This window comes from Podarcis cretensis, assembly GCF_951804945.1.
Source record: "Podarcis cretensis genome assembly, chromosome: 4".
NCBI lineage: Eukaryota > Metazoa > Chordata > Lepidosauria > Squamata > Lacertidae > Podarcis > Podarcis cretensis.
Window position 1 is genome coordinate 57908360 of NC_137173.1, and position 144179 is coordinate 58052538.

Here is a 144179-nt window from a genome sequence, read left to right on the forward strand (position 1 = left end):
CATCGCATTTCAGAACTAACAAGGAGGACTACACATAAATCAAATTCAGCAGTTTTCCCTAAGGGAATGATTTCTGCTGACTTGGGCAGGGTTTTGTTTTGTTTTTTAGGTTAAGCCCTGATCTGAAAAGCACCAAGGCCTTTGCATCATTTGACGGAGACAAACAGCGTATCCGAAGCAAACCCCATGTTACCAATATTGTGCTGATATGTTCTAAATTGTGTAACAGGGCCTTTTCTGTCTGCATCTTTTTTTTTTTTTTACAGGAGCAGCTACAATTCTCCATGTCCTTACACTCCAATCCACCAATTGACACCAGACAGACATCTTGAGGCAGCCTGGCCCTGTAAAAGAAGCAGGCTGAGCTCCACCATGTGCGTATCTCATATTACTCAAGAGTTCCCCTTTTCCATCCTCCCCCTTGACTATTAAGCTAACCAATAATAGCCGTTGGGGAGGGTATTTCCTAGCAACTGTCTGGAGCAATTGCAGCCTTTACCTTTATACCTATAAGTCAGCCAGTCATTAATGCCAGGAAATTACCTTCTCATTGGCCTATTGCCGTTATAATGAGTCTGAAATTGACTCATCGATTGTAGTTCTGCAAACTTGACAAGTCTACTTGAAGTTGATAAGGTTTCTTTTCCTCCACTGATCAATTTTCACTAAGGGACTGGAGCTCTTATGAGTTGGCAGCCTCAATTACTGTGAGCAACCAAGGGGAGGTCAGGGACTTCCTATCAATATTCCTTAATAGCTGGGGTTGGTGGAGGGTGGATGTTTGCCTTAATACCCAAAAATCTCTCTCCAGCCTTAAAAAGCAACTGTTTCCAACTGGTGAGCAGGGCAGATAGTTTGGAGCAAGTGTGGATTTGGAAAAAGTATGACAGAAACTGACAGAATGGGAGTTTTTGAAAATGTAAGCCGTCTGAAAATAACTACATACCCTTCCATGCCCACTGTTGTGGACAGACATTCAGAAGTGTGCAAATGTGATTTAAAATGCAGCAAATAACAAAAACAAAAAACGGCCTTGCTGTGTCTTAAGCCCATAATGTATACCTAGCTTTAGACTTCTGGTTACACTAGTGAATTGCATTTTGGTCAGGATGTTGAATAAACTCACACTTCTCTTAGCTTCTCCCTAAGGACTTAGCATTGATTTCTTGATTGCAGTGAAGGGGGACAACCCTTGCTAATAGGACTCATTTGCAGGAGAACTTGATGCTATTCAGTTTGCCATCTGTGGTGTCTGCATGCACTGCTAAGTACAGTATAGACAATTTGGGAATATATCGATCCAGTGAATGCATAGCCTGGCAGAAACACATGAAACCAGTGAATGGAAATGGTAACATTTTACTCCTTTCATTTCCCACAGACTGGAATTTTATGTTTTCATGCACACTCTTAGAAAGCAAAATTATAGGGTTGTGTTTGTTTGGTGGGTTTTTTTGTTGTTGTTTAAAAACACCATTCTGTGTCAATTTAAACACTGAAATAAAAGTGTTACCATCTCTGGAAAAGGTCCTTTTCACTCAGGCGTGGACCATTTTCAACCCAAAGGCCACTCACCCACCTGGGAAACCTTCTGAGGGCCACAGGATAGTAGTGGGCAGGGTCAGAGACAACAATGGGTAGAGCAAGGAATGCAGATTTTGTCTTTGTACAGTAGCCTATCATCCATCCATGTCAGCAAGAAGCGTGATCAGGGTTCAATGACACATCCTGCTGTCATAAACACTCAAGTGAGGGGAGGGATCCAGGGAGAACCCTGTAGAGTCAACATTCAGCCCCCAGGTCTGAGGTTCCCCACCCGTTTTAGCCTGATGCCTTGTCTAGTCTTTCATTATTAGTAGCCCATGTTTTGCATTGCTTTCTGTCACCTTCAGCTCCACTGATGTTAAATTTTGTGGTGCGCATAGGATGGGAATTAGAAAGAAGTATAACTGGGAGGGGCAGCGCTAATGGGATAGATATCTCCTGCATTCTATTGTGAACAAAATACATTAATACAAACCTTTTTTTTTTTTTTAAAAAAAAAGCCTTATTGTGACAAGGAGATATCATGGTGGGTTAAGAGAATGCACATGGCAGAGCAAAAAGTGAGCATTATACTCAAATTAATTTGGCTGAGCCTGGCACAGAGAGTGAAGCTTCTGTAGAGCTGAAATACAGAAATGACCTTAAAACAGAGATGGGGAAACTGCAACCCTCCAGATGATCTCCCACCAAACCCAACTTGCACACCCAATGGTCAAGGATTATAGGACTGACATGTTAAGAGGGCTACAGGATCCCCAGCTCAGCCTTAAAACATGTCGGAACTGAGCTACATTCAGCTTTTCAAGCTACTGACAGTTGTTTTCTACCTGCTGAACTCAATTAAAGGTGTGTATCTAGAAGCAGGAGTGGATGTGGGCTTTTCTGCTAGAGTGAGATCTGCTTCCCCCTTCCTTCACAGAACAGAAACAGAATCTGGACCATAATGAAAGACATGATAAACAGACATTGCTTACAGTCAGAGTTGACATAACCGGAATCAGAAAGGATTTTCCCCAGCAGGTGTCATGAACCTGTATTGAGGTCTCTCCACTTATCGTATTTTGAGTCATCATCTGGAGCTATTTGTCTGCACAGACCTTGTCTAGTGCACCTTATCACTCTAGTAACATGTTGAATGGATTCATTGATTAATCTGTATTGAACTGATGCGCAGGTTATTCTGGTGTGAGGAGAGGTTTTTCTTCAACTTTTGCTGGCAATCTGCACTAGATCTCTTTATTAGGCAGGTAGGCTAACTCTACACGGACCAAGGGTAGGCAACCTGCAGCCCATGGGCCACACGTGGCCCACAGGGGTCGTTTAACCAGCCCCCGAACTGAGCCACCTACTCAATGAGTCCCCACGCGCGGCACTAAACTGGTGCAGTGCGGCGCAGGGACTCACTTCTGCAGCGATGGAAATCGCATCTGCACAAATGCAGACGCCGGAAATCATGGGTGCTCACACCCACCCACAATCCAGCCCACGGACAGATCTCCGCTGGAGTGAACCAGTCCAGGAGAGGTAAACCTTGCCAACCCCTGACATGGACCAATGCTGGGTCTCTTTTGTCACTGACAAGAACAAAGAAGGCACTGCTTTCTGGCTGATGCAGAATTAACTTCACAAAGCTGTCAAGTACAAATGTTGTGACTCTCTATCAAGCTGTCAAGTACAAATGTTGTGACCTGTCTGAACAACTTCAGGACAGTTGGGGTGTCAGGCCACTCATTCTTGGATTACCTGCCGAGTCACAGCAGTAATCCCCAGATCTGATTGGTTTGCTCTGTTTCTTAGTATTTGCTGACACATAGATTTTGCCCAATGAAGCAGACAGCTCCCAAGCACTTCAAAGCATACAAGGGATGAATCACCATGGCTACAGAAATCCCTCCTATAATGGGATGTCTACTTCAAACTCACCAGCCTTTTATTTGCATCTGACTGACACTAAATGGATCTCCTGCACAAGCAAGGATTTTTTTGTACCAAAAGTCACTCAAGTCAAGCTATATAAGGCAAATATAATAACTTGCTGGAGCATGAAATTTCGAGGACACAAACTTGTCCGCACATTAGAATTTAAGCAACGTGCAGCCTGTGCAATAGTTACTGCATAGTTGATGTGCCATGTTGGGGTCTGTGGACCAAATAGCTATACCTAAATGAACTGAAGACCACCTCTGCTGCATTATTTCCAGTCTCCAGAAGCCAAAATACATAGAGCAGTATTCAGTCAAGTTTTACTCAAAGCAGACCCACTGAAATGACCATGACTCAGTTAGGACCATTAATGCCAACGGGTTTACTGAGTGAAACTTCCTTGAATACCACCCATAGAAAAACTGCAGAGTGTAGAGCTGGCAGTCATATCTGGTAATATCTTTCTATGGGGTTGCACCTAACTTTTATTATTTCTAATTAAGGCATTTATACCCTACGTTTCAGTTTCAAAAGCCTACAAGGCTTTTCACAAAACAGAACCAATAATGGTAACAGTATAAAAGCACACTTAAAATGCTACAGCTGATAAAAGCAGCAGTTAAAAAGATCTTAAATGCCATTTAAAGCATGGGAGAATTAAGATGGGCTTCAGGTGTCTGACAGAAAACCATGATGGTGTCAAGTGAACATGACCAGGCAGTGTTTGGCCACAAACACTAAAACGGCCCCTTCAGCTAACCAAGACAGCAATGACTCCCCAAGACTGACTTTAGATACTCAGGTCTCAGGCATTTAAGGGCTTTGGTTTCGCTTTGGGATTTTCTGAAGGCAAGAGACCAGAACTGAGCTTGCCATAGTGTACTGTGACAAAGGTGCAGGGATATGACTTTTTCTATAAAGTGGAATAGTTGATGTCCACGTATTGTAACCCTGGAGGCAAATTCAGTTGAGACAGACATTAGTAAAGCCTAACGGTTGAGTTTTCATTCCACCTTAATCTATCAAATGTACCACTATAATGTAGTGGTTGTGAACTGGTCATTTGTAGATTTAAGCTGCCACTGCCATTTTCAGTGAATGTGTGGAAGAGAGCCAGGAGGACCATGCCAACCAGCCCCACCCCAATATTGCCACTCGTAATCATCAATCTTGCATAAACTGGTAAACCTCATGTCAGAATAAAAAGGGAATCGGCACTCATCCAAACTCTTTCTACAGTAAACATAGATAACACTCCCTTTAGCCATCCACATCTGAATGATCTGTCAATTACTTTAATAATGCTCTAACTAGATATACATCTTCCCACAAACACACAAATAAAGTGAAAGAACACAAACAGAACTTTAAAAAGGAATTGCCTAAACAGATATAAATGGGATGGTTGTTGCCTTTTAAATGTCTGTTCTTTTTGATCTGCCATCAAGAGACTATTAAGAGAACACCTTCTTTCCTGCTTCTCTTAACTGAGATCAGACTGGTGTTAATGAGTGGCCTAGGAAACTGAGACTCTAGCTGTTTCAAACTTGCAGTCTTTTAAAAGGTCCGGGCTAGCATTACATACTGTCAGCATTGTTAGATTTAAAACAGGAATTCAGCACACTGCATCATTACTACAGATTCCTCTAGGGCACTTTTTCACATCAACACATGTCTGATTCCCTACTCATCATATCACAGGAAGAAGAAATAACAAGAATAGAGGGTCTTGCAAAAAAATCAAGTACAAACTTTGGTTACAGTTCAGTTTGTTTGGAGCAAGGCAAACCATAAAGTCAGGTTTACACGTAACACCAACACCATGGTGTAGCTCTCAGGAAGTGTGACAGCAGCAGGATCAGGGGAGAACTGAAGTGGTTGTGATTTTTATCTCCAGGCACCAGTACACATGCTTGTTCACAGTAAGACATAGTCTGGCATCCCATTATGTGCAAAGACCATAGTCAATGACAACATTTCCAGCAGCAAAAGATTTATTCAACATCACATTTCAATCATCTGAAAGTGACAAATGTAACTTGCATGTAACCAGCTGCAGTTTATTCAAACCATTTAATCTTCGACTTCAAACAGCTTAAAGCAGAAATAATAATGTCTAGTGAGCTTGGGTGAGATGGTTTGATGTAATGTGGCTAGCCTGGGAATTCTGATGTATCCTATTTATGGATGAAATTACTTTCTCCTGTGAACAAACACTGGTCACATACAAACACACAAATCTACTTACAAGAAGAACCTTTTTTTGGAATGCATGCATAATTTTACAAATTACTACAACACTTGGAAAAAATGCTGGAGAAAATAACAATGTTATAGAACAGAACCTTATATTTCACTCTCTAATATTTTAAGGTCCTCAAGCAGTTCTCGGGCCAGGATTTGTAGATCTGCATTGCGGCTCTTTGACAGCATATGGATACGTGGAAGTGGCAAAGAGTCACGTATTTCAGGAGCTGACTTGGTTAAAACATCTGGCTCTAAAATCACAGACTGGAGAAGCCGTAGAACATGAAGACATATTTCTGGATCTGGATCTAAATGTGAAAGAGAAAACTAACTAAACCAATTATCATAATTTATAAAAGAACAGACTTCTCATTGAGCACAACAAATGAAGTTTTTCTACATCCAACTTTCATTTTCTCACTATTAAATGGAGTCACATCCATTGTCCCTGGCTCCTTGCTAATGTTCCTGTTTGATTCTGTGCATTTTTTGGAATGTGTGAACAAGGACCCAATGCACAATTGTCACTATGTAAGCTGTTCCACACAATTGGGAATCCTGTTCATGCAGTGTTCAGGATCACATGGAGGAGCTGGTCTGGCGCCCCATTCAGACTTTTCAACAAATGCACAGAAATCAGGAAGATGGAACTTGTGGATGCCATGACATGGAGGAGGCCAGCAGGTACAGCTCTGCTTTTTCCTCCCCATGCTCTAAGTTGTCTGGATGGGCAGTTGTGAAAGGGGCTATGATGTTGCTGTATTATTTCCAAGGTAGCATAAATACTTGCAGAACTACCAACTTGTACCTTTTGTTTATTGTTTACCAGGACACTGTTTTTCAGCTGGTATGTTACAACACAAAACTGGATCACAAGCTACTGGGTAATGCCACTTTGTAACAAACATTTGTTCATTTAAAATATTAATACAGTCGTACCTTGGTTTTCAAACAGAATGCATTCCGTTCAACTCCCGGAACCGTTAAAAACCCAAGCCGCACCGGACGTTCAGCTTCCGAAAATCGTTCGAAAACCGGAACACTCACTTCCGAGTTTCGATCGTTCGGGAGCCCATTTGTTCAGGAGCCAAGGTGTTTGAGATCCAAGGTACGACTGAAGCTGCGTTTCTGGACAAAGTCCACCCAAGGCAGTGAACAATGTAAACGTGAAACTACAATTACATTAAAAACTAGAAAATTAAGAGAATAGAAAGATACATTAAAATATAAATTTAGGCAGTACAAAAGAAGTGTAAAAGCGGCAGCAACAAATCAGAATAATGTCAAATAAACACACATCTGCAGAAAGACACTTGAAACAAGCAGGTTTCAAAGTTGTTGTTCTTTTTTAATAATACAACTGAAGCCTACAACTTTACACCCTCTGGTTCCACATAGCAGCAGCTGCTACTGAGAAGCCTTGTTCCTAAAACCTGCCAATCTGACCAATCTTAAAGGTGGTCCAACATGTCAATGACAAAAGCTGATGCAGGTTCAAATGGGCATAACCTGGCCCCAAACCATTTAGGACTTTTGACGGTCAAAACCCACACTTGGCTTTCAGCCCAGAAATGTACCAGTAACCAATGCAACTGACACAAAATGTATACTATGGATGCCTAGCAAAAAAAAAAGCACCCAAGCTGATGCATTCTGTACTAGCTGAAATGTCCAGGTCAACTTGAAAGGCAACAAAGAGTACGTTACGGTAGTGCAGTTTCCACTACAACACCAAATACCTCTTCAATGCATCTCTCAGGAAAAAGTGTTTCTGAACTGTGTTAGCTAAGGTCCGCATGAAACAATACAATATCCTCCCCACAAAGAACTAGTGATGAAAAATATATATTAATAATTTAAAGACAATAGTGTGGATGCTTGCATGAGCTCATGAGTAGGAGCTGCCTATAAAAGCTGACACAATTTTAACAACGTACTGAAAATCTACCTTAACATCACTGACATGAACTGTACCGTAGTATTTGATGTCATTTGCATTCAGTCACTAACAGAAGCAACTGATAAGCCAGAGAGTTAGTGTAGTCACATGTGTCATTAGAAGTATACTCACAGATGAACTATTCTCTATAATGGGGTTTAAGTAATTGAATTACCTCAATGCTAAACTGTTAATCTGCAATCGGCTATGGAAGTGTGGTGTGAATTCAACTGACAGGTGCTTGCAACATTCTTTAGTCATCAAAGACATAATTTATCAAGCTGACAAGTAACGGGTACCAAGTTCAAGTATTACTAATTTACAAGCTTTTTCATCATTCTACCCATAGTCATTATAACATTTTAGTATAATTTCATACAAGCAATATGTGAGCTGGCCACTGACTGCATGCTTAAACCTACAATATTTATGTACAAACCTGGAACGAAGTCTCATGAAATTCAGTGGCACTTTTTTCAATGCAAACAAGCATATCATGAAGCTGAAATGCAGATTGCTGTCGTAGGGAGTATAAAGTTCCAACAGATATCTCTTTATTGCTTAATTTAAATGAGGTGGGAGGCTGCACTAGCAACAGGCTAAGTAATTAACAAGAATTGCACAGGTTAGGAACAATTGCGGCTGTGGTGAAGATTTGGCAGAGAACAATCAGGGAAATGGGTGGAAAGAGGGCATATTGGCAGTAAATCTCCCTTAAAAATAGACTGGGAAGTCCTGCTCTGAGGTATTTTCATTATTTTTCTGTGCTCTGTCTTGTGCTTCCCTGCATTATTGTGCCTTTAGAATGTGAGTTTTCAGGGAGGGACACCTATGTCAAAAACACTTATGAAACTTGAGTCCCGGAGAGAATTCCACACACACAAATCTAACTAGCAGTAAACTAAACCTCCTTTTACAATAAATTAAGGGCTGACACCAATACTTAGTACAGAAAAGAAGCTTCCTGAAATATATTTGTAGTGAGTCAGGTCTCATTGCTGCACAATGGGTAAGTTGTTGCTATGCTACTGAGAAATGCCACACACCAAGCCAGCCCAAGATGGTGGGGTGCTTCCCTTCTATTTGCTAATGACAGATTATTTCATCACTGGGAAATGTAAGAGCTGATGTGAAGAAGACCCCACCAAACTGCACAATTTGGAAGTTTCAAGCATTTCCTCAAGCAATGTCCCAAATACTCGAGTATAAGCTGACCCGAATATAATTTTAGCACAAAAAACTGGGAAAACTTATTGACTCGAGTATAAGCCGGTTCACCACGCCACAAACCTGGTGGTGGTGGCAGCGGCAGAGGAAGAACAAGCAGCCTGAAAGGGCTCCTTTCAGTCTGCTTGTTCCTCTGCTGCTGCCTCTGCCGCTCGCAAGAGCAGGCATAGGAGCCGCGGTTGGGAGAGGCACAGCGCAGCGCAGCCCCTCTCCCAACCGTGGCTCCTGTGCCTGCCCTTGCGAGAGGCGGGCAGCGGCAGAGGAAGGGCTCCTTTTGGGCCGCTCGTCCCTCTGCCGCCCGCCTCGCTCAAGTATAAGCCGAGGGGGGCTTTTTCAGCATAAAAAATGTGCTGAAAAAGTCGGCTTATACTTGAGTATATACGGTAGCTGTGTTAGACACGTTTTATGACTGTATGCAGTGGAAATTAGACAGAATGCGGTGCTGAGGAGCACTAACAAAAAATGATTTGTTGTGTGTCAAACCTCAGAGGGCAAGTCTTGATAAAAATATTTGGAAATGCCTGGTCTATTGTATTACCTATGTGATTTAAGTCCTGCTTTGGCGTTGGCTGGGGGAACAACAGCTGTTTTGGAGGTAAGCAGGCCTCTCTCAGTAGTCAAGAATCAAAATTGAGAGATTTTCTGTTCTTTGAAAGGAAAGTCTCAAATCGTAACAAACAGTCAAGAAGAGGTATGTCTAATATATATTTTGCACCAGTGCCCCTTGTCACATTTCAGTTCAATTCTGTTAGTCTCCTCCCATGGAGACCTGAAAAGTCCAAGCCCTGTCATTCTGCAATAAGCCATAATACATTTTAACTTGGGATTGCTTTTAAAAGCTGGGTGGCAAGCAGATACTGTGTAATTTATGGAAATAATGTATTTAATACTTTTATAATAATATATAACACTTTTATAAATATTTATAGATTTTACCAAGTGTTGATTTTAGAACTGATACATATCCTAAGACTGAATAACGGAGAAAGTTATAAATTAAATCAAAGTGAGAATCTAATAAATAAAATATAGCTGAAGCAGGAAGTTAGCAAGTGCAGAATAATAACTTTTCCTTTTGCCCTTCAGGACAAATGTTCAGACTTATCTTTCCATCAACAGTTGCAGTGTTTTTGTTTTTAAGAAGATGTCAAGCCATCTAATTAAACAATAGATTACATCAAATAGTTTCAAGCAAGAACAGCTTCTTTGTTCTAACACTGCATTTCAAGGGCATGGTCTAGATCCTTAATTTTAATAATAACTGACTTTTAAAAACCCCAAGCCTGAAACTGATTAACTAATAGCTCAATCCTATGTACTTTTCTCACCATAAAGTCTCATCAAGTCCAATGAGTGGCCCTCCCCAGTAAGAGTGGACAGGATTTCAGAAATGCATAAATGAAGAATGTGTGATAGTTTTCTATATGCATAGGGTAATCAACATACAAACCTTTTTAGCAAGAGTAATCCCGCTTATACAACTCATCCTTCCATTCTCCATTCTCTTGCCTATCACATCTTAAGCTCCAAAATATGTCTTTTTTTACATGCTATACAAGGTGTTTTGATAAACAACAAGGAGCTGGTTTATTTCCATTTAGCTAATATACTGACATTTGTTACGTAGTAAAAACATGTGTAGCACAATCTAGTACCGTATTGCATTCATAAAGGTCTTACCATTCAGGAGCCACCAGAGTAATGGAAAGAACCCTGGGCTTTCACTGATGTATTTCAAGCCTTTCACATTGATACTGACATTGTATAAGGACATCAGCATCAGTCTGTAAGAAAAGTTTAAAAGGGTACTGAGTATATGGATTTGCATCCCACTACAAAAGCTGCAAACCATGTTAAGAACACAAGCCTCAGGAAGCTTAGCACATTCCTCACATTTAAAAAGCAAAGACTGAATGGATATATCAATATTAATATAATCATGTATGCTCTTTTTATTCATTTTGCAATAATGTAGTGTAAAGAAACCTGCCAGCAGTCAAATCTTATTGAACTAGCTGGAGGTGTTCATATGAACATAGCCTTATATGATCACACAACACATTCAGTGAAATCCTCTTAATTGAGACTCCTCAGCGGATCGCCTATCATCCTGATTAAGGGCTTGTCCTCCTGACAAACAGAAAAGGGCACTTTAAAAAATTAGCCTGACAAGGCTTAATTGAAAATCCTGTCACAAATGTAACAAATTCCAATATAGTTTTATCCTTCATTCATTCTCTTCTTTTTAGCTTCAACTTTAACATCATCTTGTCATATCTCTAACAAACTTGCATGGCAACACATCAATGCCTAACTCCAGCTGACCCTTCTTCACAGTAACAGCCAGACAACCTATATTAGATTAAATTAAACTTCACAATAAAAGACGTGCCCCATAACCCAAAATTCACTGCCAACAATGTTCCTGAAGACCCCTGTTGCATCAGAACCTAAGTAAACTAAACTACTTACAACGTTTAGGGCTGGGCGATATCTGGTTTTCAACATCACGATATATCACCAGCTAAACATTGTAATATATTGATATATCATGATGCCCCAAATAAGGATGGAATTATGTAGAGATGAACATGACTTCATATTACTAATTTGCTGAGATACTTGAGATCCAAGATGCCTTGACCCCACCATCTGTTTTGTTGTTTTGTTTTGTTTTGTTTTGTTTAAAAAGGCTTGATTTTTTTGTATCTGGCATTTTTTTCAACTGCCATGTCTTGCAAAGAGAATAGGGTCTCTAAATGTCAGGAATTTTTGAAAATCTGTTCTTGTCTTCCTTCTTCACATTTGTGAATAAAACTTTTTTATCCTTAGGTACTACAAAGACAACCTCTGGAGCCCCACATAAATAAAATTTTTGCTGAACTGGATATCCCTGATATCACTTTTGGATTCTTCAGCTATGGCCCAGGCCTAAGTCAAAAACTTCTTCTAGGTGCTACGTTAGATACTCTTGCTGAAAAGTCTGCAGTGAGTAGAGACGGATCTACTCCTGAAGCTCTTTCTATAAGCTATGGCCCTGAACCAGGGGTAGGCAACCTAAGGCCCATGGGCCGGATGCGGCCCAATCGCCTTCTCAATCCGGCCCGTGGATGGTCTGGGAATCAATGTGTTTTTACATTAGAACATGTCCTTTTATTTAAAATGCATCTCTGGGTTATTTGTGGGGCCTGCTTGGTGTTTTTACCTGAGTAGAATGTGTGCTTTTATTTAAAATGCACCTCTGGGTTATTTATGGGGCATAGGAATTCATTTGTTATTTTTTTCAAAATAATAGTCTGGCCTACCACATGGTCTGACCACAGGTCTGCAAAAGGCCTACTGGAAAGACTAACAGCACTACTGTTATCCAGCTCTACATTCCTGGACTAAGTAGCAAGGGGTCAGAGCCATCATTAAAGATTTTTTCTGCCTAAGCAGCTTGTTTCTCTTGGATTTGCTGCCCAGCTTACTCCATCACCTGTCCTACCTAATTTCAGTACAGAGGGGTCAAGAAAGGTGAAAGGCAGATTCATTCAATATACCCTTTTTGTTTGATAAAGAGCTCTAGCTAAAACCCTGCTGTCTCCTAAGAGACAGGAAACAGACTGGTCCTGCAAGGAAGCTCCTCCTTTGGGAGGAAGTCATCAATCTTAATCCTGCCTGTTGTCATCCCACATGGAGCAACTGCCAAGTATTCTAGTCTGTTATTCTGCTTCTGAAGGAGAACAGACTCACATGACATGCATTCTTCTAAAAACTTATGTCCACCACTTTGAAGTTCACATAATAAGAATATAACCTGATCTGAATGTTTGAGCAATATCAAGAATAAAATTCCAAGATTACACAAAGACAATAAAACAACTTCTACTATTTGAAATCTGTGCTAAATTTTTGTGAAAAGCAAAGCTTTTTCTCCCCCGGTTATCAGCTTTCAATCAGGACAGCAAGCCAGGTCTTATCTGTTGTGAGGTGGAGAAGAAAATACTCTTAAGAGGACTTTCCGACCATCACCTCAGATGAACAAGTTAGCCTTTTATTTACATTTCAGAAAGGCCAAAGCATATTTTGTTGAATTACATAAAGTCACCAACTATGCCATTATTTCTGAAGTGACACTACTCTTGTCAAACCACTTGTTACTGTTTACACAGCACTCTGAAAATATACACAGTGGATAAGTGCTATGCTCAGTCAGCTATTTTCAAAAGCCTCCAGAAATGTTTCATAACACCGCTTTGCTAAATTGTATGCTTCCTAAACCTCACACAATGAGATAATAAAATTTTAAATTATGCTTCTTCTTCTGTTACGATAGGAATTTATTCCTTCCAACTTAAAATTTTCCCTTAAAAAATAAACGGTTGAGAATCAACATGAAAAACAAAACACAGCTGTCATTACATCATATTGATCTGCTTTATATTACAGGATTGAGTCTCGTTGGCTTTTGTAGATTTTGCTCTCAAAATGCTGTGGTAAACCACCTTCGCCATAAGAGTGGTGGGTCCAAAAATATTTTCAGATTCTGTTGCTAGTATCTGCGCCTTTGGTCTATGTCAGGGGTCTGCAACCCGCAGCTCCGGAGCTGCATGTGGCTCTTTTACACCTTTGCCGCGGCTCCGGGGCGGATACTAGCGAGGGGAGGAGGCGCATTGTGCGCCCCGACACTCCCCACTGTGGCGGGCGCAGTACTGGCTGTGATGTCGCATGGGGGCGGTGCGTGCGTTAGTCACGCACCGTCCCGACATCACCTTCCCGCCCGCTGTCAGATCACGGCTCCGGAGATATATTTGTTTTAAATGTCGCAATGGTTTTGTGGCTCCCAGTTTTTTTTCTTCGGAAACGGGTCCAAGTGGCTCTTTTTGTCTTAAAGGTTGCAGACCCCTGGTCTATGTTCTTCTTTGGTCTCTGATACTTCTGAGCCATGGTGGCATCTGGTCTTAAGCCTTTGGATTGAATGCAATCCCAGGGTGAGGTGGAGAGGCTGAGCCTTGGATAATTCACCTGCCCTGTACAAACTGGTATGGCATCTACATTTTCTCTTTTTTATAACAATTCTGGACAAGCTTGACATAAAGGTGGATAGTATTTTAATTCATATGAAATACTTCTCTGGTAGGCTTTGTAGCGTGGATTCTGCCACTGGCACACCTGTAATACAACCTGTGGTCCCTGCTACTATTCCGACGGGGGGGGGGGGGGGGGAGAGGAGAGGGAAGAAGGACAAGGATCTGCCATGTTCAGGTTGGAGGTGCTATCTGAACCAAAGGGAAAAGGCAGCAAAAAAAAATACCTTGCATTCCACCTTGATAGGCTTCAAGATGAATCCACACTACAAAGAGAATCCACACTACAAAGCCTACCAGAGAAGTATTTTGTATGAATTCAAATACTAGCCACCTTTATGTCAAACTTGTCCAGAAATGTTATGAAAAAGAGAAAATGTGGATGCCATACTAGTTTGTAAAGGGCAGGTGAATTATCCAAGGCTCAGCCTCTCCACCTCACCCTAGGATTGCATTCAATCCAAAGGTCACTACAGATACAAATTTTCTTTCCCACATCATGTTGCATCATTCCACAACCCCCTTTGGTTGCAGGGCTGTGGCGGGAGAGGGCTCTATCAGGGCCTCAAACATTGTCTATTCAGCAGGTGCTGGCCCCCCTATGTAAGATGGGGATTAAGCAAAGAGACCTCAGCTTTTGCATATCTCTCTGTTTTCTAAATCTAGTATCCGGAGCAGAAATGTGAAAATGAAAATAGCTTTGATGGCGATCCACTCAAATCTTTCTCCAAGTTAGGAGAGAAACTGGGAAAAGAGAGGAAATCACATCCTTCTCCAGACCTTCACATTCATTCCTGCTTATCATATTCCAGAGGAGGGCCATATCGTGATACAAAAGGATCTCTTGCAGTGTCTGCTGTTCAGTATCATTAACCCATGTAAAATTATGTAACATTTCTTACACTGCAAGGGATTAATACTTCTTGATATGGTCTTTCAGTTTATTTATCAGTAGTATCAGTAGATAACGAAATGGATTAAAAGTGACGTAGAGAAACATGGCTGTGCTTTGTGTTTTCCTTTCAGCTGTTTGTTTTGTAGGGAACTGAGGGATTGGTTATGGTGAACTGAAAAAGTAAAGCAGTAAAAAATACTAACAGAGGGAAGCAGAGTTTAAACATCTTCTGCTAAGCTGTTCAAAGGGCAAAGCTGTCTGCCAAAGCAAACAGCCTGGGAGTTGATCCCTATTTCTTCAGCACCACCTTCTATCATCAACTGCACTTATATTTGCTATACCACAAAACTATATCCGTACTTTTAAAAATGTTCAAACGTTTTAATAAGGTATCTCATTTTACTTATCTCTTCAAATATAAGTTTTCTGGGGCTAGAAAATACAGATTTATGACCAGCACTAGTTCTGTCTTGGGACGCAGGTGGCGCTGTGGGTTAAAGCCTCAGCGCCTAGGACTTGCCGATCGAAAGGTCGGCGGTTCGAATCCCTGCGGCGGGGTGCGCTCCCACTGCTCGGTCCCAGCGCCTGCCAACCTAGCAGTTCGAAAGCACCTCCGGGTGCAAGTAGATAAATAGGGACCGCTTACCAGCGGGAAGGTAAACGGCGTTTCCGTGTGCGGCTCTGGCTCGCCAGAGCAGCGATGTCACGCTGGCCACGTGACCCGGAAGTGTCTCCGGACAGCGCTGGCCCCTGGCCTCTTAAGTGAGATGGGCGCACAACCCCAGAGTCTGTCAAGACTGGCCCGTACGGGCAGGGGTACCTTTACCTTTACCTAGTTCTGTCTAGAAATGCTAACTTACGGTAAGTGTTTTACAAAGCCTGCAGCACCATCTGGTGGCTATCCCTTGTGACAACATATAGAGACAACTGAAATTTATATAGCGTATTTTCAGTAGCAAACAAAACAAAGCTAGATTTTCATGTATTTGGAGCTACAGACTAAGGTACAAATCCTCAATCTTCCCTGCCTAGGAGTTACATATCTAAATAGCTTATTAAGGAAGTAATACAGAAAGCCTCTTTACCCATTCATAAACTCTTGCACAAATGTGTTTGGTTTGATGCTCCTTCACCCAGCAAACTGACAGAGGCACATCTCTAAGGACGTCAATTCTGAAACTTTCCAGAGATTTGGATTTGATCTTTTGGGCTTACTGCAAGGCTCAAATGCAAGGATGACCAAAGTACTTGCTATAATTTTATCCCCATGTTCAATATGCTATGACATCTACAATGCTTGGATCTGCTGCTCAGATTTACTGAACTGCCCAGTTCCTTCCCAGACCAAAGACTGTGGTTGGATGCAAGCCCTGTTTCACTTTATCCAGCAGCGAATGGCATGGTGGCAATTACCTGACCGACTGACACTGAGTTGCTGCTGCATACCGGCAGGGAGTTGCCTTACACTGAGTCAGATCACTAACTCAGTGGCTCTTCCAGGGTTACAGACAGTGAGCCTTTGCAAGCCCTACCTGCGCATACTGGGGATTGAACCTACAAGCTTCTGCAAGTAAGGCAGATTGCACTACCGCTACAACCCTTCCCCCCAGTGGGAAGGGTTAAGGGGAAGAAGTTGATAGGACAGTGCACACACAACAGCAACACCAATCCGGTGCTCCTGCCAGTACATTCACACAGCACCAACTTCCCTGCCACTTCACCCATCCCACTGTCCTTCCCCATAAGCAGCAGCAACACAGCTGTTAGAAGGTCAGGTAAGTGCTGCTGCCACACCACACCATCTACTAATGACCGCACCCTGGAAACCCATTGTATTCTGTCAATAAAGATGACTTGCCCACTCTTGTAATATCTTCATAAACCTTCCCTGGAAGCCTCTCTCATGTTATTCATAGCAGAGGCATTTGTACAGTAGGCAAGTATTATTATCCTCCATATTAAGATATGGAAAGAGGGAGGGGTTAGGGGTTAGGGGTTAATTCTGACTAACAGCAGCTTACCTAAACTATAGACTCCACACTTAACAACTCATTTTAGTTCACAGCACTTTAAACATTCCACCACAATATATATCATTCTCGACTATATTAGATTGTTAAGACAACAAGTTTCATTCTAAAAACATCCAATCATCATACACTTTAAGTTTTGTGCAGCATCCAAGCTTCATTTCTCCCAGAAGTTGCATCATTGTGTCCAACAATACTTGATTTGAATTAACTAGGAATTCACGACCACATGCTAAAGCAGCAACATCTACAAAAGAGAACACACACACACAAACACAAAATTTAAAGAGAGAAGAATTCTTATTCAGCACAATTTTGTAAGCTAACAGCACTACTGAAAATTCTGTACAGTAATTGTTGGGAAGGCTATGGGAAGGTTATTTCTAGAAAATAATCCCCCACAAGACAACAATAACGATGTGCTGGCTTTTGGTGCTATGTTTCACTACAGCATCTCCTAGAGATTAAAAAAATCCAGAAATGTTGTAGCTATGGAGGAAAACCATGGGCTGAGAGGGAGAAATTCTGCAGAAACCTGAAATATAAGCACAACCCACTTCCTTATCAAGCCTAGTTGTAATGAGTTTTTACAAATGTTATTATGTAAAATAACATTGTTTTTGCAAATATTATGAATACATACATAATTCAGATACATATATAAATGTATCAATCACACCTGATTAAAGTGTATTTAAGTATTATTTCACTGTTTGTGAAAGTTATTACAATCCTCACAAATGCAAAAGCCTACTTGAGGTATAAAAATAAATAACAAAAACATTACAATAATGTTTACATTGCTAATTTATATTTAAAAATTCCTATATGTCCCCCACTAAAGAGTAGTATTGGGCTAGGTCTTGCGCTTTATTATTCCAGTAGACTAATAGAGGATAAACAGATTCCACTTTTCAATATATTTATTATCTTTTTGTCTGCCTTCCTTTACTCTTATGAAGTTTGTTCACTTCCATGGTTAAGGCTGTTTCTGAGGTTATAAAAAGCTTGTGTAGGATTTGCATGCCATGGACAGCTTTAATTTGAGCGGTGTGGGTGTCCCAGCTGCTTCACAGGCCTTTTGCAAGCCCTGAGGGATTTGCTTCGAGTGCTGGGGGAGAAGCAACAGGATAGCTTCCCCATCACTTCATGGTTACAGGATACGCTCTTAAGAACATAAGACGATCCTGCTGGCTCAGGTCAATGACCCATCCAATTCATCATCCCATTCCCACAGTGACTACCAGATGCTTGTGGAAAGCCTTCAAGCACTCTGCCTACTTCCTGGGTAGAGAGAGAAGGGTCTGTGGGGTGGGGGGGTGAAAGATACACTTTTGGATAGAGACAGAAGGATCTGCGAGGTGGGGCAGGGAGATGTTCCTGTATTGAGAAAGGAAAAGAAGGATCAGCAAGGTGGGGAGCAAAAGATGCTAATGGAGAAAAAAAGTATGTACGCTGGGGTGTGGGGGAAGGGGAAGTATGTATGTGTAGCTGTTTGTATGTAGTGTGAGCGACTGAGACATATGTTTCTAGCCTGTATGTATGTGGTGTTTGAATGCACTGGACAGTGCAAGTGAGCGTGAAGTAGAGTGAATCTGTCACGGGGGCAACGTTTCCCTAGTTCTATTTAAAATCATGAATCAGTTTTATTATCCTACACATAAGAAGCAATTTACTCAATATTTGTTCTCAAGCAGGAGGTCATAATATGGGGAGGTCAGTTTTGTCAAATACTATAGCTAAACTACTAAAAGTTACTCTGAAGTATATCAGCTCAGAAAATGTCTTTTGAAAGGTAGAAACTTAAAAATATATATGCTAACTTATATATGATGTGTTTCATTATTCCTAAGACATTCCAGGACAAACTTACTTGTAACAATCCCTGCCAAACCTAACACAAACTGACTTTCATCAGAATCCATGTCTTGCTGTTTGATATCTTCACTTAATGATCGCACAAAACTCTCCATAGTCTGTCCAGCAATGCTAAAAAACTTTATAGTTTTACTCTGAAAATTCATAAGGAAAAATTACTACTTTATGGTTATAAACTTACGAGTTTTTAAATAATGGTTAGTTTTTTTCAGTAGGTAAAACTCAATGGCACTATGATACTGATCTGCACAGAACATTACCAAGACTCCTCTATTAAGACAAATGTTTTTCAGTGACTTTAGCTCTCCTAAGCAACTGTAGCAAGAAGAATTTAACTAGGGAAATAATGTCTATAAACATTATGAAACCAGGCATCAGATTAGTAGGATTCCAACATATTATTGAGATGCCTTTCAATGCATACATCAAGAGTGTAACCCATGTTCAAGAGGAGCAGCAGAACAGGTGGTTTCACCTATGTACAGAGCACAACCATTTCCAGATGTGTAGCTGTGTTAGTAGCAAAAACAACAAAGGATCATGTGGCACTTTATTTCCTTTCATTAGTTTATTCATTCTTGAGATTTATATCCCACACAAGAGGTCCTTGGTAGGTCACAACTCTATAAAATATAATCTTAAAAAACAGAAACATAAATCAATCTGCAATGCAGCCTTTCTCAACCTTGGGTTCCCAGATGTTCTTGAACTACAACTCCGATCATAACTGACCATCTTGTCTAGGAATGATGGGAGTTGTAACCCAATAACATCTAGGAACCCAAGGCTGAGAAAGGCTGTGCTAATGTATTCAGGTGGCCTATCCAAAGGCCCAGAGGACAAGAAGCTAGTTCCAAAAGTTAGACTTATGAAAAACTAATAAATAATATCATGGCATAAATAAATGTGTGCCATAATATATGCCACTAATCTCCTTGTTTCTGTGCAGGGGACAGCACCTCAGAATAAGAAAGAAAAAACCCCAAAGTGCATGTGCCAACAGAGACAAGCTGTTCAGGTTGTGACAGAAAAAGCAACAAGGGAAATTTATTATACCACTTAACTTCAAAGGAATTCAAGGTGCCATATAGGGTCATCTATCCACCTGTCCTCCTAATTTAAGCTTCACAATAAGCCAGGCCAACAGATAATGTCACCAACTGACACTCAGTAAGCTTAATGGCAGGGTGGAAATTTGAACCTAGGTCTCCCTAGTCCTGATTTTATTATGCTAACCACTACACCATATTAATATGGTGCAGCAGTTATTGTCTTACACTTAGCAGTTGGGAAATTATGTTTTGATCAGGAAAAAGCTAGCACATAGACTAAATTTGTCATATATAGTTCATTCACAGATTACAACTACTGTGGCTTCATACATTTTGTATTTTCCATAAGGAATTTTATTTTGAAGTCTGGATATTTATTCACAAATTAAAGTGACTTACAGTGGAATCCTATACACATCTACTTACCTGGTTGCTGATTTGGTACCGGGCCAGGTTCAAGTTTACTGTGTAAATTCACAAAGCCCTAAAAACATGAGCCCAAAGTCCCTTAAAGACCACCTAATTCCTTATGCACCTTGATCACAGAGATCATGTGATATGGCATTTTTGGTGGTGTCCTTTACATCTGGTTGGTCTTTACCAGAGACTGAGTCTTTAGTGTGCCAGGTCCTGCTCTTTGGAAATCCTTGGCAACAGAAGTCTGGCAGGAGTTATCACTGCCTTTTAAAATACATCTTTGAAAACTGTACTGTTCACAAAGGCCTTTGGAATAGGAACTTTTAACCACTTTTTCTGATGTATTGGGAAGTTTTTAATGTTATATGTTTTACTATGTTTTATATATATATATGCTGTAAGCCTGATGGGCGGTGTAGAAATAATAATAATAATAATAATAATAATAATAATAATAATGTAGCAATTTTAGTGTCTCAATCACAGTAAACAAATGCAGATTGTCAGCTGCTATGTGGACATTCTAACCAGAATGACACAAAAGTAATTTTTTTTAAAAAAAAGTTTGAGTCAAAGCTGTCATATGTGTATAATATGTAACAAATAAAGAACTCTGCAGTCACTGAACTTACACTTCCTAGAATACTTTTAACTGCTTCTTCATTGCTAGAGATACTCCACAACAACGTGCAAACTGCAGCACCCATTTCTGTACAGTATTCAGCTTGCTGCAATAATTGTTGCTTTGCCTCATTCAGCTGCTGCCGAACAGTTAATTTTTCCTGAAAGTAATAAAGCTAATATGTGATTCATATTGGATTATATCAGACCGTTCATTAGATTTCACAATAAGTTCCAAAGTCCTCTGAGAATTAAACAAAAAACAAAAAAACTTGGCTCTGGTGAAGTAGATCTGCTAAGATTTAAATTCTTCCTAAACTGTGGAATTCTCTCATATCTGCATACATAGAAGACTTTTTGCTTATTTATATTTACATTCCATTTTCCTTCAAGGAGCTTGATATAGAACACATGGCAAACTTAAGCATATTCATCAGAATTTCATCTTGCAGCTTCTATGGCAACATTACACAGTCATAAGCAGAAAAAAAGAACAGTCTGGATAATTACATAAAAATAGATAGTAGCAATGTTCTCAAGATTGTTGAGAAGATTGTTCTTTCAGGGCTCTACCATCGCCATCGATCCCCGGCATTGCATGTGTTGGCCTAGTGTGGGGCTCCGAGGTGAGCTTGGCTGTCTGGCTGGTGTACCGGCCACCTAGTGCACCAGCAGCCACCCTGTCAGGCCTGCTGGAGGCGGTGGCCGGCTGGGCCTTGGAGTTCCCTAACGTATTGGGGGACTTCAACATCCATGCTGATGCCACTCCCTCCTCACAGGCTCTGGACCTGGTGTCTTCCATGGCGACACTAGGGCTCTCCCAGTTTGTTTCGGGCCCCACACATCAAGCAGGCCACACGCTGGATTTGATCTTTGGCGTTGGTATAGATGTGATCGTGTCTCCTTCAATGAAGGTGCCATGGTCTGATCACTATGCTCTGAAAGCCAGGATTGATTTTCCACCCCCACCCTGCTTAGGTGGCGAGCCAATTTGGGCTCGCCCGCAGAGGCTGATGGACCCTGATAGATTCCGTCAGGCCTTGCGGGACCTTGCTCCCCCTGGCGACTCATTGACTGACCTTGTTGAGGGCTGGAATATCCAGCTCCTAGCAGCCATCGATGAGATCGCACCTAGGCGCCCTCTGCGACCCCACAGAAACCAGGCTCCCTGGTTTACCGTGGAGCTTCGGAAAATGAAGCGGGACCTCAGACGGCTAGAGCGAGTATGGCAGGGTGCCCGTGACGGAGCCTCAAGGACATCTTATAGGGTTTTTATGAAAACCTACGAGATGGCAGTGAAGGCCGCTAAGAAGTTCTACTTCTCGGCCTCCATTGCCTCCGCTAGCTCTCGCCCGGCGCAATTATTTAGTATAATTAAGTCTTTAACGTCCCTTGAAGGACAGCCAAATTTAAATAACAATTTGACACACAGCTGTGAGGCATTTGCGAGCTTTTTTGCGGAGAAGGTCCTGTTGCTCCGCCATGACCTCCCTGCCAATTTGGATACAATAAAGGAACTGGAGGCCCCTCGACTGTCCTCGGGTCCAGTATTGGACCACTTTGACCGGATATCCCCAGCCGTTGTGGACAGACTCCTCCGAGCTGGAAAGCCCACCACCTGTCTTCTTGACCCGTGCCCGTCTTGGCTGATTAGAGCGTGTCCAGATGAGGTGCGGGCCCCCCTGGGTGATATCATCAATTTGTCCCTTGGCACCAGGATATTCCCAGGGGAACTGAAGGAGGCAGTGGTGCGTCCACTCTTAAAGAAAACATCATTAGATCCCTTAGATCTATCCAATTACTGCCCGGTCTCGAATCTTCCATTCCTGGGTAAGGTGATTGAGAGAGCGGTTGCTGAACAGCTTGGTAGGTTTCTGGATGAAACATCGGCTCTCGATCCATTCCAGTCCGGCTTCCGAGCTGGTCATGAGACCGAGATGGCTCTGGTCGCCCTAACAGATGTTCTCCACAGGGAGCTGGATCGAGGCGGGTCGGGGCTGCTGATTCTTCTAGACCTGTCAGCAGCCTTCGACATGGTCAATCACGAACTCCTGGACCACCGCCTTGCCGACGTGGGGATCCAGGGCACAGTCCTTCAATGGCTGCGCTCGTTTCTCTCTGGTCGGGGACAGAGGGTGGCGCTTGGGGGGGAATTGTCATCACACCACTCCTTGGTGTGTGGAGTGCCTCAGGGTGCGATTCTCTCCCCCCATGCTTTTTAACATCTTTATGCTCCCCCTCGCCCAGCTTGTCCGGAGTTTTGGGCTGGGTTGCCCTCTGTATGCCAATGACACCCAACTCTATCTGTTGATGGATGGCCATCCTGACTCGGCCCCAGACACACTGGCGAGATGTCTGGAAGCTGTGGCTGGATGGTTACGTGGGAGCCGGTTGAAGTTAAATCCTTCGAAGACAGAGGTCCTCTGGCTGGGACGGGGCGATATGGGATGGAGGGGGCAACTCCCATCTCTTGCGGGGGTGCAATTAGTGCCAGCATCGTCCATTAAGAGTTTGGGTGTAATCTTTGATACCTCCCTCTCTATGGAGGCGCAGATTACAGCTATAACAAAGGCGGCATTTTTGCAGCTCCGCCAAGCTAAGCAGTTGGCTCCTTATCTCTCTCACCCTGACCTAGCCACTGTGATCCACGCGACGGTCACCTCCAGACTGGATTATTGTAACTCGCTCTACGTGGGGCTGCCCTTGAGACTGACCCAGAAACTCCAGTGGGTGCAGAATGCCGTGGCGAGACTCCTTATGGGGTCTTCGCTGTGAGATCATATTCATCCGGTACTATACCAGCTGCACTGGCTCCCAGTGGAGTACAGGATCAGGTTTAAGGTGCTGGTTTTAACCTTTAAAGCCCTATACGGCCTAGGACCCTCGTACCTACGGGACCGCCTCTCCTGGTATGTCCCACAGAGAAATTTACGGTCTGCAAATAAAAACATCCTGAAGATCCCAGGCCACAGAGAGGTTAGGCTGGCCTCAACTAGAGCCAGGGCTTTCTCAGCCGCGGCTCCAATCTGGTGGAACGCTCTGTCACAAGAGACTAGGGCCCTGCGGGACCTGACATCTTTCCGCAGGGCCTGCAAGACAGAGCTGTTCCACCAAGCCTTTGGTCGGGGCGCAGCCTGACCCCCTCCTCTGGCAACCTGCACAGAATCTTGCTTAATGGTTGCCATCAATTTGATTTTAATTAATTTTATAATGAATGTTTTTAGAATGTTGGATTATTTTGATTGTTGTTAGCCGCCCTGAACCCAGCTTCGGCTGGGGAGGGCGGGATATAAATAAAATTTATTATTATTTATTATTATTATCAAACAAGTATTCTTGGTAATATAAGCCACAATTCTAACAATGTCTACTCAGAAGTAAATCCTACTGCATTCAATGGGAATTATATTGCAATAGTTGGTTGGAGCATGGTGCTAGTAATGCCAAGGTTGCAGGTTTTATCCCCTGTAATGCATATTCCAGCACTGCAGAAGGTTGGACTAGATCATCCTCACGGTCCCTTCCAACTCTACAATTCTATTCCTAATGTAAATTGGGTTAGGATTACAACTTGAGCCAGGCAAAAGATATGCTTTCCATTAGTGTAGCTCCCTCTTTGGCAAAGGGGCAAGCTTTTGTCTTTGATACCACAAGGAGGTTTGGAGGGAAACAGAACTCAAAAGATTTGTTAGATCTCTCCTGAAAACTCTTGCCTGATACATCTTATGTAAACTAGTACACTTTTGGTACAATTGTTCCTCTATCAGCATGGTAAAAATGCACTCTCCGTGTGAAGATGGAGTTACAACACCTGCAAATAAGCTATATAGAATTTAAAGGTAAGTGTGCATGGGGCTACACATAAAGGAATGGGGAGGTGGGTGAAGCAGAAATAGCAGACAATCCACAAACCTTGTCCAGAAAGGAAAAATGAAAACAATTCAAGAAATAACACTATAGAATTAATCCTAGAAAAGATGCAGTACCACTAATTAATAGAATCATTCCTGTGATATGCTAGCATGAACATAAGACAGCAAACCAGCAGCAAAGTCCTGTTTTGTAGGTTAATACATGAAAAGTGCAGAAGTAAATCCCACTAAAGTCAATGGCGTTTACTAACAGGAAAGTGACTGGAGGATTGTAGTCTAAAATGTCAACAAAAGTTGTGATCAATAGTTACTTGGGACTCTCACTGAGCTCAATGTGAGTTGACATATGTTACAAACAGCTATGTTCTGATGGACCTCCTAAGTGCTACTTAGAGCATCTGGAACCCTTAGTATGAACCATATATCCTTAACTGTTTCTGAACAAACACTCAGGATAGAAATTTTTTCACGATGTTGCATCCAAATGCAGCTTTAAATTTTTCAATATACTGTACAGCTGTAAAATTGTTTAAAAGGTGGAACTAAGCTCTAAGTAATTTTCTAGCTGGCCAGAGAACAATTACATCAGAGATGGAACAGGTTTCATGACATAACCAATCAATACAGTGGTGCCCCGCAAGACGAACGCCTCGCAAGACGGAAAACCCGCTAGACGAAAGGGTTTTCCGTTTTGGAGGCGCTTCGCTAAACGAATTTCTCTATGGGGTTGCTTCGCAAGACAAAAAAATCTTGCGAGTTCCCACGGGTTTTTTTCACTTTTTTCCCCCTTTCCTAAGCCGCTAAGCCACTTATCAGCTGTTCCGCTGATAAGCCGCCTCTCAGCTGATCGCTAAAAGCCGCTAGACCGCTAATAGCGCTAAGCCGCTAAGCCGTCAATGGGCTTGCTTCGCAAGACGAAAAAACCACTAGACGAAGAGAATCGCGGAACGGATTAATTTCGTCTTGCGAGGCACCACTGTAACCCATCATGGGAAGGAGGCCAACTTTTCTTAGTCTCCAATTCCCATAAATATGTGAAACTTTCATTTCAGTTTTTTATATTCTGGGAAACACCTAAGCAAGAGTCAGCAAGAGTCTCTCTCTCAGAACCTCTGTTTTACCAGGAACTCTGCAAGTGCTCTGAAATCCAAGAAAATACTCAAGCAGGTAACTGGTTAAGTTAAATAGTCTCTACTGGTTTTATTTGTAAATCTGTATGCGAGACTGTTGCCTTCCTTTTTTTCCTAATACAATTCTTTAGCTTCATTGGCATTAAAAAGCAATTCTCCAGAATTTTCCCCTGGAATCTTTTCCACATGATGGATGGCATAGATGCTAATGAAATCCCTTGTTTCCTGAGAATATTACACAATATTTTGGGAAATTCTAAATCCACAGAACTCTGGAAAGATCAATCCAAAGCTTGTTTTTTCTTATACCTTGGCTAGGTCTTTGCAGTAGGGCTCAGAAACTCCCCAAGCAACTTGTAGGATGTAACAGGCTACCATAGGACAGAATGAACCTTCTTTCATACCTCTATTTGCAGGAACCTTTCTACAAAAAGAGGGGGTTGCCAGTACAGAAAAGCACGCCCCCCCCCGACTGTCTCAACACGTATGGATGTTGCACTCCTTCCTACACTTGTTGTTGTTGTTTAGTCGTTTAGTCGTGTCCGACTCTTCGTGACCCCATGGACCAGAGAACGGCAGGCACTCCTGTCCTCCACTGCCCCCCGCAGCTTGGTCAGACTCATGCTGGTAACCTCGAAAACACTATCCAACCATCTCGTCCTCTGTCGCCCCCTTCTCCTTGTGCCCTCCATCTTTCCCAACATCAGGGTCTTCTCCAGGGAGTCTTCTCTTCTCATGAGGTGGCCAAAGTACTGGAGCCTCAGCTTCACAATCTGTCCTTCCAGTGAGCACTCAGGGCTGATTTCCTTCAGAATGGAGAGGTTTGATCTTCTTGCAGTCCATGGGACTCTCAAGAGTCTCCTCCAGCACCATAATTCAAAAGCATCAATTCTTCGGCGATCAGCCTTCTTTACGGTCCAGCTCTCACTTCCATACATCACTACTGGGAAAACCATAGCTTTAACTATACGGACCTTTGTTGGCAAGGTGATGTCTCTACTTCTCAAGATGCTGTCTAGGCCTGTCATTGCCCTTCTCCCAAGAAGCAGGCGTCTTTTAATTTCGTGGCTGCTGTCACCATCTGCAGTGATCATGGAGCCCAAGAAAGTAAAATCTCTCACTGCCTCCATTTCTTCCCCTTCTATTTGCCAGGAGGTGATGGGACCAGTAGCCATGATCTTCGTTTTTTTGATGTTGAGCTTCAGACCATATTTTGCACTCTCCTCTTTCACCCTCAATAAAAGGTTCTTTAATTCCTCCTCACTTTCTGCCATCAAGGTTGTGTCATCTGCATATCTGAGGTTGTTGATATTTCTTCCGGCAATCTTAATTCCGGCTAGGGATTCATCCAGCCCAGCCTTTCGCATGATGAATTCTGCATATAAGTTAAATAAGCAGGGAGACAAAATGCAGCCTTGTCGTACTCCTTTCCCAATTTTGAACCAGTCAGTTGTTCCATATCCAGTTCTAACTGTAGCTTCTTGTCCCACATAGAGATTTCTCAGGAGACAGATGAGGTGATCAGGCACTCCCATTTCTTTAAGAACTTGCCATAGTTTGCCATGGTCGACACAGTCAAAGGCTTTTGCATAGTCAATGAAGCAGAAGTAAATGTCTTTCTGGAACTCTCTAGCTTTCTCCATAATCCAGCGCATGTTTGCAATTTGGTCTCTGGTTCCTCTGCCTCTTCTAAATCCAGCTTGCACTTCTGGGAGTTCTTGGTCCACATACTGCTTGAGTCTTCCCTCTAGAATTTTAAGCATAACCTTGCTAGCGTGAGAAATTAGTGCAATTGTGCGATAGTTGGAGCATTCTTTGGCACTGCCCTTCTTTGGGATTGGGATGTAGACTGATCTTCTCCAATCTTCTGGCCACTGCTGAGTTTTCCAAACTTGCTGGCATATTGAGTGTAGCACCTTAACAGCATCATCTTTTAAAATTTTAAATAGTTCAGCTGGAATACCATCACTTCCACTGGCCTTGTTATTTGCAGTGCTTTCTAAGGCCCATTTGACTTCACTCTCCAGGATGTCTGGCTCAAGGTCAGCAACCACACTACCTGGGGTAGACATCCGTTTCTTTCTGGTATAATTCCTCTGTGTATTCTTGCCACCTCTTCTTGATGTCTTCTGCTTCTGTTAGGTCCTTTCCACTTTTGTCCTTTATTATGGAAATCTTTGTACGAAATGTTCCTTTCATATCTCCAATTTTCTTGAACAGATCTCTGGTTCTTCCCATTCTATTGCTTTCCTCTATTTCTTTGCATTGCTTGTTTAAGAAGGTCTTCTTGTCTCTCCTTGCTATTCTTTGGAAATCTGCATGCAATTTCCTGTATGTTTCACGATCTCCCTTGCATTTTGCTTGCCTTCTCTCCCCCGCTATTTGTAAGGCCTCATTGGACAGTCACTTTGCTTTCTTGCATTTCCTTTTCATTGGGATGGTTTTCGTTGCTGCCTCCTGTATAATGTTACGAGCCTCCATCCATAGTTCTTCAGGCACTCTGTCCAGCAAATCTAAATCCTTAAACCTGTTCCTCACTTCCACTGTGTATTCATAAGGGATTTGACTTAGATTGTATCTTACCGGCCCAGTGGTTTTTTCTACTTTCTTCCGTTTAAGCTTGAATTTTGCTATAAGAAGCTGATGATCTGAGCCACAGTCAGCTCCAGGTCTTGTTTTTGCTGACTGTATAGAGCTTCTCCATCTTTGGCTGCAGAGAATATAATCAATCTGATTTCGATGCTGCCCATCTGGTGATGTCCATGTGTAGAGTCGTCTCTTGTGTTGTTGGAAAAGCGTGTTTGTGATGACCAGCTTGTTCTCTTGACAGAACTCTATTAGCCTTTGCCCTGCTTCGTTTTGATCTCCAAGGCCAAACTTGCCAGTTGTTCCTTTTATCTCTTGACTCCCTACTTTAGCATTCCAATCCCCTATAATGAGAAGAACATCCTTCTTTGGTGTCACTTCTATAAGGTGTTGTAAGTCTTCATAGAATTGGTCAATTTCAGTTTCTTCAGCACCAGTAGTTGGTGCATAAACTTGGATTACTGTGATGTTAAAAGGTCTGCCTTGGATTCGTATCGAGATCATTCTATCATTTTTGAGATTGCATCCCAGTACAGCTTTTGCCACTCTTTTGTTGACTATGAGGGCCACTCCATTTCTTTTACGGGTTTCTTGCCCACAGTAGTAGATATGATGGTCATCCGAACTGAATTCACCCATTCCCGTCCATTTTAGTTCACTGATGCCCAGGATGTCAATATTTATTCTTGCCATCTCATTTTTGACCACCTCCAACTTACCCATGTTCATGGTTCTTACATTCCAGGTTCCTATGCAATATTTTTCTTTACAGCATTGGACTTTCCTTTCGCTTCCAGGCATATCCGCAACTGAGCGTCCTTTCGGCTTTGGCCCAGCCGCTTCATCAGCTCTGGATCTACTTGTACTTGCCCTCCGCTCTTCCCCAGTAGCATGTTGGACGCCTTCCGACCTGAGGGGCTCATCTTCCAGCGTCATAACTTTTATATGCCTGTTGTCTTTGTCCATGGAGTTTTCTTGGCAGGGATACTGGAGTGGCTTGCCGGTTCCTCCTCCAGGTGGATCACGTTTGGTCAAAACTCTCCACTATGACCTGTTCATCTTGGGTGCCCTGCTCGGCATAGTTCATAGCTTCTCTGAGTTCTTCAAGCCCCTTCGCCACGGCAAGGCAGTGATCCATGAAGGGGTTCCTACACTTAGCTGGAGTTAAGTCCCACTGAACTTACCTCTGAGTAGGCATGTTTACGATTGCCCTTATTGTTAGAGGTATAGCACAATTATGTATGTAAAAAAAGTGGGTTTCAGCTAATAATCTACCTACCTTTCTTTCTTTCATACAATCTGCTTGGGCTGCTTCTAAACGGGCTTTATAGTGTTCGCAATCCATTCTTAATTGCTCCACTTCAATATCTTTCCTTTCCACAACTGTAAAAAATGGAGGGCTCAAGTAAAACAATAAAAAGAAGGACAAGCATTCTCAAATACAGCGGTACCTCGGGTTAAGAACTTAATTCATTCTGGAGGTCCGTTCTTAACCTGAAATGTTCTTAACCTGAGGTACCACTTTAGCTAATGGGGCCTCCCACTGCCACTGCGCCGCCACCATGCAATTTCTGTTCTCATCCTGAAGCAAAGTTCTTAACCCAAGGTACTATTTCTGGGTTAGCAGAGTCTGCAACCTGAAGCATCTGTAACCCGAGGTACCACTTTACTATAATGCACATGTAGCCACTAATCAGTAGCAATATAAAATGTGGCTAAGTGAAAAAGCTTGGATTATGCCATGAGGAATATGTAAAGGGGGTGCTGGAGAGAAGCAGTGAGAAGGCAGGTGCTTAACCCTTTCCCTGCCAACCATTTCTGCACTCCAAATCACTATTCCCTCCCAAAGCTGTTTTTCCCCAGGGAAGATTTGCAACAGAGGAGCATCAGACAAGGAAAGCATTGGGCATTCCTTTACCTCTCCGACATTTTGAAACCCTCTTCTCACCCAACCACAAGTATTTTCTTGAGGTCAAGAATGAGTTTCTATGTCCTATCTAACTTGGACCTCGATTATTCAACTTTCAGTTACTTCAAGAATATTCACCACCACCACAAACTTAAGTTGTTCGCACTAAGCTGCTTTTATGGCATTAATGATTTTATAGCATTAATGACAGAACCTAAGAACTCACTTGTTTCAACAGCATCCAATTTCTGCAAGTTCTCCAAGATATCATAATTCAGTATTTTGGGCAAAATGTCATGTAGCTGCATCACTTCAGTAGTCAGCCTCTCCAAAGCTCTCTTTCTGACTTTAACAAATTCCCCTTGCGTCTCCACGTTCTGTAACAGAAACAAAAACTCATTATCTTTTTCTCTGCACTTAGTATTTATGACATGTTAGCCACATTCTAGAACTGTTTTCAGCGTTTAAGACCCCTGAAATTTCTTCATCCTCCCCCCAACTACAATAACCACAGTTCAACCTAAGTTTCCAAGTCCAGAAGTCTACATTACAGGGGTGTTGTAAACAACTATTTCTCAGTTCTGAATGACAAATTAAAGGCACCATCCTAGGTAAAGGTAAAGGTACCCCTGCCCGTACGGGCCAGTCTTGACAGACTCTGGGGTTGTGCGCCCATCTCACTTAAGAGGCCAGGGGCCAGCGCTGTCCGGAGACACTTCCGGGTCACGTGGCCAGCGTGACATCGCTGCTCTGGCGAGCCAGAGCCGCACACGGAAACGCCGTTTACCTTCCCGCTGGTAAGCGGTCCCTATTTATCTACTTGCACCCGGAGGTGCTTTCGAACTGCTAGGTTGGCAGGCGCTGGGACCGAGCAGCGGGAGCGCACCCCGCCGCAGGGATTCGAACCGCCGACCTTCCGATCGGCAAGCCCTAGGCGCTGAGGCTTTAACCCACAGCGCCACCTGCGTCCCGCCAGGCACCATCCTAAGCACTAGCAAAAGAACCCGGATGCCTCAAATTTCAGTCCATGACTCCAAAGCCACCACGCACCAAGGAAAATGTTCTAGTCATAAAGTTTTGGATAACTTTTGACCCTCCAAAAGTTGTTGAACCACAACTCCCACCAGCCCCAGTTCTGTTAACTGCTAGGCCTGCTGGCCTCTGTTGTCTGTGAAGAGAGGGGAAAGGGCAGAAGAGCGGTTCCTGGCTCCATGATTGGGCCAAGGTCGCCCTTTATAAGGAGCTGGAGGCTGCACCCACAACTGCCCCTCTCCCTTTTTTTATCCCCACAACCATCGTATGATTTAAGCTTGAGAGCGCCCGGCTAGCCCAACGTCTCCCGGTGTGTTTTGTGGGGTAGAGGCGGGAACAGGACAGGGGACGAAGGTGCCTCAGAGGCTGCTGTGAGGAGGGCGAGGAGGGGCTCGTCCCTCACGCCCGCGCTCAGCGCCGGATCCTAACAGGACGAGGCGCTCTTCCTTCGTCCTCCTCGGCCGAGCCCTCGCGCTACCTGCTCTCCCTCCCACGGGCAGCACGCGCTGCCTCGGCTCGCGCGCTTCATAGCTACGCCAACAGGCCGCGAAACGAGAGAGAGAGAGACGAGTCCCTCTGGTCCCGCCCAGATAACCCTCCCAACACGTGATAGGAGGGTGGGGGAGTGGGTGGGGTCACGCACCTCGGAACTTCCGTTCCGAATTCGGAAGCCGCCCCGACTCGCAAGTTCTCGATGGTGTCCGCTCTACACCTTTCGCATCTCTGTGGCGGAGACCCCATACTTAACGTTGGGAGCTCGCGCAAGAAACCATAGAGATTAATTTCGAAGAAACCCTTCGCTCCTCCTTTATCAGCGGCGAGCTCCGTTTGGTGAAAAGGTGAACTCAAACCTGAGAGAAGACGTGGGGGAATGACACGGGAATGTGAAGTAGGGGATAAAATTGAGATTCCTCGCGATGCGCGCACAGCCTGTTAGAGGAATCAAACAAGTGTAGAGTTGGAAGGTACCCTAGCCCAACCCCCTGCAATGTAGAATTATGCAGTTTACATGACATCGGTTCTGTATAGGTTAGCAATACAATAAAATAATGTTTGTTTCTTTTGTAGTATGTGAGTGAAGATCCGCACCTGTGACATTATAACCTTTGCCAACAAAAATCGAACAGCTAGCTGCCTTTACGACCAGCCCCAGCTCTCATATAAAGTATTGCTCTGCTTTCCTTTGGACCATCAGTGAGGCCGAGAGGGGGGTCTTGTCGCCTGGGCAGCCCAGGGCCTCCATGCACACTGCCCGGGCTTGCTCCCCGGGGAGGCCACTTCGGTGCTGCTAAAGGAGCGGTGTGACTTCACGCCCGGTCCACGCTCCAGTCGATTGTCCCTCGAAACAGACGGATGTCAGCATTGCAGTGGCTGATTCGAGTGTGGCGTTGATTGCACCTGTCACGTCACCCCTACTTGCTCGCATTGAACAAAAACGCCCTCAACCTTTTCGCAAAGGTAAACCCATGACTTCGGTGGGAATAAGGCTGCAATCCTACACCCGCTTGGGCAAAGCCTCCTCGAACTCAATGGAGGAGATTTCTGTGTATTGATGTGCTGCTACCTGGGAGTTGGTCCCATAGCATGCTTTTTTGATATTGGATTATTTTTTTCCTGTTTGTTGACCGTGTATTTTTAATTTGCTCGTATTCGCGTTCACAACTTGGGTATAAAGAGGAGGGCATATTAAACGCCCTATTTGACTGGGTAGGGTAGCACGCTGCGCCACTCGCTGCCTCGAGCGCCACGCGCCGCCTTGCCCCCTCCGCTATGCCCCGCCCCTTTCTCTCCAGCGGCCGAATTGGCGGGCTCGAGGCTTTCTGCGCCTGTGGGTCTGCGACGGTGCAGCGGCTGTTGACGTCATCCGCAGGCGTCGGGAAGGCTGCCCGGGCTCGGCCCACGTAGGGCGGCGCGTTACCTTTCTCTCTCTCTCTCTCTCTCCGGCGAGCTGGGCTGGTGGGGGTGTCATGGCTCCCGCCGCCGCCGCCGCCGCCGCGCAGCCTCCGGAGGTTCAGTTCGCACAGAGGCTGGCCGCCAACGAGAAGCGAGTTCGGGACCGGGCGCTGAAGAAGCTGCGCGGCTACCTCGCTCTCCGGACTCGGAGCCCGGCGAGTAAGAGCGGGGAAGGGATGCGGGGGAAGCACGTGGCGCTGGTGGGGCAGAGCAGCCGGGCGCCCCGGGTTGCTGGAGCGGCGGAGAGGGCAGCGCGTGGGGCAGAAGAGCAGCCGCCCGAAGCAGCGACAGGACTGAGGAGGGAAAGGCGGGCGTGGGGTTGAGCGGGCACATGGCCGCCGGGACGTGAGGTGCTTGCAACCGGGCTCTGCTTCTCAGGTACCGTGTGAACTACTGAGGGTCGGTGGGATAAGCGAGTGTGGAGTCATGGTACGGTTGAAGGGGAGGCGCCGCTCTTCATGGGCAAATGGGCTCCCGTTATCTCTAGGGGTAGGGGCTTTTGTAGGACAGGCTGGGGAAACTTGCCTCCTTTTCTCTAATACGCAGTTTACTTCTGTTGCTCCAGGTACCTTTAGCCAGGAAGAATGGCTGAAAATATGGAAAGGACTGTTCTACTGCATGTGGATGCAGGATAAACCCCTGCTTCAGGTATGTACAATCTGTGTAAGGATGTATTGCCATGATATTGCCTATGAATGGAGCAGTTGTCTGTGGACCTTGCCTGCTCCACCCTCGGGAGCACAGTGTAATGGCTGGAGGGGACACTGTGCACCTTCTTCATCATGCACTGACGTTGTTTATGCTTTTATTCATGTATTTTCCTCCTCTGGCATGTTACAGTATATGGGGGTAACAAAATACCCAATGTTCAGTTGGAATTTGGAGGTGATTTTTTTGTCCCCGTAATAACACGAAAGACAATTGTACAGGGTGAGGAGTGTGGTAAGTAAATAGTCAGTGGTTGAAATTTGGAGACATGTCTGCTACTGTACAGGTAGCACAGAAGACTGTTGTAGGTCTGTCTCTGACCAAATTCTGCAATGAAATGTCCACCCTGTTTTGGGTAAGGTTCTTCGTTTGTCTACTATTTCAGATCAACTGTGATAATATAGTTTAACCTTAATGGTCAAATTCTCAAATAATCTTTTCTTTGTTTGGGGGAGTTTAGAGAACAGTTTCAGTGTTTGGGAGTGAGGGGGTAGTTTCTGAAAAGGAAAAATGGAATCTACTCTTGGAACGTTGTATACTAAAAAAAATTCCTTTCATTTTTAGGAGGAGTTATCGAACAATATAGCACAACTTACCCATGTAATAGAGAATATAGATGCTTGTAAGTTATTTTTATTTTTTTAGTTTTTACTTTTATGATATGTTCAGGGGTTTCCAGCCAAGTTTGTTTGTTCTGCTTATTAGTATATATAAAAAAAATTGATGTCTTGAAGCATTGTGTCTTCATTTTCTATGAAAACCACATGAATAGCCCATGATTTATTTTTTTTGAGGGCAGTGTTTGGATTTGATGACTTTCAGATCCTTGCCAACCCCTTCAGGTTTTTTGCTTCGGCAGGACACTGATGGCTTTGTGCTTCCTTCACTTATTGAGAACAGAGGGATAATTAACTACCATTGTTCACACTTGCAGTTGTCTTAATTGTCCTTCACATGTGAAAATAGCTAGAATCCTGCTGGCCACATCTAGTCCAGCATCCTGCTCTCACAGTGGCCAGCCAGATGCCTCTGAGAAGCCTATAACTAGGGCCTGACTGCAGAAGTGCTCTCCCCACTTATGAATCCCAGGAACTCGTATTCAGCATCATCCAGTCTCTAACACTGGAGGAAGCATAACCAGCCATCATGGCTAGGGGCCATTTGTAGCCTTATCTTTCATGAATTGATTAAATCCTCTTTTTAAGCCATCTGAGTTGGTGGTTGTCATTACATCTTGTGAAAACAGTTCTACAGTAGCTACTATTTATTTGTTTATCATTTTCTGTATGCATTTTAAGGTGATGTAAAGAATGCAATAAAAACAGTTTGAAACAATACAGAAAATAGTGGATAAAAATAAATGCAAAATAGACACCAGTGACAGATAGCTATTCACCCTGCTGGGAAAGTGTCATGACAAAGATGTCTTCAATTGTTTCTGGAGAGTGCAAATAGTGGGCACCTGTCATATTGCTACAAGAATGCTGTTCCACAAAACACACTAAAAGCCTGCATTACTGTGGAGCAAGCTTCTGAAAGCTTTGGAACTTGTAGGAAAATCTCTTCTACAGTCTGCAATGACCAACTTGGGTAGCTAGAGGATACAGCCATCTGTCAAGTACACATTGTGTGACGAAGTACCATCTTTTGTCTCTGCTGAATATTCTAACATTCTGCTTCATTGTGTGGTCTCACTTTTTGTATTATGAGAGAGAGAAACTATCCGCTTTTATCACATTGCACATAATTTTTTACACCTCATATGCATTCCCCACCTTACAGTACTCATCTTTCTTTTAAACTGCAAGCTTCAGCTTTGAATTTCCCCCCTACATTTATGAAAAGTGTAGTGAAAATGTTTTGAACTAACACAGCTTGTATGGAACTTTAAAGCTGCTTCTATTTATTTCACTGCAGGGCATTTGTTCATTCAGACTTTCTGGCAGACCATGAACCGTGAGTGGAATGGAATAGACAACCTGCGCTTAGATAAATTTTACATGGTAAAAGCTGTTTCTTCTACCGTCTTTTAAAGGGGCATAATCAGTGGTGTGGGGTGAAAAATCTTCCACTTTTTGGATTGCACTGTTTCATAAAATTAGGTAGTAGCATAATGAACGAACACAACACAAGTAAGATTCAGCAATGGGAATAGATAGAGAACTCTTCAAATCTAAAGTTAGAATTCACATTTTTAAACCAGAGTGGGGAAACGTGAACATGTCATGTTTAATCTTTACTGTTGTGTGCTGGGGGATTTTGGTGTTATGGAGAAACCTTACATGAGTTTTGCAGTCCCACCATACTTCCATAATCCATTTAGCATCAAGAAAAGACTTTAAATTTCTGTATGTGAAGTTACATTCTTACAAAAACAGGAAAATTGGCTATAATCCTGTAAGTGCTGATTTGAGGGTACAGCCAAATCGAAACAGTAGGTCTTATAGACATGTATAAGGTTGCATGGATGGTTAAGATGTTTGTCAACAAAGTAATGATTTCCTATCAATTGAAACAATTGAAACATGATGGGATTTATCTTTTTCTAACCTAGTTGATCCGCATGGTGCTGAGACAGTCCTTTGAAGTACTGAAAAGAAATGGATGGAATGAAAGGTAGGTGGCGCCTCTGGGAAGTGTGTGTGTGTGTGTGAGAGAGAGAGAGAGAGGGAGAGAAACAGAAACTGCTCTTGCTCACTCTAAATCTATTGATGAGTTACCAATAAATTTTCTTTCACAATCCCTGATAAGCATTATAAAACCATAGAATTGTGGAATTGGAAGGCACCATGAGGAACATCTAGTCCAGCCCCCTGCAATGCATTAATTTGTAGCTGTCCCATATGGGGATCAGACCTATAACCTGGGCATTTTTGGCACCAAGCTGTAACCAGCTGAGCTATCCAGGCTGACATAATGGGCCTCATCCCAAAAGCTCATCTTGTGCTCACTTCCTTTATACATATTTTTCTGCAAATCTGGTTTTGTATTCCAAGCAGCAATTCTAAGATAAATTGAACACATATGTGACATATTTCCGGGTAGACATACATTAACGGCAGTGTTAAAACTTGTACTACAGCCATAAATTGAATAGCAATAGTAAGAATACTTCACTGGGGATTATTCCTAAGTAAACATCCATAGAATTGGACATATATAAAACGTTATATAATGTAGCAATACAATAATAATAAAAATGTTCTTATAATTAAAATTCAGTGGTTCTGCTATTATTTTCTCCCACACACGTGCATCCTGCCTTTTATGCACAAAATAAATTTTGTTGCTGAAGAAAAAAGAGGCACATGGCATATTTGTTAAAAAGGCCTCAGGGCAATCCACTAGAAATACCAGATTGTGCTCCTAGAAGAAAATAAAGGTTTGAGCAGAGGTGCAATAGATTAATTGCACTGTGAGAAAAGTTAGGGGAACTGAAGGAGGCAGTGGTGTGTCCGCTCTTAAAGAAAACATCATTACATCCCTTAGATCAGGGGTCTGCAACCTTTAAGACAAAAAGAGCCACTTGGACCCGTTCCCGAAGAAAAAAAAAACTGGGAGCCGCAAAACCATTGCGACATTTAAAACAAATATATCTCCGGAGCCGCGATCTGACAGCGGGTGGGAAGGTGACGTCGGGACAGTGCGTGACTAACACACGCACTGCCCCCATGCGATGTCACAGCCAGTACAGCGCCCGCCACAGTGGGAAGTGTCGGGGCGCACAATGCGCCTCCTCCCCTCGCTAGTATCCGCCCCGGAGCCGCGGCAAAGGTGTAAAAGAGCCACATGCGGCTCCGGAGCCATGGGTTGCTGACCCCTGCCTTAGATCTATCCAATTACCGCCCGGTCTCGAATCTTCCATTCCTGGGTAAGGTGATTGAGAGAGCGGTTGCTGAACAGCTTGGTAGGTTTCTGGATGAAACATCTGCTCTGGATCCATTCCAGTCCGGTTTCCACGCTGGTCATGGGACCGAGATGGCTCTGGTCGCCCTAACAGATGATCTCCGCAGGCAGCTGGATCAAGGCGGGTCGGGGCTGCTGATTCTTCTAGATCTGTCAGCAGCCTTCGACATGGTCGATCACGAACTCCTGGACCACCGCCTTGCCGACGTGGCAATTCAGGGCACAGTCCTTCAATGGCTGCGCTCGTTTCTCTCTGGTTGGGGACAGAGGGTGGCGCTCGGGGGGGAATTGTCATCGCGCCACTCCTTGGTGTGTGGAGTGCCTCAGGGTGCGATTCTCTCCCCGATGCTTTTTAACATCTTTATGCGCCCCCTCGCCCAGCTTGTCCGGAGTTTTGGGCTGGGTTGCCATCAGTATGCTGATGACACCCAACTCTATCTGTTGATGGATGGCCATCCTGATTCGGCCCCAGACACACTGGCGAGATGTCTGGAAGCTGTGGCTGGATGGTTACGTGGGAGCCGGTTGAAGTTAAATCCTTCGAAGACAGAGGTCCTCTGGCTGGGGCGGGACGATATGGGATTGAGGGGGCAACTCCCATCTCTTGCGGGGGTGCAATTAGTGCCAGCACCGTCCGTTAAGAGTTTGGGTGTAATCTTCGATACCTCCCTCTCTATGGAGGCGCAGATTACAGCTATAACAAAGGCGGCATTTTTTCATCTCCGCCAAGCTAAGCAGTTGGCCCCTTATCTCTCTCGCCCTGACCTAGCCACGGTGATCCATGCGACGGTCACCTCCAGACTGGATTATTGTAACTCGCTCTACGTGGGGCTGCCCTTGAGACTGACCCAGAAACTCCAGCGGGTGCAGAATGCCGCGGCGAGACTCCTTATGGGGTCTTTGCTGCGAGATCACATTCATCCGGTACTATACCAGCTGCACTGGCTCCCGGTGGAGTACAGGATCAGGTTTAAGGTGCTGGTTTTAACCTTTAAAGCCCTATACGGCCTAGGACCCTCGTACCTACGGGACCGCCTCTCCTGGTATGCCCCACAGAGAAACCTACGGTCTGCAAATAAAAACATCCTGAAGATCCCAGGCCTCAGAGAGGTTAGGCTGGCCTCAACTAGAGCCAGGGCCTTCTCGGCTGCGGCTCCAATCTGGTGGAACGCTCTGTCACAAGAGACTAGGGCCCTGCGGGACCTGACATCCTTCCGCAGGGCCTGCAAGACAGAGTTGTTCCACCAGGCCTTTGGTCAGGGCACAGCCTGACTCCCTCCTCTGGCAACCTGCACAGAATCTTGCTTAATCGGTTGCCATTAATTTGATTTCAATTAATTTTTATAATGAAATATTTTTAGAATGTGTGATTATTTGATTGTTTGATTATTTGCTTATTGTTAGCCGCCCTGAGCCCGGCTTCGGCTGGGGAGGGCGGGATATAAATAAAATTTATTATTATTATTAATAGTTAAAATCTGTGTTGTATCTATTTCCGATCTATATAAAATCTGCATTGCTTAGCTGAGATTCCCATGAATCCTGTGCAAGTTGTGTCAGCTGTGCAAATTATACCAATGTACATATTTGCTTGACCAAAAAAATTAATGGCCACTGAAAATTTTGGATTTTGAGGTCCTACCATCTTATATCCAGTGAATTGCTATAAGGGAACTGCCATCAGCTCAGAGGCGGGAGGTGGAAGGGCAGTTGGGTTACAGGGAGCCGCCGAAGATCACCGAGCCGAAGCAAAGCGGTGGGGAGGCAGGTCCCCCTTTGCCCACGCCATCTCTGTGCAGGAGGCTTACGCGCAGAGAAGGGAGGCGTAGGATGGGGGTCAAAAGACTGCTCTGCTGGGGAACGTTTAAGGACCACCCACTCCCAGATTTTGCTAGTGACTGAGCAAGACATGGAATTGAGACGTTCTGCATTGTGAATGTTTTGGACAGATAATAAAGCCTTGAAAAGACCAGTGGGAGTCTTGCCTGTTCGCTCTTGAGCAACCAAGCCGGCATTCATAACATAAGTGTCCCATTGGCATAAGGGTTCAGTGGGACACCTGCTCCCACCATGCCCCCTAAATCTATTGTGGGGTTCCCCCGAACCCTTCAGAGCAGATTGTGGATGGTGTGGGGCAATCCTGTTGCACAAGCTGGAAACCTTTATACTGCATTGGATACAACAAAAGTTTAGAGCTGTGTTTCCCAAACTTGGGCTTTCAGCTGTTTTGGGACTACAGTTCCCATCAACTCTAACCTCTGGTCCTGCTAGCTAGGGATGATGGGAGTTGTAGTCCCAAAAGCTGGAGACCCACATTTGGGAAACACTGGTTTAGGGGCTTAGTGCAGAATTCTAGAATACCTCTACAATTTTAAATTGTGTATTACTGACATCACACAGTTTTTTTATATGTTAAGGTATTAAAACAAGCTTTCATCAAAGGATTTGTTGGGAGAGGGTAAACTTGTTGGAACTCTCACCCTGGTAAATCACTTAGAGAAGAAAACATCTGATTCACGCTGTTGCTCTATTTCAGTGGATCAGATTGTTTTCTGTTTCAAAAGCAGTGGCCACTCTTTTGGAACTGATGCAATGTCATATGATGTTACACAGATGAATGGACCATGCTTTATTTTCTCCCCGCCCCGCTTTTCATCCAGTTTTACTGAGCCATTTCTGAACCTGCTAATGAAGGAGGTTATTCACCCAGACAGCAAGGCTCCTGTTGGGATAAAATTGCATTTTATTGACATCTATCTGGAAGAATTGGCTAAAGTTGGTGCTAAAGAGGTAGGAAACAAAACATCTCTGTGTATTGCTATGCAATCTAGCATGTCTCCCTAAAATATTTGCTAAAAACAAGTGCTGTTAATGTCTTCGCCTAGGAAGGATATTAAAGTCAAGTTTACTCTGTGTGTGTTTACTATTTGCTTAGGTTGAGCGTGTTATCTAATTGTTGTTGTAGCACTGTATAAACATATAAAATCAGATAAAATTTGAAAATTTTGGTTAATGCTAATAAAAGCAAATCCTCACCATGGAGCAACTTATGAATTGCAGATTTGCTCAACTTTTTATGTTACCTAAAATGTAAAATGTCTTGCTTAAATACAGTGGAAATCATTAGACTTTGTATAATGCTTCCCATCTGACATTACAAGGGGGGGGGCAGAAAAATCATCATGATATGTGTTTCCATCTTTTTGAAACTGGTCAGGCTATATCAAAAGGAAACAAAATAATCCATAATAATGACAACCTTAACAGATGACAAATCATGTCAAATCCTGACAGCATTTCAGTTGGTTACACAGTAATTCATAAATATATATTTAGAAATAAAATGTATTTCCTCCTTGTATTTCTATTGTTGTAGGCTATCATATTGGTTTTAGCCAGTCTGTGTTAGCATCTCTTGGCAAGAGAGAGCTTATCTTCTATGATATATTTACCCCAACTGTAAAATGCTTCTTTCCCCCGAGTCCTAGCTCTTTTCAAGTAACCTTGGGAATATTCAGATGGGGAAATTTCCCATCTCTTTGAGTAGAATTGGAATAGGTTGATGTTGAACTAACCATGTATTTTATTTTTTTGCAGCTCACCGCAGACCAGAATCTCAAATTTATAGAACCATTCTGCAAAATTGTTGCCAAGACCAAGGAGTATGTTATATAGCTATGTTTTGCTGCTTGACTCTGAACTTAAAGGGTTGTCGGGGGGGGGGGCGTTCTTCATAAATAGTAGATAACGTCTGGATAGACTTGCAGAGCATAATTAAAACAGAAGAAGCGAGATAGTGAAATGTTCAGTTTGTGAAGCAAAGCTTTCTTTTGTGTGCCTTGAAATGAAAGTGTGTAGCTATGGGAACTGCATGAGTTCCTTTTATACTGATGATAAAAAAGCTAGTTTCTGATCCTCGGGCGCTACTATGGTGATATTGAAGAAAACCCTGGGCGAATCCAAAGACATCAGCTTCTGATTCACAATCAATGTGATTGACTTATTGGTGGTTCTTTTATTTACTCTTTGCAAATGGCATACAATTTTTTCATTTTCATGGGTTAGTTTTTGATAGATTGGAAAGAGAGTCCATAAATTGGAATGCTTTTGTGATGCTCCTTTTTTCCTCCCCTTCCTCCCGCCTTAATGGTTCAGTCATCTTTTGCTGCAAGCCATAATCCGTGGCATCTTTGAAACCATTGTTGATCAGTCCCCATTTGCTATAGAAGATTTAATGAAAGAACTGAAAGCGGGGAGCGATGATGACTTATCGGAAGAAGATGAAAGTAATGAAGGAGAGAACGAGCCAGTCGTCAAAGGTATGGGCCTGGCCACAGTAATAACTGTAACTTCTAGAATGGAGTCCTGCCATGTCTTCTGCTTTGAAAACTTTGAAAACTTCAACTCAGAATGCAACCATCTGCTTACTAGTGAAAGTGAGCTCATGGGAGCATAGGGCACCTGTGGGAGCCCCACCTAGAGATACCAGGGATTGAACCTAGAACCCTATGTGTGCAAAGCTTAGTACTCTGTCGCCTTTTCAAATTTCCCCACCTTTCTGGCCACTGTTTTAACATGACACATGTTGTGTCCTTCCCCTGAGGGTAAAGGAAGATTGTGTGTGTGCGCGCACGCACGCATGCACGCACTGTCCTTAAGGTGCTGGTGTGCAACATTAAACATCTAACAGCTTGCATAAAACATCCCTCCTTTATGTTGATGGCAGCTTCACGGACCTTAGTGAAGTCTGTTGCGGATTTCACATTTGGTGCTCTCTTAAATGTGTTGCTTTTATCCTGCAGGCACAGACTTGCCAAGTAAACATTCCCTAGATTCAGAGGCACCAGACAACCTTTTAGAAGATGCAGATGATAACATTGGGCCTGTTCTCCAGGTGAGTATTGTCTTTGACAACATACTAATTTCTGTAGGGTCTGAGCACTAGGGAATTGCCTTGTTAAATCTGATTAAGTTTGATGGCTGCTCTCTTATAAATAAAAAGCTCTCACAAACAATATTCAACTAGCCTAATGAACTTTTTTTTTCCTTTGAAAACTGGTAGAAGACCATTTTTATTGTCTTGCTTGATTTAAACGTAGATCAAATTGCTGGTTCTCAAAGTGCAAGACCTGGAGCACAAGTGAATGTTGTGCAGTTTTGTGAGTGTTGGACTCACAAGATTTCCTGAAGTGTGGTTCCTATTGGGATTTATGAAAGTGAGGCCTGACTGCTGTAGGATCAGTAACCAAAGGCCTGAGGATGTGAAGGAGCATGGCTGAGAGAATGAGTGTGCTTGGACTGGTGGGGAAGAAGCACAGGGAGTTGAGCTGGACAGAGATACTCCACTGGGCAGGCATAGGCAAACTCGGCCCCCCAGATGTTTTGGGACTACAACTCCCATAATCCCTAGCTAACAGGACCAGTGGTCAGGGATGATGGGAAGTGTAGTCTCAAAAAATCTGGAGGGCCAAGTTTGCCTATGCCTGCCATTGGGGTTTTCCAATTTGGAGTAAGTACAAAATCAGTAAATTAGTGTCTTAAGTGGTTCTGCGCTAAATTATTGAATGCAGCTGATCTATGTTTCTCTAATGCCTTCCTCTTTTATGTTTACAGTTTGATTATAAAACTGTTGGCGACACACTGTTTGAATTGGCCAGCAGAAAAAACACACCTGCTTATAACAGAAAGTGCCTGTACAAAGTGGTGAAAAAGTAAGTGCCTATTGTAATAAATGTTCTTTCTGATTGTGCTGACTTACCTGATTATCCTCTCTTTCCTTTCACTTTCTGGAGTCCCAACGCCCCTGCCCTTTTATCTTTTGCTTCCCCATAGTGCCTTCATTTTTGGGTGTAACTGAGACAACATAATTCCTTTCCACTTATTTTTCAGGTTCCAAAATCTTGCAGAAGGTGAGGCTTCAAGAACATCTGCTACTCTTTCATTTCCATGAAGAATTGTACAGTAGCAGAGGAAAGAAAATGCAGTCATGTTAAATTTGCAACAGAAATCTTATGTGCACCTGAAAGGGCTTCTTTTGGGGACATTTATATCACCTCTTATGGAATTATAGAGTTGGAAAGGATCGTGAGGGTCATCTAGTCCAACCTCCATTATAACTTACTGGAAAATCGGTTGTATCCTAACATTAGTTACAACTGTGTCCAGTATCGCATGATGCTCTAAAGCAGGGGTAGGGGGACCTGTGGGCCTCCAAGTGTTGGACACCAACTCTCATCCTCCTTGGGAGACCCATCCCTGCTCTTAAAGAAGCATAGACAGCCTGCAGCCTCATAACCACATGCGGCTCTCTGCTCAGTTGCAAGTGGGTGGTAAATAAGGGAGGAATTGATGGGGGTGTGGAAGGGGCTGTCTGAAAGGAAGAGGGTGGCAGAAAGAGAGAGGGAAGGGGTGCCCACCCAATCTTTGCTTCAGCCCAGCCAATTACCATCATGTAGCCACTGATAGATAAGCCCCAAAGGTTGCCCGTTCCTGCCTTTGGGGAGGTGTGATAAGGTCTTGCCCTTCTCTTTGAATGAACAGTTTGTTCTGCTTGGCATTTAAGGTAATGGAGAAAGATACACACCAGAACAGCTGTCACCAGTCTGGCTCACTCCAGATGCTGATTGGGGCTGATGGGAGGTGCAGTCTGACCACAGCTGGAGGCCACCAAGTTGGTGATGGCTGGACTAAAGTATAGGTAGAGAAAAGAGCATGTTGTATGGGTGAAGGACCTCTGAGCCACTAATTGCTTGGGGGCAACTCTCACTCCAGTGTTCTCTCCCTTCAGGGACCTTTCCACAGGATGACTTCCCTGAAGACATTTCTACAGATGAAGATGATGATACCTTCAGCAGGAGGAAGTGGAAAAGGAAATCTGGCAAACCCTTGGATAAAACACAACCAGAAAAAGAAGGTGAGGTTGCTACCAGCATGCAATATCCCAACTTAGCCTGCAATCCCATACACACTTTTCTGGGAGGGTAAACCCTATGGAACTCAGAAGGACTTCCATGTAGAATCATAGAATGGTAGAGTTGGAAGGGACTCCGAAGGTTATCTAGTCCAACGCCCTGCAATGCTGGAATCCCAATTCGTGGTCCCCCATCCAATTTGAAACGATTCTGGACCCTGCTTAGCTTTGCACATGTGCTAGGAGTTTTATTGTTGTGCCACTAGGAGGAAAACACCTGGAGATGAACCCAGGGCCTTGTTGTAGGATTGCCCTTTTAAGCGACTTTTCTTTTACTTTCTTTAAGTACCTGATCAACCCTAACTGAACTTCACTATGATAATAAATTGTCTCCGCTGGAAATTAGAAATAGCTGTTGCTGTTGGAGGATTAGCCGGAAGGGAGTGGAAGCTTTGCAGTGGCCTCAAATTTTGTTTGTATATTTAAAAGCATTTATATACCCCTGGTGAGTAAAAATCCTAAAGCAGTTTACAGAGTTCAGAAATATATTGAAATCATATCTTAGAAAAAGCAAATGCCACAGATAATAATCAAAAGTACAAGATGACGACAGAAGACTTGGCAAGTCTTGTTTGTGTTACAAAATCAAGCACTCTCAATAGGATTTCTGCATTTTGTGCTCGCAGTGTTGAATCAATAGGCTGGTCAGCCTTGTCTTTCCAGACTCTGGACATTTTGAAATGGGACTAAGCCAAATTCTCCTGACGCTCCTGTGAAACGGCAGACAGTGCTATTTTGTGTTTCTTTTCATCTCTTTATTTGTAACTTTTGTCTTTTTCTTAGATTTATGTGTGTATATTTTTGTGTATGTATCGTTTTGATTGCTGTAGTGTCTCTGTTCAATTAAACTGAAAGTAAATTAACAGAGGGTGGCTGGAACTAATGTTAATTGCCAGGGAAAGCCTGAACATTTAGGCCTTTCTGCATGAACGTAACCTTGTTTAGACACTCTCCCGTAACACAATTTACAGCAGCCATATGTTGAGGAGAGTGGGTCCATATACCCAGTATTCTGTGTTTTCAAGAGTTTGGATTTGATATCCCGCCTTTCACTCCCCTTCAGGAGTCTCAAAGCGGCTAACATTCTCCTTTCCCTTCCTCCCCCACAACAAACACTCTGTGAGGTGAGTGGGGCTGAGAGACTTCAGAGAAGTGTGACTAGCCCAAGGTCACCCAGCAGCTGCATGTGGAGGAGCGGAGACGCGAACCCGGTTCCCTAGATTACGAGACTACCGCTCTTAACCACTACACCACACTGGCTCAAGTCCTGTTCCTGCCAACCTTCCACACATTGAGGCGCAGAAGATTTGAAGCAATCAGCATTCTAAATCATGCAGGAAGCCTACATACATAGAACTGACTCCTTAATTCACACACACCTTCTCCCCCCCCCCCATACACACACATGGTAATGAGGGCATAGGAACAGAGCTGGTGAGTGTGGCTGTGATCTTCCCCTCAATGTGATCCAAATCCCAGGGGGCAGGTGGTTATCTGAACAGGGCTTATTAAAATATCTAACATGAAAATCAATGACAATACAGTGGTACCTCGGTTTTCGAACGTAATCCATTCCGGAAGTCCGTTTGAGTTCCGAAACGTCCGAAAACTGAAAGCGGAAGCCTCAATAAGGAAGCCATGTTTCCTGTTCGACTTCCAAGGTGCATTAGAAAACCAACGCATTTACATCCGGGTTTTCGGCGTTCGAGTTCCAAAACATTTGACTACGGAGGCATTCGAAAACCGAGGTGGTGCTGTAGTTGTTCTTGTCGGCTCTGTTAACAACAAATACTGTACAATAATAGTATAGCAGCTGCCCTGTTGTGGACAGATCAATGGCTCATCTTGTTTCGCATTCTGTTTTCCAACAGTGACTAGAGCAGTACCTCTGGGACACGCAGAAGCTGGGTCTAATAGTAGTATCCATTCCTCGATTACTAATCACTCGTCCCAGGAGTTGGGGCTACCCACTCTTTCTTCAGGTGTAGAGCCCCCTTCCCAGGAAGAGAGATAGGAGGCTGCTGCTCAACAGCCTTTTCTTTGAATTTAAAAGCTTATTAATTTTTTCTTTACAGTTCGTGCTAGAAACATAATAAATGGTATTGAGGAAGAGGAGGAGAGCCCAGGGCCACAGAAGAAAAAGAAGAAGAAGCGAAAGAGGAAGTCCAGCCAGATGGTTGACTTTGGTATAGCTGCTGAATGTAATGAGAAGGGACTGGTCCCTGAGGAAGGATCCAAAGAGGCAAACCAGGACAGTGAATCATTAAATAGTAAGAAAAGACCAAAGAAGTCTTTAAGCATGGAGGTCAGTGAAATGGATTCTTCAGCCGCACCCACTGTAGGTATCAGTGGTGATTCTGTGCTGGAGACCTTGACTTGTTTGGTAAACAGCATAAAGAAACAGCCCAAGAAGAAAAATGGCCGCCTGCGGAAAGTCCCTATAGAATTCACCCATCAGAATGGACAGGCTCATATAAGTACCGAGGAAGATCCCAGCCACTGTGCTCCAGTAGCCTGTGGTAGCAAAGCAATTAAGAAGAAACGGAAAGCAGAGACTGGCGTGATATCTGGGAGCAGTTTTTCTGAAGAGGCTGTTGAGCAGCCCAAAAAGGAAAACTTGGCAGAATCTGGATGCACAATGCTCCGAAAAGTTAAATTGAGGAAAAAACAAAATTTGGTCAAGATTAGGGGTTCCAAGCAGAAAATAATCAGCATGAAAAAGAAAAAGAAAATCAAGGAAGTCCTAAGTTCCATGGAAGAAGCTGTAACTGAAGTTGAAAACAAAAAGAGCAGAACCAGTGTAAGTATGTCTGTCCTGCAACTTACAATGTCTGGTTCCACCTCAGCTTGGGGAGCAGGTTGCGGAGGAGTCTCTGACCACAATAAACATTCTATTGGGCTGCATTTTCTGATGCTCTGCTTTACATGTACCACCATATATGTGTAGGTAAAGGTACCCCTGCCCGTACAGGCCAGTCGTGTCCGACTCTAGGGTTGTGCGCCCATCTCACTTAAGAGGCCGGGGGCCAGCGCTGTCCGGAGACACTTCCGGGTCACATGGCCAGCGTGACGAAGCTGTTCTGGCGAACCGGCACCAGCGCAGCACACAGAAACACCGTTTACCTTCCCGCTATAAAGCGGTACCTATTTATCTACTTGCACTTAGGGGTGCTTTCGAACTGCTAGGTGGGCAGGAGCTGGGACCGAAAGACGGGAGCTCACCCCGCTGTGGGGATTCGAACTGCCGACCATGCGATCGGCAAGTCCTAGGTGCTGAGGTTTTGCCCACAGCGCCACCCGTGTCCCATACCAGATATGTGTACTTTTGCCTCAAACAGCTATATTTCCAACACAGATCCTTCTGCTTCTATTTGGAGAGAATGTATATATAATGGCTGGTTTTACTAGTAAAACAGGTGACCAGATAGAAGCTAAAGAAGAAAATCAATCCCCAAATCCCATGTGTTGTTGTTTTTTTAAATCTATTTTCTGAAACTAAGAAGTGAAAGCTTTGACAGTTTAAGATTAGACAAGCAAAGGCCTCACTACCTGTATTTCTATGAGATTATTTAAATTCTATATTCCTGGTCTGATTGTTGTTGGCCAGTTTAATTGATTTTCTCACACTAATGCGGACATCCTCTTGTCTTTCCAGATGAAGTCGTGCAGTTTCAGTGCGTGGCTTGTCTAATGTTTGTGGTCTTAAAGTTTGGGGGCGATGTGTGATCTAGCTGTACAAAAAAGAGTGGAAGTCATGGACATTTTGCAGTGTATATAGACTATGTTGTATGCCCGTGGTTTGCTAACAAGGTTTCTGTGAGACCAGTAGACCTAGTGCCTCCTATGTTGCCTGCAAAAGGCCCCTTATAAATATCTCCTCAAGAATCCACAGCGCATGAGAAACTGTTTGCTCTGGCTCAGCCTTTTTTTACATTCAACACATCCCCTTTTAATACAATAGTGGGTGGTGACATGGAGCAGGGACTGAGCCACTGCTGTTTACCAGGAAGGAGAGGAAAAGCAGTGGGCTCAGCTGGGTGCAGGTGCATCAGCAGGAACTAGTCCAGGGCTCCTGCCGGACCATTTCCACCAAGGCCCCTGGTGCTGTTAAGCATCATATTACTGCGTCCAGACTCTGCTAATTGGTCTCTGCTGCTCTTTTCTCTCCCTGCAGGAAACAGGTGGCGCTGCTGTACTGCTAAGGAACAAAAAGGCAAAGACGGGAAATGATTTTGTGAAATTTGAAAAGACAACTCTACCAAAGCCAGTGTTCTTTAGAAAAGCTAAAGGCAGCATTTCCCCCATGCAGGTATAGTGACAAAGGTGCTATAATTTGCAGCTAAAGCAGGGGCTGGTAACCCGTTTCAGCCCAAGTGCCACATTCCCTCCAGGGCAACCTTTCAGGGACCACATGCCAGAGGTGTGGAGAGCGGTTGTGTGAGGAAAGGCCTGACATGCTCCCTTTTTTCTTCCTTGCGTGAAAATGCTGGAGGCTTGCATGCCATGCTTGCTATCTCCTAACAAACTTTAGGAATAGAATTTTCAGAATTACTCGTCTCTGAGCCAAACTGCATGTGACCACATTAATTGTGTATTTGTATTTGAGGAGCAGATTTTTAATTTTTTTTTAGGCACATAGCTTGCAGTGAGGGGTGATAATTATTGGGACCCCATACTGCAATTGCAGTTAGGGGAAAATATCTCACTGGCACTAATGGCAGCTTTTCCCCAAAGCCTATTGGTCACACCTAGGTGTCTGCAAAGTATATTCAGTAGGAATTGTATTTATATATTAAAATGTTTTCCTGTACAAAACACACCAGAACTTAAGTGAATATTTAATACTGCAGAAAACTGCAAATATTTCAGTCTTTCAGAAACTATAAACTACCGAAGATGATGAACTGTGTTTTTGGGAAGCACCTCAGATAGTAGAGAGACACAAAAAGTGTTTTAATAAAGGGAAGGGTTTAACTAGTCCAGAGAAACAACTTTATCTGCCACTTTAATCTCTCTTTGTAGTTAAGCAAGCTGCAATCTTCCAACTCCAAAAAGGTCACCTTTGGACTGAGTAAAAACATGACTGCTGGTGAGTTCAAAATGACTTCAAACCTTGTTGCTTCTCTGAAAACAGGCAGGTAAAACAGTGGAAGGTTTGATGCAGTCTTAAATAAAAGGTAAAGGTACCCCTGCCCGTACGGGCCAGTCTTGACAGACTCTGGGGTTGTGCGCCCATCTCACTTAAGAGGCCAGAGGCCAGCGCTGTCCGGAGACACTTCTGGGTCACGTGGCCAGCGTGACATCGCTGCTCTGGTGAGCCAGAGCCGCACACGGAAACGCCGTTTACCTTCCCGCTGGTAAGCGGTCCCTATTTATCTACTTGCACCTGGAGGTGCTTTCGAACTGCTAGGTTGGCAGGCGCTGGGACCGAGCAGCGGGAGCGCACCCCGCCGCAGGGATTCGAACCGCGACCTTTCGATCGGCAAGCCCTAGGCGCTGAGGCTTTAACCCACAGCGCCACCTGCGTCTTAAATAGCAGTTCCTAAATGCTGACTGTGCCCCAAACCATTTGGCCTCAACTATCACACTTTAACCCAGCTGCCTTAGCCACCAGGCCTTCAGTAGTGGCTAGAGACATTCCAATCCCATATCTTACTTCCCTTTCCCCAAAACATCTGGAGGAGCTTCAAGGAGATGCTGGATTTACATCCTATTGTTAACTCAAAACAGACATAGCAAAACATACTGGCTGGCTCGTCACTTTAGGGTTAGATAAGATTACATGTTTTTAGCTTAACAAGCATGAGGGTTGCAAAATGCAGGCACACAGGAATCGTTGACTGATGCATTCTATCCAAAGGTTAAATGCATTTAATATTGAAACAAAGACAAAATCCATATCTAATGTCTTAATCAACTACCAAAAATTTGCCTCATTGTGATTTAAACACAACATTCCTTTAACAATATAAAACAAACCAATATAAAAATGAGGAGGTATCACAGTTAAAAGCCCCAAACCGATTTTGCCATGTGTAAAACATCAGCCTGGCAAGCAAAAAGCAAGAGTTTTCCCCAATGAGTGTGTGGGAGGGGTTCAAATGAACACCGCAAGTTGAGGTACGCCATAGCCTACCTGCAGCAAGCAAGAAGGCTCTTCTCTTTCATAGTAACTTATCTTGTATCCACTATAGGTTCGACAAAAAGAAGGGCCTCTCCACCAGCCCTTAGGGCACAAGTAATCTAGTACAGTCATACCTTGGCTCCCGAACAGCGCAAACCCAGAAGTGAGTGTTCTGGTTTGTGAACGTTCTCGGGAATCCGAACGTCCAACGGGGCTTCTGTGGCTTCCGATTGGCTGCAAGAGCTTCCTGCAGTCCTTCAGAAGCTGCGCTTTGGTTTTCGAATGTTTTGCAAGTCAAACAGGCTTCCGGAACGGATTCCGTTTGACTTCCAAGGTACGACTGTACAATTGTCAAACAGGTTTATGGAAGAAGAAGTAAAAAGCTGCTGTCTGTGACACCACTGAGGTGGAAACAAACCTCTCATTAGATTCACCACCATCTGGGCTGAAAAGGAGATTTTGCCCCCCATATGAACTCTGTCCCTGAGCACATCAACAGCTAATAGTCATTAATGGCTATACCCTGCATATCAGAAACACCATGCCTCTGAACAGTAGTTGCTGGGGAACATGATTAAGAGAATGGTATTCTTGGTCTTATGTCCTGTTGTGAGCATCCCATAGGCCTCTTGTTTTGCCATTGTGGGAAACAGAATGTTGGACCAGACAGACCTTTAGGTCAGGCCCAGTTGACACATGTGGTCTGGTGTACCGAAGCAGACAGGCTCTTTGGTAATAAGTATAGAATACTTTTGGTCTGCAGTGTCCCATTTGTTCCCCCAGAATCTCTCTGGATTCCTTCTGTGCTTGATAACAATATGATGCAATACTCAAGTTTTTGCTTTTTAATCTTTCCTTTGGCAGAATTTAAGACGACAGACAAAAGTATCCTGGTCACCCCAGAGGGAGCCTCCCGGGTGGCTTTCAATCCTGAGCAAAAACCATCTCATGGGGTGCTGAAGTCCCCTGCCAGCTCTTCTGCAGAAGCAACACCTCAAATGAAGAAATCCTTTTTAATGCCAACTAAGAAAAGACCAACTGCTATTGACTTCTTCTAAGCCGATAAGGAGAGGAGTAGTTTTTGTACAGAACAGTCCAGTATAACCAGTTGCTTCTGGAGGTATTTTGAGAATCTTCCTTTTCAAGTTAATGGGATAGTATACATAAGGTTCTGATTGTGTGACCCTTGGTGCTGTCAACTGTAATAAGCACCTATTTGGCTGTACATTGAGACTGTTTTGTGTATGCTGTTAAAAGAAAGGTAATGGCACATGACCTTAGGGTTCCAGTTATGGAGGCCCATCTTTTATTTTATTTTTGAAATAACCCTATCACATTGTGAATGAATGTGTACAGATTTGTTCTAAACTGTTGTGGCTTGCACTCTTTTAATCATTGGTTGTTGTTTTTCCTAGTGAAGAGGTTTTTGGCATTTATTGGCTTAATTCCATGAGAGCTAAGAAGTACACAACCCCTCTCACATGCTTCCTGTTCTGATTTTCCTTCATTTCCCTTTCAAGCTATTTTCTCTTATCTTCCTACCAAAGGGTATGGATTAGAAATGGAATATCTGTGTTGAGGTGAACTACTTCTGTGGAACAACCACTTGCACCTCAGTTGGGTAGCCCGCTGCCAACACACATCTCATTATTGACTATAGCCCAAGTATTCCAGTTGACACATATTTCCTAAGCACTTGAAATAGCATTGTGGGCTACTTCAGATTTGCTTCTCCTTTTTGTGTAAGAAGGTATGGTGTGTGTTTTGTAAATTTTTGCATTTTTATAATATTCTTATCCCTGAGCCCTTGGATAAAGACTAGGTCTTAATTATGATCCTCCCTTCATTAAAAGGAGCCAGATTAGTATGGCCTTTATTTATATCTGAAAGCCTTAATGCCTTTTGACACAGGGTAAAGATGGTTTGGATAGTAAGGTGGCTTTGAAAGCAAGGCCATATTTTTAATCTGCAGTGTAAGTTTTAATGATGTTCATCTTACAAATGGTTACATGATGGTGCCTATCTCCATTCTCCTGTTGATTTCTGTGTAAAACGATAAAAAATTTTGTACCAGATAATTTATTTACTGCAAGTTTTAGACTCTCAATCCCTTTTTCTCAAATGCAGCATAGCATGAAGACATAGCCCAGGAAACATTGTGGACATTGACACTGGGTCATGTGGGTCATTTTTTATTTTGATGAAGAGATCTTTGTGGAGATGATATATATATATATATATATATATATATCTTCTTTGTACTCCAGCTTCAGAATAAATGGGCAGTCACTTCAATTACTATCTCTCCCCAGTGGTAATAAAGTTTCAAGCTAATAATACTCTTACTGTTTCACATGTCTCATGTGTTGTGCTGTGTTACTGTCCCTGTCTGTGGCTTGTGGTGTTGTTCTGAGCGTGCTTGGTGGTTGTTTTATCTCCTTGCAGCTTTAAATACTGTGATGTGACTTGGTTAAGACAGACATGCTTGAGTTTTGGAGATGTCTTGTATCTTGTGTTGTATATGGTCACTTAGCAGACTATAACGGAAGGCATACATCTTAAATAGAAGTATTAACATTGGTTCTTTAAATGGAGTTTAATATAAAAAAGCAACAAATGTGGGACACTGTGTTGGAAAACTACTTGTTGTGATAAGATAGTGGGGAAGTGGAACCAAAATAAGCCAGTGATTTACTTTCGTACAAGAATATGGACAGCAGTAGTTGTATGTTCATTCTTATGTTGGAGATGTTGTTATAATTCTCCAGCTAGAAAGATGGAACTGTAAAGAGATTGGAGAAGAGTTTCTTTAATGCTCTGAACTTCAGGGCTTTGTGGTTGCCCTAACAGTCAAAAGATGGTTCTGTCACTGTCAGATGGCAGTGGTGGTTGCTCGTGAGTAATCATTCAGGACTCAGACCTGTCTTTTACAGGTTTTATTTTGGTGCAAAACTATTTACAGTGCAGAGCCACAAGTTCATGTCTGCCTCAATCGCTAGCAGAATCTGGGAGTGGTTGTTTCCGGGACCTCCCCCAACATAAGAACTTTGTCACCCCCAGCCTTTTCCTTCCTTCTTTGCGTTTTACACCTCTGCGCAGGGTGGGCGACGGAAGGGGCATGCTTCCCTCCTGGCCGGCTTGGTCAGGAGCAGTGCTGAGGCTCCCAGCAGCATCCTCTGGTCCTTTCCTCTCTTCCCCACTGGAAGTGTGGCTTTCCTCACCACAGGAAGAGGAACTGTTTCGTAAGATTTTCAGAGGTTCCCTGTAACCCAACTGCCCCTCTGCTTCCCTACCCTGTTCCGATGGCAGTACCCTGACAGTTACTGAGGCTGTTGCAGGACAAAAGTCAGGGTCTGTATCATTCAGAAGTAGTGGTGGGGGCCCAAGCAAGGCTTCACCATTGATACTTGCCCAAGGGCTCTCTTTATGCTTCCCCCCCCACCCCCTCAGACTGGTATTGCAAGCAGCACTAGGCAACAGGGTCTAGCCACCCTTTAAATTCCCCACAATGCCCCTGATATAGCATTAGCTCAAGGCATTGTGGGAGATTTAAAATGGTGGCTAGACCATGCTGCTGCTAGTCAAGCCTATCAGGGACCACTGGTAGAGACGTAGGCTCACTAGAGTTTACCAAGGGCCCCCTCGTTCATGAGGCTGGCCCTGACAAGACCAGCAACACGTCTTGATGAATGTTAAGGTAATGTGAGTGTTGTTGGGTCTTTCGGAATGATGGATATTCAAATTTAATGGTTGATTTCTGATGGGGGGGTGGCTTGTAAACATGCATGTGTAGTATACATTTTCCTGTTCTTCCATGTTTCCTGAGAATTTCATCCCAAGATGTTAATTTCAATGAATGATACAATATGTGACGTTTTAATTTACAACTACATATCTAAATACAAGGTGAAAATAAAAATGATGTCCTGTTGTTAAGACTACAAAAAGCAGGAATCTCAGCTTTCAAACCAGTTTGTCTGTTCATGGGTGCATTCTAAAAATATCTAGGATTACTATGAGTTATAACTAGTCCTGTTAAAAAGCAGAATTTGCAAAGATCTTATTTTTAAAAGAGTATTCACTCGGTTTTGTAATTAAACTGGCTTAAATGAAGCAGAACACTGTTTAAAATGGTTTGTGTTTAAAGCTTTTTATTTAAAATATTTTAGGAATAAAAACATTTTTTATCAAGCTTTTGTGAGTTGAACAGCATTGTCCTTTGACTTTTTTGTTCCCTCCAGTTGTAGGAGCAATTTTTATTTTTCCATTCTGCAGCATATACATCTCAATAACTCCAGATCCATGAAAATGGGCCACATAAACTTGGCTTTGAAAGAGCACTGTTGCATTTTATTTACATTATTTTGTTTCAGGGAGCCGTATTTATTCAGTCATTAAATTTATATGCCCTGCCTTCTTCCAAAGGAGTCTAGGGCAGCAAAACTGCCAATACTAATAAAGTTCCATTAGACTACTAGTTCCACAGGCAGAGGTCAGGAAGTGAGGTATGACAGCAACAGGGATGGTGTCAGCAGCCCAATCTTCTCCATGTGATCACTAGGGCTGGGCGATACCTGGTTTTTAACATTGTGGTATATCAACAGCTAAATATTGTGATGTACTGATATTGCCCAGTCCTATCCTGTACCACTCTGGCTTGTGCAAGCAGGAACGGTACGGGGGCTTAATCAGCCTCTCGCTCGCCCCATAGCTGATCAAGAGGTCCCCCTCTGGTTTGTGGGGGACTTCCTCAAACTACTCCACTTGTGCGCAGGCAGCCGTGCGCCTGCCCACCCCTCAGTGGAGCAGTTTAAGGAAGCCCCCCTGCCACCACCTCCAGCTCACATGTATACCACTAAGCCAGTATCACTCACTGCAAATCACAGCCACGTTCCTGGTCCTGCTGCTGCTGTGCTACCCAGGACTAAGACATGGTTTGGCTTAGCATGTCGTCTGAAATAGGCCTTGTTTCTTTTGCTCCAGGCAAACAAGCTGTAAAACAAGAACAAAGCTTGGTTATAGCTTGTGAAGCAAGACGAAACATGAACCTGGGTTCAACCCAGTAAGCTCAACTATGGTTTAGGCCTGGATAGTGTGGTAGTGCCCCTTCCCCAAGAACTACAGGCTTTTGGCTTACTGATATATACAAACCAAGTCATGGAGTGCAGATGACTAATACAGGCACCTGCTCAGTGGCACGAAAAATCTTGGGAAGTCTTGGCACTCTGTAAAAAAAGCCCGCGATCTTTACATGTATAAGTGTGCCAGAAAAACCACACCACATTTCCCCTGCTTATGCTTCTGTGTTTATTTATAGAAAAACTTTTCTCTCACGTTGTCCCTACAAAAATGAGTTTATACAAGGAATAAACAAAGATAGACACGTACACAAAACTAAAAGCAGCACCAGAAAAGCAAGAGAGCCAGAGCTAATGATAAATCAAGTTAAGCAACAGCAGAAATCAAAGGGATGCTTAAAAAGAAATGCCTTCAAGAACCAGTAAAACACAAGTGGAGAACAGAAGGTAACCTCCTGAAGCAGGGAGTGCCACAAATTGGGCCCTATCACAGAAAAAGCCCTGTCACGTGCTGCCACCCACTTTTCCTCAGAAGCAGTTGCGCTCACACATACAAATGCTATAGTAGCAGGGGCGTATGAAGTGGGGGGCGGAGGGGGCGGTGACAAGATGGCCCCTGCCTCCCCTCAGCTGTAGAGCAGCCAAGGGCGCGTGCAGTCCGTACGGGTGCCGCTCTCGCGCACAGTCCGTATGGGCTGCCCCAGAGGGTTCCTCCACCACTGTATAGTAGCAGATCTTTAAAGGATGGGTAGGTTCACATGGGAGGAGGTAGCCATAATTAGGGGGTGGTGAGGTGGGCCGCCGCCAAGGGCATAGATGAGGTGGGGCGCAAAATCTGCTAAAAAATATGTACATAAATAAATAAAAATATCAATTATTGCCTCATAAGACAAGGTTTTAAATAGAGGGTGAATTGAATGGGTGGAGGAGGGATGGAGAAGAGGCGGAAAGAAGAGCTAATTTGTCCATGACTGGGGGCACAATCTGGACGGTTCTGCCAGGGGCGCCAGATCACTTCCAAGTGCCTTGGTCCCAAGCAGCTTAGGGGAAGTTACCAGCATCTTGAATCGCACTTGAAAACAAACTGACAGCTAGTGGAAGTGATACAAAAAGGGGGCCACATGGTTCCAGTACTTCCCGCCCCCCCAGCAAAATTTCAGGGGCAAAATTTTGCACCAATGGAATTTTCCCGGTGGTTTTCAAGGGCAGTCTCACATAGGGTGGCACGGAGGGGATGGAGAGAACTATGCAGAGCTGCAAACTCTGCCAGACATTCGGCTTCCGCGCACCATCAGAAATGCCCCCACCCACTGGCTTCTGTGTTCATTGGCTCTTCACAGGAGTAAGGTTCCCTGCCTCCACTTTGTAGTAGCAAACTACAATATTATCCAAACAATGCAAAACAGCAATAGCAAGGTAGAAATTTTCAATGGCCGGTCCACTGTTATTTACTATAAAGCTCTTGATTTATATGGGATGGGATAAGCCCAGCAATAAGACCCTTTGAAGATTTCCATTGTCATGTATAACTTGGCTTTACTATGCAGTTCATGAACTGAATTGACAATTCCATTAACAGACTTCTCCCCACCCCCCAACCTCCATTAAAGCTCCACAGCATATTTGAGTAATACAAACAATCTCTGCCTGCGGTAAGCTTTTATAATTCTGAGCATCTAGGACTGTTCCAGCCTTGGTCTCTCTTGTAAATTTATTCTTTTAAAAGTTCTTTATGCATGTGGTGTAGCCAACAGTGGTTGAGTCTAGATCCTATTGCCAAAACATTGTGTTTTTAAAAATCTAGAGTCGTGCTTCCTGAAATAGGTGGCCTTCATTATATTCTATGGGGCTAGGATACTATACAATAAAAGACAATCCTTTACATGACTGCTAAGTGGTAATGAATGATGTTACAGGGGTGGGGTGGGAGGCAGATTAAATTTAGTTACGTGGGAATGCAGGGTGTGCTGAATATATATCCTCACCAAACCATAGTGACCTTCAGTCTGTAACCTTCAAAATGGCCCCTTGTATCCATTACTGAAGTGTCATAAATCTGCTCTGCCAGACAAAATTGTATCTCCCTTGGCTATTCAAGGCCATCAGCTTCGCTGGACTAACAGCTGGAGAAAGTGATTCCCATCCCAGTATAAAATGTGCCCATATACAGTGGTACCTCAGGTTACAGATGCTTCAGGTTACAGATGCTTCAGGTTACAGATGCTTCAGGTTACAGATGCGTCAGGTTACAGACTCTACTAACCCAGAAATAGTACCTCGGGTTAAGAACTTTGCTTCAGGATGAGAACAGAAATCGTGCAGCGGCAGCAGGAGGCCCCATTAGCTAAAGTGGTGTCTCAGGTTAAGAACAGTTTCAGGTTAAGAACGGACCTCCAGAACGAATTTAAGTTCTTAGCCCGAGGTACTACTGTAAAGGCAGCCAAAGCAACAACAACAAAAATAATAAACAGTTTCTAAAGCTGAGAATGCCTGACACAGGTTGTTTCCTAACTGAAGTCTTCCCTACCTAAAGGCATAAAGGCACATTTTAAGAGCCAGAAAGCTCTGTTGTTGTTGTTGTTTTGGTATTTTTTTTAATGTATATGGACAGTGGACTGATTAAATACAAGCTGGAACACCCCAAATCAAGAAAACAGTTTTTGATAGTTTATAGAGATTGTCTGTGGCAGCCTTCACCATTCTGATGCCTTCCAGATGTTTTGCACTACAATTACCATCAGCCCAGCCAGCATAGTTAAGAGCTATAGTCCAGCACATCTTGAGGATCTGTTTGGGAAGGCTGATCTATGGTTTATTTGCCTTGTTTTCATAAATGAGTGGTGCTTTAAGGTCAGAAACAGTAACATACAAGTCCCAACTTTCCTTTTGGGGGGACGTTTCTAGCTAGTTTGTTGACAGAACAAAGTTTGAAAACATGGTAGTAAATATATCAAAGTTTCAGAATTAATAAGGTGGGAAAAATGCTGTGTTTTTCCATTTAAATGTAATTAAGCACCCAAGTCTGTGAAATCAAATCCCTCCCCCAATCTGAAGTTTTCTATTTAGAAGTAATTTTCAGTATGAATATTATAAAATAAGCCCAATAAATCCACCCCAATAGTTTGGCACATGCAGTATTATTTGGGATTGCGTCTAAATTATGTTTATGCCATGCAAACTACAAGCTCATCAGACTTGAGTTAGCCATGTCTTTTGAGACTCTTTGAGATCAAAACCAAATGTTTACATTTTAGGATTTAAATAGGAAAAAATGCATGGTTAAACATACCAACTCAAACATACAAGGTGGGGGGGAATAAAAGTATATAGATGCCATCTTAGAATATGTGAAACTTAAGAACGATCTGCTTATGTATACAGGTGAACAAAAGGCCAAGATATATTCAATGCAAGTTTTGGAGGGAAATTATCTGAGAACCTGGGAGATATCCTCACAGGTGAAGGACATCCTGGATTTAAGAATGCTCTGTGAGCATAGACTGTCCCTGATTTTTAATGCTGTTCTTTGCTCCCCTCTTTCCATGCATTACATGAGCCAAAAGAAAAGCAAATACAGGAAGTCATATTTCGGTGCTTAGCAAAATGGTGAATTGCATATCAGCTTTGTCGGGTGGGTTATATTTAGTCCATTCAATAAAAGGGCATTTTCTCTCACTGTAGCAAAAGAACAAAAACACATAATTATTGTCACCCAGGTAACACTACTGAAGATGAATACAGACATAGTTAATCCATTTACCACACAACCGTTGCAGCTCTATCTCAAACACAGATCTGTTCTGTCTGGATCACAGCAGCAGTCTTGAGTTTTCCGCTGTGTGCGTGATTTTCAGAGAACTGTGACTCTTGCCAAGCAGATATCCCTCAGCAGTGGGAAGTGGCTTGTGACTGCCAGACGACAGCATGTGACGCAAGAAAGCACACATAGAAAGCAAGCTGCTGAAACAGACTGTTTGTGCTAGGAGGGTTTCTCTTGATGCTTGCAAAAGCTTTGTGCTCCTTGGATCACCATCTTCATCAAATAAATATATTTACTGGGGCATTTCTTTTTGCCACTTCCTACTTGGAGTGTGTATTGGATTCAGACAAATCTCAGAACAAGAACCAAAGCAGGCCATTTGGGACAGATACAAGTCTTATCTGAGCCAAAGCAGAATTTCCAAAAACACCAATTCAGAGTCTGAACTGAATCATGTTGATGCCCACCGTTTGAACTTCATATAGCAACAGTCTCCCCTTTTCTCAACTGGACCCCCATTCTTTTCCCATAAGAGGAAGATGAGAGGTGACAAACCTGTTGCCTTCCAGGTATTGCTGAAGCTACAGCTCCCACCATGCTTGACAATTGACCATGGTTCCCCCCTCATCACTGGAGCCCCCACCCCTCAGAATGCCATTGGCAATGTTGGCTGAGGAGGCAGAGTTCAATGACTTCTGGAGGGCTATATGTTACCCAACTCCTGCTTTTAGCTTTTACTCCTGAAGATAACTTTAGCGAGTCCAAAATGTTAAGATAGAAGAGTTTTTGGTCATTAATTGCCCTGCAATGAAAGTGCTTTAAAGTTCCTTGTGCCAAAATAGTAGCAAAAGTAAAGTCTTTAATCTCCTGTTTCATCCAGCTCCTCTGGAATCTAAATTTTAATTATTCAGAACTTGTCATTCTGTTTTTGAAATAGCCCTTCAAAGCTATTAATTTGTATTTAAAATACAATTCTAATGTGTCTCTATTTTGGACCTCAAATAAGCGGCGAGTTTGCACTGAATCTGTTGAGAGATCAATGACTCAGGACTTTGCAGTATGCGGCCGTGAAAGCTATAATTACATACAATTTTCTTGATGTATCTACTTTATGTGATTTCTTCCCTCCTACACTGGTCTCGGGGAACCTCAGTCAATCCATAAATCCTTTTCACTGCACAGCAATCACTGCCACAATCCACTGTTGTTCAATAATAACTCACTACATAGCTTTTAAAATTTTAAAAAGTTAAAAATACTGGTAGGTAAGTGTTGCTAGTCAACCATCCAGCTTCTATTTAAAACTTCTGAGAAATGGCATTGATTTTAGTCCTCTTTAGCAAAAAAAAAAAAACCCCAGCAGATTAAAATATTGTGTCAGATTATTCAAATTGACCATAATAATTTTCATCACAGGGCAGTCTTGACAAGACTGTCGATTTTTCAATTAGTTTCTCACCCAAGACAAAGGAATCCCCCGCACCTTTTCCACTGGCAGTTCATGGCAATATTACCTAATTCAATTCTGGCTGAGCAGAAAATTCCATTTCTTATTGAGGATAACTGTATGGATTCCCAACTAATGTGCTAATATGCAGCCTTCCCTGGTACAGTTTGCATAACTTGGTCATGGTTGTGAGGCAAGGTAAGGTGCTTAGCTTCAGCTTGTTGGGAGACTCCAGTGTGACAGCCACGGCGTGGTAGTAGTGGGGTGCACATCAATAATAAGATGTCCAATGATATTACAGTATAGCAGTGAGAGAAAAATGGGAAGTGGGATAGTTGTACCAGGCTTGATTATGTCCACTTGAAAAGTAGTGGAATGCTTTTAAAGAAGCAGAATGGCATCCCATCCTATTTCAAGCACTCTTTCTCTGTTTCCCCTCTCTTCATATATTTTGATTTCTCTTATCATAATAATAGCACTGCTGCTAGTATAATTAATCAAATGATTTCATGCAAAGTTGCACCTCTTTGTTGACTCCAGCAAACCAAACTGTAAAGTTGCAAAGCCAAAAAAACAATAACACATAGCTGGATCCAGAGGCAAGTGGTGCACGTTTTTTCCAAAACTGAATCAAAGCCAAAGGCACTGAGCTTAAACATAACAAATGAGTCACAGAGAAGAAGAAACAAACAGCAAAGGGGGGGGGGGAGTTGCACAGATTATATTTTACAGTCAAACATAAGAAACAAAATGCTAATCTCACAAAAATGTATTTTAGTTTCCGCCCCTACCTTGTATCAACATCTTAAAAGTTTTCCATATAAATTATTGATTTTAAACGGAAGTTAACACTTTTTCAACAGCTAGTAAATTATAATTGTACTGGTTTTCAATAGAAAACACATTACTGTACAGTGGTACCTCGGGTTACAGACGCTTCAGGTTATAGATGCTTCAGGTTACAGACTCCACTAACCCAGAAATAGTACCTCGGGTTAAGAACTTTGCTTCAGGATGAGAACAGAAATCGTGCTGCGGTGGCAGCGGGAGGCCCCATTAGCTAAAGTGGTGCTTCAGGTTAAGAACAGTTTCAGGTTAAGAACGGACCTCCAGAACGAATTAAGTACTTAGCCCGAGGTACCACTGTACTGTGTGTGGCAGTGCCTCATAGAAATGTTATTAACAAAAAACTGGAAGCACATAGAACTCTGGAGTTCCGAGAGAGCACAGCATATAGCATGCATTGAGTTGGGACTGATAAATGGAAAGGGTACTGTGGTGCATGTATAAACATATGTCGGTGTAGGCATTTGTCATACACACACATATTGTGATGCTTGAGACATATATGCTGGAGGATACAGAAGCAGTAGTGCAATTACTGGAGCTCAGACAATAATTTGTTTCAGAGTACTGTCAGTTAGGGGACGCAAGTGGCGCTGTGGGTAAAAGCCTCAGCGCCTAGGGCTTACCGATCGAAAGGTCGGCGGTTCGAATCCCTGCGGCGGGGTGCGCTCCCGTCGTTCGGTCCCAGCGCCTGCCAACCTAGCAGTTCGAAAGCACCCTCGGGTGCAAGTAGATAAATAGGGACCGCTTACCAGCGGGAAGGTAAACGGCGTTTCCGTGTGCGGCTCTGGCTCTGGCTCTGGCCAGAGCAGCGATGTCACGCTGGCCACGTGACCCGGAAGTGTCTCCGGACAGCGCTGGCCCCTGGCCTCTTAAGTGAGATGGGCGCACAACCCCAGAGTCTGTCAAGACTGGCCCGTACGGGCAGGGGTACCTTTACCTTTACCTTACTGTCAGTTAGTGAATCTACTATGCATGAGCAGTGGTAAGTAGGCTGTGTGGGCAGATTTAATAAAAATATACAAATCAGAGAATCCCATTTATATCATAGCAAATGCTCGCTTGCCATTGGTGAGAAAGAACTGGCCCTATAAGAACAGGAAAAGAAGTTTATATAAATTGGATGAAAATGTGCTCATGTTCTCCCTTGACCACAATTGCTATACAGAGGATTTTTTTTATTCTGTTGTGGACCTTTGTAGGTGTCTTTATGGTAGCTGGTTTAAGAAAAAGTGGGGTATAATTTCTAAAATGCATTAAGAAATCTGTAGGGAATAACATACAGCAAGGGAGATCGTGAAACATACAGGAAATTGAATGCAGATTTCCAAAGAATAGCAAGGAGAGACAAGAAGACCTTCTTAAACAAGCAATGCAAAGAAATAGAGGAAAGCAATAGAATGGGAAGAACCAGAGATCTGTTCAAGAAAATTGGAGATATGAAAGGAACATTTCGTACAAAGATTTCCATAATAAAGGACAAAAGTGGAAAGGACCTAACAGAAGCAGAAGACATCAAGAAGAGGTGGCAAGAATACACAGAGGAATTATACCAGAAAGATATGGATGGCTCGTACACCCCAGGTAGTGTGGTTGCTGAGGGAAAAATACAGGGTTTCTATTTGCCGTCTCTAAGCCATGTGGCATCATCATGTGGGTTTCTATTTGCCGTCTCTAAGCCTTTTAACATCACAGTAATCCAAGTTTATGCACCAACTACTGGTGCTGAAGAAACTGAAATTGACAAATTCTATGAAGACTTACAAGACCTTATAGAAGTGACACCAAAGAAGGATGTTCTTCTCATTATAGGGGATTGGAATGCTAAAGTAGGGAATCAAGAGATAAAAGGAACAACTGGCAAGTTTGGCCTTGGAGATCAAAACGAAGCAGGGCAAAGGCTAATAGAGTTCTGTCAAGAGAACAAGCTGGTCATCACAAACACGCTTTTCCAACAACACAAGACACGACTCTACACATGGACATCACCAGATGGGCAGCATCGAAATCAGATTGATTATATTCTCTGCAGCCAAAGATGGAGAAGCTCTATACAGTCAGCAAAAACAAGACCTGGAGCTGACTGTGGCTCAGATCATCAGCTTCTTATAGCAAAATTCCAGCTTAAACTGAAGAAAGTAGGAAAAACCACTGGCCTGGTAAGATACAATCTGAATCAAATCCCTTATGAATACACAGTGGAAGTGAGGAACAGGTTTAAGGATTTAGATTTGGTGGACAGAGTGCCTGAAGAACTATGGGTGGAGGCTGGCAACATTATACAGGAGGCAGCAACGAAAACCATCCCAATGAAAAGGAAATGCAAGAAAGCAAAGTGGCTGTCCAACGAGGCCTTACAAATAGCAGGGGAGAGAAGGCAAGCAAAATGTGAGGGAGATAGTGAAAGATACAGGAAATTGAATGCAGATTTCCAAAAAATAGCAAGGATAGACAAGAAGGCCTTCTTAAACGAGCAATGCAAAGAAATAGAGGAAAACAACAGAATGGGAAGAACCAGAGATCTGTTCAAGAAAATTGGAGATATGAAAGGAACATTTTGTACAAAGATTACCATAATAAAGGACAAAAGTGGTAAGGACCTAACAGAAGCAGAAGACATCAAGAAGAGGTGGCAAGAATACACAGAGGAATTATACCAGAAAGATATGGATGGCTCGTACACCCCAGGTAGTGTGGTTGCTGACCTTGAGCCAGACATCCTGGAGAGTGAACTCAAATAGGCCTTAGAAAGCACTGCAAATAACAAGGCCAGTGGAAGTGATGATATTCCAGCTGAACTATTTAAAATTTTAAAAGATGATGCTGTTAAGGTGCTACACTCAATATGCCAGCAAGTTTGGAAAACTCAGCAGTGGCCAGAAGATTGGAGAAGATCAGTCTACATCCCAATCCCAAAGAAGGGCAGTGCCAAAAAATGCTCCAACTATCGCACAATTGCACTAATTTCTCACGCTAGCAAGGTTATGCTTAAAATTCTACAAGGAAGGCTCAAGCAGTATGTGGACCGAGAACTCCCAGAAGTGCAAGCTGGATTTAGAAGAGGCAGAGGAACCAGAGACCAAATTGCAAACATGCGCTGGATTATGGAGAAAGCTAGAGAGTTCCAGAAAGACATTTACTTCTGCTTCATTGACTATGCAAAAGCCTTTGACTGTGTCGACCATGGCAAACTATGGCAAGTTCTTAAAGAAATGGGAGTGCCTGATCACCTCATCTGTCTCCTGAGAAATCTCTATGTGGGACAAGAAGCTACAGTTAGAACTGGATATGGAACAACTGACTGGTTCAAAATTGGGAAAGGAGTACGACAAGGCTGCATTTTGTCTCCCTGCTTATTTAACTTATATGCAGAATTCATCATGCGAAAGGCTGGGCTGGATGAATCCCTAGCCGGAATTAAGATTGCCGGAAGAAATATCAACAACCTCAGATATGCAGATGACACAACCTTGATGGCAGAAAGTGAGGAGGAATTAAAGAACCTTTTATTGAGGGTGAAAGAGGAGAGTGCAAAATATGGTCTGAAGCTCAACATCAAAAAAACGAAGATCATGGCTACTGGTCCCATCACCTCCTGGCAAATAGAAGGGGAAGAAATGGAGGCAGTGAGAGATTTTACTTTCTTGGGCTCCATGATCACTGCAGATGGTGACAGCAGCCACGAAATTAAAAGACGCCTGCTTCTTGGGAGAAGGGCAATGACAGACCTAGACAGCATCTTGAGAAGTAGAGACATCACCTTGCCAACAAAGGTCCGTATAGTTAAAGCTATGGTTTTCCCAGTAGTGATGTATGGAAGTGAAAGCTGGACCGTAAAGAAGGCTGATCGCCGAAGAATTGATGCTTTTGAATTATGGTGCTGGAGGAGACTCTTGAGAGTCCCATGGACTGCAAGAAGATCAAACCTCTCCATTCTGAAGGAAATCAGCCCTGAGTGCTCACTGGAAGGACAGATTGTGAAGCTGAGGCTCCAGTATTTTGGCCACCTCATGAGAAGAGAAGACTCCCTGGAGAAGACCCTGATGTTGGGAAAGATGGAGGGCACAAGGAGAAGGGGGCGACAGAGGACGAGATGGTTGGATAGTGTTTTCGAGGTTACCAGCATGAGTCTGACCAAGCTGCGGGGGGCAGTGGAGGACAGGAGTGCCTGGCGTTCTCTGGTCCATGGGGTCACGAAGAGTCGGACACGACTAAACGACTAAACAACAACAAGGAAATAACATTAGAATGACTTTGCTGGATCATACCACAGATCCATCCTGACCAGCCCACTGTCATCTCCAAGTAATATTGCAACAGAACAAGATAACTATTCCCCAGTGACTGGTAATTGGAAGTATGCATACCAGGGCTAACAGACATTGACAAGTAGGAATTGCAACAAAATGTTGCAGTTTTTATTCTCTCTATTTTTTTTATTCTAGTTTGTTTCTGTATTCCTGCAAACATTGCCCCCACTGAGCCTACTGATACCTTCCACTTTTGCATGGGTAGTTCTGTTTTGGCCAGATAACAATCCAGAACCTTAAGAATGAATTAGCTTTCTGTGTGTTTTGGTCTCTATAAATTTCTTCCGTGTGCACGTCCTTTTGCGGTCACAGTAACTTTGCTATGTACCTCTTTTGATGCCCAACTGTCATGGGCAAGCATGTCATCGTTTTCACACGTGCCTCTCCTAACTGGGGTGTGCATTTAAGTGGGAAGCGGAGCCCACTGCGAGAATTATTCCTCCTGCTGGTCGTGGCTGCTTGTGTCCCGGTGTGGCCATTTGAGGCGTCTTTATAGCGATTATGTAGAAGCTGGAGACTTGCCTCTTTTTGCTGTCGTGCCCACGGAAAGGGTCCAGTAGGGCTTGGGGCCTCTCTACAGTACTGGGAAGAGGAAACCGCTGCTCAACGACAAATCTTAAACCACAAAAGCGCCTTGAATAACTGACAGCAGCTTTCGTCGAGCCACGGCCTTTCTTACGAGGCGGGGGCTCCAGCCCACCAGAGCTTCTGAAGGCGCCAGCAATCTGTCAAAGTCTTTTCAAGGTGGGGCGCGCGTGCCACAAAGCTCGCTCCCCCCACCCATTTTATTTTTTTTACATGTTTGCCTCAGCGCGTAGGAAGGCGGGCGGGCGGGCGGGCAGGCAGGGAGGGAGGCTGGGGTTGGGAAGCCCCTCACCAGGGGCGCCTCTCGCGCGCCGCTTTCCTCCTCCTGCCTCTCAGGGAGGCGGGCAATCGCGCGCGGGCGCAGAGAGCGTCGCACGTGGGCGGTTCGCCCGTGGTTCCTCCTTCCTTCTCCCCCCTCGCCCACCCCGCGCCAGGCTCGGCCTACGGGGGCAGGTGGCTCCTTGCGCACGCCGTCCCCGCTCCCTCCCTCCCTCCCTCCCTCTGCTCGCTGGGCGGCGTGTGCGGGTGCCTTTAAATTGCTTTCGCGGGAGCTGCCGCTTGCTCAGTCTCATCTGTGATGTAAGAAGAGACTTTTAGGTGTCTGCGCCGATCGCCTGACTTTCTTTTCTTCTTTCCCCCCTTCCCTCCTGCCGCCGGTTCTCCCGCTCGCTCTCTGCGCCGCTGTCCTTGGCCGCCCTGCTGCTGAGGCGGATTTGCAAAGCCGCCGCCGCCGCCGCTGGGTCCAGCCCGCCCGGAGCTGCGCTGTCCTGGGCGCAGAGGGCGCGCGACTGCTCGGCTCCTCGCTCAGCCGCCGCGGGTGCGCAGGCATGGAGGAGCAGCCGGAGTGCAGGGTGCTCTCCATTCAGAGCCATGTCGTGCGCGGCTACGTGGGCAACAAGGCGGCCACTTTCCCCCTGCAGGTAGGTGTGCGTGTGCATGTGTGCGTGCGTGTCAGAGAAGAGACAGAGGGCAAGCCGGAGGGACACAACCGAGCAGGCGGCGGCGGCGGCGGCAGGTGGCTCCTCCTGCCCGTCTCCAAGGCTGCCTGAGGCGCGCAGCCCGGGAAAGCAAATACCGGCGAGGTTGTGGCTCCAGCGTCCGCGGAGGGCGCCTAGGACCCTCGTCGGGCGGCCTGGCTGGAGGCAGAGACTTGCCGTTCCCAGTCCAGAGGGAGCTGTGGGGCTTAGGCGTGTAGTGATTCTTTCCCGCTCCACCTCGGTCTCTCCAGGCGAGGCTCTGCCAAGGAAGGCCCTCCTGACACAAGCCTCAGCCTTTGCATCAGGAGAGGAGGAGGGAGAGGGCGGAGAAAGCGCCCCTTTTTCGGGGTTGGGGTGTTTTGGGGGCGGAGCGCCTGCCAAGTAGGGCGAGGGTCAGAGAAATATGCCGAGAGAAAAACAAAACGAAGACGTGTCAGATTCTAAGCTCTGGGGAACGATGGCAAGTGTCAGCGGTGGCGAGGTTGCTTGGCCATGACACGTCCTTCCCATTAAAAAAATAAAATGTTTTCATTTGGGTATCTTAAAAGGCTTTCCAGGGTCGGTCCTGCAGCTCCCCTGAACGCCATGAGTGATCCTCCAAAGAGCCACTGCTTTAAAAACACAGAATCAAGTATGTTAAAATTCCGAATCTGGCTCTTTTCCTTCTGTTGTTGTTGGCTTGTCTATGTTAACAGGCCCTTTTTTGGTGTTGCTGATTTTCATGGTATATTCATAAGGTGCTGGCCAGTGTTACTACATAGTACCAACAGGAATGCAAAGTATGTAGAAACAACAACAACAACGGTACTGTTAACAGTGGTTGTTTAGGCGATGTTTTAATGACAGTTAGACTTTATTGAGGGACACCTTGTTTCCAGGTAGAGCTCGGGATTTTTTGGGACTTACAGTGCTGTCCAGCATGTTTTGGAATGTAGCTTTAAACCATTTTTCAAATGCTGCATAATTACGTTTCCTAAAATAGCTGTGATAAAATGCAGTCTTTCTGGCTGTCATGTGATTCCCAAAGAATCAGAAAAGAATGGTTACTTCATAAGAAATGTTGCACACAGCTAATTGATTTTTGCACTGCATCAAGCATATTGCACAGGCAGCAACAGAAGTAAATAATGAGTAACCTCACCATGCAGTACTGTAAGATGAGTAACCTGTTCCCAAAAGAATTTGTCCAGCTGAGCACAGGTCAGTAGGTTCATCACACATAGAGAGCTCAAAGCTAAAGCAGATACTAGGGTTGGATTTTTGGATTATATAGCCTGCCATTGTCCCAGACTATTTGTGCTAACAAAGGATAAACTTCTTTTTTGGTAGTATCTCCATTTCCCAATATATGAAATAGCCATTTAAATACATTTGCAGTGCAAGTCTGTACATGTTTATTCAGAAGTAAGCCATAGTGTCTTCAATGGGGTATTCCCCAGATAAATATGGATAGGATTGTAGCCTTAAAAAACTCAAAGAACCTTTAAATTTTTCATCAAAGGACCTTGAGCATTGCTTGATATAAAATGCTTCTCTGTAAAATTTGATATAGCCGGTTGATGCCATTTATAAGTACAATCACTTGCCGTCATTTGTTTACAGCTATTGCTTCAACTGTAGCAGACGTACAAAAAGAAACAAGCTACCACTGCAAATTTCAGTGTGAAAAAATATATATCCTAAGAGTTATCCCAAATCATTATCTTTTATCTTGCCTTCAGCATATATACTTGCCATTGTCTCAGTCCACCTGTTGAATTAAGCTTCTGACTATGATAGCACAAAAGCACTAGATTGTCTTTGTGGTGCTTTAAGCACCTTCTCTCATTTTATGGCTGCAAACCCATAGAACTGTTCTTCTGGAATTCATCCTAGGCTAGGAACCTGATGAAACATCACCAGCAGAAAGTTGCCATGGTGAAGATTAAGCATTTTATTAGCTACTGTAAACCTATGAAGGGATTATTTTAAAATTTTAAGTACCCTAGAAATGCTGTGAAATGCAGTTCAGTGTGCTGGTGTCTGTCCTCTCAAGTTGTGTCTGTATTAGCTGAACAAAAAAAAGAGGTCTAAATGTGCATCTGCCTCTTCACTTTTAACAAAGTTTTAAAATGGCTCAGGTGTGGAAGGGAAATATTATGCTGGGGAGGGAACCATAGCTTGATGGTATAAAACAGGCACCATATGCAGAAGGTCTCTGGGATTTCCACTTGAAATGTGATTATTTAAAATATGGGGTTTTCAGTTGGTAGGTTGGGAACACAGTATTGAATCACAGCCTAATCCAAGGTGGGTTGTAGCAGCAGCGCTAGCAATTTACACACACACACACACACACACACACACACACACACACACACATATATGGGTTAAAAGTGAGTCACAGGTTTGGAAAGGTTGAAGATCACTGATGTAAGGAAGAGTCATTGTCAGAGTAGAGACAACAGTGGGCTAGGGGGACAAATCATCTGACCTACTATAAGGCAGATTTCTGTGTTCCTTTGTTACTGATCATTAGTAAATAATTGCTATGGCCCTTCTTGCAAGCATAGAGCATAATGTGCTTGCACTTGTGATGGAAGTGCAGGGTTAGAGAGAGGGATTCACATTTTTTCCAGAAACAGCAAGTTGTGGTTTGTGACTTCTGGTTTATACACAAGCTTCACTTTTTGCCTGGTACTCAGCATTGTCAACTCTGATTAGCAGTTAAAAGCAGCACCAACCTACTGGTCGAAATATATCCAACACCCCCTTTTGCTTTTCTCTGCCAATCACTGTAGTGCTTGAGCATTTGAAAGACCAATGATAATATCTCTTCCCACATTTACTGTAGGGAAATTAGTTTGGGGGAGGTGTAGAAATACAGGCCAACTGGGGCAAATTTCAAATATGCTGCTCACTTACAAGGAAGGAACTGCTATTGAATCCTGTCGGAATGACCCAGAAATCCCCCCCCCCCCCGATAATGTGTGTGGAACTTAGCAATGCTATTGCTTGTGTTTCATTGCCAAAGCTAAGAGCTATTTAGGGTTGATCCATACATTGAGAAGCATCTCGTACATCCTCCTGGGCTTGTATGACTTCAAATGCAGGTGGAGGATTGCATGATGAAATGCTACCCTCAGACTAAAACCTCATTCTGTAGACAGCTAGCATGTCAGGGAGAAGGGTTTTGATATTTTCTGACATGGTTTCTCTGCCTGGGATTTCTGAGTATTACCATTGATATATCACCAAATTAATATCAGCATTTTGTTAAGAATTGTGCTATTATTTGTGAACTAAAGTAAATCAGGATCAGAGGCTGTAAAGGAAGTGCTGGGACTCTTAAGAGGCCAGGGAGCTAAGGGAGCAAAGTCTACTTTCTACGTGATGAATTTCTTGCATTGTCACTACAGAGAACAACAGCCATGCTTAAGCAGTTATTTAGAGGATGTTATAAGAAATTTAAGGTCTCAAAGATAGAATAAATATTCATAAATGCACACATATCTAAATATATGAACCATGGGTCTGAAATAGGATGGGAGGGCAATCCTGAAGCCCTTTTGACTCTCCCAAGGACCTCAAATATTCCTCTGCAGTAAGGGAGGCAAATGGGGAAAGCCTTCCCATTGTCTTTTTGCTTGCAAATCCTGTCTTTAAGGGTGCATTTGTGTATGAATAGGGTGAGCCTGTGACCTGGATTCAGGACCTAAAGTATTAACCATCACAAAAGAATGGCCAGACTTTCCAGGTAATGTAATCAGTGACAGGTATGCGGGTAGACAGGATTTCTGCTGTAGACTGCCTCCTTCCGTGATGTATGTATGATGTTTTAGGGGGGTAGTCTTGGGCTACAGGGTGGGCAATTTCAAAAATCTATATAAGGGCTTGTGCACCATTGTTCAGGGTTCTCCTCCTGTGTGTGGTGAGTGGAGACCCTGTTGCAACAGTTCCTTTAATAAAGATCAGGCTTACTAGCCACTTTGCTTTTCAGTTTACTCTGGTTGGCCTCTGTTATTTCTCCTACCAATAGAGAACCCACTTAAGGACTCTATACGTGCTCTTGGATATACCATAAGGGAAAAGGAGCAGGTTTTCTTAAAACAAGGATACTCTTAAAACAAGCTGAGACGCTGTTAATAGATGGAATGTACCAAAGTATTTGGAAGAAACCCGCATGAACCTGCCCATGCAGTCAGATTAACAGCAGAAGCCCTGCAGTGTGTCCCTTGGCAGGAGGGAGCACAAGGCAGGGCTTTTTCAGTTGTAGCAGCGACCCATAGAGTGCCTTTTGCAGAGGAGTCTGCATAGCTCCTTTACAACTTCACAAGCAGTGAAGACTTGACTTTTTCAATAGGCATTTGGGCTGAGGTAAACTAATTCTGGATTGTTTTGCTCTCTCTCTATATATTTTGCTTCCAGCAAGTTGTTGTCTGAGTTCCGTTTTGTGGGGTTGGAGGAGGTTTTGGGGGGGTGGGGGTGACGGCTGCTTTTACTTTCTGATTATATTTTTTGTTGGTGTAGTTAGACTCCTTGAGGGTCTTTCAGCTGAAAACTGGAGCAGAAATGTTTTAATGAATACATAAAGGGTGAAGTTTGTTGATGTGAAGAAGGCCAAAGCTTTTCAGAGCCACTGAAAAGTAACAATAATACATAAAAATGGAGCAGAAATATGAGTGAAATTAAAACACTTTATGAATGAACACATCAACTAAAAGGTGTGACAAAATTTGTCTAGCACCAAAAAGACATCATACTGGGTGCAAGGTGAACCACTCCCACTTGGAGGAGAGTGCCATGGTTTGGGGCACCAGAACTGAAAATATCATCTCTTGGGTCTCCTTCCCATCTGTGTTCTGAAAGTGAGCATGGTCAAAGAAAGGCCTCCAAGGAACATCTTAATGGTTGGATATATTTGTTTGGCTGGATAGGTTCAGGTGGTTGTTAAGGCAGCCTGTTGCTAAGTCATTTGGTACCAGAACTTCTGGTTATACCATGGCATGCATCCTGTGACTGAACTCTCAACCAGTCCCAGAAAACTGTGTTGTTGTTGTTGTTTAGTCCTTTAGTCGTGTCCGACTCTTCGTGACCCCATGGACCAGAGCACGCCAGGCACTTCTGTTTTCCACTGCCTCCCGCAGTTTGGTCAGACTCATGTTTGTAGCTTCAAGAAAACTGTCCAGCCATCTCATCCTCTGTCGTCCCCTTCTCCTTGTGCCCTCAATCTTTCCCAACATCAGGATCTTTTCCAGGGAGTCTTCTCTTCTCATGAGGTAGCCAAAGTATTGGAGCCTCAGCTTCAGGATCTGTCCTTCCAGTGAGCACTCAGGGCTAATTTCCTTAAGAATGGATGCGTTTGATCTTCTTGCAGTCCATGGGACTCTCAAGAGTCTCCTCCAGCACCATAATTCAAAAGCATCAATTCTTCGGCGATCAGCCTTCTTGATGGTCCAGCTCTCACTTCCATACATCACTACTGGGAAAACCATGGCTTTAACTATACGGACCTTTGTTGGCAAGAAAATTTTACCTCAGCATAAAAGGTAAAGGGACCCCTGACCGTCAAGTCCAGTCACGGACAACTCTTGGGTTGCGTGCTCATCTCGCTCTAGGCCGAGGGAGCCAGCGTTTGGCCGCAGACAGCTTCCGGGTCATGTGGTCAGCATGACTAAGCCGCTTCTGGCGAACCATAGCAGCACACAGAAACGCTGTTTATGTTTCCGCCAGAGCGGAAAGCTGGACCTATTTATCTACTTGCACTTTGATGTGCTTTCGAACTCCTAGGTTGGCAGGAGCAGGGACCGAGCAATGGGGGGGTTACCCCATTGTAGAGATTCAAACCGCCAACCTTCTGATTGGCAAGCCCTAGGCTCTGTGGTTTAGACCACAGCACCACCCACATCCCCAGTATACTGGAGCAACACATGTATATGGAACAGTATTTTCACATCAGGATGTAGTGCAGACCCCTTTATTCCCCTTTGATTCCCTTCTTAGGGGAGAGGCTGTAACCCAGTGAAAGAGCATACACATTGCATGCAGAAGGTCCTAGGTCAAACCTCTGACATAATCCAGTTTTAAAAAGGAGAGTCAGAATGGACAGTACTGGGATAGATGAACTAAGGTCTGATCTTGTATAAGACAGCTTTTAACTGGGCATAAGATAATGTATTGTATAGTAGCATAATGCTACCTCATTTTTGTTTTACTTTAAGTTTGTTAAAAACTTATACTCAGAATGTACCTTGGGGAAAGAGTTACTAGAATTAATGGATGGTCATTTTTATAGGGCACATTACAGAGTGTTTCACATGCAGTGTCTAGTTATTCCTTTCAACAGATATGTTATCTGTTAAAACAGATATTTCAACAATGTTAAAAGCATTGTTATCCATATCTTGAAGATAGGGATATGAAACAGACATAGGTTATTTTGACTACCTAGCAAGTTTGCATGTTGATAAAGGCTTTGCTGATAGAGAGAAAGATAAATATGTTTTCTGATAGAGGAAGTTCTATAATATTTTGCTTTCAGCCTTGAATATCTGTGATGCTCAGGCATCTTGCCAGCCCCTGCCATCTGGACCAATTATGAATGGAATGGAGGCAGAACCTGTGATACCTAAATAGTCTGCATGTTTCATTATGAACACGTCTCATTTGCCACTTAACAGAGTTTTGAGGACCATTCTCTTTATTGATCAGAGACCACATGGCTTTAAAATCTGCTCTGGGTAAGTGTCTCCATATTAGGAGAGAGAGAAGATTTTTCCCCCCTTTCCACCAGAGGATAATCATCATGCAAGTCAGTGCTGGAGCAGACGTCAGAGCATGCCAGTATATGCTCTGATGCAATGTAGAAGCTGTGAAGCTAATCTGTCCTCTCTAGTGGCAGCTGTTTCTGATGGCAGAGGTTAGTGGTCTTTCTGAGCAGTGGAACCTCTGTAGGCTAAATTGCCCTGAATCACAAATGAAAGATGTTTCAGCATTCTGAGTCATGCTGACGTTTCACTCCTATTTATAGAAGGCATGGAAGCTGTTTTAAAAATCAAAATGAACAGTAGTAAAGAGGTAAAAAAAATATGAGTGAAACCAGCAGTGGTGATGAGGGACAGCTGTCACTGCTGATGCCGCAAGACTCTTTGCCCATGTTTGCAAGCAAACATATAAAACCACTGGTGTGTGCAAACTATGAGGTTATTTATCAAATTACCAGCATGTTTATTTTCTTTATTGCACTGTGGCAAACAAACAAATGTGTCCATTTGTAGCAAGACCAACTTTTATTTTAAGCTAAAATATAGTTGTACTTGCTTTTTACGTGAGGATTCCTGGCTCAGCAGTTGTCAGGGGTTGTTCTCCAGCCGGCACTTGCTGGAACTCAGTTCCGGCACCTCTCAGGTGGGCACCATTGCCATTCTAAGAGAACAAGGGAGGTGTTCATGGTGTGTTATGGCATCTCTTTTTCTAAAAAAAAAAATAGCACTGGCAGTTGTATATGGGAATCTTTGGACCTCAGGACTTCACAAGCTGAACCATGAATCAGCAAGTGTTGTGTGCCTGCAGAGAAGGGTAGTGAGAGTTTATTTAGGCTGTATTAACAGAACCAAATTTTCCAAGTCATGAGATGCAGTAGTTCCACTTTATTCCACATTAGCTGGATCTTTTGGATTATTATGCCCAGTGGTGGGTGCAGCACTTAAGAAAGCTACAGACAAATTAGAACAGATTCAAAGAAAGACAATGAAGGTGGTCAAGGGTATGCAAAACAATTCTTATGAAGATAGCTTAAAGAAGAAGAAGAAGAAGAAGAAGGGGGGGGGGTTGGATTTGATATCCCGCTTTATCACTACCTGAAGGAGTCTCAAAGCAGCTAACATTCTTCTTTCCTTCCTCCCCCACAACACACACTCTGTGAGGTGAGTGAGGCTGAGAGACTTCAGAGAAGTGTGACTAGCCCAAGGTCACCCAGCAGCTGCATGTGGAGGAGCGGAGACGCGAACCCAGTTCACCAGATTACGAGTCTACTGCTCTTAACCACTACACCACACTGGGTACTGGGAACTGGGTATATTTTATCCTGGAGAAAAGACAGAGGTAGAGTCATGTTAGCATTCTCAAAGTGCTGAAGGACTGTCTCGTAGAAGAGAGCAAAGACTTGTTCTCTGCTGCTCTGGAGGCAAGAGTAGATCTAATGAACTTAATGGTGGTGGATTTGGGCTGAACATTAGGAGAAGCTTCTTAATGGTAATAACAGTTGGACTTTTAGGGCTCTCACTTCCTGGGAGCAGAGGCATCAGGGATGCTCTAACTCTATTTCCACATTGAGTAGAATGGTGTTGGACTAATTTGCCTGCAAGACCACCTCCAGCTCTGAGTCTATGACTCTCCTGGGAACTACAGATTTCATTTATTATGCAGTGGACAGTGTGCATAGTTGGGATTAAATGGGTGTGCAGTGGGTGTTGAAATCACCATTCAGCCATGAAACTCTTTGGCTGAACTGTTGCCTCAGCCAATTCTGTTTCACAGAGTTGATAAAAGGATAAATAAAGGTTAGAAAATGAAAAGCACTTGGGACTCTTCCAGCCATCCTCTTTACTTGCATTCAGGATGATTTGTGCTCATGATGGTATTGGGCTGGTTATTCATGACCCACTTTAAATAACGTTTGTGCCTGTAAAACCTTTGAAACAGACATACTGCTTTGTTTTCAGTTGGCACATGTCATAGAATGGTAGAGTTAGAAGGGATAGAGGGTTGTTGCACTATTAGATCAGTGGTGCCCCTCCAGATAGCAATAATGCAGAAGCATCATAGAACAACTAATAAACTGGAATGATGTGTGGATAGTTTAGTATAAATCCACTACTAATGGATTATTATTGAGTCACTGACAGGTTGCAGAATACACCCACAAAACACACACTCCAGTTTGGAGGGGCCCTTTGTAGAAACTAGATCTGTGCAGGTGGACCATAAAGAAGGCTGATCGCCAAAGAATTGATGCTTTGGGATTATGGTGCTGGAGGAGACTCTTGAGAGTCCCATTTCCCAAGGAAATCAGCCCTGAGTGCTCACTGGAAGGATAGATCGTGAAGCTGAGACTCCAATACTTTGGCCACCTCATGAGAAGAGAAGAATCCCTGGAAAAGACCCTGATGTTGGGAAAGATGGAGGGCACAAGGAGAAGGGGACGACAGAGGACGAGATGGTTGGATAGTGTTCTCAAAGCTACCAGTTTGACCAAACTGCGCGAGGCAGTGGAAGACAGGGGTGCCTGGCGTGCTCTGGTCCATGGAGTCACAAAGAGTCAGACACGACTAAACAACAACAACAACAACAACAACAACAGATCTGTGCACTGGATTTGGTTGAGACCTAATTGGACCTATTCAGAGGTCTCATTTGAGTTGGGTTGTAACAGCCCTTGATTGCTACAGGTTAGGTTGAGTGGCCTAGAGCCACCTGGGACTTTTGTCCAGCAGGAATGTCCAGCAGCAAGCAGACATGAGCAAACATGAGCAAGAAAAAGGGGAAACCACAAAAAGGAGGGGACCTTCCAGGTGGCTGCCTCTTCACAAGAGAAGGTTGGGGGGTGCACTGCCAAATTGCCTCAGGGATGAATATGAGTTGGGTGGCTGCTGTGGCAGCACAGGCCAAAGTGGAGTGATCCAGGGGCCACAAATGAGGGCCACGGGGCAGATAGGGTGTCCGTACAGAGCACTAGAAGAAACAGCAAAGCCAAAGTGACATAACAAAGTTCTCTATCTCTACATCAGGGGTTCAAAGCTGCCCTTTGTTGTTAGGGTACCAGAGTTAATTTCAGCTGGTTGCTTTCTCACTTAAGTGCAAATAAATAGTGAGTTGCACTCGACAAAGTAGTAATCAAATTCTTAAAAATCCAAGTGAAAACTTTGCTTGGAGTGTGACACATTTGTTTTCTCTCAGTTAGAAGCCTGTAGTATCACATTTCTAATTTCAGTTGGAAGAACATCTGCTGTTTTCATAACAGCATCCTTGATCCAAATGAAGGGCTAGGAACATACCCTCAGAAATCAGAAGTGTATGCTGGCTTTGCTCCTTAAACTTTAGCCTCAGGTTTTGCACCTGTCAGCACAGCACAACCATGCTGTGGTCTGCAGTACAGAATACTGTCTTTCTAGGGTTGTGGCCCTTTTTAGGGTTGTGCCCAACTTCCAAATACACATTTCAGGATGTTTTCTGACTATGTGAATGAGATTATCTTTAATGTATATGTTGTTAGAAGAAAAAACTGCTCCCTTTCCCTTATGGGTTATTCCAGAGCCCGTACAGAGTCGTTAAGTGGGTTCCCTATAGGTAGGAGAAAAATAACATGAGGCCTACCAGAGTACCATATTTTTCCATGTATAAGACACCCCCTATTTGGGGGGGACTCCAAATTAAGAAAACACCTCTCAGCACTACCCGTGTATAAGATGAGCCCCAATTTTAAACCTATTTTTTTGTTTAAAAACCTAGTCTTATACACAGAAAAGTACAGTATATTGAGAAGCAAAGTGGCTAGTAAGCCTGATCTTTATTAAAGGAAAAGGAAAATAAACTGTTGCAACAGGATCTCCACTCACCACACGGAGGAGGGAGGGAGGAGAACCCAGAGGCCTTATAAAGACTCCTAAAATTGCCCATCCTGTAGCCCCCACAAAACATCATACATACATCACAGAAAGAGGCGGTCTACAGAGAAATCCTGGCTGCCAGGATAGACTTGATAATAGTCCCTGATTGCATTATCTGGGCCGTCTGGCCATTCTTTTGTGATGGTTAATATTTTAGTTCCTGAATCCAGGTCACAGGCTCACCCTATTCATACACAAATATGCCCTTAAAGACAGGATTTGCAAGCAAAAAGACAATGGGAAGGCTTTCCCCATTTGCCTCCCTTACTGCAGAGGAATATTTGAGGTCCTTGGGAGAGTCAAAAGGGCTTCAGGATTGCTCTCCCATCCTATTTCAGACACATGGTTTATATATTTAGATATGTGTGCATTTATGAATATTTATTCTATCTTTGAGACCTTACAATTCTTTCAACATGTATATGTATTTTTTCCACACAAAAAATCAACAGAATTTGGATTATCAACCTCCCCCCCCCCCCCGAAGAGTCACTGAGAAGGGAGGGATCGAAAGTGCTGCACCAGGCTCCATTTCCATGCCCTGAAGCAGAGTGCCAGCAGGTCCTCCTTTACACCTCTGTGGCTTAGCAGCAAGATGAGTCAGTTGGCTCTCATCAGAGGGCTTCCTGATCCCTTTCTCATTGCATGAATTTTGAAGCTGCACGGTTTGGTCTAGGTTCAAATATTTGTTCCTGAAGGTACAAAGGTAAGTCTCTTTGACGTTCTTTGAAAAGGGGGTGCAGGAATTATGCATACTTTCCCTAAGAGTTTCATTAACGTTTGCTAGAATATTGCAGTTAACAGTGCAGCTAAATGACTGACGTCTTGAGCTCCAATGCTAGAGAGCATAAGACTGAGAACTTGGGCCCTTTGTTCTTTGAACAGCAGACACACAGGCTAAGCACAGTTTGTAAAGGTCTCTTCGTTTCAAAAGCAATTTGCCATGAATTTTGTGGGGGTGGGGGAACACTGTTAAAGAAGAACAAGTCTGAACCCTTCCTTGGGCTCATGGAACTAACTGTACAGTTTGTTGGATACTGGTCATTGACTTTATTGGTCCACATTAATACAACTACAGATCACTGCAGATGGTGACAGCAGCCACGAAATTAAAAGACGCCTGCTTCTTGGGAGAAAAGCTAGACAAACCTAGACAGCATCATAAAAAGTAGAGACATCACCTTGTCAACAAAGGTCCGTATAGTTAAAGCTATGGTTTTCCCAGTAGTGATGTATGAAAGTGAAAGCTGGACCATAAAGAAGGCTGATCGCCAAAGAATTGATGCTTTTGAATTATGGTGCTGGAGGAGACTCTTGAGAGTCCCATGGACTGCAAGAAGATCAAATCTATCCATTCTTAAGGAAATCAGCCCTGAGTGCTCACTGGAAGGACAGATCGTGAAGCTGAGGCTCCAATACTTTGGCCACCTCATGAGAAGAGAATACTCCCTGGAAAAGACCTTGATGTTGGGAAAGATGGAGGGCACAAGGAGAAGGGGACGACAGAGGACGAGATGGTTGGACAGTGTTCTCGAAGCTACCAGCATAACTTTGACCAAACTGCGGGAGGCAGTGGAAGACAGAAGTGCCTGGCGTGCTCTGGTCCATGGGGTCACGAAGAGTCGGACACGACTAAACAACAACAATACAACTACAAGACTTTGTTTTATGTTTTCATGACAAGCCATAGATTTAGACATAATAGTCATCATTTGCTGCTGGTTTTATAAATTCTCAAAACTACATAAAGTAAAACCGTTGAGAGTTAAATGTAGACTCCTACTTTGGACAATCATGACCTCTTCAGGGTCATAATAGAATACATGAATCAGCATTGTTTCCACTCTTACACCCTGAAATAGCTAACTCAATGCCTCTTGCCAGCGTGATGCATTATTGTTGCTTTGTTCCTTATCTTTAAGTCAATTGCCTACCCACTGTATTGCATTATTGCCCCGGGAATATATCTCCAAAATCTTAATGAGATTTTGGTACCTCACTGTATTCATTTCTTTCAAATACAGCTAAACTATGTCGTCCCATTATATAAGCTTGATGTGCTGTGCTAAATAATAAGAGAACAAGAGATACAAATTGAGGAGGACCAATTTATGATTGGTTGACCTATGCTGGCCATTATGTTCTACTCTGAGATTACGCTGCATTTTTAAAGCAGCTTTATCTGAGGGGAACTCAGTTTTACAAAACGTAACAGCAGTCATGTTGACCTATAGGAAAAAATCATAATATTGGGGTAGTAGCAAGCTTGCTTTTTTTTTTTTTTTTTTTTTGAGAATTCAAAAGAGGAGAATAGTAGAGATTCTGAAAGCTTGCACACTATTTTGTGATACTTTGAATGACCTAAGATAAATAAAGGTATTTTTCTAACATAGCTTTTGAGTATTGTAAGTGTATTTCTTTTTAGCAATATTTCTTAAATAGTAATTCCCCCCCCCCTTTAGGGTAGAATTTCTCAGAATGAGTCATGCCCCCCACAAATATATATGTGCTAATTAGAGACCCTCACAAACTCAATCCCAACTTTTCCCAGAACATGGCATAAGTTTTAATCTACTGCAGGGCCAGCCCAATGTTCATAGAACCCTTGATTCAGTGGTCTAAAGTGGCCACCTCAATCTATCTTCATCGTAGACAAGCAGATACATAAAGTGTTTTACATTTACACTGCAACATTTAAATACAGCTTGTGCATCTTCTCTGAATGAGTTTCTCTGATGTCACAGCACATGTATTTGCTAGCCAGATTCTGCCCTCCATTGATTGCACAACCTCCTTGAATTTGATCCAGATGTCTTTCTTCTTGTGTTCAGTTTATAGTTTCTTTCTTGTTTAGAGTGGAGGATCTTCGTAAAACTGCTGTGAAAATCACAATACTTTCTTTTTCACTTTTCCTCAATTTCTGTTGGACGTAACACTACTTGACTTGTACCACAATCAATTTGTACTGAAGATTATTGTAGATTTAAAGGAAGAAAAAAATGGCATGTGAGTGTTCGTTTTGAATGCAGCAGTGATTAGACTAGTTACAACAATGACAAAAATAACAATTATTTCAGTGACTTCTTTTGGTTAAAATAAAGTCAGCATAGAGAATGAATTAATTGTGTTTTCTTTTTGTTTTGGATTTGAATTCAAAGCGATACGTTTTATCCTTTAGAAAGCACCATGCAAGTTTGATCTAGCCAGGTATGTTCTAGGTCAGGCATAGGCAAACTCGGCCCTCCAGATGTTTTGGGACTACAACTCCCATCATCCCTAGCTAACAGGGCCAGTGGTCAGGGATGATGGGAATTGTAGTCTCAAAACATTTGGAGGGCCGAGTTTGCCTATGCCTGTTCTAGGTTCTTCCCCACCTTCTAATTCAAGATTCTTCCATTATTTCTTGCCAGCCATGGGCCTTTAGTGAAAGAAGGTACCGTATTTTTCGTCCCATAGGACGCACCTAATTTTTTTTTTTTTTGGGGGGGGGGGAATAAAGGGAAAAAAAATCCCTTTATTTCCCCCCCAAAACCAGGTCAGGGAACAGCAGGATGGCGGCGCTGCGCCTCCCCGCTGTCCCCCGAGCTTGTGGGGCTGGCCAATGTCTGCCCGACGCGCGGGGTGCTCTGCTTCAGGGCATCATGCGCGCCAGGCGGCAGGCTGCTATCCGCAGCGTGGGGAGCCCCGTGGGAACTCCCGCGGGCTCCCCAGGCTTGCTGATAGCTTCCTGAAGCCTGGAGAGTGAGAGGGGTCGGTGCGCACCAAACCCTCTCGCTCTCCAAGCTTCAGCGAAAGCCTGTATTCGCCCCATAGGATGCACACAGATTTCCCCTTCATTTTTGGAGGGGGAAAAGTGCGTCCTATAGGGCGAAAAATACAATATTTATGGATGGCAAACCCCTCTTGCTACCTTTGGCAGACAGAAGGGAAAAGCTGTTCATATGTGTGTTTTGCTGTCTTAAGGGTGGCACCTGTTCAGAGTGTCCTGACTGGGATTTAATGTTGCTGTTCACATTTTTAAAAAGTTGCTAGCTCTGCTTCAGTGCTGAGGACTACTTCTAAAAATGAATTAATGTACCAATGAGTAAGTACATTTTCCATCCCCCTCAAGGTGGCAACCAAAGCTGGGGGATGGGGAGTATACAGAAGAAAAAGTTCTGGCTGAAGATATGAGACTCAGTAATCTCAGAATGCATTGTTAATCCTACTTGACAACTGCTTAATCTGATGAAGAAAATAGTTCACATATTGAGATGCGCAACTTAATAAGAAAGAAAGAAATCTCCTGTATCTAAAACCATTGTTGCTTTTAAAGCACAATAACTTTCAAATGGTTTAAGTGATTTACTATAAAATTTTAGGCTTCTAAAGAAAAACCTTGTCTGCAGGACAACACTTGGAACGCCAGTGATTTATGTAAAACTGCCTTGCACAAAGCTGTCTAATTCTATTTTGTAGTTTCTGTCTGGAAATTAACAACTAAGCTGCTATCCTGATAAACTGAAGACAGGCGTATTTGTTCAGATGCACTCTCTTAAATACTGTTCCTAATTTGGTGACGTGTATTGGAACACTTTGAGAACTTTGGAATGTTCCAGTAAAGGAGCTATGCTGTGTCACGATCCTGCAATGCAGTTGACATGCAATGAAGTGCCACTCTGCCTTGCAGCTTGCCACTTTCATCAGGGGACCGAGGAACTGAGATTAAAGCATGCTGTGGATTAAAACAAACTGTGGTATTACTTTGATTTGGCAAACAGTTTTTGATGTGGCTCTATTTTGTTTTTGGTTTTTTGTGCCATAACTTTTCAGCTGATTCTACAGAATAGGAAGTAGTAAGTGCAGTCTATCAACCTGGGATTTCAGAAGCAGTATCCTCAAAAGTTAATAATACTAAAAAGATTTCGGATGTTGCTAGTGCAGCCCCAAAAGATCAATGCATGGATAACATACCCATCCTTCCATCTTATCTGAAGAAGTGTCCTTGCACACGAAAGCTCATACCAAGAACAAACTTAGTTGGTCTCTAAGATGCTACTGGAAGGAAGTTTTTTATTTTGTTCCATCCTTCCAAAGTTTAAGATATTCCTCTTTAATTTTGTTTGGTGAAGAGATGGAAAATTGGGAGCTTGTTTCGGGCATAGAAGTGACTAGTTGCATCTAATGATGCTATTAAAGGCTGGTGGTAGCTGGCTTGTAGTGTGCATTGTTGCTTGCAGTATTTGAATGTGTTGCAGACATTGCTCATCTTGGCCCTGTGTGGTCTGCAGTCATCAGACTAGGTACTCAGATTAGCACATGTTTACTCATTGCTGAGATGGATGAACATTTAAAAATGGGTAAGTAATTTTCTGAACAATTCTGTCAAAGGTATGTGATCTAGTCATGTGAGTCCTGTTGGGAAAACTAAAACCTCCAGCTATCTGAAACAGACCACAATGAACCTATGCTTGGTAGTATGATAGTATTATCCAGTTATTACACAGGGTGGATGTCAGAATAGGTGGCTTGTAACAATAATTTTGAAATGAAAAAAATAATTCCTTTTGCTCAGGGCTCCCCATCAAACACAGATCTGATTACCTTCCCAGTCTTCAAATCAGCCATTCTCTTCTCCCTTCCATACAAGTTGTACTACGGAAAAGCTGTTGCTTAGTAAAATGTTACATGTTTTGCAAGCAAAAGATCCCAGATTCAGTCCCTGACATGGCTGGGAGAAACTCCCATTTGAAACCTTGGAATGCTACTCACAGTCATTGTAAACAATACTGAGCTAGATGGTCTAATGTTTTGACTCTGTATAAGGTAGATCACTGAGTTCATATGTTCAGTTATTGGAATTGGGAATATGAAGGGGAACTAGGCCGAAATGTTTTATTTATTTATTAAATTTCTATACCACCCTTCATCCAAGGATTGCAGGGCACTGATGGCGGCAACTCTTCTCTGCCAGTGACCAATGCAGCAGGGCACATGGCAGCAAAGCAGGGAGTGTAGGCAGTGGCAGCAGCAGCAGGTATGGTGGTAGTGGCGGCAGCAGGGTGGCACTTCCAGTTTTGCCTCAGGCGGCGAAATGAGATGCATTACCCCTGTACTCATGAGGTGGGTAGTGGAGATGGATCCTGGCTTGTATAGACTTGGGCTTGTGTACAGGCTTTCTCTATAGTTACAAACCTTTTGGATTGCATTCAGACACTGATATACGAGGCAATTTAAACCTGCTGTTGTACAACCAGTAAACGCTGTGGCTTACTTGTTTGGCTATCTGTATCTATTAGAAATCGCAGTAATGCATTCTTCTTGTTTCTAATGACTATTTAATCAAAGCAATAATTCACTGCAAAGTAGAGTGGTGTTTTTCCCCCCTTTGGTGGTGGCCAGCTTGTCTTTAAGATGGAGTTAGAATTTTAAGGAGCTACTATGGAAATGTTTTATCTTTTAGAGTTCTTTATTATTTTGGCTCTGCAATTATTTCCTCAGCACTTTCACTTTCTTTGTCTCCACTGTTCTTAAGTTGAAGAGATAGAGAGACAGACAGACAGACACATATTGGTTGAATTTCAAATGGTCCTTGAAGAAAGAAAGCTTGCATAGAATTATATAAAACACACACATCTTCCTATACTGTATGGAGCACATAGACTTCAAAAGTGCATAAAGTTTTGAGTGCATGTGTATGTGACGGGTGAAATATTCAGTGCCTGGCTAAAGGGCATTCATCACATCGCAACGGTCTATGATGCAATCAGTGGTGATTTTGAGGTGGCCTTCACTGCATTTATCAGGCGATAACTATAGCTACTGCTTGCTTTAGTGAACCATGACAAATGGTTACCAGCTTGAATTCTTTCTTCTTCAATTAAACTGTGTGAAATGACCATATGGATCCAGTTTCATAAGTGCTTGCTTATTCCACTCAGGCTTTTAGCTGACTTACATTATTCTAATTGCTCACAATGCGATTTCACTAGTAAAGGAGCTATACGAACGTTGGTCACACAAGGAGCTTAAAAAATGTTAACATCAGTAGCGTTTAATATTGCATTTTTAAAAACAATCAATTAGGAAAGCTGTACTAACTTGGGCCCTGATCTAGGAAAAGTCCACATATGTCACAATTAATGTTAAGTGTGATTGATTTTATCCTAGATCACAGGTGCCAGCATGCTTCACTCCAGATACTTTTGGGCTATAGCTCCCCTTGTGTTTATTTGTTTATTAAAACAAATAAACTTTAAAACTAGCCAAAATAAAATAAGATACAATAAAACACAGAGCTCAAAAACAGCCTTTCTCCAAGTGCCATTTTATCTCAACCTACCAGTATTTTTTATTAAGTGTTGGACTTTAATAAATATTATCTACCTACCTATCGATTTAAAGTTTGTATGGGAATAGGTGGTCCTTCAGATATCCAGGTCCCAAGCTATAACGGTCTCTTAGAGGTTATCAAATCAGCACTTTCATATTGGTCGCAAACAAATAGGAAGCCAGTGGAGTTATTTTAACACTGGTAAGATGTTCCCTGCAGCTAGTACCAATTAGCTGCCTTGTTCTATACCAGTGCAGTCTTCAGACGTCAAATGCATTGCAATAGTCTCATTTTGAAGACTGTTGTGGCCAGTACACAAACAAATCTCTTCCAGCTCTATGGTTCTGTGTTTTACTGCAGTAATAACAGTTCACATTAGTTTTCCTTTGCGGGGAAGTATCCAGGGGGCTGTATACGCTACCATAGATGATGTCAGGATATGTGTGCATGGATATCTTGGGCACATAACTGTCAACTTTCAGATTTGAAAATAAGGGATCAGCAGCCTCGAAAATAAGGGATCAGCAGCCTCACCTGTCCCGGGGACAGTCTATGGGATATCTAACAATCCGGGATAGCAGCAGGAAGCAGGGAAAATGGCGCTGGAGTAAGGGAATTTCCCACAAAAAAAGGGAAGGTTGACAGCTATGCTTGGGCAGCCACATTCACACAGCTGCCTTTGTGAGAGCAAATTATTGGAGTGGCATGAGGGCTCTTAATAAACTATCGTCCCTATATTTTAAAGCTAATGCAGCTGTTGTTGCAAAGAGCCAAGAAGCCAGCTTTATCAGTGGTTGCTGCAGATTCATCCAATCTGTACACTTCCCTAGGCCACAGAAAAAACGAACTTGCAATCTGCTGATATTTTGTGAGTGAATCTGAGTATGTTTTACTTTAGTATAGCATAGCCTAGTTATGTGGCTTAAATTTATGTGAAGGGGCTACCCTGTCATGTCAAGGAAGACACAATGTCCCCCAGTGTACTGCGTGACTAGCAAAGCTTCAATTAAACTGCCAGCAAATTGCTTGAAAATGGATCATACGCGATTTCTGCACTATTACTATTGTCTCCCTGTGACTCACTCTGCTGTATATAGTAGCTATTATTTTGAAGACTATTTTATTCCAAACCAAGAGAGGTTTGAGAGCAAATATATTAAATGTCAGATGTTTCCATCATATTTGCAGCCTAAGATTTAAGCAGTGGATGGAAATGTAGCATGCCTTGAAATATCAGATAAATATATATTTACTGTTATCTCTATTGCTACTGCAAAGAGTAGTTTACCTCTTTGCTACAACACCATACACATATATATCTCATCCGCTCCTCCCTCCCAGGCTTGGCTGTTTTCGGGGAGGGATTTTTTGCATATTGCGTCATAATTCTGTGCAATATCAAATATAGTCACTGCAAAGGAATGCTGTTTATTAGATTTTTCACTCTTACAAAATATTAATGTTTGCTGTAAACAACCTTCCCTCATCCTCCAAGAGTTTCCCCTTTAGGCCCTTGGGATCCTGAGAACTGCACATTCATATTTTCTACCATTTTCTCTTCCTGACCTTATTATTGCTGTAATATTGTCTTTACAGGTTTGCCCTGTTTACCTTCTATTTTAGTTTATTCATCAGTATCTTTCAACTGTGTGTGTTGGCAGAAGAAGGGAGACTTCAGAAGCAGAAGCGTTTTATTGTTTATGGGTTTGCCTAATAACCCAGCTTTTAGTAATCAACATACTGTACTTAAATGCATAGTGGACCACAGAAATATGTTGCTACCCTAGAATAAGGAGGAATTTTGTTTATAAGTATTATTTGGTTTTTTGCAGGTTTTGGGCTTTGAAATAGATACTGTGAACTCTGTCCAGTTTTCAAATCATACAGGTAAGTATATACATATATCTATTCTCTTGAGATGCTTTTAGTTTACGGAAAAGGGGATGGATTTTCCCAATGAAGGGATGTAGAAAGTGGGGTCTCCCAAGGATCAGTATTGGGACCTGTGCTTTTTAACTTGATCATAACTGATTTTAGAGTTGGGAATGAGCAGAGAGGTAGCCAAGTTTGCTGATGGTACCAAATTGTTCAGGGTTTTTAAAACTAAAAGTGATTACAAAGAGCTCCAAAAGGAACTCTCTGAACTGAGTCAGTGGGTGGTAAAATGGCAAATGCAATTCAGTGGTAAGCAAGTGTAAAGAGATACACATTGTTGTGGGGGAATCTTAATTTCAACATATACACGCATGGAATCTGAACCATGGTGACTCACCAGGAGTAAGAACTTTGGGTCAAAGTGAATAGCTCAGTGAAGATGTTGACCCAGTGTGGCAGTTGCTAGGAGTCCATGCTAGGGATCATTAGGACATGGAATGACAATAAGCCAACATCATACAAATCTATGGTGTGATTGCACTTGGAATACTGTGTACAGTTCTGGTTGCCTCACCTCAAAACACCTATTGTGGAGCAGGGAATGGTGCATTAAAAGGCAACTAAAATGATTAAGGGGTTGGACTGAAGATTACAGAATTTGAGACTTGTTAGTTTAGAAAAAATATGAATAAGGGGTGTGGGACATGAGAGAGTTGTATAGGATTAGACATGGTGTGGAGAAAGTGGATAGCAAAAAGGTTTTCTCCATATCTAATAATGCTAGAACTAGAAATGTTGGAAGATTCAGGGCAGACGAAAGAAAGTGTTATGGAATTCTCTCTCACACGAGGTAGTGATCGCCACTAACTTGGACGATTGTAAAGAGGGTTCGACAAATTAATGGAGGAAAAGGCTGTGCTCTGCCTCCACTGCCGGAGGCAGCATGTCTGAATACCATTGTTGGAAATTGTAGGTGAAGAAAGTGCTGCTGGTCTCAGGGCCTGCTTCCTAGAGGCCAGATAGGGGAACTTGATCTGCCAGATGTTGAAAACTGCAACTCCTGTCATCCCTGGTTATTGGCCATTCTTGCTGGGGCGTAATTCTGCAACATCTGGAGGACCAAAGGTTCCCCAAACCTACCGGAGGCACATATGAAATCTACTATGAGAGCATGTTGTTGGATTAGATGGGCCTCTGACCCGGTCGAGCAGGTTCCTCTGGCATTCTTATGTATAATCCTAAATAAATGTTAAGAATACAAAACACTCAGGGACCATTCCCAACTCCCCAATGTTGATGACTTGAGGAGGGATTAGATTTGGTCTCTGTGCTGGTCTATCTCTTTCTGCTGTGGAGACCTGAATGGATGGGTGGTTACAGCTGGTGTTTTAACAGTAGTCAGCGTCAGGCCCCCAAACAGGGCATTTCAGGGATAGAGCTGGACTCGAACAGGAATCCACTGACTCCTACGCTAGTCCATTGTCAGATGGATCTTCTCTGTTGTGCCAGCCTGGAATTGGTGCTGCAAAACAACATCATCATCAACAACAACAAGGAAACAGCCTCTCACCTTCCACCCAGACCGACAAGAGCCAACAAGGCTTCGGATGTGGTGGCGGCTCTACTGCTCTGATGGTCCCCTAGGCAAGGTTAGGATTGTGTTACCTCTCTTTATTTGTTGGTATTGAGAGGAGCAAGCTTTTCAATATCAAAGGAGCATAAAGAACAGACTCTTGCATCAGACTTTCATCTGAGTCTGATCATTCCATCCTTGCAAAGCAGCTTGGGCCTGGTGTTGCTCTGGCAGTGTTGGCAGCAAAGGCTGGGCTGGCGTGCGGTAGGCTCCTTTCACCCTCCAATCCCTGCCCTCCCAGTGTGTGTGTGTGTGTGCCCCAGGTGCCATTAAAGCACGCTCTGCCGCTGCTTCACACAGTGGGTCAAGTCTTTCTTCCTCCTTTTTCAGCAGCCATTAAAAAAAACATGTTTTAAAGGGAAACTACCTTGCTTCGAAAAGTTTTGGAAACAGCAACCCCTTATCTCTCCAGTGATGAAGGATTTGACAATCAAATGCTTAAGAGTGTTTGTTTGTGTGTGTATTACATTTCCTCCTTGGTTCTCCTCCAAGGAGCCTGGGCTAGCATCTGTAGAGGTAGCTTTTTTTTATCCCCACAAGAATGCTAAGAGGTACTAAGGTAGGTAGTAATTTGTCTGAGGCTACCCAGTGGCAAATTGACACTGTCATCTGCCAGTGTGGTGTAGTGGTTAAGAGCGGTAGACTCCTAATCTGGGGAACCGGTTCGCTTCCCTGCTCCTCCACATGCAGCTGCTGGGTGACCTTGCGCCAGTCACACTTCTCTGAAGTCTCTCAGCCCCACTCACCCCACAGAGTGTTTGTTGTGGGGGAGGAAGGGAAAGGAGAATGTGAGCCGCTTTGAGACTCCTTAAAGGGAGTGAAAGGCGGGATATCAAATCCAAACTCTTCTTCTTCTTCTTCTATAAGCACCTGCCCATACATAGACTTCATGTTTACTTCAAAGAAATTGACTTCCTGATATTGGCGAGGGAGGAGAGAGATAAGGAGCATATATTAAAACATCTTCCGATGGACACTTTTTTCCCCTGAATCACCCTGTTCCTTACATTAACAAAAAGGAAGATATTGATATGCTATTTGTGATGCTTAAGAATATCCTTCTTTTAATCCCCCTGATATAGAGAGAGCATTTTAAGCTGGAGCCCTGAGGGAGCTCTGTTGGCTAAGTTGCCTGGCGAGGAGTATTTACTGTATGATTAGAGTGAGTGACTCACCTCCAAACGACATTGTGCTTCACGCTCAAATAAAAGAAGCTTGTCACACAGCCTACGTAGATGCTCTTTTTTTAAAAGAAGAAGAAACGGGGAGAAAGGGGGAGACAGTTTCAGTTTGTCACTCTCTCTCTCATGTGTACGAATATAAATGTTTTGGGGGAGGGGGAGGAAATACACCCTGATAGGCTTCTGGCCTGCTATTAACAGTTTGGCAGACTTGTTATTAGCATGCATATAAAGGACTCATTTGGTTTGCTTCCTATGCTTGAAAAGCAAAACAGGTGTGTGTTGTAAACTCAGATGCATTGTTTAATTCCACATTTGGGGATGCAGTCGGACTGGGATCCAAACAGGATTTCTCACAACAGGGATTCTCACTCCTGAATACGGCTTAAGCACTTGCTTCCAGCCAAACATTTCCCACTGAGGCGTGCTGCAGAATGCTGATGCTAACTCAGACATTCTCTGTAGCCTCCTGTGGGTTTTGGCTCTGTAGCATCCTGTGTGAGGAACCTTGCAACGGGTCTACCCTAATACCAGGAGGCAGCAGGAAGCAGGATGGTTGTATTTATTGATTAACAACAGATCAGGAGCTCAGCGCCCAGGCACCAAGAAGACCACAGAGTAGAGAGGTTTAAAGTCATGTGCAAAGCTATCCTCGATGCCTGTTGTTGCAGAACCAGTTCTGATTTGAAGAAGGCTAATAAATTTGCAGAACTGTGTTGGAGAATTAAGGAAAATGCTCCCCCCCCCCTTTTTTTTTTTTTTTTGAAGGAACAAGAGTGGAAATTTGAACCTTCGTTTCCAAGGATAACATATTATAGTATGCTGACCCATTTACTGCTTGCCCAGTACCTCCTGCCAGTCACAATGGGACACTGTGTCCTTGAATGCCCTTTGGCTATTTCCCTCCCTCTCAGAGTTTATTCAAAAGTGTTCTTGGCACTGCTTCTGTTCATCTTTGAACTTTTGTACCATCAGATGCCAAAATGCAATTACATTTATAAAAGGGGTCAGAGAAAGCAGGTGGGTGAACTCCCTAACCAAAGCTAATGTGGGGAATTATTATAGCCAGATGGTAGATTTCATGTCTCAGGTGGCTTGAGGAACACCCTTTTGTTCTTTCACTTGTGGAATGTGATTGGTTTTCCTCTGATTCTATATTTGGAAAACCCCAGTTGCTTTCACAAAATAATAACAGGACTATTAATGTTGATTTATTTCCTTTCGAAAATGCATTTATTGGGTCAGAAATTACTAGATTAATCTTGTTTTAGTGCTCTCACTCATTCCCCTACAAAACCTGCCACAACAATTTCAGTTTTAATGAGATTATTGTGTGGAGATGCTGTGGAGTCAATCATTCCCTGTTTCCAGTGTTCAGGCTGTAACTGCCATTGCTTTATTTATTATTTGCATATTCCATTTTTAAACTGCCCTTCATCAGTTAAGATCCCAGGGCAGTTTACAATATATGGAATTAAAACAGTAACATTTAATTTAACAAAACACTATAATACACACCAAACATGAATTCAAAATAAACAATAAACCAATCATCAATAGACAATATAAATATAACTGACTTGAAACACATCAGTTTCAAGGCCTGGGTGTAAATATGTGTCATTAGATGGGGAACCTTTGTCTTGTAGGTCAGATATGACCTATGACCTGATTCCATCCACCCCACAGGGCTTTCTGAACACTGCAGCCTGGTATGGGTCTTTGGGTGAGTAGAGGGACAGCTCCTAGTAGTGTGGACACCATCAGGAAGTGAAGGCAGCGCTCTTCCTCCACTCATCACCAGGAATGATTGGGTTGCCAATTACCCACAGTCTATATTACATTCTATACTTAGTGTGAACATCCTCTGGCCATGAAGGATCCCTCAGGGGAGAGGTCTTGAGCAAATGACCTTTGTAGTGACAACCTAAAGGTAGCACTGCAGACCTCAATATGTGTAGTACCAGCTGGGTGTTCATGGGTATCCGTTCCTCAAGCTGTCAAGTTACCTGTTACCATCTGCTGCACAATTCCCCAAACCTGAGATAATTCCCCACAGAGACATTATAGCAAGGGTTAGCGCAATCTAAATGAGAAAAAGGTACAGACCAGTTCCAGAGGGATACACCACCAGGTGTAGTCTTACTTAACCCATCCAACCTGTAATTTTATTTGGTCTGTTTCTTTGCTCAGGTTATGATCACTGGAAGGGGCAGGTGTTAAATTCAGATGAACTTCATGAACTATATGAAGGACTGAAACTGAACAACGTAAATCATTACGATTATGTACTTACAGGTAAGCTTCTTAATTTTTGCGAGAGTGTTATCGTGGCCACTAAACCACCTGAAATACGTATGCTGAGGGTAAATGATTCCATAGCTGAGGGTAAATGATTCCATAACTGTTGTTAAGGCAAAGGGGGTCCTAGGTGGCCTTCTCTCAATCTCTTAAACGTGGTTAAGAGATAGCTCAGTGTTTTGTCTGCATTACCTCTCTAGGAGAAGCATTTTTAAAAAGCAACCTCAGCAGGAAGCTTGTAATATAAAGCTTTGCATCCAGCAAAATACCCTCACTCACATTTCTGCAGATTATTATTAATAACATAGTTTCACCTCAATGCATACAGTGCATATGTTTTAAATTTCATTTTCTGTATTCCTTACTGCAGTGAATAGGCTTGTTATAAACTTGCTAGATGAAATTGATTGCCATATTGATTTATATAACTTCCTCAAGAAGGGAGGTGGTTTCAAAGCCAGGGATAACGGGGACATTTAATGATACAGGTCCAGAATTATCGCCCATAAAGGCTACTCTGCCATGAAGGGTATTGCACAGCTGACAGTTTATTTCCCCCTGCTCTGGTTTCCATGGAGTTCTTGGAGGTAAAGGAGATATTTAATAACAAAGTGAATGAGATTGCACTGATGTGGCAATGAATTTTCAGCATAAACAGATTCCATTTGTTTTGAAGACCTTTTTAATTTCTCCCCTGAGGAAAATCTTAATGTGCAAAATGACAGAATAGCTTCACAGAATTGCTTTCTTTTACCAACCACAGCTGGCCAGCTAAAATATTTTTCTACCTGCACTATTGCTTATTTTTATTTTATTTCTTATCCTGCTTCTATCTGGGCTCAGGGTTGCTTTTTTCAAAGTATAGTTTGAAATAATTGAGGTAATTTCGAGACTGAAAAGTCTATATCATTTAAAGTTGATTTTTAAGGTATTACTCGTGTCCATATTCAGAGCTTTTCAGGAAAGCATAAGTTGTGAGAAACTATATTTTCAGGGAGTTGTGTGTAAGTGGGAAAAAGAAGCTTTGATGAAAGAGAGTATGGCACCAGTGAAACAAATAACATTTCAGACATTCATTGACTAATACATTGTGCTTGCTGGATAGAAAGGTTAAAACTCTAATTTTAATCTTTATTTTTGCTCATTGTCTTGGCCCTGTTTATTGTTTGGGAAGAGAGAACAATAAAAATTTCCTGAAAATATTAGCCCAGGATGCAGCACCCTACACAGACACATTCCAATGAACCCAATTTGGATTGCTAGTCTAATATCTAAGAGCGATACAATTTATTTATTTATTTATTTATTTATTTATTTATTTATTTATCTATCTCTTTAGATTGATGTAATGGGATGATGAGCTGCTTGTGCGTAAAGCTTAGTCCCTCAGAGTTTGGCCTGGTTATCAAAGCTCTGTCTATAGCGGAGCCCCTTAAACATGACTCCCTCAATCGCTGGCAGAATCCGACAGTGGGCGTTTGCGGAAACGCTTCCAGCATAGAAGCTCCTTAACGGAAACGCGTCTTCAGGATTCTCGGCGCGACAGTTTCCGGCGAGGGGTGGGTGTCCCTATAGGGGGTCCTGAAACTTCCCCACTGTTTTCGCTGGAAGTCTCTCTGAGCCATCCCTCCGATTCACTTTCCCTTGGAGCTCCTTCTCTCCCCCTGCTGGTTCCCTCCTCTGCTGCCGAGTCTCTCCTAACCTCCGTGAGCCCTTCCACCGCCTGCCCTTCCGATGGCAGTTCCCTGACAATTGACAAATATATAAACTATTTAATCATAGAATCTCTAAGCAGCATGCATAAAGCAGCTGTAAACAATATACAAATAATCAAAATTTAAATGCAGTTATCTGCAACTTTGTTTACATGTTCAGGCAAGCTTGCTAAATAATTTTTTTTAGCAGTTTCTACTGCATGTGGCGACTTTGGTCTCTACTTTCAGTATCACACATTGTGACCAAAGAACTAAAGTCACTGTTATAAGAGATATGGCGTTGCTGCTGTTTTTGTGCTCTTTGCTTTATAATGCCTATTAAAACAGTGGCATGTGATGTTATCACACGGGCCTTCTCCTTGCCACCGTCCCACATCATTGGCTGGTAGGGGATGAGAATGGGGAGTTTCATCGTGTGGTGACATAATGCATTTTTTGGGGTATTATATGTTGTTGGAAAACACACAGAGCAGCAGCTGCTCCTTGTCCCTCACAATACATTTTGTCTCAGGTTTCCCTAGTGTCTCTTGTTATGTCTTGTTTAGACCTAAGACTAAGGTGACTGCCACACCATACATTTACACCACTTTTAACAGGCATAGCTCCCCGCAAAGAATTTTGGGAGCTCTGGTATGTTAAAGGTGATGACCTCACAGAGCTACCATTCCCAGCACCCTCAACAAACTACAATTTTCAGGATTCTCCATGAAGTGGTGTGAGAGTGCTTTATATGTATGGCATGGATATAACTTAGGCCATATTGCTAAACTCTCTGAGGAATGATGACCAGACGTGTAAATTATTCACTAAAGTAATCTCTCTAAAATAATGAATAACTCTTGAGTAAAATGTATAAGGGTCACTCCTATATAGGCAGGGCAAAGTTTGCTCTGAATTTCATCTGAATTACCTGCTAGAACTCAACAGTGTTGAAGAGCAGAGGTGGGGGCTGGGGAGTTCTTGCTTCATTTGGTTTTGCAGAATAGCAAACCATCTATTCTGTTCACGGCCATCTTATACCGTAACTTTATGTATTCATTCAGGGTTTCTGAGATGCCATTCACTTTGCCTCACAACAAGCCCCTTATGGGTGGGTGCTTGATCTGAGTGGCTGCAGCTTGCAGATTGGAGAACTTGGCCAAAACTAACAAAATATATTTCAATAGGAAAAATGTAAGGTTCTGACTGGAATGTGTGCAGAGGAGGATGACCGAGATAATAAAAGGTCTGGAAGCTAAGCCATATGAGGGACAGTTGAGGGAGTTGGACATGTTTAGCCTGGAGCAGAGAAGACTGAGAGGAGATATGATAGCCATCTTCAAATATCTGAAGAGCTGTCACATGGAAGATGGAGGAAGCTTGTTTTCTGCTGCCCCAGAGGGTAGAACTCAAACCAATGGATTCATATTACAAGAAAGGAGATTCCAACTAAGCATTAGGAGGAACTTTCTGGCAGTAAAAGCTGTTCCACTGTGGAACAGACTATTGTGAAAGGTGGTGCACTCTCTTTCCTTGGAGGTTTTGAGCAGAGCTTGAACAGTCATCTGTCAGGGATTATTTTAGCTGTGATTCCTGCATTGCAGGGGGCTGGACTAGATGATCCTTGGGGTCCATTCCAATTCTATATTATGTGATTACTTACTCCAGGTCACGCTGGTTTATGGAGGGGTTGTGGGGGGAGAAGTTGGGAGGGTTCCATTTGACGTGTGTTTGCAAAAGTAGGGGCTCTACCCTTGATAAAGAATACATTTATAACATTTACCATCCTCAGTCCTCTGCGTTTGAACTGGCAAAGCTGAAAAACTAAATGAAGATCAAAACGTGACCTGTGGCACTTCAATTTGTGGTGATTGAGTCATACATGGAGGAAAGTAAAAACCACTACAGCCAATCTGCATCCTGGACAGAAAATTTGGTTGTCTTTCCTCAAGGGAAGAGAATGATTTTGTTAGCAGAAAAACTGCTTGGAAGCTTATAGTGGTTTCTGTGTTTGTGTTTGCTTTGATCTCTTAGACCTATGAAAAAAGATTGGCTTAAGAGTCCTTCCACATGTCCAGGCAGATAAACTCTAATATAGCAAACTCACCCCAATTTATAGAAGTGACAACTACAGGCCAGTTCATAGAGCTGCTGCCACTGAACAGAAATTGAGTGTGGAAAATACTTTCCCAACATAATCTTAATTTCCCCTCTTATCCTTTCAAAGGCTACACAAGAGACAAATCATTCCTTGCAATGGTGGTTGATATTGTTCAAGAGCTAAAACAACAAAACTCCAATTTGGTATATGGTAAGTTTCTAATATACAAATTCTTCACTTTACATTATGTAGTTAGGGAGATCTCACAGACATAAGATATTGGTGGCCCTCCTGAACATAACTCTAAAGGCTCAGGGAAGGCAAAAGTGGTTATGGCATTGATAGTATATAAAAAATAAGTCATGATATTTATTGTGAGTAAAGTAGTTTCGATGTCACCAGCTGGGACACCAGAGAAATCTCTTAGAAGTGCTGTAGTGACAATAAAAGGGCATTAGCAAGTTCACAGCTCATGGGTGTTTTGTCTGGCAAGAAGAGACTGATCTCCTCTGATGTTGCAGTGGAACTTGCTGCCTTGACTTAGCTGCTCTGATTTCAAAGAGGCAACTGAGTGCTGGAGCATTCGCTAGAGAGAATTCAGATTCAAAGGTCACTGAATAACTTTCGTTACATTAGCTGTTTAAGTCTTGCCTGATATCCTGGAGCTATGAGACAAGACCTTGCTTGCTGGAATCAATATAGGTTAAAATCGCTTTCAAACAGTTCTAAGAGGGCCTGTTCAAGTTGCTGCTGTCTGACCATTTGGTCACTCTAGGTATGAGAAGTGTTCCCTTCAAATTACTGGACAGATTCACAGCCTATAATCCTTCTATCCTTTTATGGATCCTGTACAAACAAAGTTTTGTTTGTGTGTGTATTTTTTTTTTAGCAAAGATCAATTTCCTAGCATAGGATAATAACAATATATTGTAACTACCATAGAGGTTTTCAATGAGCCTGGCATGGTTATGATCTCTTGGCTCTTCATACTTAAAAGTGTTCTTATACGGTGGCATTATTGCATCTGCATTAACAATTTTAATTTTCTCTTTCAGTATGCGATCCTGTGATGGGTGACAAGTGGAGTGGGGAAGGCTATATGGTTGGTAATCATCTCACTCTTGGCCCATCTTAATGAATAACGTTATACCAAAACAAACCCTATTTCTTCAGGACATAGATACAGACTAGACCAATATATCAGGGAACGAAAACTCTGTCTGCATGTGTGGAATGTGTGGTGTGCTGGCTGCTTGAAGTGCAACTGCATGGTGGCTACTCTGTATGGAAAGCCATTTACGGAAAGTACGGTAGCTTGTCTTAAAAAAATAGGTGATTTCCCCCTCCCCCTACGCCACAGCAGCCTTTCTTTCTGCTGCAGCAGAATAGCAGAATTTGCTGGAACTGTGTGTAGAATTTTGTTACTATTGACCAGGCATAGGCAAACTCAGCCCTCCATGTGTTTTGGGACTACAACTCCCATCATCCCTGACCACTGGTCCTGTTAGCTAGGGATGATGGGAGCTGTAGTTCCAAAACATCTGGAGGGCTGAGTTTGCCTGTGCCTGGTATTGACACTCGTGCAAATGTTGACAATCACACACACACACACACACACATATATATACACACACATTGGGGCATTCACAGTATTCCTCTAGGGATTGTCGATATTTATATGTAGATGCCAGCATGTAGCAAATTTTGAGCAGTCCCTCATATGAAATTTCCAAGTGCAGTAATAGTTGTGAATCTCTTCCTGCCAGTGTGCTTATCAATTTCTGGATTGAGCTGAGAAGAAGAGCTGCTCATTCATGGATTTGTTTTTGGAGGATTTGAACTTTGTTAGAATAAACTGTGAATAATGAAGAATCTGCTTAAGCTTTCCAAAGCAAATATCATTTTTCTTATTCTTTACAGTATGTTCCAAAAGATCTTCTTCCAGTTTATAAGGAGAAGGTTGTGCCTGTAGCAGATATAATAACACCTAATCAGTTTGAGGCTGAGTAAGTATTGTTTTTCCTCATATATTTTTTAAGAAGTAGAGATAAATAGTTTTCATTATTATTATTATCCTGATTAAAATGATAAGTTACATTTTGTAATTAATTAAAATGAATATTAAATGCATTCTTGACATTTCTTGCCATATATAAAATCACGTGCTTACAAATCTAAATTTTGGTAAGTTTGCTAAATTAGTTTGGCTGGGATTGTTTAAACAACATGGGGTACATATGCTGTTTGAGTCTATCATTTTACAGGGTCTGTTAGCTGAGAGGATTAGAAGATGCCAAGGGTTGATGAGCAACATAGATTAACTTCTTGTATTTGCTAGTGTGAAGGCAAACTTATACATTTATCACACTGAATAACACCTTAGTAAGACAACATTCAGAGCCTTTTGATTAGAAGGCCTTGGCCAAAGATAGTAAGAAGACTTTTAGAAATGTGTTATAAATTTGAATTATTAATTTATGATACCTTCTTGTCTTGAACTCTCCTTCAAGTACCACTGTGTCAGAAAAAGCAGCTAAAATACCTGAAATAAATTAAATGAAATATGATAGCAGTGCAAAAGGGAACTCTATGCAAACAACTTTTCTCTATCTGTTGAACCAAGGCAGCCCATAAATTCACAGAACTGTATAAAACATGACACAGAAATAGATTAAAGAATGAGAAATAGGTTAAAGAATGTGCCTCAAACACCAGCTGTGAAGAAAGAGGCCAGAATTATACCTAGGGTTTTATAGTAGCTCAGAAGGTTGTTAGAACCTTCCTTAAAAGTTCCCTACTTGCTAGACTCTTGAGCTTCCGTAATACTATGTCAGAGACAAAGGATACAACATAGGGGCTTGTTATGCCATGTCTCTTGTTTTTGAGGACCAGTTTGATGGGAAGCTGTTTGAATCTTTGTGCAATGTGGCGTTTATTAGTTTTATCTCATTTAAAGTTGGAGGATGATATTCCCCAGTAAAGTGCACTATAGATTTTATTGCTAAAATCTTAATTAGCAAAAGATGTTTATTTTAAAAGGACACTGGACTGTTATTTCCTGCTTTGTAGGTTACTTACCGGGAGGAAGATACACACCGAAAAAGAGGCTATAGAGGTAGGTGTTCTTGAACTCTTAGATATCTAAGTGCCCCAGTGAAAACATTTTAATGCCTCCATGTAATCGCTTGTGGGTCGAATATGGTGCTGTTGGTAGACTTGTACAAATCACAAAGAGATGTCAAGTGTATGGAGTGCCTCTATGTGGCAGTTGTTGCAGCCCTTACCATTGTTGTGTGATTGTGACTGCTAGAGAAAGGGTTGTTGTGACTGCTTGTAGACATTTGTACACTTAGTGCAGTTGGTCTGCTTCCATGCATTTACCACAGGTTAGTAGCACGTAAGAACTTTAAAAACAAAAGTGGGCAACTTTTTTGTATTCAGGGGTAATTAGTGGGGTGGCTGCATGACAAGTGTAGGTGGGACCGGAGCCAAAAGTGGGCAAGACCACCTCTTTTCTCTGCCCCCATTCACAAACCATGTTAAGCAAAGCCATGACTTAGTGCAAGAAAGCAAATTTGTGTACTCCTGGAGAGCAGATTGGAGCTGCTTTGCTCCTTCCTGGTCATGATGATGATGCACTTTGCTGAGCTAAGCTGTGGTTTGGCTTAGCATGTTGCCTGAATCCAGGCTTGTAGTTTAGCTCTCTCCAAACAAACCACAAGTGGGTAACCAAATTTTGGCCTATGGCTTGCAACTTGTGGTTTGTCCAGGAGAAATAAGTCACAAGTCCAAGTTCAGATGACACATTAAGCCAGACTATGGTTTAGCTCAGCAAAAGGCAGTTGCAAAATGACCGAGAAAGAAGCAAACTATGGCACACATCAACTAGGACTCAACCATAATTAAAGTATTTAGGATTAACTATATCGTTGTAAAAATGTTAATGATTCAGTGCTTTATTCTGCACATAGAGCAACTTTTTTTTGGTTTTGAAAAAATCACAGAGAAATGAACTCAACACTGGAGAAAACAACACTTGCAATTCAAAATTGACTTTCAGCATTGCTTTACTTTGCAGTACTGCCCCCTGGTGCTTATATGTTGGTGCTGTGAAAACAATAGTAGGAAATGAGAATAAGCATATTCCACTTTACCTAGGGCTGCCATACGTCCATAATTTCCTGGGCATATCTGGGATTTGCCCGTTGAAAATGGCGTTCAGACTGAATTCCTAAATTGTCTGGGTTTCCACTTTTTGAAATATGGCAATCCTGACTTTACCATAAGGTTGATTAAGACACTTCCCTAAGAAGATCTTTTAGTGCAATTATGCCTTTGTTCAAGTCTCCTGATTCCACATCTTAGCTCCTGGCACTACATTATTTCCAAAACAAATTCATGGCAACCCACAAAGAAGCCCCCTTTAATTTAACCATCAGCCACAAGAAAAATAATAAGCTGAACAGCTTCTATTGCCTGCAAACCAGTGTCTCATTCGGCATTCAATAAGTGGTATGGAAGTAGCTCTGAGTTCCTGCTCTTGGTATTTCCCCCCCTATTGTTAATAAGAGAAGAGAAGATAGTTTTGTCAGTGGGATGCATGGTGAGCTGTTCCTTTAGGCTTTGATTCATGATGACAGAAGAAAGAGCCAGGCTGGCATCCAGGCCGGGCAGATTCAGTTAAGCGGCACAGAAAACTGTGATGCTAAACTAAAGTGGCAATTGTGGAGTATCTCTGCACATTTAAAAAGTGTGCCGTATAAAAAGATAAATTGGAATAATTGTGTTTTGAGATAGAGCTATTGTTAGAGTGTAGTAACTGTTACTGCTGTGATAATTATGTGTTAGATCAAGGGTTTCTAAACAGTGGTCTGCAATAAACACACAAGACGTAACTGTACTTTTGAATAAATAAGGTATACTATTCATTGTATCAAATGTAGATTTCAACAGAAGTAGCTCATAAAGTTCAACGGAAAAAGCAGAATATTAGCCTTGTTTCGCCATCCTGGGCCTCAGGACTGTGAAACAAGGCAAATATTCCAGAAATCCTTGTCTTAGACTCTGTGAAAGGATTCTGTGTAACTGTAACAACCTTTCATGTGGGTTGTTGAACTTCAAGAACAGACAGGTGGAATAGACACTTACAGTATACACATATGAACCTTATGCATGAACTGATTACAGAATGAACTGATCCACTGGGTCTTCTGCTTTTTCCGTTGAACTTTATGAGCTACTTCTGTTGAAATCTACATTTGATACAATGAATAGTATACCTCATTTATTCAAATGTACAGCCAGTTACGTCTTGTGTGTTTATTGACTATGTTTCACATAACCATAGGTTTGTTGTTGTTTTGCAAACTGGGACTCAACCATACTTAAAGCCACAGTGTTTAGTCTGCAGCATATGTGTGGATTTGTGGTTGAAGAAGGCAGGTGGTACATCCCACACAGTAAATATTCATATTGATTTTTAATTGTATTTTTATTGATGCTTTTATTTCTTGTATTGTATTGCAATTTGAAGTCTATGGAATTCACATAACATGCAGTATATAAGAAATAAAAAAAGCAATAGAGATGTAATCAAAAATCATACAGCATCTGTAGCACAGCACATTGCAACTGCTACAAGAAGCAGAAAAAACAACAACCCATAAGTGATCCTCCAAAACCCTTGGCAATTTTCCAGTGGTCTGTGGAGGGGGGAAATGTTTGGGAACAACTGTGCTAATAGTTATGGTCATGAATGTGTTTTCATGACACAGTTCTGTACCAATATAGCTATGGAAGTCCTATAGATATAATTTACCACTGGATTGTAGTCTTAAATTTTTGGTAAACACACCCTGTCTTTAAATGGGATAATTGGGTACTGAAGCGTAGATATTCCAGCAATCTACTGAATGCTATTGATTCCTGTAAGTAAAGTCCTCTGATGTTAAGTTTCGCTAATTAGGTTCTGTCTAGACAAATATCCTGATGCCAAGAATAAACAGGCCCCTGATCTTTGCAGTTTTTCTCCCAGCAAAGCCAATTGAATGTCAGCCCACAGATTACACTTTTCCCTGCTTCAGAAAGCATCTCTCGACTATTACGGCTATTTTTATCCTTATTCTCCTTTTTTTTATGCTTCTGGAGTCACCAGGGAATACCCCTCCTGTCTTTCATTGCTAATTATAATGCTTTGTTTGCCATTTTCAGTCTCATTAATGGAAGCAAGCCCAAGTTAAGTAGTCTCTGGACTGCCTGACAAGTTAATAAGATGCTAACTTTAGGTCTATAGATTTTCTAGTCACATTCCAAAATCTTTACAGAAGAATTTTCTATCAGTCTGTCTGCTTGCTCAATCCCATTCTGAAAGGGAAAAAATATCTCTTTAAACATAATAAAGTTTCAGCCAGGCATAAAACAATGTGGTTACAATGCCATCCCATTAAAACACAATCCCATCTCAATTATACTGCAACACTCAAGTTAACACAGGTTTTTTTTAAATTATCTGAACACTTGTTTTGGAATGAAGAGCTGGCTGAATCAGGCATTAAAAATATTCTCATAAAGTGAGCCCCAGCTACCCTCGGGGGCACATTGGCATGCAGTACATCATGTACAACATTGGCCTTTGTTTCCATGACCTCAAAGTTATGAGCTGAGAACCACCTATGCAGTAAATCAAAGCCAAGTTTAGACTAGTTTAATTACAGTGGCTTCCCCACAATAACCCTGGGAATTCTAGTTTTGTGAAGGTTCTGATAAATATTTTGTTTAGTCCCATCTTAGCACAGTAAATATGGCTCTGGGAGGCAGGAGAGCACACCTGATACATGCAGTATACCCACATGTAGTCACTGTGCAACAGCCCCGTGTCTCTTGGCATAAACAGGATACTAAGCCCAGGCCTTCTTGTTTTCCATGCAGATATCCTACTTTGTTATCCTAGAGAAAGAAAACTGCTTTCCTTTTCTTTTTGTTAGAAACAAAAATGGACTGTGTGAAGAAGAGTTATTTCCAAGGCAGCAATCTTATACCAACTTAATTGGGAATAAGACTTGTTGAAAGCAAGGGGACTTGCTTCTAAGCCAGGGGTAGTCAACCTTTTTATACTTACTGCCCACTAATGCATCTTTCTTGATGGTAAAATTTCTTTACTGCTCTCCAGTGCTCGATGGAAGGAGGATTCAGCTTGTGCTGTAGAACCCCCTACCACCCACCTAGAATCCTGAAATGCCCACTAGTGGGCATTAGGGACCAGGTTGACAGCCCCTGTTCTAAGCAGACATGTATAGAATTGCACTGTAAGAGCCCAAATTGTCAAAAGCAGCATTACTGGAGCAGCTTGGCTTTTCGTGAGGTGGAGGGTATTAAAAATAGTGGCTCTCACTAATACAAACTTTTTAAATGTTAAATATAACATACTTGTAAGTTTGTATTTTACATTAGTGCCTGCCTTTTAGAGAAATGCTGGGACTTTTAACTATTTGTCATTATTCTTCAATGAGAATTAACTGTTTAATATTTTGGTCCATGGAAAGGTAATGGATATGCTCCACAATATGGGACCCGAGACTGTTGTAATCACCAGCTCAGACCTCCAGGCACCTTCAGGAGATGATTACCTGATAGCATTAGGAAGCCACAGGAAAAGTAAGTTGATTTATTTGTTTAAGTGAGAAAGCCCTGCTTTGTCATATGCATACACATTAAAAATACACACCACAATAAAGGAGAACATTTATTGAAAATTAAGTTTCATATATAAATGCAGATACATGTAAAAATAAATCAAAGTTACCTTTCTTTCGAGATATTACTAATACATTTTGCAGGCACTTGTTATTGCTGTTGTTGTTGGCATCAGCATCCATCCATCTCGAGAGACAATGGGGTGTGCCTCCGGGGGTGAAGTCAGCTCACTGCATTAACAGCACTGAAGTGAGCTCCCCGGGGTGCAAGCCTTGGCAGTGTGTAAGGAGTACATGGGCTGCTCGGATGACAAGACCCCGCTCTTGCCTAGCTGGTGTGGTCCAAAGGAAAGGACCACAATTGGCCTTGTCTGCTCAATTTGCCAGAGCCTGCCTTCACATGTAGGGGAAGTCACTTGTAGACACTTGTATTTGGCGCATGGTTGCTATGTTGCCCACCTATGAGTTAACCTCAGATTCCTCTTTGATTACATTAAACTGGGAAGAATATAAATATGAGTCTTCCTTAACAGCTTCACAAGATGGGACCACAGTGACACAGAGGATCCGAATGGAGTCTCCTAAAGTAGATGCTGTCTTCGTTGGTACGGGAGACCTGTTTGCTGCCATGCTCTTGGCCTGGACCCACAAGCATCCGGACAATCTAAAAGTATGGACAGACACTTTCCCCAGTTTTCCTTCCTGCCTCAATGACAGAATAAATATTCTCATTTCTTTACTTTAAATTCTTAGTATGTAAATTTGTAAATGAAGATGACAGGATAAGGAAACGAGGCCATATAAAGCAATAGAGGATGAATGCCCTTGTTCAGATGTAACGGCAAACCATAGGTTAGTGGTATGAGAATGAGCATGTGATAGTGTTGGGTTCATGCACTTCCAGTGTCAAATTATACACCTATCTACTGCATCAGTGCTGGTTATGCTGCTGGGTGCTAGTTCCTGGGTGGAGTAAGAGCTATGGAAACCTGCAAGATCAGCTTGAACAGAGGCAATGAAGTGTCAAAATAAAACAAAAAGGTGAATACAAGTTAAAATACTCTCCACATAGAAGGTTTTTGGGCAGTAGGGTTGGAAAATACTGGTGCTTGACACATTGGAAGTTTGCTACAAGTCAGAATAGACAATACTGAGGTGGGAGTGGTTGTAGATGAACTGATAGGTTGATCTGGTATAAGGCAACAGAATCATATGTTTGCACATACCATGAGCAACTATAGCTTTCTGATGTATTGTATCAAAATTTCTGAAAAAGTAAGAGAATACCATGTTAAAATATTTTATGTATTAAATGCTGACGCCCAGAATATCTGTATTGTGTTATATACCACTCTGTCTTCAAGCTTTCATTTTGGGGAATAATAGAATATAACATGCCAAAGGCTTTGTTTGGCAATAAAGCCTGCTACCTACAACTTGGGACGCGGGTGGCACTGTGGGTTAAACCACAGAGCCTAGGACTTGCTGATCAGAAGGTCGGTGGTTCAAATCCCCGCGATGGGGTAAGCTCCCGTTGCTCGGTCCCTGCTCCTGCCAACCTAGCAGTTCAAAAGCACGTTAAAATGCAAGTAGATAAATAGGTACCGCTCCAGCGGGAAGGTAAACGGCGTTTCCATGTGCTGCTCTGGTTCGCCAGAAGCGGCTTAGTCATGCTGGCCACATAACCTGGAAGCTGTTCCCTCGGCCAATAAAGAGAGATGAGCGCCGCAACCCCGGAGTCGGTCACGACTGGACCTAATGGTCAGGGGTCCCTTTACCTTTACTTACCTACAACTCGGTTTCTCCTGCGTATTCCTAGTGAAATTGCATTTAAATTTAATGTTTCTCCCCATGGGCACATGTTTCGAAGAGAACAGCTCCAACAAATTGTCTTCAGTGTCAGTAAAGCAGTAGTGCTACTGGCCTGAGTCAATAAAGTGCCAATGAAACTGAAATATTTTCCTTCCAATTGCAGGTGGCATGTGAAAAGACAGTGTCAGCCATGCAGCATGTTTTGCAGAGAACCATAACGTGTGCAAAAGGTAACCTATTTACACCATGCTTCCGAATTCATTCATTTACCATTACTGGAAAATACATATTAGGGAAGGGGCATAGCGAAGTAGTACAGCCCGTATACAATTCAGTTGAGTTTGGTATGAACATGATTTTAAATTGACCATCTATTACTCCTTTAATTTCATGCAGTGGCTCTATGCTTACAAATTAAGGGGCAGATAAGGAGCAATACTTACAAATTCCACTCTGTAAATCTCCCAGGTGAGAGCTGGGAGGGTCCACCCCCTTTTCTGTGAGATAAGGGTTAAGATCTACCCATGACAGAGAGCTCTGTATTTTATTTTCTCTCTTTTCCCTTCTATTTTGTTTTTGTTTCTCTTTTTCTTTCTTTTTCCTTTTCCCTTTCTTTATTTTTATTTAGATTAGTTTGGTGGTGTTTATTGCATTGTACGTTGCAAAGTTTCAATAATATATATAAAAACAAATTCCACTCTGTAAAACAATGCTACATAGATCATGCACATCAATTAATATTTTGAATTGTGCTCTATTATAATCAGCTTTAATGCAGTCAAAGAAGTGGCAATTTGTGTTGGATGTAATTGTGTATGACCAAGAGGAAGGGCCTTATTTACCCTTCGGGGTTGGGAAAACTATTCTGAGGGCAGGCGGGCATGAAAGATGCTAATAAAATTATGCGTGGTTTAGAGCAGCTGTGGCCAACATAATACCATCTAGATAGTTTTGACTACAACTCCAATCACCCCAAGCCAGCATCACCAAGAGTCAAGGATCATGGGGGGTTGTATGTCTGGAAGGCACCACATGGCTTGTTGTTGTTTAGTCGTTTAGTCGTGTCCAACTCTTCGTGACCCCATGGACCAGAGCACGCCAGGCACTCCTGTCTTCCACTGCCTCCCGCAGTTTGGTCAGACTCATGTTTGTAGCTTTGAGAACACTGTCCAACCATCTCGTCCTCTGTCGTCCCCTTCTCCTTGTGCCCTCCATCTTTCCCAACATCAGGGTCTTTTCCAGGGAGTCTTCTCTTCTCATGAGGTGGCCAAAGTATTGGAGCCTCAGCTTCACGATCTGTCCTTCCAGTGAGCACTCAGGGCTGATTTCCTTAAGAATGGATACGTTTGATCTTCTTGCAGTCCATGGGACTCTCAAGAGTCTCCTCCAGCATCATAATTCAAAAGCATCAATTCTTCAGCAATCAGCCTTCTTGATGGTCCAGCTCTCACTTCCATACATCACTACTGGGAAAACCATGGCTTTAACTATACGGACCTTTGTTGGCAAGGTGATGTCTCTGCTTTTTAAGACGCTGTCTAGGTTTGCCATCGCCTTTCTCCCAAGGAGCAGGCGTCTTTTAATTTCGTGACTGCTGTCACCATCTGCAGTGATCATGGAGCCCAAGGAAGTAAAATCTCTCACTGCCTCCATTTCTTCCCCTTCTATTTGCCAGGAGGTGATGAGCCCAGTGGCCATGATCTTCGTTTTTTTGATGTTGAGCTTCAGACCATATTTTGCGCTCTCCTCTTTCACCCTCATTAAAAGGTTCTTTAATTCCTCCTCAGTTTCTGCCATCAAGTCATCTACATAGCTGAGGTTGTTGATATTTCTTCCGGCAATCTTAATTCCGTCTTGGGATTCATCCAGCCCAGCCTTTCGCATGATGAACTCTGCATATAAGTTAAATAAGCAGGGAGACAATATGCAGCCTTGCTGTACTCCTTTCCCAATTTTGAACCAATCAGTTGTTCCATATCCAGTTCTAAATGTAGCTTCTTGTCCCACATAGAGATTTCTCAGGAGACAGATGAGGTGATCAGGCACTCCCATTTCTTTAAGAACTTGCCATAGTTTGCTGTGGTCGACACAGTCAAAGGCTTTTGCATAGTCAATGAAGCAGAAGTAGATGTCTTTCTGGAACTCTCTAGCTTTCTCCATAATCCAGCGCATGTTTGCAATTTGGTCTCTGGTTCCTCTGCCCCTTCGAAATCCAGCTTGCACTTCTGGGAGTTCTTGGTCCACATACTGCTTAAGCCTGCCTTGTAGAATTTTAAGCATAACCTTGCTAGCGTGTGAAATGAGTGCAATTGTGCGGTAGTTGGAGCATTCTTTGGCACTGCCCTTCTTTGGGATTGGGATGTAGACTGATCTTCTCCAATCCTCTGGCCACTGCTGAGTTTTCCAAATTTGCTGGCATATTGAGTGTAGCACCTTAACAGCATCATCTTTTAAAATTTTAAATAGTTCAGCTGGAATATCATCGCTTCCACTGGCCTTGTTATTTGCAGTGCTTTCTAAGGCCCATTTGACTTCACTCTCCAGGATGTCTGGCTCAAGGTCAGCAACCACACTACCTGGGGTGTACGAGCCATCCATATCTTTCTGGTATAATTCCTCTGTGTATTCTTGCCACCTCTTCTTGATGTCTTCTGCTTCTGTTAGGTCCTTACCACTTTTGTCCTTTATTATGGTAATCTTTGTACAAAATGTTCCTTTCATATCTCCAATTTTCTTGAACAGATCTCTAGTTCTTCCCATTCTGTTGTTTTCCTCTATTTCTTTGCATTGCTCGTTTAAGAAGGCCTTCTTGTCTCTCCTTGCTATTTTTTGGAAATCTGCATTCAATTTCCTGTATCTTTCACTATCTCCCTCACATTTTGCTTGCCTTCTCTCCCCTGCTATTTGTAAGGCCTCGTTGGACAGCCACTTTGCTTTCTTGCATTTCCTTTTCATTGGGATGGTTTTCGTTGCTGCCTCCTGTATAATGTTGCGAGCCTCCACCCATAGTTCTTCAGGCACTCTGTCCAGCAAATCTAAATCCTTAAACCTGTTCCTCACTTCCACTGTGTATTCATAAGGGATTTGATTCAGATTGTATCTTACCGGCCCAGTGGTTTTTCCTACTTTCTTCAGTTTAAGCTGGAATTTTGCTATAAGAAGCTGATGATCTGAGCCACAGTCAGCTCCAGGTCTTGTTTTTGCTGACTGTATAGAGCTTCTCCATCTTTGGCTGCAGAGAATATAATCAATCTGATTACGATGCTGCCCATCTGGTGATGTCCACGTGTAGAGTCGTGTCTTGTGTTGTTGGAAAAGCGTGTTTGTGATGACGAGCTTGTTCTCTTGACAGAACTCTATTAGCCTTTGCCCTGCTTCGTTTTGATCTCCAAGGCCAAACTTGCCAGTTGTTCCTTTTATCTCTTGATTCCCTACTTTAGCATTCCAATCCCCTATAATGAGAAGAACATCCTTCTTTGGTGTCACTTCTATAAGGTCTTGTAAGTCTTCATAGAATTTGTTAATTTCAGTTTCTTCAGCACCAGTAGTTGGTGCATAAACTTGGATTACTGTGATGTTAAAAGGCTTAGAGACGGCAAATAGAAACCCACATGATGATGCCACATGGCTTAGAGACGGCAAATAGAAACCCTGTATTTTTCCCTCAGGGAGTCAACCAATGAAATAGTGATGGCCACCAACTCTGATGACTTCAAAAGAGGGTTAGACAAATTCATGGAGGATAAAGCTATCAGTGGCTACTACCCATTATGGTTGTGTTCTGCCTCCATTGTTGAAGGCAGCATGCGTCTAAATGCCAGTTGCTGGAAAGCCCAGCAGAGCGTGCTGTTTGTCAGGTCCTGCTTGTGAGCTTCTGGGGAGCCAGTGGCCTGATCCAGCAGCTCTCCTGGTGCTCCTGGTCGACGACGATTCCTAGAATCCTTGACCCTTACCCATTGTGACTGGGGCTGTTGGGAATTGAGGCCAACAGCATCTGAAGGGCCACAGGTTCTCCATCCTCAAGATAACAAAAAATTAAGGAGTGTGCTGCCCAAGATGGCTTGGACGGCTTTTAATACCAGCTAAATTGTACTTCTGTGTTCAGAGGCCGTATGCTGCTGGGAAAGAAAGAGTGAGGGGATGTTGTTTTATTGCTTGTGGGCTTCCCAAAGGCATCTGGCTGGTCAATGAGGAGAACAAAGGGCTGCATGAGATGGACCTTTGGTCTGCTCTTGCAGAGCTCTTGTTGCATCCTGAATTGCAGTAGAGCTGAGATTCAAGCATATTGATTTGTGGGTGGGCGGGAAGGAGTGAAGGGCTGGGAGGGACAAGTTTTTCTTCTGGGCTGCTTTTGTTAAAATTAAACACCTGTAGCATTTCAGTCTCTTTGTTGCTTTTGTTTTTAAGCCCAAGCTGGAGAAGGAAACAAACCCAATTCAGCCCAGCTGGAACTGCGGATGGTCCAAAGCAAAAAGGACATAGAAAACCCAGAGATAATAATAAAAGCTACTGTGTTATAAAGGTTGTATATCTCCTAACAACGCACAATGTATTGATGTCCTCATTTTCTTTCCTGTAAATTGTAATGTTTGCCTTAGATCTGTGACAGAAACCTGACTTCCATGAAATAGTGCCCAGCATAGATGAGATCCACTACCAAGCACATGTGCTGGCCTTGCTCGAATTAAGAAGAATGAAAAAAGCTAGCTGTATATTGCAACTCCTTCCCAGGTATGAAGATGGCTGTCAGATCAATTCAGTCTTGTTGGGAACCCTGGGTTTGGGAGCACAAGGTTTCTTGCCTTGCCAAAGACTCAGAATGCATTTGTTAGTGGAATGATTGTCTGGAGTGTATAAACTGCGGGAAAGCATCTTGTGCCAATTGAGCAGGTTACCTCTCCCCTTAAATGCAGTGGTTTGGCAGCCTGCTTCAATGTTCAGTACCTCAAAAAGTAGAGAGAGATTCAGGCCAAGTGTGGAGAGGAGTCTGCAGATGGTTAGCTTTTAGGTTCTCTGTCTGTACAGCCCTTGGAAGTATATGAATGTGTTGTTGAGAACAGCTCCCATGTCTGGTCTGTGAAAAATTGCAAGACTCCACTATCCAGAGGTGCTAACCCTTTAATATTAAGCAACCAAAAGTCGTCAGGTTTTTTTGTTTTGTTTTGTTTTCTTTCCCCCTTCTTTCTCTCCACAAAAAAATACAGATGAGTAAAAGACAATGGTGGTTCTACCTCTGATAGAATACACTTGACACAGTTTTATCAAAAGACTCACAAGATGCAAGTTTCCTTAATAAGCACTTCTTATGAAACCTGAATATCCCATTTCATCTTGTAATGGCTAGGAGGGGAGTGAAAGTCTTTGTTGTTTGTTGAGACCAATTCACTGTTTTTGACCACTGGTTAGCATGCTCCTGCTTCTGGGATGGATGATTAAAAAAAAGACTGTATAATCAATAGGTTTCTCCAGACATACACGTCCACCAAAGGCACTACACACCAACCACTGCTGTTGTACAACCTCCATGCCTTTCAATGACACTTAGGCAGGAATCTCATGCAAGCCTGATAGAAATGAATATAGGTTGCACCGTAGACGTTTGGGAGGCATTTTACCCATATTATTTATCAATGCAACGCCCAAACCTTCAGGAATTTTACAGGAGTTATTGTTAAATTTTAACTTGAAAAAATAAATGACGGTCTGGATGCTCCAGTGAGCATGTCTGAATACCTTGGGAATCAACACAGAGTGCTAGATTCTGTTACATGCAATAATCTCTTAAAGTTATTAAAACAATTTCAGTTCCTCTTAGTTGTTGATAATTTAATAGTGCCAGGACTAAGCATATTAATTCAACTTAGAATTTTAAACCTGTTTTCCTGTTTCTCTTCTCTCTGTCTCTCTGTTCCCCACCCCCAGAAGAATTATGGATAAATTGACATTTGTACTCTTTGTTTTATTTCTTGTTATTTTCTTGAGATAAAACAGGGTATTGAAGCAATCCATGGCACTTTGTAAAACACTTGTTGCAGTGTTACTTCCTCTTTCCTTGCAAATGACCAGGGTACTTTTCTCCTAATTTTTATTAGAACATCCTTTTCTCTGGATCTCTCTGGAAAACAGGATTTCTGCAAAAGTGCTGCCATTAACAGGAGTGCTGCTTGAGTCTTAAAGCTCCATTGTGCAAACTGTTGTTTGCTGTTGTTAAAAATCAGCTTTTAATTACTTTATTGCATTGTTTTAAATTTCTTAGATGCCTTCTACTAAAAATGGTATTGAGGTGATCTACAATATAACATACAAACAATATAGAAATATACAAGAACTAAAAACAGGGGTAACAGCAACCAACAAATTATTCAATACAATTCAAAAAGCAACACCAGCCTTGCCCCCACTACCATAGCGCCCCCAAAGAAACATGTTCATAATTGTCACTAAGCAAACCAATTTAAACGTCTAGCTATACATAAGAATGTTACATTAACAGTCATATGCCTGGTGCCAAAACAGTGTTTATGTTGGTTCAAGGTAGGCCTTGATGGGGACAACATTCTAAAAATGAGGGGCTGTAGTTGAAACATTTCAGCTTTTTCATTCATTTAAAATACCCATTTGTCTAATCATTGTGGTTGTAGATGTAAGCTTGTTGATAACTTATTTCCACTGTGGTCCCCAGTGTCACACAAGTTCCCCACCCTTCCCGGTATCAGGGATAGGACAATGTATGGCCTGCCCAAGTTTTTCTCAATGAAAGCTTTTCTCGCCAGTCTCAGATGAGCACGACAGCAACATGGGGGCATAGTCACAGGAAGGTGGTGAAGCTCATCAGACCAGCTAAAGTATGAGTGGGGAACCTTTGGCTCTCCAGACGTTACTGAACTGCATCTCCCATCAACCCTAGCAGGCATGACCAAAGGTCAGGAATAATGGGAGTTGCAGTTCAGCAACATCTCAGAGACCAAACCTTACGCACACATGAGCTGAAGTTTACAAAAGCTTTACATTGTATACACATTGCCTGCAGACTTCAAAGTATGAATTAAATTAGGAATTGCTATTTTTCAGAACATATATTGACCCAGCATTCCCTACAAATTCTAGCCACAGCCTTCCATCATAGATTCATAGCACCTTAAGTATCCCTAAGAGATCTTTTGGAACTACTGCATCGCATCCTTGGAGTGCTTTCCTAATATATTTTTTCCTGGTCTCTACTAGTTTTTGAAGCTGTGTTTGCTTCTCTTACCACAAAACGGTTACATAGGAAGCTTTGGAATGGCACCATTCACTCACTCACTCACTCACTCATTCCTCCAATAACTGAGGGTGCTTCATATATTATACAGAAGTGAGATGAGAAAGAGCATGAGTGGCAGCTCGTCTCACCTTCGAAGAGTACCCATTTCAGAAAGCATGAAAAGGCAAAACAAAGAGTTTCCTATACTGTCTTCCCATTACTTCTGCGCAACATCCAAATATGCCCTGAATGGACTGGCTGCCATGGGAAATAATACCTGGGTTTCTTTAGCAGAACCAACAATGGCAATGTGGCTTATGTATGTCTAAGCCTTACATCAAGCTAAGGTTTTGCTTTTTCCACAGTGTTTACAGTTAGTTTCAGGGCTCAGTCCCCAACACTTTCCCTTACTTTTAGCAAATCTGAAGGGAAATTCCATGTAACTAATTACTGGATTTTACTGTTACTCCTTTTAGTCACCACTGTTGTGAAATTGCTTTTTATAAATTAAAAAAGGGTAGTTTTAATTGCATGAGATTCTTGCCCTTTCTCATGCTGACAGAGCCAAAGTAGGCTCTTAGGTTAACAGCTGCAAACCAGTAATCATTTTTCTATTCTCATACAACAACATACACTGCCCTGTATTGATAACGACATTCAACACAATTTTCAGGTTGGAGGGATATAGTTGTTGAGCAAAACATAGCTGTGTGGAGAGACAACTTCTAAAGCACAAATGCATTTTAACCATTAACCCCATCTGATCATAGAACACTCAAAGGATTAAAGTTTCTTTTTGAGTACAACATTCCATGTTAACATCTCCAGCAGCTTAAGGAAGCTTGCAAATTAACAGTCATGATCAGTCCTGGCCTTCTCTGTGCTTGGTGGGTTTGTTACTGGTAAAACATCAATAAATTTATAGCAATAAAATTTTCATACACTTTTTTCATACAAGACATAAAGAATCTTGAAAACTACCCATTGCTATATAGATCTGCTGTAAGTTGAGCCTTCCTGGTATGTGAGTTAATTAAGATCCTACAAAATCCACATAATACTGTCTTTGTCCCTCTTCAATGTATTGGGGCTATTAGACATTCATTAAAATTGCAGCACTTGATTTCCATAGATAAATGAGGATAAGTAGTTTCATTAGGTATGCTTTTTAAAAATACTACTACTATTGTTGAGGTGAATTTTGATTTAATGTGGGATTTTCATATATGAAACTTTCCCAAATACTTTCCCCATAGAACACTGGACAAGCCAATATGAACAGTGATTTTAGCCAGAAATCCAGAGAAAGGGAAACTCTTTATCCCTCCCAGTTTTCAACTTAATTTCTAGCATAAGCAGGACAAATTGCACATCAAAAAAGCACAAGTAAAATTACTAATTTTTAGTGAGATTTTTAGAGTAAATATTATTCATATTAGGTCTTGATTCTACCCAGATTAATTTACAGCACTCCCTTATTTTAAGTAAGTCTTATGCTGCTAGCATGTTAGAACCTGATTCCAGTATTCTAAGGCTTATCAGGAGAATCACTGAAAAAAAAGCATATAAAAAAATCCCAGTAGGCTATTGCAGGCTATTTTTAATTGCTGCAGTTTTTGGAGACATTTCTCTTTAATATGGTTTGGGCAGCATTTATTTCTTGCCATGTCATCATTTCACAGCCCTTGAAAAAAATGTAAGCAATACTCCGCATAAACCTAGCAAAAACCATGTCAGATCAGTTTTCTTTTATTTTTCTTTTCGTTTAGCTGTAACAGACACCCAAGGTTTCCAATGGTTTTTTTGGAATTAGATGCAGATGGAACAGCTATTAAATATTCTACTTCACCCTTTTATACTTTGGAACATTTATTTAAAGGAGTGAGCATCTCGTAAGGGTCATGTCCTATTTACAGATCCGCCCATAGGGAGCCTTACCCTCCAGAAAGAACTGCAATGCATGAACCTATCAGCTGGCGCCCTTACTGATGCCACCTGGGCCTTTCCCTCAATAGGGTGCCAGCCAATACAGTCCCTGCAGATGTGAGACCCCGTCCTCTGCACCAGTGTATCAGCTTCTGTAGCGGATAAGTTATGGAGAGAGAAAGAGGAAAAGCTGATAAAGTCAGATCAGATCCCTTTGGCCATTGTCTTTCTCTAGAGCAATGAGATAGATCTGGAGAGAGGCGAAGTCTTTCTATAGCCATAGGTCAGAGGTGGCCAACATGGTACCCTTCAGATGTTGAACCGCAATTCCCATTACCCTGATCATTGGCCATGCTGGCTGGAGTGTATGGGAGCAAAAGTGCTAAACATCTGGAGAGCTCCAAGTTCACCACCCCTGCCTAGTGAAACTCGAATGAAGCTAATTCTCTCCGCCATAACCGCTTAAGCAGCTTTTTTTGAAAGGATCTGGAATTCTTCCTTCCACCAACCCCCATATATAGGGTAGACCAGGACTAGCTCGCCCAGAGAAGATGTGCTTAAAGCAAATCAGCATGTGTCTCTAATAGTCCCAGAGGCACGAGTTAAGTAAATACTGCAGCTGTTTTTATGATTGTCTTCAACTGGAAAGCTGGTGTTATCATCTACTGTTGCTAATTTGTGTTTAATTCCACTTTTTGTAAAGATTTCTCAATGTACTCGTGCAGCTATTTTTTTTTATTGTGGTTTCAGTTCTTTGTGAAGCATAGGGGCTAACAAGATCTTATGTGCAAGTACGTGTGATCGAGCTCTGAAGCTTTCTTTTTTTCCAAAAAAGACAAATGGCTTTGTGAGGCAATGGTTTTGAGCATAAAAATGATGGGCAGGGGAAAGGGTTAAGCACTCCCTCCACTACTTCACTTAAAGCCTCCCTCTTCCAAATCTGTTCTTTAAAATGTACGGCATCAGGAATCTGTTACATGCATTTGCACATTACCTTTAATTAGTCCCTCAGCAGGACCAAAACTCATGTAAAATGAAGCTTAAATCTAGCTTTTATGTACCCATAATACTTTGACTTCCTTGCACCTAACGACATTTAGAAAAGTAAATAGAAACTGTCATTTGTGAAATCTTACTTTTAAATGTGCTTTTAGGAAGCATATGTATTAAAATTTGCTATGTTTTAGATGTTTATTTGCCAAATTGCATTCAATATGCAAGAGATCTGCGATCAGCGCAATATTTTAAAAAAGGATTAAGAGGACCAAGATTTCTAGCTAAAGATACTGCCTTGTTAAGAGTAACCTTATACGTATCTTGATTGGATGGTGTTAATTCATTGTCTGTCTGGTACTGTTGCAGTGATTGTACTAGTCTCAATTTACAATATGTGGCAAGAAAGATTGTAATAAAGCTATATATGTTTAATAACACTGTGCATAACTATTGTTAGATTCTGTTTTGGATATGTTTAGCCACTTCATAATTAATCAGAACATGAATAGTTTGATAGTATTGCTGAATCAGGTGGCCTTTTATTAAGTTTCCATCCCATATTTTAAAATGTGAACCATTGTTGGTTCAGGGGCAGGGCCCACAGACAGTATATCCAAGAGGGAAGCAAGGTAAAGCCATTGGAAGCACAGAATGAGAGGGTCCATCCAGATGGCCAAACTACCCTTTAATGAGCACTTTTGCTTCAATGCAGTGTGGTCATCTGTATCGTGCAGTCGAGTGATGGGGATCTTAATGCACATCTACAGGTAAAATGTCTGGTAGACTACGCAGTGAAATGATCACCTGTATGCATGCCAGAAAGAAATGCTGAGAGGTCTTACTGAAAAACTAGATGTTAACTCTTACTGTCAAATGTAAGATGGGACTTCATTGTTTGCCATACCCCTTAGGTAACAGGATTTGACTCTTCCTCTGCTTGTGAGAGTTAGAATTACTAATTTGTTGACTAAAAAAAAGGAGTCAGGTCCCTTCATCCCAACAGGAGTCCAAGACTCATAGCTTTTCATGCCTGGATAGGTGACTAATCTGAGCTTGATACTACATCAAATGCCTTTGTTTTGTATTCTGTGCCAGAATAGTTGGTGCGGAAGTGTATTGATGGTGCTGGACTTAAAGGATTGGGTTGTGTAAATGGATTATTTATTCCATCTTCAGGCTGCTTGTAGAAATATCTCTGCTTGGGAGAGCTAGGACCCTCCAGTGCATAGAGAGTATTAGAGCCAGCAACAACCACCAATTCAGAGAATCCTGACAGCTGCCCCATTTTCTCAGTAGTCTCCCTGCCCTTTGGGTCTTGGACCTTAAATATGGTAGGGCATGCATATTCTGCTTTCTGTGTACATGGATATATTTCCCCCTCTTTACATACTTTATCCCCTGACCCAGTCTCTCTTTGAACCATACAGTTCTCCATAAGGCAGCCTGACTTTGAATGTTTAAGAAGCACATTGCTGAACTAGGTTCTGCACTGCCCCAATAAACAGATTGTGCAGCTGATAGAGCAGTTGTATGGCATGAGCAGCAGAATTCCAGCCTAATTGGAGCGCTGATGAAGTTCCTCTCTTAAGGATTCTACTTATGCAAGTGCATTTGTGCCTTGGTAACTTCTCAGACATTTAGGAGGCAAAATTAAGTGATCTTGTGAAAACGTAAGAACAGGGTCTTCAAAAATCATGCCTATTGAGGAACTGGTTAAAATGCAGAACAGAAGAAACAAATTGTTCATTTGTTTCCTTTGAATTAAAAAGAATCTGCCCAGAAGGGTAGAAGATGTTGGCTTTTTAGTCATCCCACTCCTTCCATACAGTTTTCCAAAATTCCACTTCCAGAGCCATACAAAACAGCTGCTATCCATGCAACTGAAATATAGTATTCCAAGCTTGCTGGTCGTTTCTGAGCAAGGATGCATTCTTCAACTGGAGACTTCTGTTAAAAACAATAGTTTGGTTGCAGAAAAATATAATAAAGGAAGCACACTGAAAGCATTTCTAACCTTAAACAGACTGTGCCATATAATAATAAGTGGAAATGACATGCATTATTTACATACTGCCTTTTCATTGCATTGCTACTTAGAATAATAATTGTGTCTAGGAGAATGTGGCATGTGTACTCTGTATCTGTATGTATTGAAGTTCTAGCTACAGCGGGGTAGAAGTAGAATATGAGGGCTGGCAGTGCAGGCCTTCAGAAAGGGAAATAATATATATATATATTTTTATAGACTGTAATATGATTTCAAGTCTCAGCTGCGCCACATCAGCCTCTTCCAGGAATGTAAATCTGCAAGATTGGCTAGAAGAGGGTGGCTGTAGAAACGAGAAAGGTAGCTCAGTCAATCCCAACAGCCCAAGATGGATTTAATTAATATATAAAGATGCCTTTTAAATATATTTTTAGCTCTAAAATATTAAATGGATAAATATTTACAAGCAAACTTTATATGTATTTGACATTTGTGTAGTGCTTTGTATTGAAGAAACTGATCTGTTATATGTTTATACCTCTTATTAATTGTTCTTGAGTTGTAGGGACAAAGAGTAGATAACTTGTTTATATGCCAGAAAAATAATAATAATAATACGTGATGTGTTACTGTGTCTAATGTCAGTGGCCACAATCCCAATGAAAATGTTGTTTGTATACTTTCTGGTTTGCCACATGTGACTTTTATCCATTTTGTAGTAACGTTTACATGCTAAAATATGTAGGAAGATGATAATAAAGTCAATGAACTACCTAAGTGAAGGCCAAGAATTAATTCCTGTTGAGCTAAGAATTATGATTTATGGATTTATTACTCAGAAAAAGTATATCATCCCAGAGCCTGTGTATCACTCTAAAGTAAGGAATTGGGAGGTGCATTCTCTGCAGTGTTCTCTGTCAGTTTGTTCAGATTTATGAAGATTGGGAGGGTGAGACATGGAACGTTAGATATCACCCCTTGGCAATAATTCAGACACTTGATAAGAATAATAGAGAAATGGCACAACTGATGCTAAACTTAAAGGTTTGCCAGCCTTGTAAACTAAGGAGTCAAGCCAATCAGCACTTGAACTAAATAAGATGGTGGGAACTGCTCCACCGTTTCTTGGATGGAAGTGTTCAGTTTGTAGTTGGGAAAAAGAGCGTGTGGCTAAATGGCCATGGAAAAAAAATATAAAATAAAATAAAAATCATAGTGGTTTCCCTGGACACCAAAGGCATCCCTAGCCCAGCATCCTGTTCTCACAATGGCCAAGCAGATGCCTGTGAAATCCCTGCAAAACCTGGAAAACCTGATTGCAAAAATCCCTGCAAAACCTGATTGCAACTGCACTGTCTCCATTTGGGATTCTCAGCAACTGGTATTCAGTCATGCTATGTTGCCCACTTCATATAATTAAACAAAGGCGTGACTGTTGTTGTGTTTCTTGGTAGCTATACGTAGGTTATTACTGTGGAGCAGCTCTGCATTTTAAAAAAAAATAAAGCAGCGTTCCAACTTCCGGCGCATATTTTATTTATTTAAATGTTTATAAATCACACTTTGATAAGAAATATAACAAGGGGGTATACAACACAGAAACAATTCTACAATCACATTTGTAAAAACATCAACAGTATGTCAATAAACTGGTTGCTAATAATTCTAAAGGCCTTTCTGAATTAAAGGAGTGACTCTTCCAGACTTCCCTTGGCGAGGATTCCACAGGGCAGGGCTCGCTACAGTAAAAGCCCCATCTTTGGTGAAGGCTGATGGAAGCACAGGGGCTCCATCAGAAGATCACAGGCAGAGCCCAAGGAGTAAGGTCCTTTGGGTCCAAGTTGTTTAGGGATTTGTGAATTAAAGCAAGAACGCTGCCTATTTTACTGGGCCAGCTTCAACCAGTGCAGTTCTCTCAGCAAAGGAGTCACATGTTGCCAGTAACTTGCTTCTGTGAGCAGTCTGGCCACTACGCTAGTTGCATCTTCCAGGCCAGATACAAGGGCAGCGCCACTTGAGGATACTGATGCATGGACTGGAATGGTTGCAGTTGACGTACCGGCTGAACCTGGTAAAAGATAGTCCAAGCCACAGAAGTCACTACGTAGAGCCTACGTAGAACTTGGATCTTTGATGGAATTTGAGGCAATTTTGTTTCTTCCCAAACCTTTAAAAAGATGGCAATATAAGACAGCTTTGGGGTAATGCACAAGATCAGTTCATACAATAGGGCTGGAATGATTCACCAGCTTTTACATCTCTGCCTTCTTGCTGCTCAAGAGATGCGTGATTTTGCCAAATGGAGGATCTCTCTCATATTAGATCGGGTGAGTTATGAACTATCTAACTGGAAACTGACTCTCAGCCTCTCCTAAACTAGCAAAAAACAACCAGCAGAAAGGCCCCAGCATTGCTTGGGAATCCCAAGGCACAAAAGATCAGTGCTGTTTTGAAAGATTCAGTCTATCATCTTGATTCAAAATGGTTTCCATCTGTATCCAATTAGACCAAAATAAGATTCCTCCTTGATCTCCATGAAAAATTTGGTTATGATATCTTGACTTAAGATGTGTCCAAATACACACAGAATGAAGAAGCTAACAACTTTTCAAGCTATGTTGTAGATAATTGTAAACATCAATGAAGCCCAAGAGAGGCTTTGATTAACAGTTTACTGTACTGAGATACGGAAATGGTCAAATCTGCTGCAAGATTATTTTTTGCTAAATTTATTTATGCCACCAGAGGGCACTCTGCCAGGACCATATCCAGCACAAAGTCCACTGACATTAACATGTTCCATTTGTTTGAATTGGCTTTCTGTGGAGAAGATTCTATGGGCAGTGCTCAGAATCTACTAATAATGCCATACATTAATAAATGCAACCCCCCCCCCAAAAAAAAAAACCACAACAACAACAGGGCATTTTTTTGTGTGTTATCTTTGCCATTTCTAATTAGGAATATTTTAATCCTGTAAAATTAAATTCCGCCCCCACCACAATAAAATTTATTTCTTTTCCAAGCCTTAGGACTTTGTCTTCCATTCTTAAACAATATTCAAATTGTTAATTAACCCCTGTATGGCTTATCTGAGGGACTATATCTTAAGTGCGCAGTTTAGGCTCAGAATGGCTAAATATATCCATGGGCATAAAATTACGAAAAGAGGCAGCAAACATTGCTGTATAAACCCTGACTTTTGACATATGAGAGATGTATTTTTAGGACCTACCCTGTTCTGATTAAAAATCATTTAAACTTACTTCAATTTTGCATTTTTATATTGTTATCTTCCCTAGGACAGGTAACAAGGATGGGTAAGAAATCCAAAAAAAAGCACTGGCTGGAGATTGACTAAAACACATCAAAACAAACAGATGAGATGCTAAAACCACAGATAGTGTTGTCACCCGTTTTCCAGCAAAACTACATGAAACAGTCAGCAGATGATCATTGTAATGTATACATTCAAGTATAACTGTGCCTGAATGATACTCAAGCATGAAATTCATGCATCTCCATAAATTGAGTTTGACACCTCTGCTGCAGGCACACCATGAGATTTCCAAAGCTAAGATTGCAAAGATAAAGGAGTTGGAAGGTATTTTAAGTGGCAGTTTATTAGGATTTTAACAGAGTATAATAAAAGAGATTTTTCCCGTTATACTTGCTAATATAGAGGTTCACTCTATAAAATTAATGAGCAGAGACTTCTAAAATGGATATGGGGAAAACACTTTACACAGCTCAGGCAACCTGAGAATTAATTTACCGAAGGAGTGTTCTGAATCAAGAAGCTGTGAATGGGTTTTTAAGTGCACAGGACAGTTACGAGATCACAGAGGACCAACTTCGGTGATGTAATCTACAAGAAGAGCAATCAAACCTATTTACAGAAACAAAACTGTTTACCATCTCTTTATTCACAGATAGAGTAATGGGGAGCAGGGTTACAAAGGAGAAGCATTCACAGGTACAGCGCAGGGAGAAGGGGAAGCAGCAGAAAATGATGAAACAAATCACAAGTAGCTGCTGAACTCACACTCTCTCCCACCTCCTCTCACACATACTAGATTCAGATGATGCAGTTTCCTCCAAGCAACTTCCGTGACCAAAATATTTATTTACTTACAATATTTCTTAACCACCCCTCTGCAACAAAAAAATCTTGACGAAGTACAAAACTGAATAAAATCCATGCACAACACAGAAATAGAATTTGAAACAAAGAATGACAAAATACAACCCACAAAACTAAAAATTCTTTTCGAAAGGCTACTGGTGGCGTACAGTTTACACACAGAAGGGTTCAATCTCTGCAATTTGCTAAAAAGGGTTAAATAACTGGTGATGTGAAATATCTCTGTCTGAGACCCTATAAAGTTGCAGCCAGTCAGAGAAGACAATACTGGGCTAGATGAACAAATTGTTTTAGCTGCTTCAGGAAAGCTCCAGATGGAACACAAAGAAGTTCAGTCCTAAGTACAGTGGTACCTCGGGTTAAGTACTTAATTCGTTCTGGAGGTCCATTCTTAACCTGAAACTGTTCTTAACCTGAAGCACCACTTTAGCTAATGGGGCCTCCTGCTGCTGCCGCGCCGCCGGAGCACGATTTCTGTTCTCATCCTGAAGAAAAGTTCTTAACCTGAAACCCTATTTCTGGGTTAGCAGAGTCTGTAACCTGAAGCATATGTAACCTGAAGCATACGTAACCCGAGGTACCACTGTACATAAAAGGAGTTCCTGCTGGATCAGACCATCTGGTTCAGCATCCTGTTCTTATGGCAGCCAACCGGATGCCTAAGGAAGTCTGCAAGCAGGACCTAAGGGAAACAGCACTCTCCCCAAACATGCACCTCAGCAACTGATATTCACATTCACAGTCATCAATAGCCTTATCCTCCATGAATTTGTCTAATCCAAGTTGGTGGGCATCACTACCGCTTATGGGAGCGAATCCCTTAGTTCACATATGTCCAGTGTGAAGACATACAGTGGTACCTCTGGTTACCTTAACCTGAAGCACCACTTTAGCTAATGGGGCCTCCTGCTGCTGCTGCACCGCCGCCATGCAATTTCTGTTCTCATCCTGAAGCAAAGTTTTTAACCCGAGGAACAATTTCTGGGTTAGCGGAGTCTGTAACCTGAAGCGTATGTAACCTGAGGTACCACTGTACTTCCTTTTGTCTGTTGTGAATTTTCCAACATTCAACTTCATTGGATGACCTCAAGTTCTAATACTACATTCCAAGCTCCAGTATTCATGGTTCTTTCACCTCAATATCTGTTTAGGTTTCCCTGACTAAAGCTTCCATATAGGTGCTCAAATGCCTGATAACAGAGTGAGCAAAGCAGAGAAATGGCACCAGATCCGCTGGGGTTTTTTTGAGCTTGTTTTTGTGGGGTGGAAATGACATCTTACTATGAGAGTTTGTCTTTAGGCAAGAATGATCACAGCAAAATAGACTGAGCCATGCTTTTATACAACCAGGCAGAATTATTATCTCTGAGACAATGGGAAACCCTTCTGCAACAAATTTAATTTCTTTTCGGTTCAGTGGAGTTTAATACAGTGATTGGGTTGCCTCATCTAGGATATGGGATGTTGCTGCCCTGAGATTTCAGAACTCATGGGATTTTGTGGGGGGGGAAATGGGTGCCCGTGACTACCTATGAAGCTGCAATGCTCTGGAAAATGAGGTAACCTTCAGAAAGGAAAGGTGAGGTCATGAGGAGAAAACTTTGTAGTAGTCAGAAGACGGAGATAGTATGTGAGACAGAGGAGCCAGGGGAAAGCTCAGGGGGATATAAATAGGTGTTATGCCTCTGAGGTGATCCAATTTCTCAAGCCTCTCTTGTAATGGCAGCTATCTGACAGGAGTTTACGGGAAGGAGTACAGGTGTTTGAGAGAAGTCTGCCACAGCAGACAGGATGGAGGAACAGCCTGGCCTAGTCAGAGAGAAGAGCTCAAAAGTGCTGTGGAACGGACAGTTGCACTGACACCCTGGCTGAGGCAACACATGCTGAGCGGATGGCTCCGTCTTGCTTCTAGTGCAAGTGGGTGGCTAAACCAGTGGCCCTTTGATGGACTACCACTCCCATCATCCCTGACCATTTGCCATGCTTGCTGGAGCTGATGGGAGTTGGAGTTCAGCACTATCTGGAGTGTCACAGGTTCCCCATTCCTGATCTAGTGTGCCTGTAAGTCAGTGTGTGCACATGAACATTAAGGCATCATGCAGTGCACAGAACACCATTTCACACATTGCGCTTCCTGAGCTACATTTTTAACCCATGCCGCCATCTTGTGGCAATTAGAATGCAGGAAGCATATCCACACCTCATCTGTGAAATGTTGGGAAGTGTAGCGTAAAACAAAGCTCTCTTGAAGGAATTACTACTTTTGAACCACAGGGTGCCTATTTTTACTGAGCTGAAGCAGTTTCCCACACCCACATCATACATTTAAATCACATTTGACACAGATTTAAAGCACACGGCTTCCCCACAAAGAATGCCAGGAGCTTTGGTTTGTTGTGAGTGCTGGGAATTGTAGCTCTGTGGGTGTAAACTAGAGTTCCCGGGATTCTTTTGGAGAAGCCATGTTCTAATTGTGCATTGAATGTGCTTTAAGCATATAATGTGCATGTGACTACATGGACAGTCAGCTGTTAAGAGGAAAGAAAGGAGCGCCCTCTGGTGGCAAACAGAAAACTTTTCCACACCAAGTAGTGTGTGTATTAGGAAGCTGTTAAAAAAACAGTGTATTATTCCACAGAAAATTGTTTTTCCTTTTCCATCCTCAATCATTCAAAGCCTGTCCCTTCAACACACACCCACACCCCTGGTCACACTCTCCATGATTCTTTATGAAGTGTCCTGTACAGATTCGTGTTCTTAAAAAATGTGCTTCATTTTCTATTTTTTAAGGGGGGAAGTGCAGAATAAAAGATAATAACCACCTGTCTGAAGCGCTTGGGGGCTGTGCCACACAGTACAAAGGCATTTGCACAAGAGATTCTGAATGGAGAAACAGAAAGCAACATGTAACCAGGCAGGAGTCTGTTCTTCTGTAAGTGTGGAAGGGAATTTTACCACACATCCATACCTTGTTACACAGACACCTTGATAAGTGCCATTTAGTTAACGCTTGTTTATATTGCTTCCAGAAAGCACCCTTCTTCTTTCTGTCGCTATTAGAATGTCTTAACACATATATAGAAACAGAAAAAGACATTTAATTCAATTTATCTTTACCACAGATGATAAAGTGGCATTCTCTGGGGATGCACCCCCTCCACTAAGAAAACAAATGTTCAAGTGAAATGTGATGTGTCACCATCATCCATGCAAGGGAAAATTAAAAATATATAGATTTAAGCTTCTCTTGTGAATGCAACCTACAGCTGCCCCCAGATGAACACAGCAAATGAACATCTGTTCTGACTGGAACAATGTTTAATGAGGACAGAGATGATGATGCACTACTTGCCCTATTAGGCCCTATCGGCTGGAGATAGCCATGCACTCACTTATACAAATGAACACACTGATAATAAATCATAAGACAAGCCTCCATTCGTGCTTTCAGAACCCTAACCTCATGACTCTCCCTACAAATAGAAATGTCAGTTTCTTCTCTTTTAGTCAGATGGCCTCACAGGAGATGTACTGTTTGAACAAGGCAGACTTTTCAACTCTGTTACTGAACGTATAACAGGAGTGAATAACATTTTTATTTTTATTTTTAGTTCAAGGGCCACATTCCCTTCCAGACAATGTCCAGGGGCCACATGGCAGTCCTGGGGGTGGGGCCAAAGGCAAAGATGGACAGTGAAATTAAGGTGAATTTTGTGTGTGTAGTATACAGTAGGCTGGTTTCTACACACATCCCTCTACCCCACATCCAGGCAAGCAGGAGTCATTATCAGAGCTCGAGGGCACATTCCAGCCAGGCACAAACACTCCAGGACGGTGCAGAGCAGGGCTGGTGAAAGGTGTGACCTGGGGAGTCCCAGTGAGATATCCGAAGGGCTACATTTGGTCCCAGGGCCTGAGGTTCCTAACCCCCTGATTTATATCAATACCAAATACAGTGGTACCTCGGGTTACATATGCTTCAGGTTACATACGCTTCAGGTTACAGACTCCGCTAACCCAGAAATAGTACCTCAGGTTAAGAACTTTGCTTCAGGATGAGAACAGAAATCGTGTTCCGGCAGTGCAGCGACAGCAGGAGGCCCCATTAGCTAAAGTGGTACTTCAGGTTAAGAACAGTTTCAGGTTAAGAATGGACCTCCGGAACGAATTAAGTACTTAACCCGAGGTACCACTGTATATGCATTTTTGTTGCCAGGGTGTCAAAGGGAATCAGTCATACCCCTCCCCAACAACTACCTCCCCTCTCTGATTGTACCATGCAGGAGCCTCCAGATCTTGACCTTTGTATTCAAAGGCAAGATTCAAGGTCTGAGGATTGTGGTGTTGGGTCTGGAAAGCATGTGGGCAATGTGAAGGGGAGGGCCAATAGCTCAGATGACGAGCATGTGATTTGTGCACAGAAGGTCAACCTGTTGAAGAGCAGAGGATTTCAAATAGGAAAATATCTCCCTCAAGGCCGCTGACAGTCCATGTAAACAATACAGAGGATTAGCTAGAGTAATGAGCTGACTCAGAGCCAGTTCATGTCAACACCTGGGTTACACGTAATATCCACATAGAGTGGGAGACACAGCATCCTTTCCCACCTTGTATACAACCTGCAATTCAAACCAGGGCCTATACCATACCCTCCAACATTTCTCCGATGAAAACAGGGACGTCTCATTCCATAATGGAAATTTGACTATTTACACCCCACACATCTTGCTGGGTTGCCCCAGCCACTCTGGGCAGCTTCCAACATATATAATAACATAATAAAACATTAAACATTTATAAACAACAATCTTCCCTATACAGAATTGCCTTCAGATGGCTCGGGGGTCGGATAACTCCATACCCTCCAACATTTCTCCAATGAAAATAGGGACATCCTAAAGAAAAGCGGGACATTCCAGGATCAAAACAGAAACCGGGGTGGCTTCTCTAAATGAGAGACATCCCTGGAAAATAGGGACACTTGGAAGGTCTGCTATACACATAAGTAGTCTGAGTCTGTCCAAAGCCCTGCTTGTAACCTACATGACTGGCCCTTGGTATATAAAAAATATATCTTCATATCCTAAAGCCTGATGAAATCTCAAAAGCCAGAGGTTGGGCAGTATTTCCTGTGATCATGCATGGGGTTTCAATGCCCTGCACTGCTCATCATCAGACTTAGCAGAACCAAAATAAACCATGCAAATATGCATCATTTACATAATACATATAATTCACAGCAGGTAATTTATCTTGGCATAGAATCTAGGTCACCTTGGAGTAGAATCCTGATTGGTTGATCGATTGCCAGAGTATATACAGCCCTTGCTATATATATATATATATATATTAAATGAATATTTATTGGCATTTTCAAAAAGCATATACAAAACAAAAAGCAAAAATTAAACAAAAATTAACAAAAAAACATACAAAAATACAAAACAATTAAAAACACATAAAATTTCAATTACGTACTTATTTTCTTTTACCTTATTTCTCAGACCTCCTCGCACCTCCCCTTCTAGTATTCCCATTTAAAAATTATCAGCACAGCAAATCCTTAACATATATCTCCACTTTAATTTAATAATTTATGCTAACATAATATTATTTTACTTTCCTTCTTTCTTCCATTTCTTCCATTTTATCTTTACAAACCTTATTTTTATTTAATTTAAACCCCAATTTTAACTTGTCTAAATTTACACATAAATACTTATACCTCATTAATTAGTCTTAAACCTTTTTCCTAAAGTCGATCAAAATTTCCCTTCCACAATTTTCCCAATTTCCATACAAATAACCAAATAAAAAATAAAAACAAAGCAAATTATAATTATATACCCTTTGGATTCCCAAACTCCACCCACCCTTGCCCCGGTTTCAGTCCCCAACCAATAACCATCATTCTCTATGTACTATTTAGCCTGGAGATCTCACGTCCGAGGCTTTTAAATCTTTCTCAGTTCCTCTCTGCCGGTGTTTTTGATAGTCCTTAGTATTAAGTCCCAAATCTCGGAGAGGCTCCGACCCGACATGATCCATGTTTCTTCCAGCCAGGCCTCCATATTTAAAAACAAAGCCTATGGGGTACTCCAAATTTTGTTTCATATACCTTTCCAATCCAATTAACCCCAAGGCTCCAACTTTCCCCTTGAGCAAATTTGTAATCCTCAGATCTTCAGATCTCCACATAAGGAGATCTCTCCATTTATCAATCTCCAGTTCAGGCCAGGCCTTTCCCATCAAATCTTTGTTTCCCTTTTTTGTCATCATGTCAGGCTTCAAAATGCAGCTCTCCTTTGGCATCTGCGAAGTTTCAGCTCCTTCTTCCTCTTCTTCAGGGGCAACATATGTCCCTTTCCCCATATTGTCCAAACTTTCAGTTTCTTCTATTTTTTCAATTGAATGAGCTTCCTGTTTCAAATCCTTATCAACCTCAACAATATTGTTTACTGTCAAGGCTAGGGCTGCAGCATTTTTAGCCAAAACATTGAATTGACCTTGTAACTTTCCCAAGAGAACCAATGCTCTATCCAGTTCAACTTGGACTTTCCCTCCTCCAGCCATTCCTGTATTGTCACTAAAACCCCTCTAGGGGGATTTTAGTTCCTTAAAGATTCCTTTCAGCTCAAATCCAAAAGTCAAGTTATAATGTATCAGTCCTTCCTTATTTTCAACAACAAATTATAACAAATGTAACCAGCAGAAGCACAAAAACAAAGTTTCCTTTCCGTCTTGACAGCCAATTTGACAGCTGTCAAAACTCTTCAATATTTCATCAATAGGCTTTCTCGCAGGACGTTCCCGGGTCTGGGGGGGTGAACTTCAACTCCCCAGATTAATCCTTTATCCTCCAGCGTTACAATGTCGAAATCGTGAAGTTAAAGTCTTTTACTAAAAAGCAAGAAAAAATTTTCTTGACCTTAGCTGACAGGTCCTTTGCTTTAGATTGTTTACTAAGAGGGGGGGTGGACTTCCTTTTTAACCCTTCCCCGCTCGTTCCTAATCCAGCAAAATTTTACTTTAAAAGGTTCCAATTTCCGTATTACTCACGGGTTAATGATTTAAAGTCCGATTGTTCCAAGGAAAAAGTCAGCGCTCTCTGATCATGGCTTGCGGCTTCACTCCGTAGATCAAGGAGTACTCTCAGCACCGCGCCGCACCCCGTCCCCGTTCCGGAGCCTTTAAAAAGGCTCCTTCGCAGTTTGGGGGGGCGCAGATGGTGCCCGCCGAGTATGCTCACAGGCTTTCGCGCCTGTGATTTTAAGGGTCCCCGCATCGCCGCAGCGGCAAGACCCAGTCTCTACAGAGCCGATTCCCTCCGGAGCTTGGAGGGAATCTGCCATTAATCGCTGGCGCTAACCCGGAAGTCTCCTAGCCCTTGCTATATAAACTATGGTGCTGCTTCTGTGGCAAGAGCCTTCAGCTGAGTCACAGCCTGGGATCCTAAGCTTGTACTGCAAATTCACAAGACAGGAGAACATCTTGTATATTTTGCTCACAGCATGCAGCTACTGATGCTAAATACATGTTCATAAAAGTGACTTTAGCAGTCATCATTCCTGCTTTCTTTCACTTACCTACCCAGCCATAGCCATACCCTTTGTATGGTATTGTAAATCTGATTCCAGGCAGCAGCATTTGAGAAGAAGAAGAAGAAGAAGAAGAAGAGTAGTAGTAGTAGTTTGGATTTGATATCCCACCTTTCACTCCCTTTAAGGAGTCTCAAAGTGGCTAACATTCTCCTTTCCCTTCCTCCCCCACAACAAACACTCTGTGAGGTGAGTGGGGCTGAGAGACTTCAGAGAAATGTGACTGGCCCAAGGTCACCCAGCAGCTGCATGTGGAGGAGCGGAGACGCGAACCCGGTTCCCCAGGTTACAAGACTACCACTCTTAACCACTACACCACACTGGCTCTCAAGAAGAACATAGGAAGGCTCCTTATACTGAGACCACTGCTCTGTCTAGCTCAGAATTGTCTACAATGACTGGCAACAACAATACCATGGTTTCAGGCAGGGTTCTCTCCCAGCCCTACCTGAAGATGATGGGGATTGAACCTGGGACCTTCTGCATGCAAGGCAGGTGCTCTACCCCTGAGCCATGGCCTAAGGTCTGAGCCATAACAGCAAGTGGGCATCATAGGGAGAAAAGAAGCAAGGCTTGCTGGAGAAAGAGGTTTGGAAGAGAGATTCCTACTCTCTACTGCTAGAGTTGAGCACAGTGGTGATTGCTCCAAGCACATGTACCCACCTTTAAACAAACATTCCCCACAAAAATACTTAAGCTAGAATAAATCACAGACATTAAGCTTTCAAAATAAGTGAATATTTTACTCATGAGGTTTCCAGAAGTTACATCAAACAAGTCTCCATCTACTGGCAATAAAATGAAGATGGAAAAGGTTCCAAATGAAAAAGAACTTGGTTTCCTTACCAAAAGGATCATGCAATCTTCAGGTTAGCAAAGACACAGGCTTTCAAATCTCTATTTTGGAGAGATGCATTTCACTTGGTTTTACTTGCAGCTGAGAGCTATTGACCACATGGCTCCTTGTTTGTTCCAGGAAACACAAAGAAAAAAGTCTGAGAAGGAGAAGAAAAGGCTGTTGAGTACCTGCTAAGACACATCCATCTCCAACCTGAGCTCAGTTTAACCTTTTAAATAATAATAATAATAATAATAATAATAATAATAATAATATTTTTCTCCTGTCATCCCCAGCCAAAGCCAGGCTCAGAGCAGCTAACATCATACACACAAATCTGAGTCGGTAAATTACAAAAGGCTTTCTTTGTGAACTTTGTCACTTTGTCACTATATTATAACTTCTTCAGAGTTTTTTGTCAGGCAGTAAACCACTAAGAAGAAACAGCCACGAAACATCTTCTTGAGATGCTTTGTGTACTGGCCTTTTGTAATGCAAGAGAAGGAAGTACTCAAGCTTATCCTAGTAATAATTCAATACGTTGCCCAAGTCATAGCTCAATATTTACACAAATCAACAAAGTAGACAAAACATGCTGGAAGCTCTGTTGATCCTTTAATTAAAATCCAAGCAGTGGCATAATACCTTACAAGGAAGCTGTAAAGTAATGAGCTAGCTATTGAGTTTCAAGGAACTTTCCCTCAGGCTGGATGTTACACAAAAACATGGGAGTGAAAAGAAGGCGGGGGAATGTTGCTGATACAGGACATAATGAAAGCCCATCTGCAAAATACAGCAACTTTGGGCCCCCTCCAGACTGCTATTTTATTGCAACTGTATTTTGTGACATGTTCATGACACAATAACAGTGCATTAATGATGGATTTATTCTGCTTCAGTTTGTTCTGCAATGCTTCCCCACATTATTGCTGCACGGAGGGGCTATAGCACAACAAAAGTGGAACGAAAAGAAAATCAGAACTTTTGTGACATAAAAGATAACAGGATTTCAGCAGGAAGTTATAGGTGATGTCATGTGCCAATTAGCAATGAAGCAGTGTGACTCCCCCAAAACCTTTGCAGGTGCAACCTGTGTTGAAAGCAGGATGGTTTGTGACTGCCCCAATAACATATTGAGCAGAAATAATCATGAATGCTCAATAAAAAGGATACCTAGAGGGTCCATTTAAGATGGCAGTTCAGGAAGTTCTTCACAAACTAATAAGGTTCGCTCATTTATTTTTAAACTTTTGTTGGAAGTTTTTTCCAAAGATGGCTGGACATTTTATGTTAAAACCTATGCTTTCCACACATATGTTTACAATGCCAGTGTTTCATCCCGTGAACCCAGTTTTGCCTCCTATAATGAGAGAAAACAAAGTTAATTGGTCTCTGTCCACTCCCAGTTCGCACATTCAGTTCCCAAAGGAATTCACAGTAATGGGCCTCCTAGGAGTCAATTCATAGGTGTCAGAGCTGCCTCTAGGTCCCAGCTCACAGAGGACCAACGCCAGGCTGTCGTTATGTACAAAAGTCTTTATTGAGGTTTAGTTTCCATTTCAAAGCCGCAGCGTGCAGCTCTACGTCTTAAAGCCTAGACCGGCGAAGTCCCGTCTGAGTCTCCGCCCCTTCCACACCAGTTTAAGACCCTCGCTTTGCTCCACCTCTTCCTAAGTTCCTTTCTCCTCTGGGCCCTCCTGCCCGCTAGGGTTTCATCCTTTCTGGACTCCTCTGATGCTGACCCCCCTGATTCTTCCCCCTCCTTCCGGCGGGCTTTAGGACCTGGTTCCTTATCCGGGCTACCTTCTGTGCCGCTCGCCTGTACATTTGAACTTGGCGCGCGTGCCCAGCCGGCAACTTTCCTCTTGACCGTTCCCTCGCTCTCCGATGGAGGCGTGGCCAATCCTGCCTCATCTTCTCTCGCTGGTGGTGAATATGTTGGCTCTGATACCTGGGACTCCTCCCCCCCCACTACGCTCTGGTGGGGAAGCTGGTCCTGATTTCCAACTGCTGCTCTGGGAGTCCCCGCTGGCCCCTTGCTTCTGGGGTGTCCCCCTTGGGTCCCCCCTTGCCCTGGCCATAGGCGCCCCCTTCTGAGAATCTTCCGATTCGCTGGAGAGGCTCATGGAATCTCTCGGGCTGCTGTCATCTTCTCCTACGCTGCCCTCGGATTGCTCCCCCTCGCTCTCCATCTCCTCCCCTCCCTGCGCTCCCGCTGAGTCCCTGACAATAGGTGATTTTTTATTTTATTTTTTTAACAGAGGCAATCTTTGGGTGGAAAAAGGGTGCATTGCTCCCATGCCAGAAATGCATCACAAAAGCAGAATGGAGAGAGAGAGAGAGAGAGAGAGAGAGAGAGAGAGAGAGAGAGAAGGGCATGGGTTTGTGTCGCCCTGCCCACATTTGGGTCTAGCCCCACCACAACGGGCTTCAAACCTGGGCAGTGTCAGCATGTAGCCCCAAATAGATTGCATCTGAGGTAATACAGCCCTCAACAGAAAAGGGGGTTCCCTGGTCTTACTTTATAGCCACGGTTCCCAACCCTGTTAAGAACATCAGCCTCTTAACCATGAGGCTTGGGAGGATAAAGGAGGGGAAACAGCAGTGTCTAATAATACAGCTTGAAGTACCCTCAGATTTTAAAAAGACCTATCTCCTTACATATTGCCTTACATTTTCTGCAATTCAAAGCTGCACTGGAATAAAAATAGCTTTCCGCTGCTTAATAGTCTACAGATGCAATGATAAAAAAAACATGGCTTTCTCTATGGAAAGTGGCATGTGCTTTTGTATGGACCATAAAGGAAAGTCAGTCAAGTGATAAACGTTCACAGACCACTGAGGGCTGGAGGTCACTATACACAAAGCCATGCAAGCACTTTCCTCATAGCCCTGACGGTCATGTGTACACCCAGAGAGAAATATCTGAGGATGGTACGCTGATGCCTCGCCTTGAGAAATCAACCACATGTATAACTTGCTGTTGAAATGGAACACTCAGGATGGAATGGTGAAATCTGCTATGATAAAATGGGCACAAGATGTGGGACACAACATTATGCTGGCTGACTGGGAACAGTTATGGACCACAGGTATGAAGTTTACGGCATGTAATGCCTTAAGAGAAAATATTATGAAAATGATATACAGGTGGTACATGACACCAGTCAAGCTCGCAAAAATATATCATTTGCCCGATAATAAATGTTGGAAATGTAAAGAGACTGAAGGTACATTCTTTCACCTTTGGTGGACGTGCCCAAGGATTAAGGCTTTCTGGGAGATGATCTATAATGAAATGAAAAAGGTATTTAAATATACCTTCCTGAAGAAACCAGAGGCCTTTCTACTGGGCATGTTTGGCCAATTGGTGTTAAAGAAGGATAGAACTTTTTTTATGTATGCCACAACAGCAGCAAGAATACTCATCGCAAAGTACTGGAAGACACAAGATCTACCCACCCGGGAAGAATGGCAGATGAAGGTGATGGAGTACATGGAGCTGGCGGAAATGACTGGCAGAATCCGAGACCTGGGAGAAGAGTTGATAGAAGAAGATAGGAAGAAATTTAAAGACTATCTACAGAAATATTGTAAAATTAAGGAATGTTAGAAGGATGTTGGGATGAAGTTATGTGGTTTTAGCAGTAATGTTATAAAGGAGTATTTAAAGATGGATTGTTAACAGGTGAGGATGTAAAGTTATAATATATTAAGATAAATTATTAAGATAAAAGCAAAAATGGAAAGGATTTGCTGAAATAACTAATTGAACTAGAATACAAAAAAGGGAGGTGCGAGGAGGTCAGGGAAACAAGTAAATGAAAGTCAAGATATGGAAAGGTTGATAAGTTTTTAATTGTTTTTACTTTTTTGTATTTTGTATTTTTTGCTTCTTTTCTTTTTTTTATTCTTGTAACTTTTTTGAAACTTTAATAAATATTATTTTTTTTAAAAAAAGAGAGAAATCAACCAGCCCAACTCAGTTCCCCTCCATTATGTAGACACCCCCATGAGGTTTTTGTTAATTGATTTCTTAATTTGTATACTTGCTTTATTATTTCTTTCTCCAAAAATGTCAGTGCAGCAAATATAGTTCTTCACCTGCTCAGTTTATCTTTACAACAATCTTGTGGGGTAGGTTAGGATCAGAGACAGCAGTCACCCATGATCATTCCAGGAGCTTTGTGGGGATTTGAACTCTTATCTCCATGGTTCTAGTTGAACACCGTAGCTACCAAGCCACACTGGCTATTTTGCATACCATGTTGTTCTTTTCCATCCTTAGCATGTGGTATTCATCTTTATTCAGAGTCCTTTTCTCTTCTTTTGCTGGCCACAAGCCCTGGGGTTTGCTTTCAAAGTCCTGATAGAAAGTTTCCAGCGGAAACATTTTTGTTCACCTGCCAGGAACCACAAATCACTGCCAAGCTGCTTACAATGGGCTTTATAGAATGTGCTTTCAGCTGCATCTAGATCACCCTTACAGAGCCATGTGCCTCTCTAGGCGATTGTGATAGGACTCACTGGTTGCCGTTGACCACCTTGTGTTATACAATAGATCAGACACCTTTTATGACTGATGCAGCTGACGCACAAGCACCTTTGCAGCTATGACTGCTGTGGGGATCATAGTCATTATTATGTGTTCATTGTGCTATAAATAAAACCCCACATCCTTCCCTGCATTAAAAGTATATGCATTTCTGGTAGACTGGGAGATCCGCAAGTTGAAACAGGCCAAGATAAACAGGGGAATCTATTCAAAGATTCCTGAGCTTAGGATGCAGCTAAGTAAAGTCTGTGATTAGGGGACATTTCACATATTATCCTTTTATGCTGTGCCTGTTACATATATCAGTGTCGTATGCACAAATATAAGGGCCAAGCACTTGGAATCTCATCTAGCTAGCCAGAGTCAGTGAGGGCAAGGCCATCTTTACCCAGGGGTGCAAGGGATGCGGTGCACCCAGGCGCCGAATTCTGGGGGGCGCCTGCCGCTGAAGCCGCTTCAGCTCTTAACCACAATCCCCAGATGATTGCGGTCGATGGGTCATTTCCGTTCGCTTTTGTGGAAGAGCTGCAGAATCAACGTATCCGGAGGCGCCCCTAGTTGTGTCTTTCATTTTCGCATGATCTCAAAAACGGAAAGATGGAGTTATCGCTGCCGCTCTTTATTTTTTCATGTTAGCGGTTTTCGCTGTTCTCCTCCTTAAAAGCTCAGCAACTTTGACCTCCCTATCCCACCCCAAAATTGGGGGCGCTAGGAGGATCTTTGCACCCCAGCGCCGCATATGCTAAAGACGACCCTGAGTGAGGGCCAAGTGGGAAGCTGGTATGGACACAAGCACAGAGTTTGGATGAAAAGAACACACCACAGTGCTTTTGACAAGTTGATAAATCAACACTAACCAAGTGCTAGTGGGGAGGCAGAATACATTCCTTGCTTGAGACAGGTTGGTACTGACATGTCAGCACCAAACAGGAAAAAGATATAATATTGGTCAAGATACGGTTGTATGTGCTTAACAAAGGTTTCTCTGCTCTTTTACACAGGTAGATGAGAGAACAGAGAGTTAGCTGAAGAACAGAGAGAATGTGAACTATAGGAGTCAAAAGCACTCCATGCAAAAGTCCCAGGTGGAAGTATCCTTGCTATCTAGCTTGGATCTAGTTTGGTGGGGGAAAGGTCTCTGGTTTCAGTGGACTGGAACCACACCTATGGGAATGCATTTGGTTGAAAGTGGCATGTAGATGCTTTAAGGCAGGAGTGTAGAAATATTGCTGGGCTATGACTCCCACAGTCTCTGTCTGTTGACCATAATGGCTGCAGCAGATGGGAGCTGAAGTCCAAACACATCTGGAGGGCCACAGGTTCTCCATCCCAGTTTTAAAGAAATAACTGGTGTTGGGAAAATGAACACCATTTACCATCATTATCAACAGCAATTCTGTCGTCCAGAGGTGTTGCTTCAGCATAAACAACACAGCAGACCAGTAGCATCTGGCGCACACATGAAAATAGTGATGTTATTCATAATCTAGCAGTGCTGGAAGTACAGTAGAGAGACACAGTGTTATTTCAAAGTCTCCCACTTCAGAGCTAATGAATTAGCTGGGGATGCATGCTGGAATTATTCAGCAATGGCAGAATGTTCTTTTGCCGTCCTATACGATCCTCACAAAATAGCCTGGTGGTTTCCAGAGCTTTGGCCTTGCTGGCAAATGGCTGCATATCTGATTCTGTAGTTTCTTTCTAAAAATAATCTCATTTTAATGGATCTGAAGGAAATATTTCAATGGCCCTCTGTGTAACATACCTCATTTCCCCCCCCTTTGATTATACACTGTACGGAATACAAGTACCAGAGCCAATGAGAAGCTGCAAATGGAACCTTATTGATGTTTTCCCATTTCAGTCAGGAGAAATGTGTTAAATGGAACCCCTGCATGTTGAAAGAGAATGACACACCATGAATTTCCTAGGGAAACGCATTTTAAATATAGTGTAAAGCCTTTCAGTGAACCTATCTGAACTGTTTATCCACTGTAGTTACCGGAGCCTCTACCAAGGGTATTGCTAAGAGCAGATTCAGGCCTTTACTGCAAACCATCTAACTAATCAAAGGACCTCTCAAAACTGTATTCTGATTACATAGTATATTTTGCTTCTTTTGGATATGTGAATGAATCCTAACATTTACTCAGAACTAAGCCCTGTTTTATTTCAGTGACAGACAGTTTTGCGGTGGCACTTTGAAAAAACATGCACATGTATTGAGACGGGATCTTTCATTGGCACAAACTTTCATTTTCTAAGCATTTATTTTAAGGCCCTTTTCTATTTTTGTTACAACTTAGCCTTCTCTGGGATGGATTGCAATGGGACTGATGTCCAAATAAAGCCCTGTTCATGCATTGCTCATGAAAACTGAACTACAGTAGTGCCTCTGGTTATGTACTTAATTCGTTCCGGAGGTCTGTTCTTAACCTGAAACTGTTCTTAACCTGAAGCACCACTTTAGCTAATGGGGCCTCCCGCTGCCGCCACGCCGCCAGAGCACGATTTCTGTTCTTATCCTGAAGCAAAGTTCTTAACCCTAGGTACTATTTATGGGTTGGCGGAGTCTGTAACCTGAAGCGTATGTAACCTGAAGCGTATGTAACCCAAGGTACCATTGTAGAATTATTTTTCTGGAGCTATGTCTTTGACATTGCATCCACAGACAATTCCTACTCATTGAGCATGGATGTCTGAAAAGGGCCTATCAATATATCCTTCCAGTAATCCCAAACCTACTATCCTTGCTCTTTCCTTTTTTGTCTGTGTGATTGGATCATTATGACTCCTAGTATAGTGCACAGTATTATTAAGCGGTCAATATGCTTCTGTGAAGTAATCATTTTCATTCAAAATAACGATGTTGTCAGCTGGCTTGGATATGATGTCTTTGTAGTTCTTAAGATTGAACAATGCAGCACTTGCCTCTGGAGTCAAGTTGTGCCATGTATTCCCATCAGTTTTTTTTTATATTTTGCACTTCACTAATATCTAGGCGCTCAAAAACCTGAATTCTGGGATTATTATTTTTTAGAAGAGAGATTAAATGTGGAATTGAGTCTAATTAACACAAATGTAGATCCCACCTCCTCCACTAAAAAAAAAAAAAAGAAAATCTGCAGTTTATGTTCCGTATAGATAATATCTGTCAAAAGAACATGGTAAAATTGGTCTCAAAACAAATATGTGGAGAAAAATTATAATGGCACCCATCCACCCCACACATCTTTGACACATCTTCAGCACTAGCAGCTGGGGGAGAGGGGTGAGGAAGAGGACATGCCATTTTTGCCATATCAACACTTCCCTCTTGTTGCTGCTGCCAGCCTCCTCTGAAGCAGAGATTCAGGGAGCCAGCTATAAACTATCTAGCTTGGTGTGGAGACCCCACCCACTTTGGGTTATTTATGGAGCATTCACACAACGTTCTAATCCAGGCATAGGCAAACTCGGCCCTCCAGATGTTTTGAGACTACAATTCCCACCATCCCTGACCACTGGTCCTGTTAGCTAGGGATGATGGAAGTTGTAGTCCCAAAACATCTGGAGGGCCAAGTTTGCCTATGCCTGTTCTAATCCTTTGGCAATCATCCCATGGCTTTTCAAGCTTTTGTCCATTTTTGGATTTGAGATTTGAAGATTAATGGCCTTAAATGGTCTATTCTGCTTAATATGTCCCTTGGGGATATTAAACCAAAATACTATTAAACACCTGAATAGAATGTTGACTTTGTAGCTAACATTAAGATTATCAGCATTTGTACCAAACGGAGTATCAAGAAATTGAAATTATTTGATTTTGCAGCATCTCTCTCACACATCAGGAAGAAACAGGTTTTTCATAATTCTTAGGGCAGGAAATATTGTTTTGAAGGCAAATTTATTCTCACCCAGCACAGTGAGAAATTGTTGGGGTGTACCACAATTTAGGGACGCAGGTGGCGCTGTGGGTTAAAGCCTCAGCGCCTAGGACTTGCCGATTGAAAGGTTGGTGGTTCGAATCCCTGCGGCGGGGTGCGCTCCCGCTGCTCGGTCCCAGCGCCTGCCAACCTAGCAGTTCGAAAGCACCTCCGGGTGCAAGTAGATAAATAGGGACCGCTTACCAGCGGGAAGGTAAACGGCGTTTCCGTGTGCGGCTCTGGCTCGCCAGAGCAGCGATGTCACGCTGGCCACGTGACCCGGAAGTGTCTTCGGACAGCGCTGGCCCCTGGCCTCTTAAGTGAGATGGGCGCACAACCCCAGAGTCTGTCAAGACTGGCCCGTATGGGCAGGGGTACCTTTACCTTTACCTTTACCACAATTTAACACAGAAAACATTTTTTTTTTTACCGAAAGGACAGAGCACTGTAAACTTAGCACTGTTTGCTGCTGTAGAAGTGGCACTTTCCCACCTGACACACTTTGTAGTTGCAAGGAATTCAACTTGACAAGGGAGCATGTGGGGTCTGGAGATGCCACCTGTGTTAAACATGATCCCTGTATAACCAAATTCTATCCATTATTGTTTGCTACCAAACTTCAAAGGGCTTTCTTGCCTGACAGGATGACAAATTGACAAGCCTTCAAGCTCCCTTGCTTTAGGATTGTTTCATGAAAAAGCAAAAACAAAATATTTAGTTTCCCCCTCTAATGGCTGGCTCAGAAAACATAAATATAGTTCTGCTCCAGTAGCTATTTCTGATGGGCAGTCCTTTGTGAGAATTCAAAACTCGAGTCGTTTGTTTTTCGATATGTAGAAGACTCAACATTACGAATAACTTCTGTTGAGCTGCTCAACAGTAGAATGGACAAGCCAGGGAGAAGCTTGTGAACCTGGGATTCGGCTGGCACCTTTTGTGCCTTCCCTACTCGTGGGGAAACCCTGTTTTGGGGATCCGGAGCAACGTGGGGTGAGTGGCGTGGTGCTTTGAATCGACTGCTTCTTTCACGGAGTGAAGCCGCATTGCTGTTGCTGACTTTTTCCTGTGGACAATTGGATTTTAAACAACTACCCGTGAGTAGAACGGAAAATTGGATCTTTAAATACCTTAATTTGGCGCCGAAGCGGGAAGGTCATAAACAGGAAGTCCGCCTTCCCCTTTTGTAAATAGACTGAAGCAAAGACGTTACAAGCTAAAGTCTTTGAAAGCTTTTGACAAAGGATTAAATCTCCATCGGTTAAAAATACAAAACCCCCCTTGGAAGCAGGTGAAGAGGGGGGAAATTTTGAACTTAGTAAGCCTGCAGGAGTGAGGGGAAAATCAAATTACCACAGCTCCGAACCTGGGAACGGGCTGCCAGATGACGTTTGGGGAAAGTTTATTGACAGAACGGATTTGACAGCTAGCTAAAATAAGAGTAAGATACTGTTTCCATTGTCCTCTTCTGCATTTAAAATGGAGGAAAAAGTAACTGAAAATTGAAACTATGTTTATTACTTGAGTTGTGCTTGAAAGAACTGATACAAGTGGAGACTGTTTCCCTCTAGAGGGAGCCTTTGAAATTGTTATAGGAGTGTAACTGGAAGGTCTCCAGCTGCAAGATAAGGATTCTGAGAACCAGAGATTGACCTTGGACCATTCAAAATGTTGATAGGAGAAGTTATTGTCACTGCATTATGTAAGATAAACTATTTGCTGGAAGAGCTTCATAAAAAGATGGATGACATGACTTTTAAAATTGATAATTTGGAACAGAAAGTGACTAATTTGAGACAAAAAGCGAGCACCAACATAGAAATAATTCAGGACCTGGCACAGGAACCTACTTTGGCAGAACAAATGGTGGAGGAAAAGGAGAAAGTCGTTGTTTTTGAACCTAAAATAACACAAGCGGGATCCTTAGTTTTACAGGAGCAAATTGAGGACTATAAATTGAGGCCTTTTATGATTGAATCTAGAAAAAGCCAGATTTTGAGGATTGGATCCCGGCTTGGACTGAAGAAGGAAAGTTGGAAAGATCCCTCTATCCAGGGATTAATTGACTTTTGGGACATGGACTTGGATTTGGAGGAGATTGAAGTTTTGGGGGCCTTTGGATTTGGAGGAATCTTGAAATACGTCCTGAAACACTGTAAAGACCCTAGCTTCAACTATGGAAATTTGGCTGAACTGTCCAGAAGAAATAAAAGTATTGTTAGGATGGAGTTCTCTCGAGATTTGCTCTCTAGCATTAAAGAATATGAAGAAGATCTGCAGAAGGGACCTGGAAAAGAGTTAAGAGCCTCGGACATAAGATCTCCAGGTTGATGGACTATATGGAATTGACGGAAAGGACTGGCAGAATCCGAAACCAGGGAGAGGAGTTGATGGAAGAAGATTGGAAAATTTAAAGTTTATATATAGAAATATCGCAAAATTAATGAGTGATAGAAAAATGGTGGATTGATATTTTATTGATTTAGCAGAAATGTTATAAGGAGTTAAGCATATATAAGTATTTTAGTTTTAATGTTAAAATAAGGTTAAAAAAATGTTATTTATAATATGATAGAGAATAGAGAAAGATGGAAAGGATTTGCTGAAATAACTAGTAGAAGTGGAATACAAAAAGGGAGGTGAGAGGAGGTCGAGGAAACAAGGGAATGAAAGAAAGAGTATCGAAAGGGGGGATGTATTATTATTATTATTATTTTAAATAGTTTTTGTTTTGTTTTATTTAGGGTTAGGGTTAGGGAGTGGGTTTGGTTTGGTTTAGTTTAGCTTAATGTGTTTAGTTTAATGGGTTTAGGTTGTGTTTTGTATTGTTTATATATTGTATTGTATTGTCTTTTTTTCCTCTTTTGTTTTTTCTCTTCTGTCTTTTTTCCTTTTAAAAGTAATAAATATTATTTTGAAAAAATAAAATAAAAAAAGTTTCTACCCTGAATATGACAGATTGGATGCTAAGAAAACTCATGTAATAGTCCCCATTGCAATCTGGCTTTCAACTAATTAAGAAAAACACCCTTTCCCTAAATCACACAAGGAGTCCCTCTTAAGAAAAAAAAAAGTTTCATAATAGCTGACGACTGCTTTCTATTTTTGATGATTAAAACAACAGGAATGTAAATGACAAATAGAGATCTGCAAGACATTGAAGTCAGGAAAGAGCAGAAAAGAGGGGGCTTTCCCCTTCTGTCCATCTCTGTTATCCATTGTAGACTGGTTGACACATAATGCTAATGCATGACTTATTAACCAGCTGCCCAGCAGCTTAACTGTGATTTGTTTATTGCAAGCAAACAACAAACCGAATCCATGGTTTACTGTTGACTTATGAACTTAGATTTCTTTCAACTATCGCTTATCATTGTGTATGATCCCAGCACTCTTCCTTAACCATGGTTTGTTTGCCAACCCTCTCCAGGCGCTAACCAAGCCACAAAGGCACAAGGCAAGAGCAGCTGTAAAACTGAAGGACACAAGAATGTAAAATGAAGATTAAGGTAGGGCCCTGGAATGTGCAGAGAGAGATAAGGTAGGGCGGAAACATGCAAGGGCGGTGCCGGAGTAAACAAGTTATGTGAGTAAATTGCATAGGCAAGGCTTAGGGCGCATGCCCAGGGAGAGGACTGTCGAGGACCAATGAGGAAATGCCAGTAAGGCATTGCACGAGCCATATAAGGGAATGGAATGAATGGAAAGAATGTATCGTGATTAGATAAGGGAAGGATGACGAGGGATGAGACGATAGGGAAAGGTATAAAAGTGTTTGCCTATTTGCTGTAAACGCCGCCAGCCTTTGGAAGCGATTCCGCTGGCCGCTTCTGAGCAGAACTGAATAAACTCTTTCTCCGTGAACCACACCCTGGTGTCCATTGACTCCTCTGTCTTCCCACCCTGGGGCAACGCGCATAAGGGAATAAGGCTACAAAACAAAACAAACTTTGGAGAAGCAAGCCATGGTTTGTTTGATCACTTGCACAACTCACCATGTCTCATCTGGAAGCTACCTAAGGCATCTGGATTTTATTTTTTTTAAGCTATTAAAATATTTGATTTTGGGGTTTCATTATGAGTAAAATATCATATGCACACTGGGATTAACATTCACATGGAACACCAAATTTCATGGAGGTGAGGTATGCGAGGAGGAAGAGCTACAGCAAGGGTGGGGGACCTTTTTCAATAACCTTCTGAGGGCCACAAGCCAGTGATTGGCAGAGCCAGAGGTGGAAGCTGGCAGAGCACCATTGCTCAGTAGACTAGTTTCTCTATCCTCCATCAATGCAAGGAAGAGGCAGTACAAAAGTTCAAGTAACATTACGACCAGGCAAGAACACTCAGGATGCAAAGTGGGGCCCAGTGAGGCCCATGGTCTGGGGAGAAGTTTGAAGGCCAGATAGAGGGCCTGTAGAGCTGTCTTTGGCCCCTGGGTATGAGGTGCCCCTCTTCTGGGCTACAGGCAGGGTGAGTAACCGTTATACCATGGCCCCCATCACTCCAAGCTGCGCCTAACGCACATATTCATGAATGTGTGAATAATCGGTAAACTCTCCCATTCCTGGGTCTTCGAAAGATGGCATGTCTGCATTGTGTAGGAGTCTGCTCAATTTTGCTCTCTAACAAAAGGATTAAGGAATAGGAACAACCCAGCACCAGAGTCTGTGAAGCAGAGCTGGCAGAGTGAAACTGAAATATATTC

At 42.6% G+C, this 144179-nt stretch overlaps 3 protein-coding genes and 1 long non-coding RNA gene across 6 annotated transcripts; 2 read left to right on the top strand and 2 right to left on the bottom strand.

Moving 5' to 3' along the window:
- Positions 1-5444: 5444 nt before the first annotated feature.
- HSF2BP (heat shock transcription factor 2 binding protein) lies at positions 5445-32125 on the bottom strand. 2 transcript variants are annotated; one of them, XM_079974674.1, is made up of 8 exons: positions 32016-32125; positions 30567-30717; positions 29711-29814; positions 20855-21004; positions 18749-18887; positions 17005-17122; positions 10562-10665; positions 5445-6023 (listed from the first exon to the last, which is right to left on the bottom strand). In XM_079974674.1, exons 2-8 carry the CDS (start codon positions 30646-30648, stop codon positions 5815-5817), a joined length of 906 nt encoding a protein of 301 aa, XP_079830800.1. In that variant the 5' UTR covers positions 30649-30717; positions 32016-32125; the 3' UTR covers positions 5445-5814. The 2 variants fall into 2 exon arrangements, with proteins under 2 accessions (XP_079830800.1, XP_079830799.1); XM_079974673.1 differs by lacking the exon at positions 32016-32125 and adding an exon at positions 31851-31979.
- Positions 32126-33232: 1107 nt separating this feature from the next.
- RRP1B (ribosomal RNA processing 1B) lies at positions 33233-55224 on the top strand. Of its 2 annotated transcripts, XR_013838509.1 has the most exons (17): positions 33233-33484; positions 33891-33973; positions 34598-34655; positions 35951-36036; positions 36588-36649; positions 40600-40729; positions 41537-41601; positions 42095-42258; positions 42742-42833; positions 43553-43650; positions 43829-43848; positions 44727-44852; positions 46985-47709; positions 49084-49218; positions 49932-49998; positions 51898-54506; positions 54599-55224. XR_013838509.1 is itself a non-coding variant. In XM_079974667.1 (16 exons), the coding sequence occupies exons 1-16, from the start codon at positions 33340-33342 to the stop codon at positions 52089-52091; spliced, it is 2250 nt and encodes a 749-aa protein (XP_079830793.1). In that variant the 5' UTR covers positions 33233-33339; the 3' UTR covers positions 52092-55224. The 2 variants fall into 2 exon arrangements, 1 of the variants encoding a protein (XP_079830793.1); XM_079974667.1 differs by having other exon boundaries at positions 51898-55224.
- Positions 52344-67241, bottom strand: LOC307215449. Its single transcript, XR_013838512.1, has 2 exons — positions 66803-67241; positions 52344-56025 (listed from the first exon to the last, which is right to left on the bottom strand). It is a non-coding gene; the product is annotated as an uncharacterized lncRNA (long non-coding RNA).
- A 399-nt stretch (positions 67242-67640) lies between these two features.
- PDXK (pyridoxal kinase) lies at positions 67641-119211 on the top strand. Its single transcript, XM_079974675.1, has 11 exons — positions 67641-67979; positions 87827-87881; positions 92877-92981; positions 96906-96989; positions 97835-97881; positions 98700-98785; positions 99849-99894; positions 104321-104432; positions 105004-105140; positions 106446-106512; positions 110690-119211. Exons 1-11 carry the CDS (start codon positions 67887-67889, stop codon positions 110800-110802), a joined length of 945 nt encoding a protein of 314 aa, XP_079830801.1. The 5' UTR covers positions 67641-67886; the 3' UTR covers positions 110803-119211.
- The last annotated feature ends 24968 nt before the right edge of the window (positions 119212-144179 follow it).

Bases quoted from the DNA above. Each gene is read 5' to 3' on its own strand.
- PDXK (XM_079974675.1), top strand. From the start codon at position 67,887: ATGGAGGAGCAGCCGGAGTGCAGGGTGCTCTCCATTCAGAGCCATGTC. The intron at 87,882-92,876 runs GTAAGTATATAC...TTCTTTGCTCAG, and splicing joins CCAGTTTTCAAATCATACAG to GTTATGATCACTGGAAGGGG. The intron at 99,895-104,320 runs GTAGGTGTTCTT...GTCCATGGAAAG, and splicing joins CCGAAAAAGAGGCTATAGAG to GTAATGGATATGCTCCACAA.
- HSF2BP (XM_079974673.1), bottom strand. From the start codon at position 31,901: ATGAAGCGCGCGAGCCGAGGCAGCGCGTGCTGCCCGTGGGAGGGAGAG. The intron at 29,815-30,566 runs GTGAGTTCTTAG...CATTTTTTACAG, and splicing joins ATTGGATGCTGTTGAAACAA to TTGTGGAAAGGAAAGATATT. The intron at 18,888-20,854 runs GTAAGTTCAGTG...ATGAATTTTCAG, and splicing joins TTAAAAGTATTCTAGGAAGT to AGTAAAACTATAAAGTTTTT.
- RRP1B (XM_079974667.1), top strand. From the start codon at position 33,340: ATGGCTCCCGCCGCCGCCGCCGCCGCCGCGCAGCCTCCGGAGGTTCAG. The intron at 43,849-44,726 runs GTGAGGCTTCAA...CTCTCCCTTCAG, and splicing joins GTTCCAAAATCTTGCAGAAG to GGACCTTTCCACAGGATGAC. The intron at 44,853-46,984 runs GTGAGGTTGCTA...TTTTCTTTACAG, and splicing joins AACACAACCAGAAAAAGAAG to TTCGTGCTAGAAACATAATA.